Source organism: Brienomyrus brachyistius, chromosome 1 (genome assembly GCF_023856365.1).
Source record: "Brienomyrus brachyistius isolate T26 chromosome 1, BBRACH_0.4, whole genome shotgun sequence".
Classification (NCBI taxonomy): domain Eukaryota; kingdom Metazoa; phylum Chordata; class Actinopteri; order Osteoglossiformes; family Mormyridae; genus Brienomyrus; species Brienomyrus brachyistius.
In genome coordinates, this window is record NC_064533.1 from 5,046,677 (window position 1) to 5,158,040 (window position 111,364).

Consider the following 111,364-nt stretch of genomic DNA (forward strand, 5'->3'; position numbering starts at 1 on the left):
CATAAAGCTTACCGGTAGTTTGCGTAAGATGTTTTATACTGTGAAATCCCGTTATAGTGTGAAATCCCGCTTATAACGTAATATCGTAACGTAATAATAACGTATATGTGAAATCCCGCTTATAACGTAATATCGTCTATAACGGACGAGGTCTGCTGGTCCCGGTCGCGCGCCTTTAAGAACATGCAGAAAACCATCGGATATAGCGAACTCGCATATAACGAAACTTCGCTTTTAACGGACAAACAATTTGGTCCCCAGGGCCGCTTTTAGCTGTAGTTTTGTTCGGCTATAACAGACATACAGGCTCCCTCTACAAGGCACGTGGTGTGCCGGTGATATCCAGCGCAGATACCTAGTCGGGATTATTAATAGTCACGCATCTGGTCAGGTAAAGTTGGATTACTACATGTACAATATAATAATCTATACCACAAGTGTGTCTGCTGAGGTGTGGCATGAGTAAATGGTGTCCTGTAGTTGTGTTCTGGGCATACAGCAACCCTGGATAGAAAAGGACTTTGGATATAACGGACTGTTTTCCCAGGTCCCTTGAAGTCCGGTATAATTGGATTTTACTGTACTGGTATAAATTTTACAATGAGTCACAGTACTGTATAAGATTTTTAGACTTTCGCCCATCACCTATTGAAGTGACTTTTTAAATTAAGGGTTGGCAACATACTGTACGCATCATAATGAAGATATTTTGTATAAATTAATATAATATGTTAAACAATCACAAAATTTATAGAAGCAATCGTCAAAGGTCAAACTACAGGCAATTTAAAGGAAACACATTTTCCTCTTTGCATGACTGCATATTACTGGGACAAATGATTATAACAATGTATCACTTCAGAAAAGTCATGCCAGTTTGAAAGATCACAATCTAGGAGGGCGGCTGGCATGGGATGCCGGACCATTGCACACTGTCATGCGCTACCTGCGCTTAGCTTATATGCATGTCTTTGGACTGCGGGAGGACAGCAATGCAGCGTACTTTGACCATGCAAACTATACACACACAAACCACTCCAACTCTCCAAGAATCTGGATGAAAATAAGAAATGAAAACAGCATGTTAGAGCTGAAGAACACTAGATATTTTATACATCTGAAAGGAAACTGATGTCAGGCTTTATAAACCGACAATGCATGTAACCCATGGAATTTTTACCTGATCTCACAATATCTGTGCCAAAAAACTAAAGGTCATATTAATTAAAAAATATCTTCCCTTCTTTGTAGAATACAAGGATATAGACCCATAGTCTTTATTATACCACTACTTTTATCTTTACATTATGTACAAGGGGGAAACAGTACAGTGGATCAGACAACACGAGCAGCCGCCGGAAATGGATCAAAGGCTGCCCCTGGGGATTCCGTTTAATTTACAATTTTATTAAATCTGTCAACGAAAAACACAGAAGAAACCAATTCTGTCAGAACAGTCAGCATGGCTGAGAGGGGAATCGAGAGCATCTGGTGCAAAATTCATTTCATCATGATTACCATTATTGCAAAAATGTTTGAGTATTATCATAAACTCCAAAAGAGCAGCACTGTTCATGAGAGAAGAGGGAGAGGTGATGCCCAAGTAAAAAAAGAAACTAATAATAATAATAATAATTATTAAAGAAATAAAGACATCTCTAACAGACAAGCACAATCACCTCAGTACGGACATAATTCGGTCACTGTCACATTATCAGACAAATTCTCTTCTTTTTAAATTATTTTAACGTTTCTTTTAAAAATATTTTACTATCTACTTATATTGATTTATTGCGAAAATAGGCAACTGCACTAATCATGATGCGTGACAGATGGAATGGAGTGGAAGAGTTCTTGGCACCGAAGGCTGCAGTCTGAGAAACCGCAGTTCCCTCGCTGGCCACAGGGAGGCACGCTTGGTGGTTCCACCCACTCTCTATGCCACTGCAGCCCCAGTCCACCCCAGAAAAGCAGAGGGGGAGGGGTTGATCTGGGTGTCCGTGGCAATCTTTTGATGACTAAACTGGGCCTCCTCCAAAACGATGCGAGCATCACGTCTTCTTTCTGATCAGCATACCAGTATCTCAGTATTATGTACAAAGTTAATCCCTGAACAAGACAAGTGCAACCTCCTTTTGGAAAATACATGTGGAAAAGTCAATCAGGAATCCAAGACTTGGAGAAGAGTCAGCCGGGATGGATGGGAGGAAGGTCTGTAGGGGCAGCCAATCTGGATCAGAAAATAGGTCACTGAAAAGTTCAAAGGTTATCATGCCGGTCCATCAGGAAAAAAGTACAATAATGTCACAGGATCTGGAATGCAAAATGTACATGGAAGGGCGAGGGACCTTGGGATGGCGGGGTGACATGGTGGTCGGGGGTGGAGCTTGTGAGGTCTGGAGGCAGGCTAGATGTCCTTACTCTTTGATTCCACAGACACTGTGGCTACTTCCTGTTAAAAATATATATATGTGTATATATATATATATATATATATATATATATATATATATATATATAAACAAACAGACCAAAACAACAGGTGCAACACCCTGAATTGTTCACTCGAGCATCCTTTCTCAACTTTCATATCAGTCTTTTTCACAGAAAAGCCGCAAACATGACTAAATTGAGCTTTTCGCACATCTTCGCCTAAGCAGTGTCCTTTTAGGGGCCCCCCTAGTGGGCGGGGGTGGCAGCCTGAAATGGGATACACAGTTCTCAAGAAATGTAAGGACTCCGGAGTGTAAACAGTTAGACAGCACTGCGGCCATCCTGATGGAAGGACCACAGCCTTCTGGCGAGGGGGGGCGGGGCCGTAGGCGGGGCCGTAGGCGGGGCTGGAGACATCCTGACAGAGCGCTTGTGTTCCACAGGAAATGAGGAAGGGGGGCTGTGCTGACCCTCAGGGGCACGCACACAATTGGAAATCTCATTTTCCAGCCATGGCAGTGCAGCTTATGGTTAAGACAGGAAAGAGTAAACAGTCTAGTCGTTTTCCTGCTAGGATGTTACCATTTCTGAAAGAGGAATGGGCCATCTTCTATGCTTATATCTGGCAGCAACGGTCTGAAATGGAGAGGCAGCCATTCTGCAGGACAGGAACGTCATATTTCGCTGGCCAGTGTCCATGCCATCACCACACACCCCCTCATGCCTGCTTCTACTCCACCCTCCACATGCGTGAAGACATCCCATGAGCACCCAAGGCAGCCTTAGTCGCTCCCCCTGCATCGTTGTTTCCCGTCTAATTCTGGGACTCATATGCACTAGCTGTCGGTGGCAGAAACGACCAGCTAACCGAGAGAGAGAGAAGAGAAGGAAGGCTGAGGGGTAGGTGCCATACTAATAATCTGCCTTGTGGTAGGAAGAGTATGGCAAATGCTGAGCTGTGTCATGCTACTATGACAGACAGACAGACAGACTTACAGGTAAAAAGGCTGCCTGTTACTCATAGATAGACAGGTCAAGAGGCCGTCTGTTACTCATTGGTATGATAAACAGGTCAATAAGCTGTTTGTTATTCATAGATATGATAAACAGACAGGTTGAGAAGCTGTTATTCATGGATATGACAGACAGATCGTGGAGCTGTCTATAACACAGATATGATAGACAGACACCTTGAGTCTGCTACGACAGACAGACCTGCAGGTAGAAAGACTGTCTGTTACTCATAGATAGACAGACAGGTCAAGAGACCATTTGATAGGTTGTGAAGCCGTCTCTTACTCAGATATGACAGACAAGTCAAAAGGCTGTCTGTAACACCGATATACAAACAGACTGACAGAGAAGTCAAGAGGCTGTCTGTTACTCATAGATATGACAGGTCAAGGGGTTGTTTGTAACACAGATATGACAGACAGGCAGGTTGAGAGGCTTCTGTTACTCCTAGATATGACAGGTTGAGGGGCTGTCTGTAACACAGATATGACAGACAGACAGACCGTTCAAGAAGCTTCTGTTACTCATAGATATGACAGGTCGAGGGGTTGTTTGTAACACAGATATGACAGACAGGCAGGTTGAGAGGCTTCTGTTACTCCTAGATATGACAGGTTGAGGGGCTGTCTGTAACACAAATATGACAGACAGACAGACCGGTCAAGAAGCTTCTGTTACTCATAGATATGACAGGTCGAGGGGTTGTCTGTAACACAGATAGACAGACAGGCAGGTTGAGAGGCTGTCTGTTACACAGATAGACAGACAGGCAGGTTGAGAGGCTGTCTGTTACACCTAGGTATGACAGGTCTAGGGGCTGTCTGCGCCACTCTGGTGTTATAAGAGATAAGGGAGACACTGATAACTTATTTGCTGGAGTTTGCAAAAACACCAGGCAAAGCTGCAGTTGTCTGTTGTGCGTGTCTGTCAGCATGTGCGTCACTTTATTCTAATGGTGGCAGATCAGGAACTGATCAGATCCAGAAACAAACCACCCCCTACTAGCTCTTCCAACCCCTTCCTTCTTTCTAGTCTATGTGAAGTGTAGCAGTTCCAGAAGCTGCCACAGTGGGGCGCTGCTATGAAGTCAGCCAGGGGTGCCTGAGGCATTCCCCGGCAGAGGCCCTCTTCTCTGGCACCATCTCCAGCATGGGCAACAGGAAATGAGTGAAGTGACTCGCATCTTCTGGGGTCCAGCCGTACTTCTCCACTAGCACGTCAAACAGTGACCAGGGCTTTAGCTTGGTGATGTGCCGTAGCTCTCCTGTAGGGGGCAGCAGAGTATAAGAAACAAATGTAATGCCGGAGACTGACAGAGCAGTGCAGAGAGACACAGTACATACAGGCACAGAGAATATAAACATTTTTAAAATAACAATAGAAAACCTGACATTGAGATGGCAGCCAGCTGGAAATGAATATACAGAGAAGCTAACAGAAATCCAATACGGTAAGCACTTGTGTTAGAAAACTGCCTCAAAGGGGTGGGGGGTGGGGGGCAGGTAGTATGACCCTGTGAAAAACAGCCAAAAGGAACATATCCTAGCAGTACAACTCAAGCAGTGGTCACTTTAGGGATCTTTAGATTTCTAAAAGGACATTAGAGGTGAATGCCTGTTAATGTGTGCAAACAGGTCCTAAAGTCACGCAGATCAGAAATGCTGGACAAAACCCAGAACTGAACTTAAGAAGAAGTCAAGGAGAAAAAAAAACACCTGCATTTTATTATTACCCTCTAATAATGATACAGCTGAAACAGATTTTTGATAGTTATAATAAATGGCACAGTTTAAGTGTAAGAGGACAGGCTTGGGTGGTGCCTGTCTTTTCATACTGTTTTACTTCCTGGACATTTCACCCCGGTATACGGTACGTGTAAATGGCACAGGCTACTATAAACTCTGCAATCAGAGACAGGCTAAACAGGCTCGCTGAAGTTGAGTAGTAGGAAGACGAGGAGAAAACTCCTTATTTAAGAGATGAAAAACTCACCCTTCATTATTGACAGCACAGTCATAGCGGCCACATGCGCAATAGGTTTCACTTATACTGCACAAACTGTAACAGTTTACGGCGCATTCAGGGCATATTTTGGTCTTGTGGCATTAACCTACGCATGCGACTTATTCATCTTTTTTTTTTTTAAACTAAAGTGAGGTTAAGAGAGGTTAAAATTAATACCTTTGGGATTTATAAATACCGGGGTATGCTGTCATCCCTCCCAGGCCAATAATAAAACATGACTAAGTTATTTATCACATGGTACATTTGACCAAACGCAAGGTAAAGCAGAATAAAGTTATTCCAAGTGAGTTGTTACGCCTCCTCTCCTGCAGGGGCAGTGCTCTTTACCTTTCTTGGTGAAGAACTCACGACTGTACTTCCCAGCGGTGGCCACTTTGCGCGGCACCTTCCCCAGCAGCTCCATGATCAGAGCAATGTGGTCTGGACACCACATGGTCCAGCAGGAACACGACACAGCACAAGACGATGGACAGAACAGGTATGCTGACGTCAGTTAGGACATGCATGCCAGCTGCGGGACTGACGGACATGCTGCTGCTGAGAAGGGCTGCTCACTCAGAGAGACACACACAGAAAGTGCACGATAGTGTGCTGCAGAGGAGTATTTCACATAATGGTTGAAGGTCCCTTTTTTTTTTTTTTTTTTTTAAAGCCCCCAACCTACGATCTGGCTCAAACAGTCCAGTGAATGTTGAAATAAAAGTTTTATCGCACTGCAACAAAATTATCGTCATTCCAAAAAAAGTATAAAGATCTCTGTGATCCAGGTATCTGTGTGAGCGCCCCCTGCAGGCCACGTGCCCCTCAGTCCTGCCAGCTTTCCCACATCTACCTCTGCGGTTGAAGAATTCCCGGGAGTACTTTCCGGAGAGTGCAAAGTGTCGTGGGATACAACCCAGCAGTTCAATGATGTGGGCTATGTGGTCTGGGGGGTGGGGGTGGGGGTGGGGGTGGGGGGGGGGGGGTGGGGAGAAAAGGAGGCAAGAGAACGGGGGACAGGAAGGAGAGAGGAAGGGAAGACGGAGGAGTGTTAATGACCACAGGCCAGCAGAGAGCCAAAGCAGACAGACGGCAAGAGAGAAAGGCCTCCAGTGAGGCTGCTACACAGCCCTACTCTGTGCGTACAGCTGCGGAGTCAGGGTTAAGCTGCCGGTCCATCCAACCATTAACTGCGTGACTATTAAGGGTCGCTTAAAGTCCAAAACAGAGGGTGGCGCGTTCTGTGCCTCAGAATATTACAGCTACAGAGTTTTCTCCGAGCCACTGGGCTCGTGCAGGCGGGGGAAGACACGCAAAGCAGACCTTATTAGAGATCGGTAGACAAAGAAGGCAGAGGAGGGGGATACTGTAGGGGGCGCCGAGTGAGGCAGGCCCACTGATGCAACAGAACACAGGGGCGGGGGGTTGGGGAACAAGTGGGGAAATGGGCTATTTATACAGCCCTACAGGCTGCAGTGACTAGCTTTATAGATAGATGGTAAAAATGATTATCATGTTCACAGAAGCTGATTCTGTTAAGGGTGACAGGAAGATATGCACTGTCCACATGCAAGGCGCTGCACATTACTGCAGAGCTCTGTGACATACATACATATAACCTACACGCTACCACATTCATATCCTTCCTCGGTCAGTCTTTCCTTTCCCTGAATGCATAACTACAGCTCATATGTGTGTATATAAATTGTACTTTTATAACAGCATTAACAGCAGTGAGAGCCATTCGATCTATAGCCCTAATTGGGCTCACAATTTAGTGCAAGCATGTGTGTGCATGTGTACTTACACAAAAGATAAAATGACTCACCTTCATCTCTGGAATAATCCTCTCCAGAATGAGGCTCAAACAAATAGTCTCCAGTTGCTAATTCAAATGCCTGGATGAAAAAACAAAAGATATTAAAAAAGGAGCCAACCAATAAGGTTAAATGATGTGACATCACGGGAGCGTGGGGGCGGGGCCACAGGCTCACCATGCAGGCTGTACTCCAGATGTCAGCGGGGCTGCTGTAGCCTGCCCCGATCAGGACCTCGACGGAGCGATACTGCCGCGTCTGGATGTCTTCAGTGAAGTGCTTATGCTGAGGGAAAAAAAAGCCTGCAGTTAAGCAAAACCAATCCGCCCATCTATCCATCCATCCAGCCAAGGAAGTGCGATATCAGACAGCTCTCTAGAATCACTCACATACATCCCTCTGCCATTATGGCAGAACCATCAAATCACCTAAACAGCGGGGCTAGATCATAGAGGGAGACTGTGAGAAAGACGCAGAGGGAAGAGGCAGTGTCTGCGTAGACGGGCTGAGCCATGAGCCCCCCTCTCCTCCTTGGGAAAGCCCTCCCACCCCCTTCCCAGGTTCTCACCACCCAGCAGGCGTTTCCTAGGTCCGCTATCTTGACCCTTAGGCTGTCTGCGTTGCGGGGATCCAGGGGGTTTATTAGCAGGTCTGCGGCCCGAGCCTTCACTAGTAAATAACACGAAACAAAGACAGTGGTCATTTTTATAATGATTATAGGCAGCTTCCTTCCCTTCGTCAGAGACACACGGCCCTGCTGACCTTTAGGTGTGTCCCCCGTACTGGAAAAGGACACAGTGCGACTGCGATCGGCCGGAGGGCTGTGCAGGGCTGGTCTAGCTGTGCAGGGCTCAGGGTCCAAGGGCAGCTCGGGGTAACAGGGTGCTGTGGCTCTGTGGCGGCCCCCGTTGGCCATTCCCGGGGCTTCGCCGTTGAAGAGCTCGCAGGAAGAGCTGACAGAGGCGTCTCGGTCTGTGATGCTAAGCTCAGAGTCCACCAGGGGGCAGAGCAGAGTCCTGCCACTGAGGTTCACCTGCTCCTCCACCAGCAGCATGTGACCATTGGTTTTGGGAGCATCCTTCTGTGTCTCACCGGCATCATCATCCTCTTCCTCCTCATCATCATCCTCTTCCTCATCATCATCATCCTCTTCCCTGGCTCCGCCCCCTTCCTTTTCTTCTGCCAGTACTTTCTTTGGGTCAGTTTCTTCCACCTTTGGATTGATGGCTGCAGTCTTCTCTTCCTCACCCTTCTCCTTCTCCACCTCCTCCTCCTCGTCCTCTTCTTCCTCCTCCTCCTCCTCCTCTTCCTCCACTTTGTGTCTGCTGCCATCCTCTTTCCCTGTGGCTGTAGGGCTGTCTTTATCTGTCTCTCCTTCGTCAGGCCTCTGCACGTCGGCTGGACCATCCGGTTCCTGCACTTCTGATGAGCCTGGACACACGGACAAGTGGTATATCTCACTTTCCAGTTTCACACTCATTCATTTCATGGTAATTTATTGATGTAACCGATCCCTTCAAATTTGGCTGTTAAATTTTGATAATGGGTGAAAGATATACCTGGTCAATCTTCCCTTTAAAAGAATCAGCATTATTCAGAAATGTACAAATATTTTGTGAGTTTGTATCCCCAAACATCTGAAGTAGGAGTTAAAGACCTGGAACTGCATGCTGGGACTCGTGTCTGGCCAATACGGGACGACTCACAGTTGTGATTGGTGAGTCTTGCCGCCCTTCCTCTTTCCCTGTTTCCCTCTCCTTCCTCCTGCTCTACATCGTCTTCCTCCTCCTCGTCCTCGTCACTCTCTGCAGCGGCGACCCCTGGCTTTGGGGGCAAGTGGGGGGCCTCTGGGTTGTCCTCCCCAGGGCTTTCGCTGGCCCGTTGCCTCTCGGCCTCCCGCTCCAGAGCCTCGATCTCCAGCAGGCGGCGCTCCAGCAGCTCGGCCTGCCGCTTCTGCTTCTTCTTCAGCTTCTTCTTCTTGTTTTTGGAGATCTTGCCCACCTGTAAGAGAGCAGCGTATCTCTCACACAACATGGCCAGCGCGGGCCTTGTGATGGTGCCTAATTAAGTGAGACGCGTAGCCTGTCCAGTGTCTGACTCCTTATCTGGCAACCCTTGGCTGGTCTTCTCACGACTGCATGAGACTGACATGTTCCGAATATGTAAGATGCTAAGACAGTCCTAACAAACGATGTCTGTGTGCATGCAGGTGTTTGTTTGTAATTATTACATTGTGGGAACCAGACTTCCCCACATTGTGACAGCTTGTGGGGACATTTTTCAGATTCCCACAGTATAATCTTCAATTCTATAAAAATCAGCTACCGCAATCAAAAAACTAAAAATGCCAAAAGTATTGTATTTTAGTTTAGTTACTTATGGTTAAGGTTAGGGCTGGGTAGGGGGATCATTGTTGGGATTAGGGTTTTGCCCATAGAAATGAAAGGACAGTCCCCACAAAAATATCAATACAAACATGTGTGTGTCTGCATAGACCCTGCAGTGCATACTCACCGGCTTGACCTGGGGGGCCGTGCTTACTGTAGGAGGGGGGAGGGGCCGTTGGAGAAACAGTAAATACAGTCAGCATTTCGGATCGTAACCCTGCTGTTATGACATTTAAAAATGAATACAACCACTTTCAATTCAGTCATTTCCTGTCCTTTACCCAACCGTACTCCATGGAGATTATGCAATGATGCATAATCATATAACTCATTGCTACATAAATGTACATATTGCTTATAAACTGCATTCCGTATCCATGAAAAAGACCCCGATGGGTGAATGGCACATTGCATGCTATTTAAGAAATGCTGAGATTCACATACAAGCCGTTATCACACTGGTTTATACTTAAAAGTATAAAACCCATTTCACCCATTTTGAAAAATCCTACTTTTAGGAACAAAATTACAGCACAGGATGACAGTTAAAGATCAAGATCAGGGTGAAATTCCCAAAGGACTTTGACATTCCTGTGGCTGTAAATGATCTTACATTAAATAAAATACTTCCATCAGAGCTACATAGTGGTACTTGTGAGGATATATTGCGTGAACAAACACACTCATGCTTAACTCTGGAGCCTCAGGGAGCCGCAGGGGTACAGGTGGAGGGTGGGTGGGTAAGGGGAGGAGAACGCATACCTGCAGAGCCAGATGGGGGAGGGGCCCCCGACCTTTGCCACTCCGTGGCCTCCACGGCCATCCTGCGCACGAACGCGTCGTCCACGCACATGAGGATGTTTTCAGGCTTGATGTCCGTGTGGATGATCTTGCACTTGCTGTGCAGGTAGTCTAGCCCCTGCAGCACCTGCGGGGATGGGGCCCACACCGTCCCACGGGAACAAACAGGGAGCCCTCAGTTCAGAAGACCCTTGCACACGGCCTCCTCATTAGGCAAGGACTTTTGTAGATGGGAGCTCAGGCTGACTCAATTTAGTTCATTAGGTGAGTAGTGTCTGAAAGGTGTTCAAAATGGTGCCTACAGCAGGTGCAAGACGTCACTTCTGAAAGCGAGCGAGCGTCAGCAGAAGGATCTGTAAAGCCTTAGAATGTTCTGGAGGATGTTTATGATGCCCACGGGGCACTGCGGCATAACTGGCCTGGCGAAGTACAGTCAGCTTCCATCTGCACTGGATTTCTTGCAACCCCCCCCTCCCCCCACATTTTCAATGCAGATATCTTACTTTTCCCCCCGTCCAGCCTGCCGCGGTGCCACAGGGTGTCAGGGCATACCTGTCGGATGATGCTCTTCACACAAGGCAAGGGGAGACCCTGGTAGTTGGACTTGATGATCCACTTTAACAAGTGGTGTCCCAGGACTTCAAAAACCATGCACACATCTGGAGGCGTCAAGGGTCAAGGGTCAGCGACAGTGTTACTCTCCACTGCTGTCATGTTATAACCTATAACCACCTGCAAAGTCGGGCTGCCCCAAATCCCTACATTCCATCTTCCATTCTCTCTCCTAAGAAGGATACGAATCCCGTTGACTCCAGAGATCTTGAAGTCATCAATCAGTTGGACCACCATATCCTTGTTAGGGTCGCTGGGGTCACTCTCCCGTACCTGGTGATATAATGACAGAGTAAAGGCCTCCTCAGATGGTGAGGAAGACGGAGCCAGAGCAGTGAGGGAGATGTAGGGAAACACTCACACATCGCAGCAACTTGATCTCGTCCAGCGCTGTCTCGGTGTAGTGCTGAGCGCTCTTCACCACCTTCATGGCCACGAAGCGTTTCCCTCTGAGGGAGTGAGAACAGGCAACATGAAACACACTGCATGCACTGTACCGCACGCACTATACTGCGCACACACTGTACCGCACACACACTGTACCGCACACACACTGTACCACACACACTGTACCACACACACTGTACCGCACACACACTGTACCGCACGCACACTGTACCGCACACACACACACACACGCATGCATGCATGCATGCACCAAGGTTAATAATTATATCTTTGTGAGGACTCCCCATTTATTTCTACGGGGAAAGCATGATGACCCTAACCCCTACCCGGCCCTAACCATAACCATAAGTAACCAAACAAAACACTTTTGGCATTTTTGGGTTTTTTGATTGCATTCACTGATCTTTGTAGGGACCTGAAAAAATGGTCTGTGTCACACACAAAAAAATACACTTGAGTGTCTATACTCAGCTACTTCTTAGGTATGACTGTTGAACTGCTCATTGAAGCAAATATATAATCAGCCAATCAGATGTCAGCAGCACAATGAATAAAATCATGCAGATACAGGTCAGGAGCTTCAGTTAATGTTCACATTAAACACCAGAATGGGGAAGAGAGGTGATTTAAGTGACTTTGAATATGGCATAAGAAACTGCTGATCTACTGGAATTTCATGCACAACCATCTCTAGGGTTTACAGTGAATGGGCCGAAAAGGAAAAACATCCAATGAGCAGCGGATCTCTGGGTGAAAATGGCTTGTTGATGGCCGAGGTCAGAGAAGAATGGCCAGACTGGTTCAAGCTGACAGAAAGACAACAGTAACGCAAATAACCCCTCGTTACAACCAAGGTATGCAGAAGAGCATCTCTGAATGCACAACATGTTAAACCTTGAAGCAGATGGGCTACAGCAGCAGAAGACCACACCGGGTGCCAATCCACAGTGCACCCAGCTTCTAATGGCTACTTTCAGCAGGATACCGTGCCATGTCAGAAAGTTAATATCATCTCACACTGGTTCCTTGAATGTGACAAAGGGTTCACTGTACTCAAATGGGCTCCACAGGCACCAGATCTCAATCCAACAGAGCACCTATGGGATGTGGTGGAATGAGAGATTTGCATCATGAACGTGGAGCCATCAAATCTGCAGTGACTTTGTGATGCAATCATGTCAACATGAACCAAAGTCTCTGGAGAATGTTTTAAACAAAACACCTTGTTCAATCTATGCCATGAAGAACTAAGGCAATTCTGAAGGCAAAGTGGGGTTCAACCCGGTATTAGCAAGGTGTGCCTAATGAAGTAGCCAGTGAGTGTATATCACACACACACACACACACACACACACACACACTATGACAGATGGGCAATTTAAGGGCTGCAGCTGAAGATGCATGCAGAGGAATGTAGACAGACAGTGTCTGGGGTGGTGTGGGGGTGTGTCTGTTCCCGTGTGACGTCGTGTCTGTCAGCCTCTGCCACAGAGGAGTGTGATTGCTATCTGAGTGCGTTTAAAGCACATTTACATGGCGGACGCCTCATTTGCTTCTCAGATATGCCGCGCGGGTCACGTTGGCGCCGCTCTGGGTGCTCCTCGCCCCGTACGGGGATGCGGCTGCTCTGATAAGCCATCGTACTCACTGGATGTCCCAGCACAGCCACACCGTGGAGAAGTGGCCCCAGCCCAGCTTGCGGATCACATGGTAGCGTCCATTGAACAGGTCCCCGATCTTTACTGGGTGGTACCCTCCTGCCGAGGGGACAAGGGGGACAGACGAGAGGCTGATGGGTAATGAGGTTAGCAGCTACAGGCACCATGCATGTCTCTGGGGCCCCATTCAAAAAGTCACTCCCTAGATGTTTAAGAAGCTACAGTAACTAAATAGATAGTGAGTCAGAAGCTTGCAGCTAGCTGGTTAGCAGAACATGCTGCTTTAGCATTTTCTAAATAAGAGACATGTTTATTTAATAATTAGCGTAATGACCGTTTGTGGCCAGTGGGGGAAGCCACGTAAATGTGTAGTGTGAGAGGTGGTAAACATTGCTACTGCCTGCAATACATACCCAGCCACCTGCAACTAGATAATATATAAATATGTAATAATTATACAGCACCAATGTAATAAAACGATCTAGGTTTCACTTAGCAAAGGCTCACACTAACGGAATGAAAAGCCCCCCGACCCACCGAAGGAAGCAGCTTCTTCACCCGTCTGTCCTGACATCAGCTGGACCTTCTGCATTTAACACAATTTTACTTTATAAACTGGGAATTCGCCATTTTGGATTTCCTTTGCTAACCACAGCAGGACGGGCTCCCCCTTTGAGTCCGGTTCCTCCCGAGGTTTCTTCCTTCTAGGGAGTTTTTCCTTGCCACTGTCGCCTCTGGCTTACTCTCTGGAGGCTTTGGGCGAGGACAGTGTAAAGCGCTTTGCTACAATGTAATATTGTGAAAATGCGCTATAGAAATATACTTGAATTGAACTGAATAAACTGAGCTGGTTCCTCTGCACCGCCCCCCCCACATGCATGGCGTGCTGTGGCAGCTGGGGTTTCCCCCCCCTCACCTTTACAGTAGTCTGCAGGGTCCTCCTGCTCCTCATCATCGGAGCCCAGGATCTCTTCCTCTGGCTCTGGTGGGGCAGCAGGCTCTGGGGGCGGGGGTGGTGGCGGAGGCGGAGGGGGAAGAGGCGCCGAGGGGGCTTTCTGCTGGTTCTCAGGCCTGTGGGGGGGGGGGGGGGGGGGGCGCACATAAGCTTACTGCGGCATTACCTCAGGCCCGGCCTGGGAGCGTGGAGAAACCGTGGAACATGGGGACTGCCACCACCTACAGGGCGGAGTGTTTGAGATTTCCCTCAGGACACTGGGACGCCACCAGATCACCCATATAGAGCAAAGCGAGTTTGCCATTCCAGCAGAAAAAACTATACATATGTACACTGTTTGTAAATAAAGCTCCATCGATCAGATTACAGTTGTAAATTGCACAAATGTTCGGCATGCAGAGAGTCGTGGCGTCGCTGTCACAGCTCGTTCTCCGCTTTGAGCACACAAAGCCTGGGAAACCGTTTCTATGGCAACAGGCACACAGTATTCAGTGCGTGCCTACCTTCATGAGTGAGTGCGCTGTACTGCGTGTGTTAAACGTGTGTGCGTGTGCAGTGCACAGGAGAATATGCGTGTTGTGTACACTAGCACATGTGTGTGGCAGCTCTCCCCTGCATCCTCCAACGTTATCCGCTCAAAAGCTGGTGGAAACAGAAGAGAATTACTGGTATATTCCTCATTCCCATCATTCCTTACTGCACTGGATCTCTGCAGAGCTGCACTCAGGGCTGCGTGCTCACAGACAGCCAGCAGCAAATGTACCGTCATGTCAGGCCTTGTTAAAGCTGCACCCAGCATTCTGTGATGCAAATGCTCAGTGTAGCTGTCATGGCCAGAAACACAGAGGCACTCACATGCATTCAGCTGCTCAATGCCATCCCCTGTCAGGCCAGTGTGCACATGTGCATTCCCATGTGTATGTACATGTTATATTGTGGGGACATTTGGTCACACCAAATGTGTGTGTGTGTGTGTGTGTGTGTGTGTGTGTGTTGGAGCTCTGGCTATGAATAAGCAGAGCTCCATGTCCCCACAGTAGGTGTGTGCTGAGACTATGTGCTGTTCTCTGAGCTTAGTACAGGTGTGTGCAAACATGTGCACATGTGTATATGCTGTACACTGTCCCTATTAACCCACCTGTCTGTGGAACGCAGGGCATGTCCAGGCCTCTAGGGTTCACACAGTACAGAGTTTTTATGGGTGGATAGGTACACTTACAGTCTAATGGCAGACTCCTGTCTGGACTTGCTGTTGTATACACAAACACCCGAGCACAACAAACAGCTTGTTCAGCATTCCGAGAGCACAGCATAATTTATAACTGGTAAAACTGTAAATGGTCCTCGGTCAGCTGAAAATCAGGATGACTAACCTGTTAAACACTGCATCAATCAGCCTTATCTCTGCAATACTAATCAGCTGCAAACCACCGTCAATTACCACCCAATTAAAATGTAAGGATTGGGACACCATGACGAATATCAAGCAGGAAAGATTAAATGATGCTCCAGACAGGAGGATGGACACAGTGCTGGCTTCACCTCTGCTCATGGCAGGCTGGGCTATTTAATTTTTTTTTTAAATAATATATATAGTGTTTTAAATTGTTCAAATTACCCAGAATGCCCCCCTAGGAAGTCCTACTAAGATAAGAACCTCGCAGCCTACGCAGCAGCCAAGCGTACCAGAGCCGTTCAGAGCGGGAGATCAGCACTCCACACAGAGGGCGGGCTAATATCAGGCCTTAATCTTTTATTTGCCTCTTTCTGCTCTAATCACCTGTACTGACCATATAGTGATCACTATTCAGTGGACGTCCTTTCATTTCAATGGTCCTTCATCTTTATTGCAACCGTGTCCCCCCTCTGCTCGGCTCATCATTTACCGTCATGGTGAACGCGACCTGGCTTTCAGTGTGAGTTCAGAGGCGCTACGCCGGTGCCGATAAACAACTGCCCTGTGTGCTGGAAGACAGCGAAGGGGCGTGGCATTCGACACCGGGGCTCCACATTTTCTCCCACCTCCCGCTCGCCCTCCGCACAGCTCTGCGGTATGTCCTAAGCAGCACCGTCTTGTGATTTGTCGACGGGCAGGCCACCCGGCATGCCTGCACTAACCTGCATGGGCAAATTCACAGGAACCGGTATCCACACAGACTCGTTCCTTGGGTGTGACCTTCGCTAACTGTCGACCGGCTGAAACAAGCTCACCACAGGCTGACCCAACACGCTACATGGTAACTTTCAGTTAACTCTAACTGGCTAACTGGTACGACTGTTCATTAGCATAACAAAGCAGAGAATTTAATGATTGTTTTCCATTTGTTCTGAAATGTTACCACAGTCATCTGCATGTCTCTGTGTGTCAACTGGTTATTTATTTTTATATAAAGAATAATAAATGGATGACAGTGTAGAGTGTGTGCGCTGCTGTGTGGAAGGTGGTATACACAGCCCCCCACCCCAGCCTCACATCTGACCTGGTGTCTTGGCCAAGCCCATTTAGAGGCACTGAAGAGACGGCCGGTGACACGAGGGCGCGACGTGATGGGGACATCACGCAGGAGAAGCACGGCCTGTGAGTCTTGCAGAGACAATGGCATATTAGTAAGCCTGTTTCTTTCACCACGAATGCCACCATACTGACTCGGCTGCCGCATCAGCTTTTCCGAGCACCGGTCCAATATTATTCTGCTAGTGTCTAGAAATGCGACATATTTTACGGATGATTTTCATGCCTGGTGGCCTAGCACTCCATGGTCCAGAACAGGCAGTCTTGTAAAGACATGTCCAGTAACCTCATGCACCAGACTAGCTAAAAAAGACATCCGGACATCCCGATTCAATGTCAAGCTGCGTCCGTGGGAGAGAACTGCGACTTTAGATAAAAGCATCAGATGTGAGCTATGAAGCTGGATTATGCAGCAGTAACAAGTCAGCGTGCTCCGAGAGCCTCCCTGCCTCCCAGCTCTGCTCCCTCTCCCCTGCCTGGTAGGTTGCTAGCTCACACAATCCACCCCCCCCCCCCGCCAGAGTCTGCATGGAGAAGTGAGATCTCACTGCTATTCCAGTCCTGCTGACGTCACTGTGCAGAGCCTACACGCTGGCCGCCCTGCCTCATGTTACCACGCATGCACGCTGATTATGACACACGGATTATCATCGCGGTCACATCCCATTGATTCTGAAGTGAACGAATCCACCTAATTCAGCCCCAACGAAACACATACACAGCTTCCAGACCTGTCTTTTTCTCTGAAATTGGTGAGTTTCCAAATACTAGAGGTTGCCATACCAGTGGGTGGGGGGGGGGGGTGCTCTTCCACCCTCATCAGTTGTGATACATGTAAACATTTTCCTTTTTTGCTTAAGCTTATTGACAATCATAATAAGAAACTATAGCTATACCTCTCTTCGAGTCCTGAATAAAAACAGTTTAAGTTCGTCATATATTAGGTATCCTCTATCACCTGCATTCGTCTAACCCCTCATACCCACATACCCTGTAAGCTGTTTACCCAGAAAGCCCCCTACCTGCGGCACTGCTCTCTCAGTGCCCTGTGCCTCCAAAGTCGGAGTGCTCTCAGCGCGAGCCCCAGTGCCACCTCAGAGCGAGACACACTGCGATCCATGTGGACAGGAGCAGACGGCCGATGCCGCTAGAATATAACCTCACAGTAATAGGGTGGGGCGGGTTTCGGGAATTGCCATGATGGTCACATGGCTCCCTCACACCCTGGTGTGAAACCCAGCTGATGACACACAGCCAAATGCAGTCATGCGGACGAGACTGCAGATGGCACATACAGTACGCATGCAGACACATGTGGGAAAAGAAAACATGGACACGATCATTACAAACGAGCGGAGTGACAGCACAAAAAAGCACAGAGAGATAAACAAACTGAGATGAAGTCTCGGGTGATTTTCAGACACGTCGCTGCACTTGTTTGATCCTAAACTGGGACGACGTGAAGGCTGGTGTGTTTTCCTTCGGCTCAGAGGCTGCTGGAGGGATTGCACCAGCCTCTGCAGATGAGTTTGCTGATCCCACCAAAAGGAAAAAAAAAAACCAAAATAAATAGATCAAAAATAGAAAAAATAGATCAAGGGACTGTTAGGCCAGGAATCTTCACTTGAGATTGGCAATTTGAGTTGATGCTAGAGCAACAAACATCATTGTCATTCCTGGGCCAAAAAAAAAAAAAACAAAATGCGATTTTAGAACAGATTACAGCTCTAACGAGCAGCTGGGACCCAATGCTTACCGTCTTCCCAAAATTAGAATGAAGAATTGAGCTGGCCCTCAATCTTTCCACTTCTCCGTGAAATTCCATTGGGATAAGTTCCTCCCAAGACTACCATCAACCCATAACCCACCCGCCCTCTTAATTCCATGACTTCCGACTTACTGACTATTCTGGGCTATTCTAGACTTCATCATTCCCGCGAACTGCCCTGAGAAGCAGGCTCAAGAAGCAGGAGTGGCAGTAACGGGCGATGAGCCGTAAGCTGGATGGTGTGCCACCAGTACATGTGTAAGATGGAGGCCTGACCCAGATGGGGGGCACCAGAGACAAGTATGTCATATCTACATCAGCCATGCCCTCGATTCTTCTGGCTCACAAATCACTGTAGACCACCAGACGTACATGTTGTAAAAACAGCTTCCTGGTGAATGGAGCTCCAGTAGTGTTGGGTGGACAGATGGGAATGACTCCTTGGACCTCTTAATGCTGGTCTTGTTCCCTGAGCAGGAAGATTTCCTCAATCACAGAAAGTTGCGCCAACAGAAACAGGTAATTAAACTCGGAGCAGGATGAAATGCAAACAGGGCATGGAGAGAAAGTTCCTGGTTGTTGTGTGGGAAAAAGGAAGTCCCAGAGGAGAGCGTGTTTAAACATAGTCGACCACATGCAGTAAACGGCCTCTTCTACTTTACTCTACTACTTCTGTGGGAGCCATTGCAATGTAAGGGCAACAGCAATTCTTTGGAATAAAGGCTGACTGCTGATTGGCTGCCTCTTATGAGAGACTACTTCAGTAACAGGCTGCTGCTGTTACTGAAAGTCATGCACCCTGTAAGCCTCACCATCTCATTTCCTACATGCAGTATCAGGTAGAGGAACAGGGTCACATGACTACCGGTGATACCAGTGCGTGGATTCCATTACAGGCCATAGGGTCAGCTTCCCAGAGTCTGATCGTCTTCAGCAACGTACCAGATCACCAAAGTTTCCATCTTACGGCAGCGTTACAACCTGCAGATTATAAAGCCACGTGGTGAAACGTGACATGAGATGTCACTGGACACAAGGATTCACGCTCTCTCATTCACCCTCTCATTTGTACTGCCGGGTACCGAAAGTTGTGTAACTGTGAATGGCGAATGGAGCGATAGAGACTCCAACCAACATACATTTAAGTCACAGTCTGCCCATTGATAGAATGGAGTAGGTCAAAGCTTGAATGGCTGTTGCAGTCTGGCACATGGGGGATGTTACCAGGCACTCTGCCGCTGAGCCCAGGACATGCTCTTGGTTAGCAGACAGAGACAGTCTAAAACCAGCCACTTCACCTGCAAACCTGACCTAGACTCCCAGGCATGAGTGTTTTTGATGAGCTTCACTTCAGGTCTCATTAACTGGCAATTCATCATGTCTTATCATGTCTTATCCCAGAGACAGTGTGAATAACCAAGGCAACCGTCTGGAAGATGGAAGGTGACATCCCTCCGATCACAATTAGACACATCTGGCTCTGTTGGAAGCCCTGTTCTGATTGCTCATCGTTTAGGGGTAGGAACTGAACTGGACAATGGGGGCTGGGCGGCTGGGGGGTGGTTTGGAAAGACAGTTTTGTACATCAGCTGATGAATCCCCCTTCCAAAATTACAACCTCCCCCCTCTCAGATGCCCGTTCGAGTGGCAGCTCTGGAAATCGCAGTAAAAAACACAGTGAGTCATTCTGGCTCACCTGCAGGCATTGGCATTTCACCAGCCAGATCGACACACATGCATACATGTGTATATATCCCTTTCCGCGCGTGCACGCACACGCACGCACACACACACGCACACACACGCGCGTACACACACAGATTAGGTGTCTATGTCCTTGCAGGGACTCTCCATTCTGTTCTATGGGCATAACACTAATCCCAAATATGGGGATTAACCCCTAACCCAACCCTAACATTAACCATAAGGAACTAAACAAAATACAAGACTTTTGACAATTTTAGTTTTTTGATTTAAATCAGAGTTTTACAAGACCAAAAAATGTCCCCACAATGAGGTAAACACAAAACATGCATGGGCACGCACACAGACCTGTACTCAAATCTTTGTGGGGACCATCCATACATGTCCAGGGACAAAACCCTAATCCCAGCAATGACAACCTTAACTCCTAACCCAACCCAAATCTTAACCATAAATAACCAAACAAATACAAGACTTTTGACATTTTCAGTTTTTTGATTGCAGTGAAAGATTTTTTATAAACTGAATTTCCTTTTGTGGGGATCAAAAAAAAATTGTCCCCACAATGTGAAAATAGCAGGTGTTATCAAACTGTGGGGACATTTGGTCCTCACAATGCAATGCAATACATACATAACAGGTTTGTAATTATATCTTTGTGGGGACTCTCCATTCATTTCTATGGAGAAAACTCTAATCCCAACATGGCATCCTTAACCCCTACACAGCCCTTATCCATAAGTAACCAAACATAAATACGAGACTTTTGGCATTTTTTTACTTTTTTGATTGCATTCACATATCTTTGTGGGGACCTGAAAAATGGTCCCCACAATTTCCAAAAAAAGAAACAGGTTTTTACTACATTGTGGGACACACACACACACACACACACACACACACACACACACACACACAGAGAAAATCAGAAACATGCATGCCTGAATGTAGATATGTAGATATAAAAAGACAGAAAAAGCCGCTCATATAGCAGAAACAGTCTAAACTGCAGACTATGGTGTTTATGTCAGCTTCTGCTTGTCACTGGTGGTCACCCTACTCTGAACCTCCTGTGCAGGTGTCCTGGGAGACAGGCAGACAGACAGACAGACAGACACACACACACACACACAACACACACACACACACACACACACACACACACACACAAGGAGCTCTTCGTTTAAATAACCTTCATGTAAATAACCCTCTGTCCCTGTGCCCTGCCTGCCCATCCCTATATATTCCTCAGTGCCAGGTTGAATCCTCTGGCTCTGCAGACTCATACTTGGCAAATAGTCAGGTGCTGGGCATGTGTAGCCTCTCCCAGCACTGCATGTGCCAGTGACATGCATCACTATGATTACCTCGATCGAACGGGCAGTGTCACTTCAGTATATCGGGGGGAGTGGGCGGGCATAGCCCGGGATTTGCAGCGTCCAGTTCAGACTGAGGCTGCATGTAAGTCACTGGCTCACTGCCCATTAACCTGTCTGTAATACTGGGAGCAGCAGGGCAGCACATTTCTATGTTATACTGCCGCTCATTGGTTTAGCGTATTTATTATGGAAGCTGATTGGTTCACAGCTCGCCTCTACAGGATAACTGAGAGCCTGGATGCTGGTTGCCCTGTGAAGTGGCACACGGCATGTAGGCCATGTTTTGGCATCATGCGAAACTACAGTATGTCAGACACACCTCGTCTCCCTTCCCTGCCACATACTGAACATGGTAATGCTCGAAATGAACAGAAGATTAGATCATGCGAAGGGTAGAAATAAGAAAGATAAGCAAAGAGTGGTGTTTTTTTTTTTTTTTTGGGGGGGGGGGGGGGCGGCGGCACACAAGAATGACAAACGCAGGCAAGCAGATGGATGCAAAGGAGACAGGCACAGTTACCTTTCGAGGATGAGGATTTCTCAGAGTTCAGGGACATCAGAAGTCAGGGGACCTCTCGCCCGCCGCCGAACGACAGAGCGACAACCAATGGACGGAAAAATGAGGACCCCCCCCCCCACTTTCTTTCTGGCGTCACCCCTCTTCGACGAGTCCACACCGTGTGTGTGTCAGAGGGGGCCGCTGCCCACACCCCCGGCTTCAGCCCTTGGCTTGCTGAAGAGGATGGACGACAGCGTTCCGAGAATAAAAAAGCAACAACAATGAACAACAGAGCTGCGTGCGAGTCAAGCGACGCAGCAGCAGCCTCCGATCGCCTTCTTCCTTCCTCACTTCCTTTTCACCCTCTCTGAATTTTCACTCTGCAGTTCTCTTCCTTTCTCTCTCTCTCTCTCTCTCTCTCTCTGCTGCTGCTGGTTTCTCAGTGGCGGCAGAATGCACAGACAATTGCTGGCGCTCCGTCCTGAATATTCTCCCTCCCTCTCTCACTCACTCGCTCGCTCTCTCTGTCTCTCACTGTTGCTCACTCTCTCCCTCTCCCTTTCTCCCTCCCTGTCTCAGCACGGTAGCTGCAGCTCTGCACAACAACAGAGCAGCGAGCACGTAGGACAGAACCACTGCCTGTTCGCAGTGCGGGGAAAAACAGGGGCTGGCTGCAGCGAAGAGGAGGAGAAGGAGGAGGAGCCGAGCACTGAGAAACCGAAAGCACCTCCGTCTGAAGGGCCAGCACCCTGCATGCTCCTCCCTCTCGCCTTACCACATCCTGTCGCTCAGGGTAACACCAAATGGCCCCCATTTCCTTGTCTGCCCACCCCACCACAAGCTCCTACTTCCTCGGCCCCTGCCTCCACCTGTCTCTTTCCCATCTGAGGATATGTTTTGTTGGATTTTTTGTCCATCTTCCAGCAGATAGGCAGTTTTACAGACTAGGTGTTAGATAGGTGTGGTTATACTGTAAGGTAGTGGCTCAGTGAAATCCCTCCTGCAGCCATAATACTGGGGAAGTACTCTCACCTTTACTGCAGCTATGTTGCTGGGGGGGGGGGGGGGGGGCTACTGCAACTATATTAGAGGGGGGTCTCCGATACTGGAGGAGGGCTGTCTCCCATTATTATGGCCATGATACGCGCGGGGGAGGGATCTTTCCGCTTAGTATGGCCATGATACTGGGGGGCACTCTCCCTCTACTGCTGCCCTAACACTGGGATGGGGCTCTCTCTCCTTCCTGGCACCATGAAATGTAGGGCGGTGGGGGGGGGGGGGGGGGGGGGGAGCTGGCTCTCTCCCCCTACTGCTATATAATACTGGGGGGTGGGGGTTCACTCCTCTTACTGTGCTTATTGATACTTGGGGGCACTCTCCCCTTGCTGCTGCTATGATACTGGGGGGTGAGAGCTCTCTCCCTTAGTGTGGCCATGATACTTGGGGGCACTCTCCGCTTACTGCTGCTATAATGGGGGGCTCCCTCCCTTTACTGTGGTCATGATACTGGGGGGGCTCTCTCCCTTTACTGTGGTCATGATACTGGGGGGGGCTCTCCCCCCTTTACGGTGGCCATGATATTGGGGGGGGCTCTCCCCCTTTACGGTGGCCATGATATTGGGGGGGGCTCTCTCCCCATACTGGCGGCCATGATACTGGGGGGGCTCTCTCCTTTACTGTGGTCATGATACTGGGGGGGGCTCTCCCCCTTTACGGTGGCCATGATATTGGGGGGGGCTCTCTCCCCATACTGGCAGCCATGATACTGGGGGGGGCTCTCTCCCTTTATGGTGGCCATGATACTGGGGGGGCTCTCTCCCTTTACGGTGGCCATGATACTGGGGGGGCTCTCTCCCCATACTGGCAGCCATGATACTGGGGGGGCTCTCTCCCTTTACGGTGGCTATGATACTGGGGGGGCTCTCTCCCTTTATGGTGGCCATGATACTGGGGGGGGCTCTCTCCCCATACTGCAGCCATGATACTGGGGGGGGCTCTCTCCCTTTACGGTGGCCATGATACAGGGGGGGCTCTCACCCTTTACGGTGGCCATGATATTGGGGGGGGCTCTCTCCCCATACTGGCAGCCATGATACTGGGGGGGGCTCTCTCCCTTTACGGTGGCCATGATACTGGGGGGGGCTCTCCCCCTTTACGGTGGCCATGATATTGGGGGGGGCTCTCTCCCATACTGGCAGCCATGATACTGGGGGGGGCTCTCTCCCTTTACGGTGGCCAAGATACTGGGGGGGGCTCTCCCCCCTTTACGGTGGCCATGATATTGGGGGGGGCTCTCTCCCCATACTGGCAGCCATGATACTGGGGGGGCTCTCTCCCTTTACGGTGGCCATGATACTGGGGGGGCTCTCTCCCTTTACGGTGGCTATGATACTGGGGGGGCTCTCTCCCATACTGGCAGCCATGATACTGGGGGGGGCTCTCTCCCTTTATGGTGGCCATGATACTGGGGGGGCTCTCTCCCTTTATGGTGGCCATGATACTGGGGGGGCTCTCTCCCCATATTGGCAGCCATGATACTGGGGGGGGCTCTCTCCCTTTACAGTAGCCATGATACTGGGGGGGGGCTCTCTCCCTTTATGGTGGCCATGATAATGGGGGGGGAGCTCTCTCCCTTTATGGTGGCCATGAAACTGGAGGGGGGGGGGCTCTCTTCCCATACTGTTGGCCATGATATTGGGGGGCTCTCTCCCTTTACAGTAGCCATGATACTGGGGGGGGCCTCTCTCCCTTTACAGTAGCCATGATACTGGGGGGGGCTCTCCCCCTTTACGGTGACCATGATACTGGGGGGGCTCTCTCCCCATACTGGCGGCCATGATACTGGGGGGGGCTCTCTCCCTTTACTGCTGCCATGATACTGGGGGGGCTCTCTCCCCATATTGGCAGCCATGATACTGGGGGGGGCTCTCTCCCTTTACTGCTGCCATGATACTGGGGGGCTCTCTCCCCATATTGGTAGCCATGATACTGGGGGGGGCTCTCTCCCCATACTGGCGGCCATGATACTGGGGGGGCTCTCTCCCCATATTGGCAGCCATGATACTGGGGGGGCTCTCTCCCTTTAACTGCTGCCATGATACTGGGGGGGGTCTCTCCCCATATTGGCAGCCATGATACTGGGGGGGCTCTCTCCCTTTACTGCTGCCATGATACTGGGGGTTCTCTCCCCATACTGGCGGCCATGATACTGGGGGGGCTCTCTCCCTTTACGGTGGCCATGATACTGGGGGGGGCTCTCTCCCTTTACTGCTGCCATGATACTGGGGGGGGGCTCTCTCCCTTTACGGTAGCCATGATACTGGGGGGGCTCTCTCCCTTACGGTAGCCATGATACTGGGGGGGCTCTCTCCCCATATTGGCAGCCATGATACTGGGGGGGCTCTCTCCCATATTGGCAGCCATGATACTGGGGGGGCTCTCTCCCTTTACTGCTGCCATGATACTGGGGGGGCTCTCTCCCCATACTGGCGGCCATGATACTGGGGGGGGGCTCTCTCCCCATATTGGCAGCCATGATACTGGGGGGGCTCTCTCCTTTTATAGTGGCCATGATACTGGGGAGGCTCTCTCCCTTTATGGTGGCCATGATATTGGGGGGCTCTCTCCCTTTACAGTAGCCATGATACTGGGGGGGGGGGCTCTCTCCCTTTACAGTAGCCATGATAATGGAGGGGGGCCTCTCTCCCTTTACGGTGGCCATGATACTGGGGGGGGCTCTCCCCCTTTACGGCGGCCATGATACTGGGGGGCTCTCTCCCCATACTGGCGGCATGATACTGGGGGGGCTCTCTCCCTTTACGGTGGCCATGATACTGGGGGGGGGGCTCTCCCCCTTTACGGTGACCATGATATTGGGGGGGGGCTCTCCCCCTTTACGGTGACCATGATACTGGGGGGGCTCTCTCCCCATACTGGCGGCCATGATACTGGGGGGGCTCTCTCCCTTTACGGTGGCCATGATACTGGGGGGGGCTCTCCCCCTTTACGGTGACCATGATACTGGGGGGGGCTCTCTCCCTTTACTGCTGCCATGATACTGGGGGGGGCTCTCTCCCCATACTGGCGGCCATGATACTGGGGGGGCTCTCTCCCTTTACTGCTGCCATGATACTGGGGGGGCTCTCTCCCCATATTGGCAGCCATGATACTGGGGGGGGCTCTCTCCCTTTACGGTAGCCATGATACTGGGGGGGCTCTCTCCCCATATTGGCAGCCATGATACTGGGGGGGCTCTCTCCCTTTACTGCTGCCATGACACTGGGGGGGCTCTCTCCCCATACTGGCGGCCATGATACTGGGGGGGCTCTCTCCCTTTATGGTGGCCATGATACTGAGGGGGGGCTCTCTACCCATACTGCTGCCATGATACTGGGTGCTTAGACATATGTGCTTGTATGTCTAACTGGAAGACCTAACAGGAAGCTCCCGCACAGTTTACAGTGGATAACTGGATTCCATTTTCCCACATGGAAGTGGGCTGCCTGTCTCAGAGCTGCAGAGCTGCTCTTTACACAGTGTGTGTTCTCGATGGCTCATGGTGGGAACAGGTAGGCAGTGTACTGGTGAAAACACAGCCCGGAAAGGGCCCTGCGGGCCGCTTCGACTCTACATCCAACATCCGTCACCAGAGAAGAGTCCCTCTAATTAAAAGTGTCAACACAGCAACTGAATGCTGACACAGCGTTTGCTACTGATTGTGAGTATGAATGCATGTGTGTGTCCAGGGCAGCGCAAGGCCTGTGTATGGGATTTTGGATGCAATAAGCACCCACAGACCAGGCTGACAAGGCTCTAGGAAACCAGGACATACTGGGGGAACAAAAGTCAGGAATTTCACAGTCACACAGTTCTGCATCAGCTCGCTTTATAGTACATGACACATCACAATACTTCCTCTACCCCACCAAAACGTCATGGTTACACAACAGCAGAACAGCAAAATTTAATACAAAAATTAATAACAAGAAGACTTCAAGTCCAGGAACCCTCCTTTACAACAGAGCAGGTGGTACAGTCCAAATGACACAGGCACATGACAAATTGTGGTCTCTCCAGCCAGCATCCCTGCCTCTGAGTCTACAAAGCTCCCCAGACTCACCTCACCTGCCACTCAGTACTGCCCCATGTGTCCGCTCTCTCTGCACACCCAGCTCTAACACTCTGTATAACTCTCTGTGATGGGTACTTGGTACCAGCAACTACCAGCTACACAATGCATGAAAGGTTTTGCTATAAAACATGCTGTATACAGACCACTGGGGGGCAGCATTACAGAGCATAGACACATGAGTGGGGCCTCATTAGTGGATACAGAGAGCGTAGTTACACCAGCTCCATATCCCACCTTCAATCTTTCATCTCAATCAGAACATCACTATCCCCTAAATCGTCTCTTTTTCATTCATTACTCTACCCCATTGCTCTGTCCATCTCCTAGAGCTCAGTGGTCACCCCATGTAGCAGCCTGTGCTCCAGACTTCCACTGCCCACATGCAGAGACAAATGCAGCACACAGCATCCACAGCTGCTTCCCCAGGAGCACCTGTCCTCAGGCTGATGGCGGTGGGGCGACGCCCAGGTACATGATACCCCATTAAGGCTCAGCGAAGCATCTGTGGTGATGAATAAGCAATGATGCTCTGTGTGAGTGTGGCTAACTTCTTCGGAGGAGGGAAAGAGAAAAAAACAAGCAGAGCCGCACTTTGGCCATAGGAAGGGAACAAAGCGAAGAGGACCAACAAACAGCGGATCACAGTGCTCACCTACAGATGGCCTGGATACGCATGCTGTCAGTGAGACTCCACAAGAGAGGGATACAGAGAGCATTTCATGGACCACAAGAGATTAACAGGAAGAAAGGCAATGTAACATTAATCAAACATCATCTCCACTTGAGACGTGACAGGTTCCCAGGTGAGAAGGCTGCACTTAGTAAATAATGAATGAGACTCACCCTGGAGCTAAACGCATTCTTCTGTTTCCTCCATTAGCTTGGGACTGTGTACATCACTGGATTTGGGGAGGAAATGTATGATCCTGCACTGAACGCAGAAAGCTAAAATCATCTCAGCCTCCCTGTATGTCTCTTATAGCTCTTACTCTACAGTGTTACACTTTACCTTCTTGCTTCAGCATAATTTCAGGGCTCCTTTCCTGTCCAGCACTCAGACCCTATCACTCTGCATAATGACCACAGATGTGCAGGTTTCGGTCCCACATGAAAGCTGGCAGAAGCCAAAGCAGAGGAGCACGGCCTGCCCTTTCCAGGACCAGCTAACTTCTTTCAGCATCTATGTTTGAGTCCTAGTCTATGTGTCTATAACATGCAGAAGTAAACAAGCTCCTAATCGGTACCCTGCATCTGTGGATAAAGGCTCCCCAACCCCTTTATCAGTTATTCCGAATGGCTACTGACTCTGCACATATGTAGTCAGCAGAATCACCAGATAGGGTAAGTTAGGATTTCATGGGCTTCACTCGAGTTCACAGATTTTGAGCTAGGGATGTCCGATCATCGCATTGTGAGGGAGCGGGGTCTGCAGTGTCTCACTCTATGACTCAGTGGATTTATTACAGTAATCACTGGAAAAACAAAAGCCACATCTGGTTTATGCAGGTGGGAGTGATTTACTGATCGGGCTACTTTGCTGAAAAGCTCAGGTGATGTTCTTCTGAAGCAGTGAGTCCATGAAAGACACTGGCTTTAATTCTCTTATTCTGAATGTGTAGGATTTAAAATAAATTACGCAGTTCATTTTACATGCATTACTACTACTGATGAAAACAACAACAACAACAATAATTTATGCATCACATTCCCTCTCGGGATATGAACTGGCGGGGCGGCATGGTAGTGCAGTGGTTAGCACTGTATGGGGCGGCATGGTAGTGCAGTGGTTAGCACTGTATGGGGCGGCATGGTGGTGCAGTGGTTAGCACTGTTGCCTCACACCTCTGGGACCCGGGTTCGAGACTCCGCCTGGGTCACATGTGTGTGGAATTTGCATGTTCTCCCCATGTCGTCGTGGGGTTTCCTCCGGGTACTCCGGTTTCCCCCCACAGTCCAAAAACATGCTGAGGGTAATGGGAGTTGCTAAATTGCCCATAGGTGTGCATGCGTGACCTGAATGGTGTGTGAGTGTGCCCTGCGATGGGCTGGCCCCCCATCGTGGGTTGTTCCCTGCCTCGTGCCCATTGCTTCCGGGATAGGCTCCGGACCCCACGCGACCCAGCAGGATAAGTGGTTTGGAAAATGGATGGATGGATATGAACTGGCAACCTTCACGTTACAAATTATTGTTCTTAATCTTAAAATCTTCATTCCAATTTTTCCTTAAATGACTTGAAATCAATCATAACTGCCCAAGCCTCATTACAGGAGCTACATGGCAGCAGAAAAGACAAGTATTCATACAAATTATACACGTAATGACCACTTTTTATGTACCCCTAGCTTGTAACTGGTAGGGTCCACTTTTGCCTCCAGAATCATTTCAGGGGTGGACAAGTTATGCTTTCAGAGAAGCCTTTCTGCACACCACTGTTGTACTGAGCTGATAAACTTAGCAGGAAGTGCAACGCTAACGAGTCCAGTCATACTTCTCTGCCCCACCCTCATTAAAAAGATGGTTTAGACAAAGAACTGTCCCTGAGTGGATATTTTTCATGTCCTGAGGGACATTTATGTCATCATTCCCCGTAAACTTTAGACAATGCAGTGTCTGAATATCCCAGGAAATTTCTGAGATGCTGAAAGAACCATGTCTGGCACCACAATCACACCACATTAGAATTGCTTAGATCAGGCATTTTAGCCATTCTGATGGTTAAGCCGCACACTGACTGTTGATCCTGTCTGTATACTGTAGGTATTGAGTTACAGCTAAATGATCTGCTGTTGGGAGAAACAGACCGTATGTGTTAACAGGCAGGTGTGTCTAATAAATTGACAGATGAGGGCAAATTAGAGATGCAGCATGTGAGACACCATTTGAAGGTGTTTTAGGGACAGGACACACTGCAAAAACCGTGTATTTTACAGAAAATGTTGTGCTCGTTGAACAGTGAAATAGTATAGGCACAGATTAGGCAGGGACCTATCAGTCATATATCTGAATCTGGCTCCCCAGTACAAAGGCCTTTGGATTGGATTAGGTGTTTCCAACCTTTTGATGTCCATGAGTCTCTACATTAGACAACAATATGTTTTATTTTATTGCTAGGGTTATCCAATTAAGAAGATTCCTGAAAGGAGCTTGATCCTGCCCTTTGACTGCCGTGTCACCTGCTGACAATTCTGGTCTGGTTCTCAACCTTTTTGCACCTTGACCCAGTTCTTACCATCATGGTAAGGTAACTCACTCATGACCCTATATCAAGTATAGGCTTATATTAACGCTATGATCAAGCACACAGTGAACTCTGCAATTTACACCAATCGATATCTATTGCACGAATCTGATTGGTTGTGCCGGTGAATTTTTAATTAAGTATCTGAGGTTTGGCTTCTTGGATTGGCTGAGTGTTCAGTAGTTTTGCGGCAAACAGTTGCAGACCCATGACCCGTTTATATAGGTTAATTCTAGGATTGCGTCTGGGAAATCTGATCATGGATCAGCATAGGAGCCTGCTGGTTTTAAAATGCTTACGTTTCCAACTGTACCTCACGACCCTATCAGAACTTGCTGTGACCCAAACCGATAACCGCTGACCTAGAGCAAATGTTATGCACACTGTGTATTTCACGCTGTATTCTTTGTCCACCATTCCCCACACAATCCTGTCAGTTCTCCATTGAAGGCCATAACCATAGGGTGCACACCGGAAAACCTACCCCCGTATTGGTCAATTACCCTGAGTCAACAGCTTGACCATTCCACCATCTGCGATGCTTATACTTTTTCTGTAACTACTGGATCACACTAAAGTGGATTTCTGTGCTTGGATTTCTAATGTTACGCATCCCTCGATGATGCGGATATTTCAGACGACAAAACCCTTCTCTCCTTTGACGCCCACAAGAACCTTCACACAAAAACCTAAGGCTCACGGCATGTTATACAAGCAGTTGCAAGGCCTCAAAAACTGATCAGCAACTAGAGAATTTCCCAGCCCATCGCTGCAGCTGCCTCAACAGCTCAAGTTGTCTTGAGGAACACAAGCTCCACTTAGATGAAAGACAAAGAGCACTCCCCATTAAGAGACCAGCTGTTTTTTTTTGGTTCTCTATAATCCAAAAGAAAAACAGATATGGTGTCTCAGTTCTTCCCTGCCTTGTGCCCGTAGCTTCCAGCCCCCCGCCTCACAATTTGGAAAGTTATAGTTATGATGTGAACGAACCTTGCTGATTAATTCCTTGAGGCGTTACTCCACTATGCAGTCCTATAAAATGTCCCTAGACAGAATCAGTCTCTCACTTATGGAGCACAACCTGGACATTTTCCTGCTGGAGACCAGAGAGACAGACGAGCGTTGGCTCACCCAGCCCACGTATCTTGGGAAAAGTATCGCATCCAGAGTTGGGAAGCTGCCTGTGGTGATGAATGGACCAGTGCAGAAAAAAGGCACATGTGAAGTGACACCCATGTACCCCAGCTAGACGCTGGGTAGTGAGTGATGGAAGCACAGTGGACTGATGAACGGTGTAGGATGCCAAAGGACCACCAGCTTGTCAAACAACCATTGGCTAAGATGAAATGATCAGTCACATCATTGCAAAACCAACCTGTAATGAGAGAATAGCCTAAAGCCCCCCTCCCCCTGATATTCTCCAGTAAGCGACTTTGTACCTGGTTGTATGCTGAGACAGATGTAGAAACACAGAAGCTCTATGACACATCCAGCTGAATGCCATAGGTGTCCGTGTGTATGCATGTCTGACTGTGAGTGTGTGTGCGTGTTAGGTGACGGGGGGGTCAGTCCAGCACCTGGACTCCCCACTGGACTTTCATTGGCAGCAAAAAAAAAAGAAAAATGTAGTTCCACAGATGAGCTCAGCGCCGAAAAAACAAACAAAGACTGACCGAGGCAGAGCGAGTGATGCCGGGTGAGAGAGAGAGGCATAGTGGAGTACTTCAGCAAAGCAACGACACCCTGTAACAGCAGGGAATGAGAACGAGAGAGGGAGGGCGAGAACATGGCAGTGCTGATGATGCAGCAGGGAGTCAGAACAGCAGGCAGAGGTGGGGCTGGAGGCGGATGAAAAGGGAGCGCCTGCAGGAAAGCTAAGAACCAGCAGAGTAAGAAAACGAATAAGAAAAATTAAAGATTAAAGAAAAGGCCATCTATGTCTCTTTCTCACAATTAAGGGAATGGAGTTACCACGTCACATATTACGTTACCACAGTGAATGGATCGTGTTGCCAAAAGGGAAAGAGCGTATTCCAAAACACACTGGCGAGTGTGCTTGCACGCATGCACACAGACACACACAAAAGATGGCCCATTACTTTGCCTCATCACTTCCACAGCACACTTAGTACACTTCGGTAACACTGCACCCTCTTTTGTCTGCCTAGGGAACTGCACACAAAATGCAGCGTTTACGAAACACCTTTTCAAAACAAGGAGCACCCTTTGGTTAGCAAACCAAATCCATTTTTAAACAACAGGGGCTCAGAAACTAACAGCCATATTCCCTACAAATGTGTGCAACTTCAACATTAAGGAACTAGCTTATACTAGTATCACCTGGAAGAGTGTGACTCATGCCAGCTGACTCATGCTCAGGACGGAGTGTCTAAACCAGGTTCCCAGTGGTGTGGCCCATCAGTCCTGCTAAAAGCACACCTCTCTCTGGTGCCGCCCTGCTGAAACCTGAACCCCCCCCCCCCCCCCCCCTATAATGGTCGATAGTTCACATTATGCCACTATAACACCATGTAAGAATGTAACATTCGCATACCTCTGTCTATGTCTGCTGCCACCAGATGGCAAGAATAAATCTGTAAAAACAGTTTCTCCCAAGTCAGCCTGCTACTGTGAGATACTGGGCCTCACCTGGTCCAACTCTAAATACCCATATACAATTAGCGAGAATGACATACGTACCAGAAAGTCATAAACCTCCACACTGAAATTATTTTACACAGGAAGTAAAATGGTGTGTACAGCACAACACCAGTGCTGCGTGTGAGGGTCAGAGCAGCGCACCTACAGTGTGCTACAGCGTAGGTACAGTGTTCATCTAGAGAGCAGCAGCATGTTGGCAGCAGGATTAGGATCAGTACACATGAATCATCCCTCCACTTCACAGACGGCCAGCAGGATTAACTCACTTTATAGAGGAACAGGACAACCATCATGCACAAGAACACGAACAGGGACGGAGACCCTGCAGATCATTCCAGCCTCATTCATTCCACAGCATTTTCCCTCTGGAAAGTGAAGCTGCAGATATGAATCAACTCAGTGTTAGCCTGTTGCAGGAAGTGATGTAATGGAAAAACAAACTCCTTAACTGTCACTCAAAGAGGCAGGTGTGCTGCCTGCTCAGTACTATGGGAACATTCCAGTGTGTTTAAGGCTTTCCATCATAAATCACAAAGCTCTGACTGAATAATATGTGTGCACTCAGACGAACATAAACACAAAGATGCAGATATACCTATACACATGTAAACACAGACATACCCACACACAACAACAAAGTTAATACATAAATCCACTACCCCTGCGTTCAATCCTTCCAGCGTGTCCACATCCACACCACACAGAATTATGAGATTGATAGGACAGGAAACTAACCAAAAATCTGATCCCATTAGCACATTTGTTCTCCAATAACACACACCAAACAGTATTAGCAGAGGGGTTTTGTTCTGTCTGTGTGTGTGTGTGTGTCACAGTTGTTCGGCTGCTTGCCATAAGCCACAGGGGGTACACAAATACGCACAAAGACATGTAGGCGGAGGTCAGTGTGAAGGCGTCACGGCACACTAACCCAACCCTGACTGGGTCAAACCAGGCCACATGCATCTAATCAGCACTGAAAAGGCATGAGTGTTCAACTGACACTCTACACAAAGCTTCTTGTTCCACTAAGTAGAAACCCAGCTGGTGTTTACTAGCCCTCACTATTTTGAGTTTTTTTTTATTGTTACTTTTTTTTTTTATTAAAAAAAGCATGAACATAGAAAGACTACAGATGGGGTTTTGTATGACGATACGGTTAGACAAATGAAAGAGCTATAGGTAGCTGAAAGCGCGGCAGACTGATCTACTTCTCTTATATTTTTTGTATACAGTATTTATTCTGCCACAACATATAATGCAGGTTGACTAGCAAATGGGAGGAGAAGCAAGAGATGGCACTAATTTTTACTTTCTGTTTTTTACTTTTTTACTTTCAGATGACCACCAACAAATGTAAGAGATAATACACTTGGAGAAATGTTGGGTAAATTTATGAGGCAACAGTAGTATAAAATAATGAGTAATCTTTCCTTAAAATGCTGGTTTTGCTGGTCAAATGCAGGGCTTTACAAGAAAAGCAGAGATGAAAACCTGTTCAGACATGCAAACTCACAGAACCGAAAGCCGATGTGTAAAAGTCATCTCCATTAAACAACACTTCGATAAACTGCAGGAACATTGCCCCTTCCTTAATTTCAAACACAATAAAGCTATTTGAATCTCGGTCTTACATCTAGATGCATTTCATTTAGACTAACTGAGTTTCCCCTTGACATTTGCACCTTGTTCTACTTGATAGGAACACTGGAAAAAATATCCAGTGCCTGATATTGGCTGCATGTTGAGGTACTTTGTTTTGAACATCACACCAATGTACATCCAGTTAAAGTCCATGCCAGGGAGACAAGGGGCTAAGTAGTGGTCTCTTTCTACTTCTACATAAAGCTCAGTACTTTCTCAGTCTGGCCATCATGTCATACTCGGCAGCTTGGGGATTCTGGGAGGGTAAATATTAACGAAGAGCAGATTATTTACAGCTATGGGACACTGACCAGAAGACAGAGCTGGGAGGATACGGAAACACAAACATATGCGTTAGACAAAAGTCAGAAAGACAAAGAAAACAAGAAATAACAAAAGAGACCTTGATAAAGGTATGGCCGGAACAAAGACTTCAAATAAGTTATTGTTTAATTATTGTCATGACATTTTTTAGCGATATAAAGAAAACACTATAACTGTAACAGTGCCCTGTTTTGGCATCACAGAGACTTAGGGAAGTACTTCTCACTTTCAGAATAGAGAGCTCAGTTCTGCTTTGTTGATTTAGCTGCAGTCTCAACCTCCTTAAAAGAATGACTGACGTAATTAAGAGGGTTTCATTTCGGGTTGTTTTTTTTTTTTTTTAACCGCTTCAAGGCAGCAGAGATCTCACACAAAAAGCACCCTTTACGACTGCAAATAAGGACTTTTATATAAATGAAACGGTGGATAAAACTGCATAGCTTGTCAGGATAGAGCTATCTGGAGCTTGTTAATTTAGCAGACGCTTTTCACCAAAGTGACGTACATCTGAGAAAGCAGGGTTAGCCGGTCCCTGGAGCAATTAGGGTTAATGGCCCTGCTCAAGGGCCCAACTGTGACATCACAAAGGCGACCACTGGAGATGAACTGGCGACCTTCCTGTCACGGGCACAGTGTCCTAACCTACCGAGACACACACTGTATTTACTGCATTTATAAATGTACGGGCATATCACACATTTGTATTGGAAGGTGTCTTTCTGCTTTGCTCTGATACAGATTCACAATGCTCATTTTAGCAGTACAAAACTTAACTAACTCCTACGGAATCTGTAACACATAACAGATGACAAAGTGTCCAGAAAATTACTGCTGAAGGAAAGCTAAACTCAACACTCAATGAATTATGTGAACTAGGTTTATCTACCATCTACTGTGAATTACTTATCTATATTACCATCTACATATGTTACCATAAAATAAGTCTCAGAACCTAAACCACCTCCCTTTATACCAAAAGCAGAATACAGACACTACAGAACACAAGATATAATTTATGTTTTGCTATGTTTTTAATCACAATTAAACCCTATGAAATGGGTGTATAATATAGAATAACATGAAAACACTTTAAGAAACAGCTAATTTAAAATTAAATCTTTAATAATAAATAATGGCCTTAGACATTAAAGCAATATATACACAATAAGTATTTAATGCATTGCAAAATAATATTTTTTTTTATTAACTGTGACAACAAATCATGCTGTTGTTAACAGGAGACACTAACTACTGATGTATTTCAACAACATTTAGTGGTACCACTTTACAATAAGGCTACCCTTTGCCACTTAGAAATGGTAGTAACTCACTAATAAGAAGAAAACTGTGGTATAACTGGTTTATAATTGTATAGTAATGATTTACAAAGTGTAACAACCCAATTAATAGACAGCTTATAAACTATTCATAAGTCTTTATAAGGGTAGCCTTATTGTAAAGTGGCACCCATTTAGTCTCTGCAATTGCTTTTATAGGTAAGGAAACACAAAGCATAATGCTTAAACATGATCTATGTAAAACTTTATAACCGCTCCACCCTTTGGAAGATAGCATATGACATCAACATGGGCTAACCCTTTGGCTGAGGTTTACCACACGCCATCAGAAGTCAGCCTCCATCACTGTCAGTCTGTGTAAACAAACCCATGTCACTGTCCATACTGAAAGAAAAATGGAGCGATTTGTCCACTTATCATCCGTGGCCCATCTAAATGCAAGGCCTGCAGTCACCCTATTGGGACTGTCCCCATCCTGCCATCTTTTTGTCTCTCCCCAAGGACCAGCGTTAACAGACGGAAGCAGCATTTCCGAAAATATATTATCATGTGAAAAACTGAAGGAATGTTTACACAAACGCTGGCTTAAAATGTATGCTACCACAACAAGACAACACCCTAGAATGAGCTCTAACTCTAATGTCAGAACTGAGCTAAACACCCTCCCTCTAAATTAAATAATAAAAAAATCAATACAGGCCAAGAGAAGAGGGCTTCAAATTACAGAGGAGCTAAAGGTTCTCCCAGAGACAGAGTGCAGTGATACACAGATAGAACATGCCAATGAGAGGCGGCTGAAGAGAAATCCCAGGGAGGTTAGTAAATGCTCCTCCCCTCCAGCCCCACCCTACTATCTGAGCTGAGTACTGGCAGCATGCAGGGTGAGGATGTGCACAGGAGAACCATCAGAACCAAACATACACAAACATGCATGCCTCCCCACACAGAAGCAAACGGGAAAGTCTACCTGTCCGTTGGGTTCATCTGATGAATCGCAAGTGAAAGGGTGCAGAGGTCAAAATAAACACAGATGAATGAAAAGTACAGGCTTTGTACTGAGTCACAAGGCAGTTAAGGTGCAACTTAAGTACACAAAGAGACAGCCAAGCGGGACTGTGCCAAACATATTGATGTTTCTTCATAAGGTAGGTGAGGATCCTTAAATAAGTAAGATGGTTAAAATCATCACACACCCCGCAAAGCTGGAGCTCAAGAAGAGGACACAGTGTACAGGATACCCCTTGTCAGGGCAGTTTCGTCATCAAACATACCAGACCAAATACACTTTTAAAATATTACTGGAGGGCATAAATAGAGCTCTACCGTCTAATGTGTCACCCTTTGGCCACCCCAAACAATGGTTGATTCTAATCAGCAGTTTCTATGGCACAAAGGCCAAAAAACAGTGAGCAGCCTCAATTTAGTTAAGCCAACAGCATCACTGTCATCAATATCAAACGCAGCAAAGGACATGGGTATCACACAAACATAAAGTATAAACACAAGCATCAAAAATGTGGAATTAAACTCAAGCAGTCATGACAGTTCCGCTCCAAGAACGCCAGTTTCACATGCTTTAGATTTCAGCGTGATCTAATGTACCAGAAAAAGTAATGTCCAATCACTAGTTAAGGTAAACCAAGAAAATAAGTAGACCAAAAGTGATCGAAATTGCCAGTTCTTGGCCTAAAATACCAGCTAATACGAACCAGCTAATAGTGACTTTCAAGCTTCTACTATTTGCTTACTGACTTATGTCATCCAATGATGTTTCTTCTAATGCAGCTCCAAATGGACACATATAACCAACACATACAAACAAGGGTCTACAGAGGACAACACTCCTTTGGTCTGTGTAATACCCCAACACAACCCAGGCCAGTCTCTGCAAATGCAGCCCCCCCTCATCCCCACCCACTGATGGGGAATGCTGAAAGAGCTCCATTGTTCCCCACCTCATTTGATCTCTTGTCTTTTGAAGTGTGCTGTCCTATACAATGTGACTCCCTTCGATTCCAGGACACATCACTGACATATGAGTTCACAAACCTTGGCCATAAGATCGTCCCAGATGGGCTTTTTTCGGTTCATGTTATGCCAGAATTTAGTTCATTCCTCTTTATAAGTATGCAATATGCCCCACCTTTATTCTGTGTACTGGGAAAATAAACTAAGATTTCCTATAGTTCACATGGCTTTATTTCACTAAGTGGACAATAAAAACGCCAAGCTGTTTAGCCATAAATGCTTTCACAACTGGGCTTCAAAATATGTTTTCAAAGTATTTGCAAAACGTGGTCCTGTCACACAAATACGGCTCTACCACTGGCATTACCCTGCTTCAGGGCTGTCTCCTAGCCACATGCATATAGCCCATCACTACTATGCTGCTGCATTTCATTCAGGTCCCAAGGAAAGTCTCCTGAGGGATTCATCCAGCCTGTGTGTCTCTATTTAAATTAGGAGCCTGAGTCTGGGTCAATCCAATACCAAGGCGATCCATCATTCAGAGAGCAAGTGAGCGAGGGAAGACTTTATGACATATGACATTTAATTAAATTAAAGGACATGGATTGACACTGTTCTATGAGCAGAAGAGGTGAGCACAGAAGCCAACAGGTCTACGCAATTTAATTAGGGCATCAACAGCAACCTTCCATTGCATATATGTGCACAAAAAAAAAGTCAGACCTATGAATGGACCCTGGTTAAAACAAGCCATTTTCTGCTGAAAAAATAACCATGAGTTATTTATGAGTGATAGGTAAAGCATCAACATCCATTCTCACACTACTGTCTGTCTAAACAATTTGTTTTCTGGGACATATGCCAGAACAACAATTTTTTCCAGTACATGACATTGGGCAACACTTATTCCAGCGAAATACAAGCGTTGAACAGAATACCATGAGAGCCAATTCTTAGGCAACAAAGATCATTTCACTATATTCCATGGCCAACGTGCTACTATAAGCCTCACTGAAGGAAGTGCCTTTGCGTCATTAAAATTACTCTTACTGGCTTTTATATGACATCAGGCCAAAATTATCCTGCAATGGAATACGATCTCTACTCCACAGAACATCAATTGTGTGAACATCAGCTACAGGAAGACGGCGTGACGTGTAGCCAAAGCACTCAATTGTTACACCCCTTAACTGAAATACTGAGCACTGCAACCCAGTAGAGCTGTTCATGCCTCAAACACGCATGCATCTGCTGCAGTTCACCAATTCAGATTTAATAGGCAACTTTTCAAAGCCCACCCACCTATCTCTTGGTCTAGCATTACAGTAAGCATGCTAGCAGACTTGTCACATAAGCCTGCTATGATAGGGAACACCCCTCCCCTAACAGACACTGTATAGGACCAGCCCCAGAGAGCAGTACTCTTCTTTAGACTTTAAGAGAGACAGACACTGCCTCAGACGGTCAGCCCATAAACCCAGCCCTAACCTTAACCATAAGTAATCAAACAAAATACACATCTTTTGGCATTTTTAGTTATTTGACTTAATTCTTAGATCTTTGTGTAGACCTGAAATAATAGTCCCCACAATGTCAAAATGACAGGTATTTATCACATTGTGGAGGTCATTTGGTCCTCACAATATAATATAAACATAATCCCCCCCCCCCCCAAACACACACACACAATTGTATTCATGTCTTTGTCAGGACCATCCATTTATTTCTATGGGAAAACCCTAATCCCAACAATGATAACCTTAACCCCACCCAGCCCTAACTTTAACCATAAGTAATCAAGCTGAATAGTCTTTTGACATTTTTAGTTTTTTTATTGCAATCACAGATTTTTATAAAATTGAATTCCAGCTTGTGGAGAGCGAAAAAGTGGTCTCCATAACGTTAAAATGACAAGTTTTTTATCATATTGTGGGGACATTTGGTTCTCACAATGTAATGTACACACACACACACACACACACACACACACACAAATACCGGCAGGCACAAACATTAATACACACAGAAACATACGAACTGATCATAGAGAAGGAGACATCCACAGACGTACACATGCAAGCACAATCAGATAAATAGACACACACGCGTTACATCAGCACTACAGGCAGCACGTCCGGGTTGCGGGACGTTGCCAATAGCAACTTCCAACTCGGCACATTTCGGCCATCCTGAAGACCTGGGTGTGATGGTCAAACAGAACCTTAGAGCAGCCAACCAGAGCTCACTTTTATTCATACATGTCCACTTAAATTTACATTTATGTCCAGAGCGGCTCTGACAGCATGACAGTGACTGTGTTCTCAGCGAAATAATTTTTTCAGGAATAAGCACGGAAACAAAACACCGTGACAGCCGCAGTCCGTCCGGACCGCCGCCCCGCTTACCTTCGCTGTTGGGCTGCCTTGTCTTTTTTCCCCTTCGGCCTCCTCTTTCGTGCCTGAATGGCCATCACTGATAAGATTATCATACACGGAGCAAGTCCGACAGCAGAACGAGGGCCAGATAGAGAGAGAATGCATCAGTTAGCCTGTTAGCCTCCTATCGGAGCACTGCTTCCCCGAAGATAAAATACAACACGAGCTTCACATGCCCATGGCAGCCCCCTAAAGTAAAGAGTTTCTAGGCAGGCGGCAACACGCGTGACAAAAGGAGTTTGTTACCTTTGCGGGAGCTCATATCGTCGTCCTCCTTCCCCAAGCGGCGACCGGTCTTCTCTCTCCAGCTTCACTCGGGAGCGCGTACGTGCGCGAGCAGCCGCACACTTGCATGGACTCCTGGGCACGCGCAACTGTCAGTGAGGCGCGGAGCTCGAGCAGTCAGCTCTTGTTAATTGGCGGGAATATCCGGCTCGGACCCGCGCGCACTGAAAGCAGTGGAATTTCGTTTCATTTTAGTGCCACAGAAACAGTGCTTGCTTAAGAAGTTACGTTCGCTACATCGCCAGCTACCTTTTTAATAACGAATAATTTGGAATATTACTAGTTTTAGCTAAGTTGAGCGAAGAATTGGATATAACCAACAAATGTCAAATGATGACTAAACCATGTAATAGAAATTGAAAAAACGACAGTTCTGTTGTTACATTATCTGCAGGTTTGTCAACTTAAGTCAGCTGGCTGGCGCGAGATTTTCAGTTCGAGACGTGTCTGCACACACATGCACGCGCATTTACATGTATGTAACCGTTTTTATCACCTTGTTAATTACCCCAACGCTTTTGATGTAGCTAATTTTGGGTTAATAATGCCGTAAGATTTCCTGCGTGAGAGTCAGAAAGCATGAGTGTGGCAGCGTGAGAGCTGGCAGCCCTGTATCTACTTACATAAACAGACAACATTTTCTAACAACTGTAACCAGTAGTTTGATGGAGTGTAATAATAAAACAGACACGTAAGATAATTATTTGCATTAAACTGTAATCATACTTATTTCTCCAGAGCAATTCACAGGTTCATGCGATTGTAAAGCAGGATTTTTGCAGCACAATTCCAAAAACGTGCTTTTACCTCAACGGAACTACATCAGACTGTCCTAGAGCGAAATCATGGATCCTCCAGGACACTTAAACCACCATGCATCCGGATCTCTTAAACAAGACAGTCACATATAAGTAGTAAATCTATTAAACACAACGAATTTAACCACAGGTTTCTCCGTCAATAGCTGTGCTATTATTATTCTCTTGAGAATGACTGCTGTGTTAGTAACTTCGTACTCTTTCTCAAAGCACACCACTCCTTGATACGTCTTAATGTGCCATTTCAGTGATAATTCAGGTCGTTTGTTCGCGCCATCTGCAGTGTGTTCACTGAAGTCACCACTTGGTGGCGCCATTTCTTTGTTGTTTATTCACGCTCTGATTGAAAATGATTAACGACAGTATTGCTTTTTCCATGATGGAAATACTATGAAACACAATAATCAGATGGCTTAGATGAAGCAAGAGATTCACATGAAAATATGAACAAGCTTATAAAGTTTGGCGATGAACTCCCTGTGATACGTTAGTAAAGCCTGTGATAAAACTTGGAATATGTCCTGAGTGAAATATATGTGAAAAGAATAATATTGACAGATAAAGATCACTGATCCAAATATCTGTGGTTTTTCAAACACGGATGCAGAAGACCATAGATATGCAAGTCAAGTTGTTTTTGTTCAAAATCAATAATTCATCTGACTCATTTATAAATGCAATCCTAGATGTCTTAATATGAGCAAAAATTGATCTCTGTTGTTGTGCAGGGCAGAAATCCAATACATAGTGTTGTCAGTACAGATCTAAATTACAAAAATCCACTCCAGTGTAATGTTTGTAATGTAATCCTGGTGCCCAGACAATGTGGAGTTCTTGATAACCAGTTTATCTCCCTTTTCAAGCCCTAAGTTTCTGCCTGTGAGTTGTTTTCTTGCTCTAGACAGGTTCAACTGATCTTAATATATGTAATGTATGGTATTAGGTCATATTCAGGAATTCCAACTGTTTTCCTTCATTACCACCATTAATTCCCATGACATGTTTGATGTGGTGCTGCTTAGCCAGGCCTGTCTGCAACAAGAACAGAGTAATGTGCTACTTTCTTTCGACTGCTGAAGGCATCCTCCTCTCTTAATGTGACTGGATCCATCAAAATTTACAGTGTGTTAAAATGACAGGGAGCTGAAAACGCAACATTTGTAGACCGTTTCTTTTCTTCAGAACCTGAATCAAGTGTCTGAAAAAGTAGCTGTTCATTTTCAAATGTGTCGCTACTTCTTTACATTTTAGCAAAATCAGGTTTTTAAAATCTATATGTCTGTGGGATTAGCAATAGTTTGCTGTAATCTTAAACTTTGTTTATTGTTAGTGTATTTGTGAATACAGGCAAACTTTGTAACTTTTTTTAAGACACTGGGGATTGGTAGATAATGTTTAATGCTTTGATCAGATGCACCAGTTCCAATGCTCTGATCGATGCATAGCAGCAATGTGTGAGATTATCAATGACTGCGAGGTCACATCAGTTTATGGTTATGTGCTTATATAGCCAAAGTAAGTCTGAAAGGAAAGGAAGGAAAGGTAGGAAGGACAGAACCCTCATCAATGGCTTTGCTAATCAAACTGGTTTTTATTAGAGATGGAATTTCAGCATCCCCCCAGACACACCATCTGTGGTTCAGTCTTGTCTAAGTAACAGATCAGGAAGGACGGCTGCTGGAGCCAGCTTGCTAAGGAATTCCCAGGAACCACAAGCCGGGATGTGGCGTTATGCCTACAGTCTGAAAGCGTGGGGCTTGTTCTGCTGGTCACTCTGCATTTTTCTGGCCACTTACAGGATGGCACATTATCACTAACCAATAACCTGCCTCTTATTCAGAGGTGGAAAATACAGGTCCAGAAAGTAAAAATCTAGGCCAATGTTGTGTTTTAACCATTCAGTTGTGTACTCTGTGCATGTGACTCTTTATAATCAACTGGCTGGCTGAAACAGCCGAAACGACTATTGCAACTCGCTTCTAGCGGGTTTACCACTGCGCGCCATCTGTCCCCTCCAACTGATTCAGAATGCAGCTGCTCGTCTTGTTCTCAACCTTCCTAAGTTCTCCCACACCACTCCTTTGCTGCGCTCTCTCCACTGGCTTCCGGTAGCTGCCCGCATCAGATTCAAAACACTGATGCTCGCATACAAAGCCAAAAATGGTCTGGCACCATCCTACCTAAAAGATCTCATCACACCCCGCACTACACCACGATCTCGCTGATCCTCCAGCACTGCTCGACTGGTCCCACCACTCCTCAAGGCACAAGGAAGACACACATCTCGGCTCTTCTCTGTCCTGGCACCTAGTTGGTGGAATGAACTCCCCCTTGATGTCCGAACAGCTGAATCCTTGACTGTCTTCAAGCGACAACTGAAAACATTCCTTTTTCAGAAATACCTGAAGTAGTACAGTACTTCTGCATTCTTACTCTAAGCTCTTTTCCTTGTGTGTGTGTATAAAAAAAAAAAAAAAAGTTTCGCACTTTCCCAACAGAGTATTCAGATAGATGGTATTCATAGCCTGGGTCCTTATTGAGCTAGTATCAGAAAAATTCATCGCAGAGTCTCAAAGCACTTATGTAAGTCGCTCTGGCTAAGGGCGTCTGCCAAATACTGTAAATGTAAACAAAATCTTGGTCTGCATTTTTATTTTCTGTGCCGGAAATTTCCATCTCTGCTCTTACTGTCATGTCAGCATTAATAATTCAAGCAATGGGCTACAGCTCTTACTTGCATCCCTACAGTACTAAACAAGACATTACATTAAACTATTAAGAGACTGCTTCTCACGGGGGGGTGGTGGGGGGGAGGGGGGTTATACTGCTTCAGATTGAAAGTGGAAACCCTAAGGAGAGCCTTTAAGAGTGAAATCCCAGAATTGCCCCCGACAAAATCAATGCAATCATAGTGTGAACAGAACTGGGAACTGGAACTATTAGTTAAGTTCTCCCCAAATGAGCTTCATGGGCCGAATGGCCTCCTCTCGTTTGTAAATTTCTTATGTTCTTAAAAACGTTTATGAAGGTGCTGCCCTGATGTCTGGGCCAGGGACCAGGCTGTTACTTCCGATGCATGGATGTCAACCTTTGGGCCCTAGTTTTCGACCGAGGTGCAACTCTCATCAAAGGAACTGGGATTCTCGTAGGATCACACAGCTCAGAGCAGAAGGGAGGCCAGCCATGATGCCACCTTTGATGAGACCACAGCGCCCTCACTGGGGCTGAAGCAGCGTTCCAGGTCTGCAAGATTCTGCCGACTGGGCTCGAATGGGACCTGGGACAAGGCGGTGGGATGATCAGAGGTAAATCCGGGGAACAGAAACAACACGTTCAAGCAGACGAACACCCAGCCCCCTTTCTCCTGGATTTGATGTACAAGAGGGAGCATTCATTAAAAAAATATTTAAATTTATGCTTTGAGTACTAATGCCTGTCAGACCAGTCACAGTCTAAAAGTTTAAAGTGCTTTTAAATATATGCAGATTATTTAAAAATGAGCATATCAATGTGCTATTCCCAGTGCATTTGCTGCTTCGGGATGAGCAGTGGATTGTGGGAAACGCATGGCACCCACCTCTGCGATGACAGCCGGGTCTGAGCTGGGCTTCAGCAGGGATTGGATCTGAAGAAGGCAGCCTGTGATCTCCTCTTGCAGCTCCTATTCACAAAGATCATGCCCTGCCTGACATCCTGCACTTCATAACTGAGATGCATGGGTACTGACACTGTAAAGCCGTGGTATCGGAGCCTCACTGCAGGTCTTATTGATATAAGATTGACATATTCATATATTAATATGAGCACCAGAACAACTTTCTGAGTTACTTATATATTTTATGCAGTGGCTGCAGCAGGGAATCCTATATTATGACTGCTTACCAACATGTGGGAATCTGGGGGTGCCCCCATGTCCTGGGTGCTGGCCTTATGCTCCCTCTCTAGCTTTGGGGTGGGGGTTACCAGGCTGCTGAGGGGTACGGAGGGGGACATGTTCACCGTGGCACAGAGGGAGCGAAGCCGGGTGTGTACGGCCTCCAGCCTGGTAAAGGGGAAGCGTTGGGGAGGACTTTAGGGTGAGAGGCAGGGGACAGTCAGAAGGACACGAGGGACACATCCAAAACAAGTGAAAGATGGAGTAAGGAGCACAGGGTTAGCCTGAAGAGGGCAGCAGAGAGCACACAACAGCAGGCAAGCACTGTGGCACAAGAGGCGGGCACGAACAGAGAGACATGGACAGAGAGACAGACACAGATGGAGAGGCACGGATGGAGAGAGACACAGAGAGAGAGAGAGGAACACAGACAAAGAGACAGACATGGACAGAGAGACATGGAAAGAGAGACAGACAGACAGAGAGAGGAACACACACAAAGAGACAGACATGTTTGGAGAGACATGGAAGGAGAGAGAGACATGGACAGAGAGACAGACAGACAGAGAGAGGAACACACACAAAGAGACAGACATGTTTGGAGAGACATGGATAGAGAGACAGACAGAGACAGAGAGAGGGGAACACAGACAAAGAGACAGGCATGGACGACGAGACACAGATGGAGAGGCATGGCATTCTGGGTGACTTGTGGCCCTCACCCATCCTGGCAAACGCTTAATTGGCCACATCGCAGCCCTGACACAACGCTGGCTGCAGGAGCCGGGGCAGAGAGTGGGGCCATGCTGAAGGCAAAGATGAGCAGAGTCTGGAGAAAGAGCGCAGGACTTAGGGGTACAAATGTTTGTGAGAGCCCAGTACAATGTTTACACAAAATAACAGGGTTTCCTCATTCCCTGCATGTAAATTACCAAGTTCTGGTTCTGCAGAGTCCGATCTAGTGCCGGTTGGAGCCACTGCATACACAGCTGCTTGTCCTCAGCACCAGCCCAGCAGGGGAGCTGCACGGGTCCCAGGACAACGTCCTCTAGGGTAGCCAACTGTGGCTTAACCTGGGACAAAGACGGGGACAGGACCAGGGCCGGAAGCAGGAAACAAACGGGGACAGGGGGATGGGGACATGGCCAGGGACATGGCCAGATATAGGGATATGGACAGGGTGGGGAACAGGGTCAGGGTCAAGGACAGGGAGCACAGGGACAGGAAGATGAGGATGACGGGGTTCAGGAGTGGTGGATTAAATTACTCAGCAGTCAAAGGACACGACACAGAGATCCTGCTGGGGGCCCCTGGGAGAACATACTCACATGGGCAGCACTAGACATTAGAAGGGCTGTGGGGGCTTCGGGGGCACAACACTGCCCCCTGTAGGACAGTAAGAATATACTGAAGAAACTGTGCAGCTGGGCCAGTTTCAGGACCAGACTGGTGTCCATGGCTATTGAACATAGGTCCTCCAAATACTCCGACGTCACTGTAACACACAAGTATGCACAAGTATGTCTGTAACCGATACTCCCTCATATTCACTATGCGCAGCTCCCAAGGAGGCCAATGTGTGAGAGCACATCTGTACCTGGGTGGGCAGCGGTGTGGTGCAGGTTGGCGAGGCGGGCGTGGTAGTGAGCCAAGTGCCCCCAGGTCAGCGGCAAGGGGCCAGGACTGGTTCCAGCCGGTTCACCAAACCCCCCTTAACATTTAAAACAACACACCAGGTCTAAGTCTGGTTCCAGAAAAAAAAGGGTGGCACACACAGCCCCGCCACAAGGGGGCATGAGAAGTTACCACAGGGGCAGAGCAGGTCGTCAGACACAAAGGCAGGTAGCAGCTTCAGTGCCGTGGCCTGCAGGTGGCCACTGGTGACCCCGTGGAGCTGGACTGGGCTGGCGAGGGATTTGCTCACCTGGGAGAGACGGCGAGAAGCCCGTGAGGCGGCATGGCGGCGGGCATTAGGCCGTGGTCTTTGACATGCATGACGGCTGACCTGGCAGGCTGCTCTCACGCAGGTCCAGCAGCAAAGGCACTGAAGATCCTCGGGTGTCAGGACTGTGGGCAGCGGAGGCGGACCAGTGCTTTGGGGAACCTGGGAGGAGAAGAAAAGATACACACACACACACAGGTGTGTACATACAGGGACACACACGGGCACATACACACACACAGCGGCACACACACAGGGACACACACGGGCACACACACACACACACAGCGGCACACACACAGGGACACACACGGGCACACACACACACAGCGGCACACACACACACAGGGGGACACAGCGGCACACACACACACAGGGGGACACAGCGGCACACACACACACAGGGGGACACACACGGGCACACACACACACAGGGACACACAGCGGCACACACACACAGAGGGACACATGCGATCATGGACACACATAGGGACAGACAGAGACACGCACACATGCACGGTGGGTGTGAACACTCTCCAACTAGACAGGAAGCCTGTCAGGAAAAACACGGGCAGGCTTCAACTTGTAAACTCATGACATCATCAGGCGATGATTGATCAACTCACATTTGAAGAGCATTTTCTGGACGTATTAGAGATGAGGCCTCCAATGACCTAAAGTCAGGCTTCCTCATCATATGTTATGGCATTGGGAGCTATAACTTACTCAGTCCTCATGAACTTTCATTAAATTTCCGCATCAAAGTCTACGGAGATGTTCTTGAAAAGGTATCCAGTAGACTGAGTGACTGAGTGACCAAGGCAGTAAGCATCTAACTGCAGCATTGTCCTCCTGACAAACTTCAGGCAGCGACTCCACGTCCTTATACTCTTACTCCCTGCCTCCTGCCTGCCTTATTGCTAGATGAAGCTCCCCTATAGGGCCGCCGCATAGCTTGCGCATGCATGCATTTACGCATGTTACCACTGCACAGGTGGCGCTGATGCTCATACATGCTCGCGTAGATTATGAAGGTAGGCAAAAGCTTGATCTCAGCTCAGTTGTGATGTGAGAATTTCATGTTAATGTTCATGTTAATATCACATATCACCCAGCCCTACTTAATATTCTTCAGTCTTGTTACCTGTCTGTAGTCCACGGAGAGGGCATTCAGGTAATTTAAATATTTCTTTGTACACTGTATTTTGTACATATAATTATGTTTTCGTGGCTCAGGCTGAATTTGGAAGAAGAAACAACGTGCCATTACATTTCGAAGACGCGGCACACAGAAGCGCACAATTTTCAGAATATTTTTTAACGTTATGAGTGTCGAGTATCAACAGGCCCTCAGGGAGCATTCAGAGCAGGAGGAACAGCACACACGGACCGGACCCGCAGAAATACCTCCTGCTGCTTCTCTCTGGCTGTAGGCGGAGTATCTGAGTCCGGTTCCTCCTGCAGAGGCGTGACCCGCCGCTGCCACAGGTACAGCAAGGCCATCTCCAGGTAACACCGGCGGGTTAACCTGGGACACACAGGGCATAACTGTGACCCTAACAATAACGACCTTAACTCCTATCCAGCCCTGACCTAAACTGTAACTAACCAAACAAAATACAAGACTTTCTGCGTTTTTAGTTTTTTTTTTGTCACCACAACATCAAAATAACAGTTATGTGGAAGTAACACATACATGATGCCCCGCCCCCAGTCCACACACACACACACAAATACAGAACCTGTTTGGTAGGAGTGTGAGGGGTCCCCAGTGATAAAACTTGCTAAGCATTTGGGGTGGGAAGGGGTGAAACAAAAGTTAATGGAAAAGAGGAGGGCATGGGGATCGGGGGAGCAATTACACGATCTACATTAGATTGTGTTTTAATCCAGATGTGGACCGGCGTCCGTCCTCCAGTTGAGTAGCCCTGGTGTAGTCAGTAGATTTACGTTACGCCAGTGGCAATCACACAGAATGCTTTAGTGGGATGGCGGCACGGGTAGGTTTATTTTTGTCAATTTTTTCCCGCAGGAGGGCCGGGATCCACATGCGTCCCATGACGAGTCGAGTCCTGCTCCCCAGCACTTCACAGAGACACACGCGCTCACCGCAGGCTGTGGCTGTCAGCCTGTGTAATGGCGATGGCCTCTAGGAGGGTGTCCACTGCGCCCTGGGGCTGACGTTGGCCGAGCAAAGCCAGCCGGGACTCTGCCAGCCCTGTAAACACACACACCCTCAGTGCTGCGTAGACGACATAAGCCCGTCCTGTAAATCAGTCATCACCATGACTCACCCCTGCTGTAAAGGCTGTCGGCCTCCAGCCCTCTGTCCCTGCTCGCAGACGCTCGGGACAGAACCACTGCAGAGTCCAGAATGTTCTGGGCCGACTCCCAATGGCTATGGTCGGCGCTGGCGGAGTTTGCTGCTTCCAGCAGCAGACTTTGTCCTGGGAACCAGAGGTGACAGTTAAAGAGGCATCTCACTGACCCCCCCTGCCTGCTGATACAGAGGGTGTTGTAAGTAGTGGTCTTACCCAGGCGCATGGTAGCCTTAGCCAGAAGGGGGAGCTGTGGAAGATAGATGTTTCTCATTCCCAGCTTGCTGGGCAGGAGAACTTGACCCCCCTCTCTAAGAGAAATGGACTCTCCCAGGGCAGAGAGCTGAAGAAAGTGAGGGAAGCAGAACAGATGTTGCTCTGATATACATTAACTGCTGGGGGTGTCTTAATAGGAGGGGGAAATGGGGCAGGAGGCAGGGGCGATAAAACAGAAGGAAGGTAAGACAGGAGGGGCAAGGACCTGCTGCTGGAGCAGCTTCTGGACAAGCAGGTAGAGGGTACGGCTCCCCGTGCCCCTAAGGTCACCGAGCTGCAGGGAGGCGCCGGCCAGGGTGAGCGAGGAGCGGAGGGACAGGCTGCTGCGTCCCGACAGGAGGCGGACTGCTTCCTGGGAGACACACACACATGCATGCTTGTTGTTATGTGTGTGCGCATGTGCCGCAGATCGTCATTAAATCTGTATTATACTGAAACATATACTCCTTCATAAAAAGAATTTAATATGGGGGCAAATATTAGTTAAAGTTAGTTTTCCTGTGCAAATATGATCAGCAGTGGGCGCTGTTCTTACAGAGCTGACTTTGGCTGGGTATAATTGAGTTTCAGCAAGAGTTCTGCTTACCTGCAGCAGCGACAGGCTGTCCTCCTTGGCTCTCCCTCTGTGTGTGTCCAACAGTGCCCCCTGGAGGAGAAGGACAGCTCTGCTGTCAGGGTCTCCCCAGGCCTTGGCTTCCTGAATCCCCTCTTCCAGGAGACGAGCTGCTTCCACACTGCTGTCCACACCTGTACACGGGGAACATCACTGAGCACAGCTCTCGCGAACCTTCCTCTGAACTGGTTGTACCGTTCCCCTCATCAGGTGTGGACCAGCACCTGGGTGAATAGCAGATCCGGGGATATGTGCGGTCAGGGCCCGGACTGCGGCCAGCCGACAGCTCAGCCACAGCACCCCCAATCTCTCACGGGCTTCCACAGCCTCAGGAACATCGTCAGGATCTGGCTGCCTGCGACTGTCCTGTGGACAAACACACAGCAGCCATCTCGCAATTGCATGCAGGATATAGAGGAAGACATTTCTCTGCGTTAGATGTGTATCCCCGTTTTCACACCTTATGGACATATACACACAAATGCAGTGAACTCAGACCTCTGGAGTTACTCTGGGATGTGGAAAGTACCTGCTGGAGAGAAGAGCGTGGTCTTTGAGTGGTTAGGGGGCTCTCTTCCTCCAGCAGGGGGGAGTTCTGGAGTAGACGAAGTGCTGACACAGCCCAGTCTGCACTGCAGGGGGCACAGAGCTGAGTAAGCTGACAGGCTTGCTTCACAGCGCCGCCTTGTGGCCGCTGAGAAGAGCGGTCTGATTCCGTACCTGAGCGAAGCTCTGCCTTGTTGAAGGAATAGGGCAGACAGCAGCAGCCTTGTGCCTACGGCCATCTCCAGCTCCTCCACATCTACCACTAGCATATCCTCATTGGCTGGTAGGGAGGTCAGGATGCCTTTAGCCTCTCTCAGAAGCAAGGCCTGTAAAGTCACAGGAAAAAGACATTGATCTGGACATTCTTGTGATGCTCACTTCTGACATCCCTCTCATTGCAGGAGCCAGGCCCCATGTGATACGATCAGGATCAGGGATTTGTTACCTTGACGGTTCCAGGGGTCAGTTTCTCCCCCTCTTGGTCCAGCTGGAGGCCATGAGGCTCCTTGTCCTCCTGGCCACTGTGGTCCTCGTCACTGACCGGTGAAGTCCTGAGCCCACAGGTGCTGACCTCTCCTTCATAACAATAACAAACCCATTCATATACATAACCAGCCATCTACAACCTCAATACAACTATGACCCACCCCCTCGTAACCTCCGCAGAAGTAACACAAACTATCCCTGATATTCTTCAGTAACTAACCCTGATCTTCCACTAATTTTTTATCATTCTTCTCATGACTGGTTTATGGAAATTTGGAGACGACAATCAATTAAGAGGATTTTAGAATGTGATTTGGCTTTAAGTAGCAAAAAGGCTCATATTGTCATATTCTCAAATTTCAAGGATGTACTTTGAGGGAGAATGTAAAGCAAGTAACAGAGGCTCTCCAAAAACAAATGTTTGCCTGCTCCGTTAGCATGTTAGCATGCCTTCTCCCAGGACCGGGTGAAGGAAGGCCAGCTCCTGCTGTGTTAGCATGTTAGCATACCTTCTCCCAGGACCGGGTGAAGGAAGGCCAGCTCCTGCTGCGTTAGCATGTTAGCATACCTTCTCCCAGGACCGGGTGAAGGAAGGCCAGCTCCTGCTGCGTTAGCATGTTAGCATACCTTCTCCCAGGACCGGGTGAAGGAAGGCCAGCTCCTGCTGCGTTAGCATGTTAGCATACCTTCTCCCAGGACCGGGTGAAGGAAGGCCAGCTCCTGCTCTGTTAGCATGTTAGCATACCTTCTCCCAGGACCTCTGGCAGGCTGTGAATGGAGCTGCAAAGGGCGAGGATAAGCTGGGCCTTGGCCAGGCAGAGTCTCCTGGTCAGCTTGGGGCCAAACAGCAGGGACATGTCTGAGCTCATGCCTCTGTTCACCAGCTCCTCCACAGCCTGGAGAGGATAACACCACGCGTAAACAAGCACAGATACGCACGCAGTGAGGATACCTTGGAAATCTCACACACCCACCTGCAGGTTACATGGCTCCAGCAGGGGCTTGCTCTCATCAAAATTCATAACCTTAAAAAAAAAGAAAAAGTGTGTGTACCACTGTCTGCCAGTAGGGGACACTAGTGCATGCTGATGGTAGATGGTGGGCCCCATGTGTTACCTCCTGTTTCTCCACTGCTATGAAACTGCCGTGAGGCTGTGGGATGTCCTCTCCCTGAACCAGGCTGACCAGCTCCTTCACGGCAGCACTGAACATGCTCAGCTCAGTCAGCACCTGGACCTGAGAGCCAAAACTCTGCTGCTACAGGCTTTCTTCCACAAGCGACATCCAAGCAAAGCAAACACTGCACCCCGCGCTTCCATGATGCTCAGCAGCTACAGCTAGCGAGGGACAACGGATAATAAACGACAGGCGACAGGCCCGGGTCCTGGTGGTCTGATAGCGATTCCAATCAATCAGCTCACGGTTACCTGACTAATTCACAATGAATGTATTTATAGGTGTTGATGCATTTCTCACAGTAGTGAAACACGTTTTTTTTGTAAATATATGGAAAAATAGCTTGAAGATTTAAAAAACAATAAATATCCATCATCTAAGTGATAAACGTACTTGAGTTCAGAGTAAAAACCTGTATGAACACTGCTTTTTATACAGTTATCTGATGCTTTTATCCAAAGCGACAGTACAAGGAAGAGTGTGCTGTACATGGGCTGCCTGGGATCTGAACCCACGACCTTTGCATTCCTAGCACAATACTCGATCTGTTGAGCTACAGGAGCTCAGCTTGCTTAGAACCGTGTTTGCCTCCAGTGATGAGAAACCAAGCCCTGCCTCCCTGCTTGCCAGTAGGACTCACCTTCAGTATTCGACCGCTAACTGTGAGGTGCGAGTCCCGACACACCGATCCAACCAAGTGCAGGTAGAGACACAGCATAGGCAGAGCCTGCGACGGCAAAGCAGGCCATGACAAGGCCCGTATCAATACCCTTCAGCAGCGCTGTGAATCATGCTGTCCCACCTCATAAAAGCCAAAGCGCTGAGTGACACCGATGACTGGTGTAAGGGGGTAACTACCGCAAGGAAGTGTCCACAGCCGTATAACCAGTGGCTGAGGAAGGCCAAGCTGGCCACAGCCATACTCAGGTGGGCCCGGCCTGGCCCAGAGAACAACTCCAGGCCTGGTATCAGCTCTGGACCCAGTACGTAGGTAGAGTATTGCCAGTCATGCTGCGGGTGAGGCAGTGAGGCTCCTAGCAGCCTCTAGGGGGAGACACACAAACATACACACAGATCACCATAGACGCAGCTCACAAACCCTGTCAAATAATATTATCCCTGATTTCCACCATCCTACACTGGCTATATCAGGCTAGCTATATAGGGCTAACTTTAAAGGTTAGGTTAGGGTTAATACATCGCTTACTCATGTAACCTGTAACTCTGCTCCATAAGGCCAGCGCATGAGCTAAATATCTAGGTGTTTCAGTGGCTCTGAGGCAAAAAAACTTTTAGATATATTTAATCAACTATTTATACATTTTTAAAATATATTTCTATACACTTGTAATATTTCCTATTTATTGCGATAGTGTATTTGTAAATTATTATGGTACTGTCGAGGGCAGTGGTTCTCAAACTGGGTCCTCGGGACCCACTGCCCTGCTTGTTCTCCAGCTATCCCTGCCCTACACACTGCTGATTGACTGAACACACCTGATCCAGGTAATCAGAAGCTGAAAGACAGCTGGGACTTGTGTGTGGGGCAGGGATAGCAGGAAAACAAGCAGGGCAGTGGGGCCCAAGTACCGACTTTGAGAACCACTGGTCTAGGGGAACAGCATTTAATTTTTTTATGTATGTGAATACACTGAAAAAATGGGAATATAATCTGATCTGAACTGTGTACCTTGAAGAGCAGGACAGACAGCAGACAGCAGTTTGTCCGCTGATTGAGGTCAGGCGTCATGAGGTACCTGTGCAAGAATATGCGTTAATGAAAGCTTAGAAAAACAGAATGAGTGTGTGTATGGGTGCATGGGATTAGGTGGACTCACTGGGCGATCTTAGCGGACAATATTGCTCCCTGCAGGCAGCCCCAAACCCCAGCCTGACACAGGACATCCTGGGGGGTGACGCCGCCCCAGGAGACCCCGTCCCAAGAGCCCAGGACCCCTGAGGACTGCAGGGCCCTGTCCAAAGCCTTGCTCCAGCAAGCTAGTGCGGCCCTGAGGGATAAATAATCACTCTTACTGTAAAATAAACAGAGGCCTAAAGCAGAGCATGTTCAGTATTCGTTTAATGTGCTACCGTTTGTTTCCTCTGAAGAACTGCAGATTGCCCAGGTCATGCAGAGCCAGGACGCTGACAGAGTTCAGCCGATTGGCCTGCAGGTATTCTGTAGCCAAAAACAGGGGAACCTTAACAGCAGCAGGTACTCTGACTTCCTCCATCAGGCATAGTAGGAAAAATGCAGTTAAGACTGGTCTAAGCCTTCTGCGGATCAAGGATCTGGATAGATAAATGCAGGGAGGTGCATTCTGGAACAGTGGAGGAATTTGCTTCTCACTGATGGAGTTGTTGTAGGAAGAGATGATGGTGTGGAGCTCAGCTGGGCCAAGGGGGCAGCTGCAAACAGAAGCCAGGGTACTGAAGTCCTCACTGGAGACGTCAGGAGGGCCCGCAGTTGGGGTGGCGCTGGCAGCCGTTCTGAACTCCACCCTGCCTCGTAACTGACCTTTCCCGCAGAATGGGGAGTCCATGTCTGGGTTGGAAGACGGCATGTGTCAAACCAGGACCGCAGATGTGTGACGTAAAAGCCGGTCGGGACTCACCGGGCTGCGTGCCGGCCAGCGCAAGCAGCAGCAGCTCTCGACTGTGCCGGAAGCTTCTCAGCGCGTAGCTGGTGCACCCCACCATCTCCCGGAAACAGCGCAGGGTGTCTTCCACGTCCAGGGGCACGGAGACCAGCATGAGGGCCCGATGCAGCTCTACGGCACAGGCCGGGGTGACCGTTAGCGTGTAAGGTGGGAGTCTGCAGACGGACTCGCGATGTTTCACAGCCAGGGTTCAGTCAGAGCGGCATCACGAGTGTCACCCATACCTGAGGTGCTGGGGGTCACATTTGCACAGACAGTCCCTCCTGATAGTAGCTGCTTCCATGTATAATTCCTGCAGGTGACCTGGAACATGGGTCCCACATGGAACTTTATTGCCAGTATGTACAAACATACCAGAATTATTTGTGGTCCAATGCCAAAGATGATGTACAGAACACACAGGAGAAACACATCACAGAACAATATGTGTAAACAACAGAAGACAAATTTACAAAAGACACGCTGCAAGACGTCTTAAGGTAATAAATTAACATCAGAGGGCCATCTGCAAAAATGGCTGCAGTTTAGTGGAAGGGAAACCATTATTCGAGCATCAATTTGCACGTTTCACTGATGCAGAGCAGAATGATAACTGCACTAGGGCAACAACTGACAAACAGTCATACACTGTTGTAGTGTAGATTAAACCGATATTGCAAGTAAACCATTGAGGGAAAATGTCAGACTAGGAAAAGCAGAGAATTGGCCTATAGGAGTGTTGTCCTCAGCACTGTCCCCTCGTTCTGCAGCAGAACTTCTCACATGGTTCCTATGCATTGCTAGTCTCTGTCACACCATGAGGTCCTGTTCCTTCCTTGTAGACTGACCTTCTCGCCTGTGATCTGTTCTGTTCTTGTGAAGTGTGGCTGGGGAGCTGATGGCCCCCCAAACTGCCCCACCCTCTCCAACAGCTGCCACTGGGCGTGGACCAACAGGGGCGTAACTATGTGGGTGTAACGTTCCCTAAGGAACACACATGATAATCCATAGACAATGAGAGTCATGCTAAGCAATCAGCCGTGAGACACACACACACACACACACTTCTGGTCCATACCCACCGTGTCACATTGTTGAAGAGGAGAGCTAGGTGGGCCAGTGTCTCCCACTTCCTCTGAAAGAAAAGGAGCTGCAGGGTGTGCAGAGTGAGAGTCTTCATCCATCGGAAGTCCACCAGTGTGCCATCATGCAATGGGGTGGAAAAATGCAGGCTGGTCTCCATCTCATCATCCTCCTCACCCTCAAAAACCTTCCACAGCTGAAGATGGAAATGGGTACTGAGTGTCGTGATGGACGCCACAGAGCAGAAATCATGTACAAGGCCGCAGGATGGTGGAGAATAAGGACAGACTTGCTGGTTTAAGTCCTGGGATGGAACTCTGCGGTTATACCCTTGTGCACGGCACTCAGTTTACAGTGGATTCAGGTGTACCTGCAGCTTGACCATCATGTCCAGGAGCAAGTCGGTGGCCAGAACAAGTAAAGGGCTGAGAACACTGTGCAGCTGGTCCAAGGACAGGGGGGCTGGCTGGTCCGCAGAAGGTCCCCGTTCCACCAGCTGGGTGATGACGACAGCCTGGTCCCACAGCACCTGACAGGCCCACTGCAATGATGTCCAGAGCCCCCCGCGGTGGGCCAGCACCTGCAAATGCGCACGGAGACGGAGATGGGAGTTAACCAAAGGGAAAGTCCTTTTGTATTTGGATAGCAGAGACAGTGCGTGTACAGAGTGATAATGCGCCCAAAAAATTTGCAACACCTTAAAAAGAATGGAGTGGCACATCCATTAATGGCAGAAAATCATGTCATTCAGGTGCTCATGTTAAAGGGGCCCTATTAGGCTTTCCCGGTGTCCCCCTTTCCGGTAGTGTATGGTACAGCTTTAGGTGCATGTAAACGGTCTGCAGCGTCTTAAGGCCCAAAGTACGTGTCAAAGGGAGTAACTCTGACCAAAGACACCTCTCTCTGTTAATCTGCCTCATTGGAATTCCATCCGTCCATTTCCATGACATGGTGAGATCATCTTGTAACGCAATCTTTATTGGCCTCCTATCTGCAAGGGTCTGTCTGCACGCTACAAGATGAGAACAGTATGTGTGGCTGACTAGCTGACCAATCAGAGCACACTGGGGTGTGACTTAAAGCTCTAATAGAGCATTTTAGACAGAGTGAATAGAGATGTGCAGTATGAGAAAAATATCACTGGAGCATATAAATCTATTCTTGTAAACCCTAAAAATAAAATTACGTACAGTGAAAATGAGCATAATAAGGCCCCTTTAAATTTTATTTTCCCTCCAAAACATGTACTGGCATCAGAATTTTTTCAGTCTGTTTTCCATCTATTTTTGTTAAGAAATATTAGTTGGATTGATGTAGAGATTCTGGAACCTGACTCTACACTCAATGCCATTCACAAAGGTTAGGGTTAGGGTTAAGGTGTGTGCGTGATTTTGACAGCTACCACGGCCCTCCTGAAGTGCATGGCGGCTTTCATCAGTGACTCTGGGGGCTCGGGGAGCCCGGACGACTCGCCACCATCGTAGGTCATCTGGGAAGGCAGCGGGGGAGGGGCCACATCGCAGTAAGCCTGACTCTCTGCGTGGTTTGGTTCTTCCTCTGATCCTCCCCTGGCACCTGAGTTGGCAGGCAGATTAACAAGGTAATTACCTAATGTGTACAGTGTCATTTTATCTGGAAGCAGTAAATCAACAGGAAAATATTCCACCCTCTCTAGTCAAAGCAAAGTTCCGGATTCCTTCCCAGACATACCTAACAGTTCACAGAAATTTGGGTTTTGTGACACAAACGAGGCCATCGCACGCATGGTGTGGATGACAAAGATGACAGAGGGGCGTACCGCCATTCCGCTCGGGCCTTCTGCAGGTAGCTTTCCCGTGAGCTTGTGGGACGGCCCTGAGGGGCAGCGGTGGCAATCTGAGAGTTTGGTGGCTTGGAGGTCTGTTCCTCCACTTCAGCAGGGTACCCACATGTGCCAGAGAGAAGCTGATGGAGTCCAAGTGGCTGTATCTGCATATGAAATTACAGGTCCCAGTCAGGGTCCCAGACATCCCACCCTGGGCACACTGATTTTGGGGGGGCGGGGGTGCTGGCTAGGTATTATCTTTGTTTGAGAATATACTCACTCTACCCCCAAATACTATATTAATGCAGCTTTTTTAAAATGCTGTCAAAATCCCATATAATGTGGTATAATGTCCTGCCAACTCGGGGGAGGGGGTGTGCTTGAGGCAGGATTTGTTGACGGGGGGGTGATACTGCCAGTAAAACTTGCTGGGGCTAGAAGGTGGTGGTAAAATTTGCTGACTGGGTGGGGCAGGGTCGTGAGGGTGGTGTCTGAGGCTCCAGCCCTAAATTCTCTCTCAAAAGCACCGAATTATTTAGGTTTCAAAAAATAACTTTGAATCACTTTCTGTGACCAGTAAATCAATGGTGCAAAAGTTCCCTCATATTACTGGGGAAATATCGCCCTCTATAGGACCACCCTAGCAATTTCATAGGGTGTGTGTATCACCTCAGTTAGCACGTTTGCTAGCTAACTATCTTATGGGAAATAAGAAACATAAAAAAGTCTTTCAAGAGCAGTCAACCTCAGCCGCCATGCACAGAGAGGGGATCCGGCAGGGCAGATGCTGCCTCGTGACCTGGCAGCAGGAACGCTTAGGCTGGTAGCTGGACGGATCGCTGGGCGGGTTCGGGCTCCCGCTGGCTGGCTGCGCAGGCCGTGCCTGAATACCTGTGTCGTGGACGAGTCCCGCGCCCCCCCTCCACGCTTCGCCGCAGCAGGGTGATGTGTGCCAGCGCCAGGCTCAGGTTGAGCTGGCAGCGCCAGGGCCCCCGCTCCCAGCACAGCTGACGCAGGAGCCTCCGGCGGCGGTTTTGCTGCAGGAGGACAGTCGCGTGCCTCAGCAGGGCCTTCACTTCCTGGGACTCCCTGAGGCAGAGTCATGGCAGGGAGTCACAGCCTCCGCAACGCAGAGTATGAAGCGAATGGGTCGGCATGGTGAAGGGGGCACACAGGGCTGGACCTCACCTGCCCGTGATCTGGGTCCAAGGCATGGACACCTGCTTCTTCTCCGTCTTCTTACGGTTGGTCCTCGAAACGCCAGTCTTTGGTTTCTTGACATAACAATCAACAAACTCTTAACTCGATGGAAATAAAGCATAAAATCCTACAATAAAACAAAAGTCATATATCCCTTTATAAGGGACTGATAATATACTTCCAATTAATAATAATAGATACTATATTGTCCCCTGTGGGGAAATTCTCTTTACACCCCCCCCCCCCCCACTTGCTCTCTGTAGGTGAGAACAAGCTGGAAAAAAAAGGACTGTTGGCTGTTGGGGCACCCTGGGAGCTGGGAGTGAAGGGTCTTGGTCAAGACATGCCATGGCTGGGCTTGAACTAATAACCTTCTGATCACAGGCACAGAGGCTTAGCCCACTGAGCCACACACCGCACCCAGGACGATTAAGTGAAAAACAAACAGAATATCCGGGACAACAACAATAAAATTTGAACACTAAGTTTTTATGAGGTTTTGAATCTGATCTGAAATTAATTTCATGTAACATTTTTAATTTTAAAAGTAAACGTAATCAGCCACAGTGCGCACAACCATTTCTGGCCATCACCTTGCTGTACTGGATCAGAGAGGATGTGTATTTATTCATCTCTGCTTTGCTGATCTTCTTTTTCCCGGTGAGAACCTCATCCTGCCTGCGGACACACGAGAAAGAGCAGACCACATCCTGGGAGAATGAGACAATATTGGCTTGGCGGAGACGGACTTCCTGGCACCTGTGTATGTCCACACACAGGCACACACACTCACACAAACCTGTAATCATATCGTTGTCAGGACCTTGCCTTCATTCCATTCAAAACCCTAATCCCAGCAATGACAACATTAACTCCTACCCAGCGCTAACCTTAACCAAAAATAACCAAACAAATACTTTTTTGATTGCAGTCACCGATTTTTATAAAACTGAATTTCCCCTTGTGTGGAACAAAGAATCGGTCCCCACAATGTAACATATACCTGGAGCACAGCGACACACACGCACACACACACCTGCTAAGCCACAGCAAAAGCTCCTTCCCCCACTGCAGCACAAGCTCCAGTTGATCCTCCAGCACCCCCCTCTGCAGCAGGTGCACAGCGAGCTCCAGGAAGTCAGGCCTCTGCTGAAACTTCATCACTGTGCGTGGCACACAATGCACGTTACTAAAGACAGACACGTGCATGTACGCGTGCATGGGGAGGCCTTTATACCATATACCTACGATATACAGGTATAGAGTCATACGTATGGTATATAATGATGTATATGGTATATAACAATGTGCGTGGTGTACCGAGTCACTAACGGCTCACTGGACCACAGGCAGCATTGTGAGTGTTTGGCTGAGTGCCATATACCCTCTCTGTAGGCAGATTCTAGGGAGCTGTGGTTGATCACTGAATACACCTGTGCTGGTTCCTCCAATCCAGTCAGGTTTTGGTTCTCTGGAGGTACATATCACAAACAGGTCAGCGGGTCACATCTACAGCACACAGCTGCTGACTTATTACCCAGCTGAAGTCAGACTTCGGCCATTCACAGTCAGCGTGGTGCACACGTGAGAAGAAAGCGCTCACCGCTTCTGGAGGAAGTGAGGTCACATGGCCCGGAGTTGCCCAGCCCCCCACTCGTCGCTGTGCAGGATTCCAGAGCCCGGAGCTGCTTGCTGGGCTCTTCGTCAGTCGGGCCGCTGGCTGCATCCCTCTGTGGGACCTCCGAGGGACCCGACAGAACAAACAGCAAACTTAGGAAGCTCCGCGTCACCAACCCACATCATGACCTTGACATAGCAAATTAACCAGATTATTCTAACAGCCAATATAGAGCTGGTTCATTGTTACTGCACTGGACAGTGACTTCATGCTGACTTCATGCTTAATGCAGTGCGTTTTATATGGTTTTTTAATTCCATTTTTAGAAGACTGGAATTCCACAGTCTACCCTCCATAATTTATTAACTCAAAAACACAGTTTAAAATGTATTCAGCTTTTTGTAGCAAAACGGTGACCGACATACTAGCTCAGGTCCACTAGAAACCCCTGCATGTGCAGCTTGCTGCAGCAGTGTCCTGCCCAGCTCGACCACAGCCGACGCCGTGCGGTACTGCTGCGAGAGACGCAGCACCTGTGCACACAGACATGCACATGGTCACATGGTCATGAACAATTAACGCAAGTGTGCAGATTCACTCAAGCGTAAACCTGGGATTAAACCAGAGCGCGTGGCCACCTTGGTCACGTAGAAGGTCATGCAGGCCACCATGTGCAAGAGGGAATCCACGGTGGCTGCAGAGTGCCTTTGCTGAAGTTCCCCTGGGATCTCCTGCAGCACCACTAAGCACTTTATCAGCACCTGTCAAAGGCACGGTGGTGAATCCCCAGACCAGCAGAAGCACGCTACAGCATTCCACAGACACTCCTCTGTTATTTCACGCCAGTGTAAGTTACCTGTACAGCAGCCTGAGACTGGATTCTGTGGTATATGAACGGGGTTAGTAGCCCGTAGCATCCCACCACGGCCTGAACGGCGGCTCCACTGTCTTCCAGCCAAAGGGCCAGGTCTATTGCCACCAGAAAACGGTCACACTCAGCTAGCCTCGCCTCCTGATTGGTTAAAAACGGTTCCCATCAGGCTCTGCTGTGGCTTGTTTTAATGATAACATTCCTTTCTGCGACAACTATTTTATCACAAGAGCGTAGAGAACCTCTTATTGCGGTGATAAGCAAACCACAAAGCTGCTTGACTGGTTTCCTACCTGTCCCCAAATCAAGGGCCCCCCATCGCTCAGCATGTCACAGTACAGCGCCCTCTCCTGGACATGGATATCTGTCTGCATGAAGATGGAGGTGAGGAAGAGGTGGAGGAGAACGGGGGAGGCATGCTCCAGTGCACTCAAACACAGCCTGAGAAGGAGAGAGACAGGAAAAACAGGTCTGTAGGCGTGAATATAAAAGGAAAAGGCAGCATGTTTCGAGGGAACAAGACTGTTGTCTTTCTTACCTTGTCTGGGCAAGCTGGTCTGTGGAGCTGCCAGACTCCGGTTTGGGTGGAGGCAGAGGAGTGTGCGTAAAGTGCTCCCACAACTCTCTAGATGCCCTCTTAACCAGGGCATTGATCCCAGTCTGATATGCTACCTGGTAATACCATATGAGCGCTTATCACCCAGAAACATAATTGCAATTGTTCTCCAAAGTGATGTACAATTGAAATCAGGGTCAGCCAGTCCCTGGAGCTATTGGGAACTTAGGGGCCTTGCTCAAGGGCACAATAGTGACATCATTCTGCTGACTCTGGGATTTGAACAGGCGACCTTCTGATCACAGTCACGCAGCCACCCCGCAGACAAACACAAAACAAGATGTGTCATGAGCTCAGAGAGGGATAGCAAGCACCATGTATACCTGTGCCAGGTGTGCCCATGTGCTCAGTATGGGCAGGGGCAGAGAGGCCAGGAGTGGGTGGGTGGTCTCACCGATGGCGCCCCCTAGCAGTTGGCCCTGGGCATCACATGCAGCCACAGCAAAGACATACCTGCGATTGGGCTGCAGCCCCTCCACTTTCAGCAGGCATTCTCTCAGAGCGGGCACCTGCCAGGAGCACGAGAGTGGGCACAGTCCAGAGGCTGGGGGGCTAATGACAGGTGCAGAGTGGCAGAAGAGTACTGACCTCTTCTCCGGTGCCTGGAAGCTGGGAGTCACCGAGACGCACTTTCAGATTGATGCCCGTGGCCTCCCGTCCATAGAGGCGGTACCAGCACACCTTGGGCAGAGATCGGATAAAGGAAAATTCCGGAATGATGTATGGCAAAATATCTTGGACACAAATTTGCCTGAGTGTTTGTTGCTATGTGAGAGTGACTGTGTGATTGGCTGTCAGTACTTATGTGCTATAGGTGAGTACCTGCTTGTCTAGAGCATAGGGAGCAGGAGCGAATATCATGGAGTGCTGCGTTCGAAAGAGCAGGATCGGGGGAGGTGGGACCTTAACCTTCCCGTCCGCTGCCTTGCTTGGTTCTGGTACCGCCTGCATCCTGATCAGCCTCTTTTCCTCCACCTCCGCTTTCTCAATGAGGGTCATGGCTTCCTGTAGCACATGAAATAAGGTAAATAGGACCGTGACACTGGGAGGAAAATAGAAGCTTGGTCACTGCAGGAGAGGCAGCTTGGGAATTATGGGATTGGATGCCATGCTGACCTGCAGCAGCTCCTTGGCTTTGGATCTGCCCATGTCGTTCCCGTGAGATAGCAGGGCCTTCTGCATGAGGAAGACGGCCTTGGAGATCCTGTTCCTTCCAATCCTCTCCAAGAGCTCACCCTCTAAAGCAATGTACATGCATGATAAATACAGAACAGAGCCTTTGAAGTACTGGGTACTGAGACCCTTACATGGTCACACTACCTGATTTCCCAGGACCGGCCAAGTTCTCAGAGGATGACGTCTTGCCGTTTGTAGGCTGCATGTCATCTACGTTGGGCGAAGAGATAAAGTAGTAAGGTGATGCCCAGCTCTGTCCTGTACACTGGGACTCTGGAAGATTCACTGACCTGGATAAGTGTTGAGGAGCTTGAGAGCTAATCTGTGCTGGACAGCCAGCAGCTCCAAGTGGAGGTCCATGTGGATGGAGGTAATGTTGGAGTTGTCAGAGGAGCTCCTCTTACCACTGCTCCCCGACTCCTCCCCTCCAGCTGACAGGAGGGTACAGCATGCACACTGCTGACATCACACAAGGAATGTCAAATGGATCTACAGCCCTGATAAGAAGCATTAGTGCTGCCTGGTGGTTTCTCCACTTTGGAGAAACCCTTGAATGTGCCGAGGGACAGAACCTGCAGCTGGGCCACGTCAGACACGGCTGTCCCGTCACGTGGAAGAAATCGGGCCCGACCCCAGGACATACTCTGCACGGCACGCTCGACAACGTCCAATGCTGTGCTCAGCTGCTCTGCCGCGTCATTCTGCAGGGACACGATGCACATGCCGTCAGTCGATCGCACACACAAACCGAAACCTCATGTTCCCTGACAGCTATACACATCGACATGCTAACAGAAGCATAGCATGTGACGAACGCCGCATGGGTCATGCATGGGCCATTCATGAACCCCCCCCCCCCCATTAACTGACACAGCACGGGTGTAACCCTTCTCTAAAATACCTTGGGGACAGGCGCCATATCTGTTTGCAAGTCCACAGACCTCGTCTCCCGGCTGCTGACCCTTGGTATGGCTGAAGGGCAGGGACATAACATGGAGGTTGTTGATGCATCACTGCGATGAGACGCCATGGTCACAGTGGAGAGGATCGGACACGACATAAGACAAGGCTGCCCATACTCTAGGCTGCGTTTCATCATAATGCCCCTAGGGGGCTCTGCACCATACCCAGCTTCCTTCCCGGCTGAGGTACAGAGCTTAACGTGGACTCCAGCGCTGCTGTGAACCTCAGTGCCATCTCACCCACGGCCACCGGGTCCGAGCGGGCCAGCTGGCAGGAGTGGGACACCTCGCAGAGAATGTACAGAACCCGAACCCACTTGGAAACACACAGAAGCATTTAGTACCATTACCATGAGAATGTACACTGTATCACACACGCTAATAACAGAGGCATGTCCAGACTCTATAACGCGTCCCTGCGTAAGCAAGGGAAGGCCTTGAGTTACACTTCGTTAATTAACCAATCACATTCTTCATTGTACGACATCACCACATTGCTCCTGTTTTTCTCATTTTCAAATTCAAGGCTTCCAGCCATTGAGGGCCAGTGTGTGGCTCATTGGGAGGAAAAAATGGACAAATGTGGTTATGTCATGCAACAAAGAATGTGATTGGTTAATGAACAAAGTGTAACACAAGCCCCTCCCTTGCGGTGCTATAAATTAGTAAAGACATCAGTCGATAGAAAGTCCCACTTGGCCACTCATAGGCACGTGATCGTGTCCTACTCACCCTGCTCTGGTTCTGCAGCCGGCTGACACAGTGTCCACTCTGGCCTCCGCGCAACACGGCCTTGCATTTGGCCCACAGGAGCTGCAGGATGTCCGCCGCTAGGTCTCTGTCGGGCTGGATGTCCTGAATATAAACACAGTCCAAGGAACACATGTGCATACCCTGTGCTGGAGCTGAGAGGAACCCTCTGACGGCTGATGAGGAGGCAGAGAGTCTCCGGGTGGGATGCTGACCTGGACCGAAGCACAGACACAGCTATGGAGGGTTTCCACTGCAGCCAAGAGGTCTTCAGACACTGCTGCTCCCGGGGACCTGTCCTTGTCTGCAGAGAGGCGAGTGTCGTACTCAAAGCGCTTCACAGCACATGCGCTGGATTAAGCGATTCACTGGCTGACTGATGAGCTCTGACCGGGGAACTGACCAGGCCCCCCCATCCACATGGCCACCTCTGCCCAGGTTCCTGCTCTTCTGTGTGCTAATGAGAGGATCCACGGCCACCAGCAGCACCAGCTCCAGCTCCGCCCTCCTGAAGCAAGGCTTCTGCAAACCCTGCCACCGAGAACAGAGTCCACAAGATGAAGCATCAGAAATGAGGGGTACAGAGGGAATGGCAGAGCCCCCCCCCCCCCCCCCCCCCCCCACTGCTTCTGCTAATTAACGCATTTCTATCCTGATACAGATTAAACCATTAAGATAAATCAAAGGGCCAGTTGACTGAGTATCAGTATACTGAAGACCGGGGCCGGGGGGCTCACACTCCTATCATCTGCGCAATGGTACGATTGGTGTCTGGAGTTCAGTAGAAGAAAATAGTTCCTACATGAAACTGCTCACTACAAAGTCTGTGGATTAGTTTGAGTAACCAGGTCAGGATTTCTGGTTAAAAACATCGCTGTTGAATTTGTCAGTAGTCTTTTCCTGCCACTTTCATCGCCACACAAAGAATGCCATTCAGTCCCATTATATTCAAGACCGACATTTCTACGGCTGATATTTCCAGAACTAGGCAACTCCCAGCAGAACAGCCTAGATGAATAGATACCACTAAAGCCCATCTAAAACATATCTTTTGTTCAGTTTTAGGCTGAACAGTTATTTTTTTAGCGAAGTTATGTTTAATTCTGAAACAGCACCCTAAACAGTGTTATTCATATTTTAAAAGATTAAATACTTATTGACCCTATTTTTAAATCTTTCGTACATCGCATCCTTTCATGATGTGACTGTCGCCCGTATACCCACTGCGATGCGCGATACCTCCCTGGGCCAATTAGCCCCCCCCAGTGTCAAACTCCATCTAATGCCACTGTCCACAAGCAACGTCGGAATGCAGGACATTAGCCATTATCTAAGATGGAGCCACCATTGACAGCTTCTCAACAAGAGGTTCAACACAACACTGCAGTGCTAGGAAGTTCAATGTGATTTTTGAAGCCGCGTAAAAGCGCCTGACCGACCTGCAGCACTGGGATGAGGAGGCCTGCCAGAGAGCGGAAGGCTTCCCACTGCTCGTACCGAAACAGCAGCTTCACGAACTCGACCGCAGCGTCCACTGAAACCCAGTTCTTGCCTGAACAACAGAAACACCGTCACTGACCTGGGTAACGCAGACAGCTGCTTCACAACCACCTGGTCCCTGACGACTCCCTGATTACTTGCCTCAGATGCAATAAACCCAAGAACTGGTCCGCAAGTGGACCTTTTGGGTTTGGACACTCACCCGCCTTTGCCATCTCAAAGAGACTGGAGGAGAGGTGGATGCCACACAGACCAGCAGGTATACTGGTGCTGTCGTTAGAGACTCGCTCATTTGAGCCCCCGATGCCTGCAAACACACATAAAGGGTGACCTCATAACTGTCAGGTGCCAACTCTATATAACATGACAGAGCACGAAGAAGCAGAGGCAAGCTTGAGCGCGATCGGCCGAAAAGGCTCGAGCATGTGTTTGCATGTGACCCCAAGCTGGATATGTCAGGCCGTCGGTCCACGGGCACTCAGTACCGCCGAGGATGCTGGCCCCCGCAGACAGCAGTTCCAGAACCACCTCCTGATCGTCGGGATTCTGGGGGGGGCCCGTCTGCAGAGGCCGACGGGAGGTGTCCCGTAGGGCCTCCATCACAGCCAGGAGCTGAGCAGCGTGGCAGTCAAACAGGTCCATCAGCAAGCGCTCGGTGGATGTGTGGGGCCAGGGTGTCTTTGGGGGGTGGGGTGGGTGGAGATCAGCAAGAGACAACAGATACATTCAAGTTATTTGACTATACAATTATAATGTTTGCTATTAATGTTTGCTACAGCTGTGGTATCCTGTTCATTGAAAGCATTATGAAAGCAATGCTTTAAGTCAGTGTCTCCCGATCCAGTTTCCTGGGACCCACAGACAGTCCACGTTTTTGCTCCCTCTCAGCTCCCTGCCAGACAGTCCACGTTTTTGCTCCCTCTCAGCTCCCTGCCAGACTGTTGGACTGTCTGTGGGTCCCCGCGTTGGGAAACGCTGCTTCATGACGTGGCTGACCGATGCTTACATTCTGGATGTCCTTCAGCACGTTCCTCTGCTTGGGCCTGAAGACACCCTTAGGGTTATTCTGGGGCTTGAACACCATCCTTTTAAACAGCATGACTGCCAGCTACACACCAATAACAAACAAGAAGCATTGGGGACCGTTAGTAAGAGGAGAGCTTCAGCGTTTCATTTCCCTCCTCTCCACAAACCCCGTTCCCACCTTGATCGTCGCTTCTTGGATGACATGACGGTTTTCACCGGAGGCTGATGCATGAAGCATCTCCTCCATCTTAGCCACTTCGCTGACCTTGTCCAGAGCTCGGCGTGCAAAGTCCTGCCATGCAAAGGGGCACCAAGGAGCAGAGTGGACATACTGGTCTCAGTGTCATTAAAGAATAACCTCACAAAACCAACGGTAGTGGGACCAATACAAAAGTTCCTCACTTTATGATGGTTAAGTTTGAGATATTTTGACTTACGATGGTGTGATAACTTCTCATATAATGCTTATCAATATATCGTACTGCGTTTTTTTTCTCATATTCATATTCGACTTACAATATTTTCAACTTACAACAGATTCACCGTATCGTGACTTCATTGTCAGTCGAGGAACATCTGCATTGCAATTTTTTTTTAATCAAGGGTTGCTATACTGACACTTTTATCCAAAGTCAAAGACCTTCATGGATACTTTCCAGGAGAAATTAAAGTATAAAACCTGACCTAAGTGCTATGATATCACAGCACCCCCGAGACTTGAGCTAGCAACCTTCAGATTCCGGTGTCCGTGGTCTTCCCCGCAACATTTACAATTTATTTATTTATCAGATAGTTTTATACAAAGGAACATACAACTGACAACATATTGGGGAAAACGGGACTTGAATTAGCGTCCATCTGATCACTGGGACAGGGTCCTAACCCATTAAGCCACACTCCGCCCACATGCAACCTGCAGACCTGTGCCTGCAGGCAGCCCCCAGTGCCCCACCCCCAGCCTGACCTCTGCCAGTGAGCCGGCCTGGAGGTCACAGTAGCACTGGCACACTGCACAGTACAGTGTTGCCCTCCAAGGCAGGAAGCGGGCTTTCAAGAGGGGAATGGAGTTCTCTAGGCAGATGCAGGCCCACAGAAGGAACTCCAGAGCCTGAAGAGGGGAGGAGAGGGCATGTTAGTCACATGGGAGTCCCTCATGCAACAAAACAAAGTCCCTAAATTTAGGCGAGAACTATGAGCCATCTCTGTGACAGCTGGGAACCATCTCTCAGGAAGAGAAGCCAGGTCCCTGTCATCATTACTATTATTTTTTTGCACCTGTTCCTCGTGCCTGGGGTCCCTATATATCACAGTTTGTGGATGCTGCTGTTATGACAGTAACTGCGGATCAGAGGCCACTTTCACGCTAAAGCAACTCCAAGGCGAGGTGCAGTGTGCAGTGTGCAGTGTTAGTCGGCTTTTGTCCCTTTTTATTATTTTAGTGACAGGTTTTTACCTGTTCTGTGTGATTCATGGACATCAGTCTCCTGCAGATGTTGTAAATATGCAATGATCCTACAAACAGGGAATATGCAAACACAACACGCACATAACACGCAGTCCAGACAGTTATATACAGCCTGCTCCACATTTTTAATTCATTATTCAGTGTGATCCGCGGATCAATCGTTTTCCACAGAAAACAAAAATGACGTAACGTCTTCCCACTACTTAATGCTGGCGCCGCAAATTAAATTTGAAAACAATAAGAAATATTTCTATACGTATTCTTCTCAAATTTTCTGCTATATTTACAAATGATCCGTGCGCTGCTCCCAAATACTCAAATTACTGCGTCAGGGACCCGGCACACCTTCTTGTGACATTATGCTCTGGGCTAGATAAGCTGTGCTGTAAGAGGTCTCGGTGCATGGGTGTACCGTTGTAGAGCAGCCAGCAAAGGCTGTCATGAGGCAGCACAGCCTGCATGAATGTCTGCAGGAAAGCCAGGAGGCGCAGCAGCTTCAGAGGCCTGCCTGGGCCACACCATCCCTCCTGCTCCCTCTCCAGTTGGAAGGCACACAAGCAATGACCCTGCAGGGCACAGAACTGGCAGAGCCAAGCAGACACATGCAAATATGACTGATGCACGCCCCAGCCCCAGCTGAAAGCTGATTCGTTCTCCAGAGAGCCCCCCACCCCCTGTCACTCACTGATTCAAAACATACCATTGGTTAATGATAAAATTGCCCCCCCCCCCCCCGTATTAATTATGCCTTCCACCTTAAAAAAAAAATCATAGAATTACCCATGACTGGCATAGCAGTGAGGTACATGCAGACATAATATTTATACGTTTTCTATCTTTGGTTGGACATAGTTAAGCAGTTACTATTATGTAATTATGTTTATTGTCACACAGACAAGAAAAGGCAAAAACAACTGAAAAAACTGACACACATGCTTTCAGACACACCTCAATTGCCATAGAACTGACAAACATGCACACACATCATAGCAAGTGGTTACGATGGAGGGTTGAATGCATTAGACAAGTATGACGTAGGCATCAGTGTACAGCAAGGTGCTGTTCTTTACCATGAGCCCTGCCTTCTCTGTCTCAAAGCCTTCTGGGAAGAAAGTGCTCACGAACTGGTCCACATCTCTGATGTCCTCTATGCTTAAAGCGCAGTACTGGTGTAGGAAACGGCCGTAGCCCTGCCAAAGCGCCAGTCTGTACAGCTGAGGAAAAGGGTTAGACAAACACCTGCCAGGAGATGCGGCTGCAAGGGGGTGCTGTGGGGCACGCTGGTCTCTGGGGGACTGATGGGCCGGATCGTGTGGAACAGAAGAGAAACCCTCTGAATTTTATTTATCAACAAAAAAAACCAACAGTCAATACCCACCTTAATTTCAGAGAGAAAATCGGCAATTTGCAACAAATGCTTTTCGTAGTAATACGCAGGCAGACGGACTTTATACTTGTTCCATATTTCAAAAAGCTTTTTTGACCTACAAATGCATAAAAAGTCAAAATGAACACGACCATTCATGTAAATTAATCTACCTTCTTATAAATGAGCATATGTGGTGGTCGCTGATGTTTACCTACCCTTTTGCATAAGAGCGGTAGTCGACTCTGGGTGAATTAGTGATCCGCCTCATGTATAACATAAACTCCTTTATCTCAACATTAAAAGACGAGATGACAGGGTTTTTTTTGTAAAGTTTGCCAAAAAATGTTGCAGGCAAGGGATCCATTCCCCCCACAAAATTTTAAATGGTTTCGTTTAATAAATTAGTTCCTTTCTCAACCAACAAAGTCAGCATACAAATACACAAATATCACTCTCGCCGAAAGCAAAGCGGGCAGGTTGTCATGGCAACACTAAAGCAAACACCCACCGCCACGGTGTTTGGAAGATAGTGATCACAACTTATTGGTTTAAAGAGATCCGGGAGTAACGTTTAGCCAATGAGATACAGAGGCTATATCACATGACCAACCAAAATGTCCGCGCCGCATGAAAGAATTTGCCATTTCCTTGCTCGTTGATATGCGAGTGACCTGAGTCGCGTGAGACGCGAAGTCTGAGTATCTCGTGGATAATTCTCATCCTGATTAAACGTCAAATTATTGTCTGATTAGCTCTAGTGACTTGGGACTGCATTTTTATAATTGCTAAGGGGATTCATTTCATAATTTCTAAGCGAATATTACTTCCTAGAGAGTAAGTAACTTTTATATTATTCAGTAAAGAAACAAATGAAGTGAATAACAATTCTGGAATTATTTTATCCCTACTGGTTCGTAGTTTTTTTAAAAATTTTTTTAGCCAGGTTGCTGAAATTGTAGGAGATGCCTTCTGGAACAGCACTTATTTATGATGAAGAAATGACTCGCTACAAACTTCTCTGGGTGGAGTGAGTCACTGTTTATTACGTTTTGCGCTGTGAGTGGAATTTTTATGGAGGGCTTCATCACGTCTAACCTGGTCTTCCCCCTGTCTATTCCTCAGTCCGATGTGTGAGATTGAGGTTCCCGAGCGATTGGTGGTGAGCTACGCAGCACTGCAGAAAGCGGGTTTAACTCAGCGCTGCGTCCCGCTGCCCGTCCGCGAAGCCACGGATGAAGAAATCCTTCTGGCACACAGGTAAAGCACCTACCGATGACTGCACGATCACAAACGTACGTGCTTGCTGTGCTGCTTATGGCTTACCGTTAACATCACAGCACTGAATACCTGGAGGCTGTGAAGAAGACCCCTTATATGACCTTGGAGGAGCTGATGACTTTCACTATGCAGTATGGAGATGTTTACTTCCATCCAGTAAGTACTGTACAAAACAAGTTCTAACTTTAAGTACATTCTGAGGAGCAATATATGATCTTTGCAAGGCCATATTGTATAACATATCCCCTCCAGTATTCAGATGGTGATTATTTGATTGCAGAACATCTACCACTGTGCTAAGCTGGCTATTGGTGCCACTCTAAATCTGGTGGATGCTGTAATGACTGGGAAGGTGAGGAATGGCATAGCTTTAGTCAGGTGAGTCTGTTTTTTATCTTCAGATGAGAAGCTTCAGTAAAACTGCCACGTGAGTGGATGTGCTAATGTGTTAATTGGCTATCCTTTATTCCTCTCCACTCCCCCAAAGACCTCCAGGGCATCACAGTCAGCGCAGTGCTGCAAATGGCTTCTGCATATTCAACAACGTGGCCATCGGCACCCTCTACGCCAAGCAGAAATACAACATCCGCAGGTCGTGGCCGCTAACGACCGAATTAAGGTGTAAACCAGTGTGGGTGAACCTGATCCATGGAGATCTGGTGTGGGGGTTTTGGGATGACCCCTCAGTCAGCCAGTAACTGGAGTTGAGAACCACTGGTTTATTAACGGCCGATTGAGAGGTCAACCCCAAAACCTGCACCCACAGGGGTTCTCCATGGATCAGGTTCACCTTCCCTGGTATAAATTGGTGTGGTAACGGTGTTCATTTCATGTTTGGTTGACTCTGATACGAAAAGCTGTGTCTGTGTCTCCCCCAGAGTGCTCATAGTGGACTGGGATATACATCACGGACAAGGTCTACAGTACAACTTTGAGGAAGACCCCGAGTGAGTCTTTGTTTTTCGACTTTGTAAGGAGTCCTAGTATGGTCTGTGACCTACACGTCCCTTTGGTGGTCTTTCGTCAACTTGCAGTGTACTCTACTTCTCCTGGCACCGCTACGAGCATCAGAGGTTCTGGCCGAACTTACGAGAGTCTGACTATGACAGTGTGGGCAAGGGCAGAGGGGCCGGCTTCAACATTAACCTGCCGTGGAATAAGGTCTGGCCGACCAAAGTTAATGGATGTCAGTGTCTGCTGGTCACATGACCACCTGCTGATCGCTCGCTGTCCCCCCTCGTCCCAGGTCGGAATGGACAGCAATGATTACCTCTCTGTGTTCTTTCATGTTCTTCTGCCTGTGGCCTATGAGGTGGGTATGGCCGATCAGTCTGCTTCTCCAGTACTTATTACTATTTTTCCAGCACTATACCGACTAACCAATTAACTAACAACTGAGACAAGTCAGTACTAGTAGGATAAGGACTTGAGCATGTTTTTATTTGTCACATGCAAGGTATACAGTCAGACTATAACCAGTGCAATGAAAAGTGGTAAATTGCACCATAATAAAGAAATAATAAAATCAATAAAGAACAAAACAGGAGAAAAATACCAACATAAAACGTGTAACGTGACTCAAATAAAGTAGCGTATAAGTAAGGATCAAGTATAAAATTATTACTGTGGTATTTATTAATTTGATGGCCTAAAAGTTGAAGCTCCGTCTGAGTCTCCCAGCTCGAATACGCTTTCCAGACCACAGTCTGGTGAAAAGGTAGTTGTTGGGGTGGGTTGGTGGGATTGTACACGAAGTCGTGACAAATTACGGGATTTGTATATATAATATGGTGCTGATATTCTCTTCTTTTTCAGTTTAACCCAGAATTGGTCATGGTGTCTGCGGGGTTTGATTCTGCCATTGGGGACCCAGAGGTGATTCTGGATGCGTGTAAGGCAGTGTTTCTCAATCTGGTCCTCGGGTTCTGCTGTTGGTCCAGGGTGTGCTCCCTCCCAGCTCCTGGTACTGGCCGTCAGCGTTGCCTCAGTGCTGTTTATGTAATAACGACTGGCACGGAGCTGGGAGGGAGCGAAAACGTGGACCGGCTGTGGGTCCCCTGAGGACCGGGTTGGGAAACATTGTCGTAAGGGTCATAGTGAATAAGTCACAAATAAGAGAATGTGTACCAGTCAAGTGCAGTGATATTAAACCCTTGGTAATGCATGTCCTCCTAAGGGTCAAATGTGTGCAACGCCTGAGATCTTTGGACACCTGACTCACCTGCTGATGTCTCTGGCCGGAGGACAGCTCTGTGCCGTCTTGGAGGTGAGTCCCTCCGCATTCCAGCAGTAACACACCCCATGTATTCTTACCCTACTTATGGTTTTGGCTGTTGTCTTAGGGCGGCTACAACCTGACGTGTCTTCCGCAGTCAGTGTGTCAGACTGTACAAAGTCTACTGGGAGACCCTGCCTCTCGCATTTCGGGGCTGAGCAGCCCCTGTAAGAGGTATGTTGGTCTGTCTACCACTGGGGCATCTCGCTCGTTTGAGGCACGTTCTGGGGCACATTTTCTCACTGAGGAAAGTTTTTAAATATCCAATCAAATGCTGGAAACCAGAAAGGCTAAAAAACAAAGCTATGTTGTTCATAATTATAGGTGAAAACCAGCTATGGCAAGTAATTATTCAAGAATGCATTACTCTGCTAAAATAATACTTAAAACCTACTCCCACAGTGCTCTGGAATCTATTCAGTCTGTCCAAAGTGTACATCAGCAGTACTGGGCCTGTTTCAAACATGTGGGTAAGTCCTTCCAGAACCATATTCCCAGCTACGGCACGGTAAAGTCTTTATTGTTTTTCAAAGATTTTTGCATTGATTGACTCGAACTGTCTGGGAAGGTGCACATTTCCGTAGGTTGTTGATTTTCCCAACATCAGTTCTATTGCCCGCCTTCTTAGTACAAGTAACCAGTTTAATCTGCTGACATTTGCTGTTGCTTCTCCTAGACTGTTTAATAATCTGCCTGCTCATGTTAGGTTATCCGCCTTCATTATGACTTAAAGCTGTTTTTAAAACGAGACTTAATTTGTTGGCTTTTGATCCTGGGGCGGCATGGTGAGGGGGGGTCTCAGATGGCGGAGGAAGTACGTTCTCCACCTGGGTTACTTGACTCTGGAGTTTCGTCGGGGGGTTTCCTCCGGGTACTCCGGTTTCCCCCCACAGTCCAAAGACATGCTGAGGCTAATTGGAGTTGCTAAATTGCCCGTAGGAGTGCATGTGTGAGTGACTGGTGTGTGAGTGTGCCCTGCCATCTGGCCCCCCATCCTGGGTTGTTCCCTGCCTCGTGCCCATATCTTCCAGAATAGGCTCCGGACCCCCCCTGACCCAGAAGGATAAGCAGTTTGGGAAATGGACAGATGGCTTTTGGTCCTTTTATTGGCTCTGCTTAATTTGTGATTTTCTATTTATTTAATTTATTCTTTATAATCTGTGTGACATCTGTATACCAGCAGATAACTGAATTCATACGTTCAAGCAGAGTTGGGTCATTTGGGTCCTGAGAATAAAAGTCCAGACCGGGATTTTCTTTAAACCAACCAGCTGAGTCCTCTGTGATTGTGGCTCTTTATGCTCAACTGGTTGGTTGAAACAAAATCCCGGTCTGAACTTTTACTCTCTGGACCTGAATTACCCAACTCTGCCTCCAAGCTTCCACGTTCTTCTGCTTATCAGTGTTGTTCTCCATAGCTGCTGAGATAGGTTACGAGCCTAGCACCAAGCACTGTAAGCTAGAAGCTGGACAGGATGGCCTGCAGCCCGGGGAGGAGGTCAAGGAGATTTCATGGCCAGAGCCTCTGCCCCGGCTTTCCCCCCCGACTCGGACTGCAGTTGCGCTACCTGCTGGGCTGGAAGACTCTGTTCCTGAGAGCTGCATGCGTGTGACTGAGACCCTGCTGACACCCGAAGAGGCTGCAGAAAAACTCAGGTCTGATTTATCTACAGGAATTTCTCTCTCTCTCTCACTCTCACTCTCACTCTCACTCTCTCTCTCGACACATTAATTACCCATGATAAGTCACTCAGCATTCAGTACATACCAGGGCAGCCACCTTGAACTTCCCTTTCTAACCAGGAATTCGGACATCCAAGAGCTGAAGAACGAGAATCTTCTACAGTCACTGGGAAACGTGCAGTTTCTTGTGGATAAAATTGAGAAAAAACAGGTGAAGCAAGACTGTCAATATGAAATAGTTCATACAGTATATGGCCAAAAGTATGTGGACACCAGCTTGTCCAACATTCCTTTCTGAAGTCAAGGGTATTAATTCAATTAAATTTTATTTGTATAGTGCATTTTCACAATATTACACTGTCTCAAAGGGCTTTACATTATCCCTGCCCAAAGCACCCCAGAGAGTAAGCCAGAGGCGACAGTGGTAAGGAAAAACTCCCTAGAAGTCAGAAACCTTGGGAGGGACCGGACTCAAAGGGGGAGCCCATCCTCCAGGGGGCAGCAGAGGAAGCCCTAACCCTAACCAGACTCAAAGGGGGAGCCCATCCTCCAGGGGGCGGCAGAGGAAACCATAACCCTAACCAGACTCAAAGGGGGAGCCCATCCTCCAGGGGGCGGCAGAGGAAGCCCTAACCCTAACCAGACCCAAAGGGGGAGCCCATCCTCCAGGGGGCAGCAGAGGAAGCCCTAACCCTAACCAGACCCAAAGGGGGAGCCCATCCTCCAGGGGGCAGCAGAGGAAGCCCTAACCCTAACCAGACCCAAAGGGGGAGCCCATCCTCCAGGGGGCAGCAGAGGAAGCCCTAACCCTAACCAGACCCAAAGGGGGAGCCCATCCTCCAGGGGGCAGCAGAGGAAGCCCAAACCCTAACCAGACCCAAAGGGGGAGCCCATCCTCCAGGGGGCAGCAGAGGAAGCCCTAACCCTAACCAGACCCAAAGGGGGGGGCCCATCCTCCAGGGCGCAGCAGAGGAAGTCAGTGAGCAAGATGGCCCAAATCACACTGTCAGAATTTTAAGATTTAAGTATCAAGGCAGAGGGCGGGCAGGTGCTGGTGCTGCTTCTGACAGCAGGATGAACAGTGATACAGCAGCAGGGCATTCAGGAGAGACGTCACAGGCGGAAGGGCGAGCAGGCCGGAAGGACGTCACAGGCGGAAGGACCAGCAGGCCGGAAGGGCGAGCAGGCCGGAAAGGAGTCACAGGCGGAAGGGCCAGCAGGCCGGAAGGACCTCACAGGCGGAAGGGCCAGCAGGCCGGAAAGACGTCACAGGCGGAAGGGCCAGCAGGCCGGAAGGACGTCACAGGCGGAAGGGCCAGCAGGCCGGAAGGACGTCACAGGCGGAAGGGCCAGCAGGCCGGAAGGACGTCACAGGCGGAAGGGCAAGCAGGCCGGAAGGACGTCACAGGCGGAAGGGCCAGCAGGCCGGAAGGACCTCACAGGCGGAAGGGCCAGCAGGCCGGAAAGGAGTCACAGGCGGAAGTGCCAGCAGGCCGGAAAGGAGTCACAGGCGGAAGGGCCAGCAGGCCAGAAGGACGTCACAGGCGGAAGGGCCAGCAGGCCGGAAGGACCTCACAGGCGGAAGGGCCAGCAGGCCGGAAAGACGTCACAGGCGGAAGGGCCAGCAGGCCGGAAGGACGTCACAGGCGGAAGGGCGAGCAGGCCGGAAAGACGTCACAGGCGGAAGGGCCAGCAGGCCGGAAGGACGTCACAGGCGGAAGGGCGAGCAGGCCGGAAGGACGTCACAGGCGGAAGGGCGAGCAGGCCGGAAGGACGTCACAGGCGGAAGGGCGAGCAGGCCGGAAGGACGTCACAGGCGGAAGGGCGAGCAGGCCGGAAGGACGTCACAGGCGGAAGGGCCAGCAGGCCGGAAGGACGTCACAGGCGGAAGGGCGAGCAGGCCGGAAAGACGTCACAGGCGGAAGGGCGAGCAGGCCAGAAGGACGTCACAGGCGGAAGGGCGAGCAGGCCAGAAGGACGTCACAGGCGGAAGGGCCAGCAGGCCGGAAGGACGTCACAGGCGGAAGGGCCAGCAGGCCGGAAGGACGTCACAGGCGGAAGGGCCAGCAGGCCGGAAGGACGTCACAGGCGGAAGGGCGAGCAGGCCGGAAGGACGTCACAGGCGGAAGGGCCAGCAGGCCGGAAGGACGTCACAGGCGGAAGGGCCAGCAGGCCGGAAGGACGTCACAGGCGGAAGGGCGAGCAGGCCGGAAAGACGTCACAGGCGGAAGGGTGAGCAGGCCGGAAGGACGTCACAGGTAGTGGAGACGTTGCAGGCAGCAGGGTAGGCAGGGTATCTTGTTATTTATTTATTTATTTATTTATTTATTTGTTTCTTGGGTCTCCAGGAGGCTTCAGGAAGCTCTGGCAGATATGGCTATGGAACCGTAGGTAGGAGGAAAAGGCAGGTGGGAACGCAGGCATGGGGAGTCCCTGAATATCAGCACTCCAATCCCACGAGGGAATGTGAAGCTAGAGTGACAATACTGACAATTCAGATCATCCAAAGCCAATGGCACCGATCCCCACCCAGCTCTACACCTCACACTGCAGGTCTGACTGGGCGACAGTGGCAAGGAAAAACTCAGAGGACTGGTTTGGGAAACTAGTGAGCTAGAAATAATGAAAGGGTTTTAGTTAAGACTAAAGATTTTTAAAAAGATTTAAGGTTTAGTTAAGAATATTGAGAGTAATCCTGAGTTTCACACATGCGCTGGAAGACTATTCCACAGCTGGGTATTAATATGAAGTTGGTGGTCCTATTGCTGTTATAATAGCCTGTTCTGTTCTGCTAAGGCTTTTCATTACCTCTAGGTAACCATTCAGGTTGGGTATTGATGCCGCCTCAGGGATCAGGCCCCTTTCTGTGAGGTGTGATTGACCATTTCACAAATAAACTTTGCTCCCAGAAGATTCCACTTCGTCCCTTCGTGACGTCAGCATTTGTGCAGGAGATCGCATGACGATTCGTAATCATACCCAGCGATGGACGTGACTTCGGTGTCCACATTCTTTTGGCCAGTGTATGTCTGCACGAATGGTTGTAGAAGATCGACACAGCATTTTTATCTCTGGTCTTGCATGATAATGTGCTATTCCAGTCTGTTGTCCTCCTGTGTCTGGCTAATGTCTTGGCCAGTAACAGACTTCTTGTCGTGTGTCCGTCTAACCTGTTGAATTGGCTGGCTTTTCCACATGCTCGCAGGTGCGTAATGGCCTGCTTTTGGTGCCAGACCTCCGCAAGACCCTGGCCTTTGCCGTCCAGCATGCCCTCGTCTCTCTCACAGACAGGTACCTCGAAGCAGCTGCAGCTTTTAAGATTTACGGGATTCGGACCAGAAAAGCAATGCAGCTTCGAAGGGAACCTCAAGGCTGCAGGGTGTTGCTGTAGTTTAGCAGCCTTTTTCATGATTGTCAGAAGGCAAAGGGCCCTTTGTAGTGGATAAGATAATGGGAGATTGTAGGAATGCTTTAGATTCTGTTGACCTGAGATGGCGCACAAGTCACACGGTACCCTCTTGTTGTTGCTGTTGCAGAGTGCTGTTGGTTTTCCTGGGGAACGAGGCACCAGTGGAGGTCCAGGTGGATGGGTGAGGCTGCCCTGTATGCTCACATGCGGCTGCCCAAAGGCTGGATATACCCCTCCACTTAGCTTCAGCTTATGGCTCTCATCCTCCGACAGGAAGAGTCCAGCATAAACAACAATTATCTATTAAGGGGCTAGAAATGAATGCTGCATGTTTTTCATGATGATGGAAGTCAGCAGACTGATATTCATTAAGCGTTTCCTCTTTACACACCAGTAAACTCATGCTGGTACAGTTCTGCAGTACAGAGTCTCCCGAGCCCAAGTCCAATCATCATATTCCTGTGATGATGAAGGTAGGCCGGTCAGGATGTATGCTGTTGGAGAAAGATGAGAGCAGGTGAGCAGATTCTCACAGGACGTTCCTGTGTCCTTCTGCAGGACTTCGGTGACGTTTCAGGATTTCTTCATGCAGTGCTGACCCTCCTGCTACCTCTGGCTTATGAGTATGACCCCGGTCTGATACTGGTGGCCATGGGCAAGGGCAGTGGAGTGGGGTTGGCGGCCTGGACCCAGCTGACCAGCCTGCTGCAGGGACTTGCTGAAGGACAAATGCTGGTCCTCATGCAGGTGGGCGGGGGGGGGAGTCTCAGATGACGGAGGAAGTACGTTCTCCAGCTCAGTTACCGTGGGGAGGTTGTTGAGCGATGCCGTTTTTATTCAACAGGGGGCCGAGGAGGAGACCATAAGGGCTACAGCTGCCTCCTTGCTCGGGGAGCCGGCCCAGTCCCTGGGGACCTTGGGGGGCCCTCTCCCAGAAAGCCTGGATGCAGTTGAGAAACTGAGACTGAAGCTGGAGACACAGTGGGGCCTGTTACAGACAAGAGGTCAAAACCTCCCGGGGGAACCTGAATGCCTTGAAGTAATGACATAATGACTGGGGTCTGTCTTATTAATCAAGATGACCTAATGACCTCGGGGGTCTCTCAAACATAATGACATAAGAGAGGTTTCTCTCTTTAAACAGCGGAAGGAGGAAGCAGGCTCCTGAAGAACTGAAAGCGGTCATCTTCAGCTACAGTATGGAGCACAGCCCTGTGTTCACCCAGGAAAAAGAGGATGCAAGTCAATGGATGATTATTTACTGAGTAAATCCCGATCTTAATGTCCCATAAGCAGCTTACTAAAATTTATTGGGGTGTCCGAAGCAGACGTAGTGGACGTTAGCGGACATATTTTATCACGTGTGCAGCATGCAGCAAGAATCAAAACAAACCAATTGCGTTGGGACTTCACAGGGTTAATTATAAGTGTGTGATATTGTATCTTATGTTATATGGTGTCTTTGGCCTCCCCCATAATAATAGGTGGACATTGACTTATGGGACAAAACCCGGACGCAAGGGTTTACAACTTTGGTCAGCTGGCTGAAGTGAGATTTTCAATTCAAGACAAGTCTGCACACAAATATTTACATACTTTATTCCTTTGTAAATAGTCTACAGGGTTTGCAAACTGCCCCAAGGCTCTTGACGTAGCTAGTTTTAGTTCAGTTTAGTTATGTCTAAGAGTTGGCAACCCTGTGATGGCACCTTTACTAACTCTAACCAAAGGAATATGTACGTTATTAATGCCGATTCATGCTCACTGGTTGCTACGATTCCTCTTAACTTTGTGCCGAAGGTTATTTGATATTAAAATCACTATTGCTCTGTTTCTATCTCTGGCTTATTGCTTCATGTGTTACCACTACTGGAATATTTACTGCTTCAAAACGTGGTTTTGAGGGGAGCTTTGACGGTTAAGGATTTGACCTTAACGTATCACTGGGGAAATCCAGTGAAAACTGAGAAGTGCAATAAAATCCTTCTTAACGCAAATCAATAAGATCAATAAAGTCGACTACTAGGAAAAATGCAGATGTAATTTGGTAAAATGCCGCCCTGTGAATACATACCAGCGATTAAAATGCTTTCATGTGATGAGATGAAAAGACGTAATGCTCAACATGTGATTGTCCTCGGGTTTCAAGTCATGACAATGATTTGATTTCGTTTGGTTTAGTTTTGGTGTGATCAGGGCTGACCTTTATGCTGACCCACGTGGTTCACCGTTGGTTTTACATCCGACGGAGAAGTAGGCGTATTCAGGCTCTCTTTAGGGTGTGGTGATTTACCCCCGACAGACATCCAGCCATTGACGGGCGCGGTGGGGGGAGAGAGGAAGCACTCTCCGCCTATTCAGCCGGTGGCCGATGCTGGATAACCGAAGCTATTTCACACCCTGCGCGTATCGTGTGCGGCGGTTTGCGTCCTGAACTCTTTCCCCCTCCCGCCACATCCTACTCCTTCTACCGGCTGCCAAAAGGGTCTCCCTTTTGCTGCATGGGGAGAGACAGGATTGGGGATCTCGGTGGACTCAAACAGCTGTGAAGACAAGCAGCATCCCAGCGAAGATGGCTACACCCCCGATCAGATCATCAACGCTGCAGCACGGCAAGATGAAGAAGGACGAGTCCTTTCTCGGCAAACTGGGTGGCACGCTGGTCCGCAAGAAAAAAGTCAAAGAAGGTAACTGATCGTCTTCTGGCCACAATAAAAAACAGAACATGACTACGAACTGTTACTGTCCATGGTGCTGCAGTACCGATTTATATATAAATTTCTTTTCCATTGTAATTTCCCATTGTATTTAATGTGGGATGACACTGCGCATGTGTACAGTGCGACCGCAATTAATGTCTATAATTAAACTCTTCTGGGATCCTAAAATGTATATTAGCGCACTTTGGTCCCGCTTCGCTGGGTTAATTCTTTCGGTTCTCATTACATCACCGCATGCAGGATCCCGGTTTGCAGCTTCTCCCCTGCGTCTATTGTTCAAGGGAAGGTTTTGAATTGCACTAATTATATCGCAGTAATAGCTCAAAATTGAAGGAAATAACGTGAATGGGAAGCCCGGGCAGCAGGATAGATCAGATCAAGTGAAATTGACGGAGGGGAACATAATTTAAGGTCCGAGTAGCTTTACGTTTGGTGCCTTAAACGATGAGAGAGGTCACTCTTGTTAGGAATGCAAAGTTATCTAGATATATTTTAAGAGAATCACGTTACCCAGTGACACTTTTTTTCCTAAATGGTTTAAGGGCATCCTTCAATTGTTTTTTTTTTTTTTTTTAAATATAACTACAATACATTTTCAGATATTCAAATGACTTTTTGTGTCTATTTAAAAGACACCCGTAGCTCCCCGGCCTCTGTATGAACAGCTGCGGGATTTGGCACCTGTGTGTGTTTGTGTGCCGATGTCTAAATGAGGAGCAGAGAGAAATAGCTGCGGAAATTCCACTGTGGACGAAGCTGCAGCTGCCCTTTGTGTTTGCGTTGATTATCACGTACACTTGCGTGACATAATTACACACAATCTGTAAGGTTATACTCAACGTGTATTTAGTATAATTGTCCCGCTGCAAACGTGTCGCAAAATGCGACGCTCTTAAACTTATGTAGTTCTCATACAGTTTTTTCATTCCAGTAGCACTTTCCATCTGTTACATTTGAACCATTTGCACAGCTGAATGTACGTTGTTAGTCCTATCAAGATGTAAACAGCAACTCTAGGTCATTAAATGCGGGTGATTCATATGTGATCATACGAGTCAGCTTTGCATGTATGTTCGTCATCGCTTGTGACTCATATGCTATTTGGAGAAAATTTCGTTGAGATGTTGTATGACACATCGCAGTTGCTCAACCCGGCCGAGGACATCTGGAGGTGTAGAATCTGTGGTTATTCCTTATTGTACTTCAAGATTAATATTCAGTGTCACCTCTAGTCCAGATAAGATAAAGGAACAGGCATTGCATCCTCCACCCTATATTAGGGAAGTGACACTTTAAAGTATGAGAAAGGCTGTTGCACTAATATGCAAGTCATTTTACTGAAACGCCTTAAGACAAAGATGCGTCTGTTTAAGTGAAGGTTTGAAAGAAGCTCTATCACAGATCATATTCACTTCATTGGGGGCTTTCTGGCAAGTAAGTTCAGGGTGTTTTCTAACTATGACAGGCTTGAATGTAGGTATCGGCTACAACATTTGGAAAAAACATCGTTAACTTTGACTGGCAGCTTTGAACTTTTATCAGACCGATGCACAGATGAGTGGAGCTTGTCTATTGTATATGTTAACAGATCAGTTTGTATGATGCTTTTCTGATATTCTGGAGCTCTCATCGGCTGTCTGGCACTGAGAAGCGTCTACCTGCATGCCTGGAATGGTGTCCTGCACTTTGTTTTTGCGAGCTATGATCCTGAAGAATCACTCTTTCATAATGAAATGTTTTTTTTTCCCTAATTAGGTATATTCTGCATACCATTTTCTTTATTTAGATTTCAATGAAACTAAGTAGCTGTAACATATTTGAAAGTGTTAGGAGGGTCTGGTTTGACGTCTAAATCAATTCAATTTTATTAAGCTGAGAAACTTCTCTTTTGAGCAGTGTCGTCCGCTTCCGATCACTAATAGAGTCCCTTTCTTCCCTACTTGGTATAAGGGACATGGTTTTTTTAAGCAGTGGTCCGACCTTTAATATGTGCTGTCTTTCTGTATGCTACACTTCTCTCTACAGAAATAAGAATGCGTGTGACATACACAGCCAGGAAACTGCTGGATTACAATATCCAAACATTTGAAAATGCTAAGTTTTCCGCATAGATGTTACAGTATCGATAATCCCTTTGATTTCTTATCAAATGTGTCTTTTCACTGAGGCGACTGTGTTTTCATTGTGGTTAATGCTTATATGAGCTGACAAATGTGTGAGGCATTATAATTACAAAGAGAACCATATTTTCAATTATAAGGAGTCCAGTTCATCTACTCTGTCTGTCCACTGGTCTTTAACGTATGTAAGGGTACATTACGAGGGTAGGAGAGCGAGTGAATGCACATGTTTATCGTCATTGCACAAGGTACAATGAAACTGGGAGACTATCCTTCTCAGCGCATGAAACATAAAAAGGAAGGTTACAAAATACGGAAAGAAATAAGATGAAGGAATATAAAATAAACAGAATACACACCGGAATGGGCTCTGAGCCCCCCCAACCCTGAACTGGACAGGCGGCTACAGAAAATGGATGGATGGATGGATGGATATAAAAGAGGTGTAAAGAATAAAAACGTAAAAATTAGAAAACAAAGAGTATTTAATAAAGTGTCATGTTAGAGGTATGCCTCTCCTTGTTGTTCAGTTTCACAATAAATATGAAACTATTGCGCATTTCTGCAGTGTAAGTAAGGAAATATTGCACATACTAATAGGTAGGTAAGGTCTTTATTATTAACTGAAAGGGCCCAAGATAACTGTCGATGTCCCAAAGTGGACTGGGGTCGTGTCAGTGTGAGGCCTGTGATTGTGTGACACGTGCATATCAGCAGCCCGCAGCCCGCCTGTGCAGTCGTCACTGACAGCAGATGCATTTTCGGAGTTGTGCTGCCACGATGGGGAGGAGGCATTCGTGTCTGCATGATGCACTGCGGGCTGTTTGGCCAGCTATCTGTGCGTGTGTGTGTGTGGATTATGTTCATATTACATTGTGGGGACTATTTTTCAGGTCCCCACAAAGATCTGTCATTGCAATCAAACACCTATCAAACGTCCAATCAAACACCAATCAAACGTCCAAATGCCAAAAGTCTCGTATTTTGTTTGGTTGCTTATGGTTAAGATTAGGGCTGGGTGGGGGTTAAAGGTGTTGTGATTGGGATTAGGGGTTTTCTTTCATAGAAATGAATGGAGAGTCCTCACAAAGATATAATTACAAACCTGTGGGTGTGTGTGTGTGTGTGTGTGTGTGTGTGTGGGTGTCTGTGTTGTGTGCGTGTGTTGTGGGTGGGTGTGTGTGATGTGTGTGTGTGTGTGTGTGTGTGTGTGTGTGTGTGTGGGGGGGGGGGCTCCTGCCAGCCTTTATTTTCCATTTGTGCGCCTAAGCGGCAGTGAGCCCAGCACACGGCATCATGTCGCCCCTCCTAACCCACCACTGGCGCATAAAAAAAAAAACCATCTTGGCAGGAAACCGATCTTGCGGATCTGGGAAGATTTGCAGTTCAATTAATATAATTAGGAAGCAAGAGGAAGTAGCTGTGAATGCAAGAAAAACGGATCTCAGCCGGGCGGCTGGCGGAACCCGGAATGGGGCGGGCAAACCCTGTGGCAGAACCGCGTCTGTGCGGCTGATCTCTCTCCTGAGGAGTAACACTCTTAACAGAAAATGCCCCAAACCAGCAAATCATATGTTCAGGTTTAAACAGGCAGCTCGTGCTGCAGATTAGACTGCATGCATGTGATGTGTGGGGACACCAAGCCCACTGCATGGTTAAATGTCTGTAAGGTACGTCTGGCTGGTGTCCACAGTCCCAGCCTCCTATTGGTCACTTCTCAGCTCATTAGCATCTCCGTTGGAGTGCGGCTGGATCAAAGCGGTGTCCCGCCCTCCCCGCCCCCTTTATAACTGAATTGGGGGGGGCAGGAATATGTGACGTCCAGCCAACAGTTGCCCGGCATCCCGTGCCGCTGACTCCCCTCCCCCACGATCTAGATAGATGCTGGGCTGTGAGGCTCCCAGCCGCAGTCTGTTCAGAGCTCGCTGTCACCTCGCCGAGTCCTGAGGACATGGCCGGCTTACTCTGCGGGACCAAGTGCAGGAGACAAGGTAGTTTTTTATGAGGGGAGGCGATGTGAGATGTACCTGGGTGTTAGATTGCCCTGGCTTTGGGTATTTTGGGTATATTATATAGATCCTTATTTATTTATTTTTTCCTTGTTCCTATTACACCTATGTTTGTTTGGTCCATTTTTGGCTTTGGGGTGGAGGGTGGGGGAGGAAGTAGCACTATTTGCAATGAGATGCTTCACAGGAAGAGCTGATCTTCAGGCTGATTAATAAATTACCCAACGGCTCTGCGTTCTCTTGCTCTTTTGATGTTGTATGTGTTTTTTTTTTTTTTTCCTTTCTCTATGTATCTGTCCTCTGCAGACATGAGTAGCTCCATTTGGGGTAAGATGTGTAACATCCCTATGGTATTTTGGGTCTACTGATGACTTCATGTCAGTGCTGCGTGGAATTCTATAGGGTGTAACTGTGACTTTAATCTGTAAGTTACCATCATGACCGACAGGAAGTTTGGAGGCTCCACCCAGTGCTAAGTGCTATGGTGGTCTTGCTGGATTCGCCTTTGGATATGGTGGTGTTTGATTGGCCGAATGGTCCGTGAATGTTCTGCGGGTTGGGGAAGATTCTGCCCATGCTGAAGTCTTGTTCCCAAGTGGATTGCAGTGCTACTTGCTTAAAGGGCTGTGTTCCAGGCTAGCTTGGTCCGAGCTAGTAGCCCGCTCCCTGTGCACATGTGCTGACTTCCCATCTCTCTCTGTGGTCCCCGTGCAGTGAACAGCCTCCACGAAGAAGGAAAACATGCCATCAACACCCCCATGCTCCCCGCCAGCACAGACCTCCACCCTGAGGACACGCTGCTGGGTAATTTTACTCATCCCTGCTCAGCCAGTAGGCGTCGCTGTGGAGCATCGCTGTGGTGGCCCATCCTGTTCAGCCCAGTGGTCCAGCATGCTTGGCCTTTAGCTGACACAGTTCTTGCATTTTATTGAAAAACCAATCGGTTTTAAGTGAGAGATGGAGCGTAATGGGAAGTGAGAGAGGGCAGCGTCCCTCTTAGTTTTTCCTGGTTAGCACTGAATCATCCTTTAAACTCAACCCTTACTAATAAAAGAATGGAGAACTGTGTAACAGCCATGTGATCATGTGGCCGCTTGACCCGTGTGTTGGAGTGTGTGTGCTCCTCCCGTCTCCTCCCTCATGCAAGGAGTCTCTTCACAGAGGAGAACGCCGAGAGAACCATGCTGGATCCCACGTCTAGGGAGGACCCAAAGTTCAAAGATCTACAGAGGGTATGTTTCACTCTCCTTCCCGCTCCCAGAATTCCCATGATGCTTGCGTAAGGGTCGAGGAATACTAGCTGACCCACGAGAGGAAGGATACAAGTCAGCGAGAGGAAATACAGGTGTACCGACTTGAAGTGTTACCTGTAAATGTCTAGGGATGGAGGACATTTGGGATAAAAGCTTCAGCCAAACGTAGATGTTCCTCTTTCCAGGTTCTGATCGACTGGATTAATAATGAGCTGGAGGAGGAAAGGATTATTGTGAAGGACCTTGAAGAAGACCTCTATGATGGACAGGTGCTCCAGAAGTTGTTTGGTAAGAGTGTCAAGTATCTGCTGTGGGATGTTCAAGAAAAATAGTAAAAAAAAAAAAAAATGGAAATGGAATGATTAAGACACTGTCAGCTATATTTTGCCAAAGTCCAAAGGTGCGTGAAGTTGCTTGGCTCACGGTTTCTGTTTAAATAAGGTTAATTGTTCCGAAGCATTCTGATAGTACTGTACAGTTACAAACTCCTGTGAACCGATAACTGCCACTGCGCAGAAATTCTTTTGAGAAACAAAATCCTCAAAGATTTAAATTCACTTTCATTGTGCGCTTGGTTCCTACTAACATCCAACGGTAAATTTCTAGTGTTGCTTCCAAGACTGATTTGGTCCTTAAGTCTGAAAGCGCTTTTGCCTCTCTAGGGTCTGTTCGCTTTAAGCTACATGCTAAATCTCCCCCCTCCCCCTCCCTAGAGAAGCTTTCTGGGCAGAAGCTGAACGTGGCTGAGGTGACGCAGTCAGAGATTGGGCAGAAACAGAAGCTTCAGACCGTCCTGGAGGCCATGAATGAGCTTCTTCAGCTTCATGGCAGCCCGTGCGAGTGGCGTGTGGACTGTGAGTCCCTGACGGTTTGGGCACATCTGTGATTTCACTGTCAGACCCTGTTCTTTTGATAGTTAGTGATTCACAATCTCCCTCCACCGACAGAGGTTACTGCTCCATACTCTCCTTCCCCATCTGTACTTTGCACAAACTCAGTCACACTCTGACCTGCTTGCCATTCTGACATCTGATACTCTCTATAAATATATATTTTTTAATGTTTAAATGTTTTTTTTTTTTGAATGTCCAGTTTGATCTGGAGTTGAGATTTTCCTGCTGTGATTGGCTGAAGGAGAGCTGTGTTTATTCTGAAAAAGACTTTAGAACAGGATCAATAATTACCCGTTTAGCGCTGCTAATTTTAGCTTGACGTGACCTTTACCAGAAAGCCTCCATGTCAATAATTCTTCAAGATGCATTTTTTTTTTGCCTGAGGCTAATTTTATCTGGAACTTCTTCTTCTAGGGGTGGCATGGTGGTGCAGTGGTTAGCACTGTAAGGGGCGGCATGGTGGTGCAGTGGTTAGCACTGTAAGGGGCGGCATGGTGGTGCAGTGGTTAGCACTGTAAGGGGCGGCATGGTGGTGCAGTGGTTAGCACTGTAAGGGGCGGCATGGTGGTGCAGTGGTTAGCACTGTTGCCTCACACCTCTGGGACCCGGGTTCGAGTCTCCGCCTGGGTCACATGTGTGTGGAGCTTGCATGTTCTCCCCATGTCGTCGTGGGGTTTCCTCTGGGTACTCCAGTTTCCCCCCACAATCCAAAAACATGCTGAGGCTAATTGGACTAGCTAAATTGCCTGTAGGTGTGCATGTGTGAGTGAATGGTGTGTGAGTATGTCCTGCGATGGGCTGGCCCCCCATCCTGGGTTGTTCCCTGCCTCGTGCCCATTGCTTCTGGGATAGGCTCCGGACCCCCCCGCGACCCAGTAGGATAAGCGGTTTGGGAAATGGATGGATGGATGGATGGAGTTCATCCTTCTAAGCTAGTGTTCCCCAGTCCGCTCCTCAAGGGCCCGTAGACAGTCCATGTTTTTGCTCCCGGTAATGTAGACTCTCTGGCAGGCTGCTGTGATGGATCAGAATCGTGGGCCATCAGTGGGTCCCGGAGGACCGGGTTGGGGAAACGCTGCCCTTAGCATCTGGTTTATCATCCCCTGCTTCTTTCCTTCACCTACAGCCATTCACTCGAAGAATCTGGTCGCCATCACCTCCCTGCTGGTGAGCCTGGCTGTTCACTTCCGGGCTGCGATCAGGCTGCCTGAACACGTGTCGGTGCAGGTGGTGGTTGTTAAGGTGAGGGGAGGAGCTCGTGGAGATCGGTCCAGGCGAGACCTAAGTGGCACCACAAATGGTAGAGTGCTGAGCAGCAACACTGTTCGGAACAATCATGGGGGAGTTGAGGATACTATCTTAAGAAAGGCTTCAAATCAGGGGTCTCAAACTCAAATAATCTGGGGGCCAGTAGCCAGGAGGTAGTCAGCTCAAGCAGGCCTCTTCGGTGTCTTATAAAAATTATATTAAGATAATCCTCTAGCTTTGTCGGCAAATTTTATCACCACGATCGGCAGGCTGGATTTAATAATGATTAAAAAAACACGTTGCTGGCCAGATAGACGGGCACTTTGAGAGCCCTGCTTTCAATGAATGGTGTCCTTATGTCTAGCTTTTCATAATCCAGCTCTTGCGTTGATGTTTTTGTCCACTGTTTCACTGAAATACAGGACAGTGCAAAAGTCTAAGGCAGTCCAAAGAAATGTTTAAAGCTATTTATCTGTGTAGCAAGTGTACTTTGGCTTAGAACAAGAAACACAATTTAACATTAGAACATGTGCAAATTAAGAGTAACACAATAAAAACTAGTAATAATTTCTTCTCAGAGTTACTGATATCTAGTTGGATGGCTAGATGAACACCGCTTCAGTTCCCAAACTTCTCCTCAGGGGCACCTCAGCCGTTCCATGGTTTTGTTAAATTTCACCGACAGCTCAATTAAATAATTAAATATACTGGTTTAAAAAGTCAGTGACAGATTGGCTAGCTGTATGAGGTGTGCTAGTGGCCAAGTCAAACAATACATGGATGCACTGGACGGTCGCTGCAAATACTAGGATGATTTTAGCAGAGGTTCTGAAATGGCTAAGCTGACACACTTTGACGGGCATAATATCATAGTTTTACACCAACACGAGGATAATCTAAACATCATTTTCTTTGCCTGCCTAAGACTTTTGCCTAAGAGAAGTGTTACTCTTGTGTTGTGCTATATTCTGTAACACTCGTGTTTGCTTTCATATGGGTAAATGGACAATTTGTTTCTGAAGTGAATATTTTTTGTTTTCAAAAGAAGAGAGAAGGCATCCTGCAGACCAGCCACGTGAGAAAGGAGCTGACGACGACCACGGAGTAAGTGGCGATTTTCCGCTGATTGCTGTGATTTTGAGTATAATTACTGCTTCATTTATAGAGATGTGAGTTTTCAGCGCCATCTAGTGTGAAGTTTGTAGAAGACTCTCCGCCACTCAACGTGCACAAATGCCCTACTGTTTACAGAAGTCTACTAGAATTAAATCGCAATATAATTTAAGTAAAACTTATAAATTTACAAGTAATTGTATTTTTTTGTAGGTTGATGATGGGAAGATTTGGTGAGTAAAAGTTTCTGAAATACTTATAAATTATGAGTACTAGATGTTCAACAGCACATACTGGATGTACTTGGTTTGCTGTAAGTGATTATTTTCAGGCTTAAATCATGCATTAGTAATATTCATTATAGTATTAATTGTCATTTAAAATTTCCAGAGAGAGACGCTTTTGACACACTTCTAGATCACGCGCCAGATAAACTCAACATTGTAAAGAAGGTAAAAAGAGCCATTTAACTCCATATCAGGCTTTTGTATTTTTACCCTGTTGCATGTGCTGAGTAAACATTTGAATGTTTTCTTTGCCCCTATTAAGTCGCTCATCACTTTTGTGAACAAGCACCTAAACAAACTCAACCTGGAGGTAACAGAGCTGGAGTCACAGGTGAGACCCTTCGAAACAGACTTCTGACATTACAAAGCGCAAAGGCAATGTGGAGTGCTTTAGGCTGCACACGGTGCACACGGAATGACCCCCCCCAATTAGGCTGCACACGGCGCAGACGGAATGTCTCCCCCCCCAATTAGGCAGCACACGGCGCAGACGGAATGACCCCCCCCAATTAGGCAGCACACGGCGCAGACGGAATGACCCCCCCCCCAATTAGACAGCACACGGCGCAGACGGAATGACCCCCCCCCCAATTAGACAGCACACGGCGCAGACGGAATGTCTCCCCCCCCAATTAGGCTGCAGACGGCGCAGACGGAATGACCCCCCCCCCAATTAGGCAGCACACGGCGCAGACGGAATGACCCCCCCCCCAATTAGGCAGCACACGGCGCAGACGGAATGACCCCCCCCCCCAATTAGGCAGCACACGGCGCAGACGGAATGACCCCCCCCCCAATTAGGCAGCACACGGCGCAGACGGAATGACCCCCCCCCCAATTAGGCAGCACACGGCGCAGACGGAATGACCCCCCCCCCAAATTAGGCTGCACACGACGCAGACGGAATGTCTCCCCCCCCCCAATTAGGCTGCACACGACGCAGACGGAATGTCTCCCCCCCCCAATTAGGCAGCACACGGCGCAGACGGAATGACCCCCCCCCCCAATTAGGCTGCACACGACGCAGACGGAATGTCTCCCCCCCCAATTAGGCTGCACACGACGCAGACGGAATGTCTCCCCCCCCCCAATTAGGCTGCAGACGGAATGTCTCCCCCCCCAATTAGGCTGCACACTGCGCAGACGGAATGTCTCCCCCCCCCAATTAGGCTGCACACTGCGCAGACGGAATGTCTCCCCCCCCAATTAGGCTGCACACTGCGCAGACGGAATGTCTCCCCCCCCCCAATTAGGCTGCACACTGCGCAGACGGAATGTCTCCCCCCCCAATTAGGCTGCACACGGCGCAGACGGAATGTCTCCCCCCCCAATTAGGCTGCACACTGCGCAGACGGAATGTCTCCCCCCCCCAATTAGGCTGCACACTGCGCAGACGGAATGTCTCCCCCCCCAATTAGGCAGCACACGGCGCAGACGGAATGTCTCCCCCCCCAATTAGGCAGCACACGGCGCAGACGGAATGACCCCCCCCAATTAGGCAGCACACTGCGCAGACGGAATGTCTCCCCCCCCCAATTAGGCTGCACACGGCGCAGACGGAATGTCTCCCCCCCCAATTAGGCTGCACACGGCGCAGACGGAATGTCTCCCCCCCCAATTAGGCAGCACACGGCGCAGACGGAATGACCCCCCCCAATTAGGCAGCACACGGCGCAGACGGAATGACCCCCCTCCCAATTAGACAGCACACGGCGCAGACGGAATGACCCCCCCCCCCAATTAGACAGCACACGGCGCAGACGGAATGTCTCCCCCCCCAATTAGGCTGCACACTGCGCAGACGGAATGTCTCCCCCCCCAATTAGGCTGCACACTGCGCAGACGGAATGTCTCCCCCCCCAATTAGGCTGCACACTGCGCAGACGGAATGTCTCCCCCCCCCAATTAGGCTGCAGACGGCGCAGACGGAATGACCCCCCCCCCAATTAGGCAGCACACGGCGCAGACGGAATGACCCCCCCCCCCAATTAGGCAGCACACGGCGCAGACGGAATGACCCCCCCCCCCAATTAGGCAGCACACGGCGCAGACGGAATGACCCCCCCCCCAATTAGGCAGCACACGGCGCAGACGGAATGACCCCCCCCCAAATTAGGCTGCACACGACGCAGACGGAATGTCTCCCCCCCCCCCAATTAGGCTGCACACGACGCAGACGGAATGTCTCCCCCCCCCAATTAGGCAGCACACGGCGCAGACGGAATGACCCCCCCCCCAATTAGGCAGCACACGGCGCAGACGGAATGACCCCCCCCCCAATTAGGCAGCACACGGCGCAGACGGAATGACCCCCCCCCCAATTAGGCAGCACACGGCGCAGACGGAATGACCCCCCCCCAAATTAGGCTGCACACGACGCAGACGGAATGTCTCCCCCCCCAATTAGGCTGCACACGACGCAGACGGAATGTCTCCCCCCCCCAATTAGGCTGCAGACGGAATGTCTCCCCCCCCAATTAGGCTGCACACTGCGCAGACGGAATGTCTCCCCCCCCCAATTAGGCTGCACACTGCGCAGACGGAATGTCTCCCCCCCCAATTAGGCTGCACACTGCGCAGACGGAATGTCTCCCCCCCCCCAATTAGGCTGCACACTGCGCAGACGGAATGTCTCCCCCCCAATTAAGCTGCACACGACGCAGACGGAATGACCCCCCCCCCCCAATTAGGCAGCACACGGCGCAGACGGAATGTCTCCCCCCCCCCAATTAGGCTGCACACGGCGCAGACGGAATGTCTCCCCCCCAATTAAGCTGCACACGGCGCAGACGGAATGTCTCCCCCCCCCAATTAGGCTGCACACGGCGCAGACGGAATGACCCCCCCCCCCAATTAGGCTGCACACTGCGCAGACGGAATGTCTCCCCCCCCCCAATTAGGCTGCACACGGCGCAGACGGAATGTCTCCCCCCCCCAATTAGGCTGCACACGGCGCAGACGGAATGTCTCCCCCCCCCCCAATTAGGCTGCACACGGCGCAGACGGAATGTCTCCCCCCCCCCCAATTAGGCTGCACACGGCGCAGACGGAATGTCTCCCCCCCCCCAATTAGGCTGCACACGGCGCAGACGGAATGTCTCCCCCCCCCAATTAAGCTGCACACTGCGCAGACGGAATGTCTCCCCCCCCCCAATTAAGCTGCACACGGCGCAGACGGAATGTCTCCCCCCCCCCAATTAGGCTGCACACGGCGCAGACGGAATGTCTCCCCCCCCCCAATTAAGCTGCACACGGCGCAGACGGAATGTCTCCCCCCCCCAATTAGGCTGCACACGGCGCAGACGGAATGTCTCCCCCCCCCAATTAGGCTGCACACGGCGCAGACGGAATGTCTCCCCCCCCCCCAATTAGGCAGCACACGGCGCAGACGGAATGTCTCCCCCCCCCAATTAGGCTGCACACGGCGCAGACGGAATGACCCCCCCCCCCAATTAGGCAGCACACGGCGCAGACGGAATGTCTCCCCCCCCAATTAGGCTGCACACTGCGCAGACGGAATGTCTCCCCCCCCCCCAATTAGGCTGCACACTGCGCAGACGGAATGTCTCCCCCCCCCAATTAGGCTGCACACTGCGCAGACGGAATGTCTCCCCCCCAATTAAGCTGCACACGACGCAGACGGAATGTCTCCCCCCCCCAATTAGGCTGCACACGGCGCAGACGGAATGTCTCCCCCCCAATTAAGCTGCACACGACGCAGACGGAATGTCTCCCCCCCCCCCCAATTAGGCTGCACACGACGCAGACGGAATGTCTCCCCCCCCCAATTAGGCTGCACACGACGCAGATGGAATGTCTTTCCCCCCAATTAGGCTGCACACGACACAGATGGAATGTCTCCCCCCCCCAATTAGGCTGCACACGACGCAGACGGAATGTCTCCCCCCCCCCCCCCAATTAGGCTGCACACGACGCAGACGGAATGTCTCCCCCCCCCCCCCCCAATTAGGCTGCACACGGCGCAGACAGAATTTCCTCCTGTCCAATCTGATGGGATTTCCCTCTGTCCAATCAGATTGTACTCAGCACACCCAGAATGTACGTTGCACCCTGAAGACGTAGCACAGTTTTCTGCATAAATAATATCGCCAAGATGTAGCATAGAGAGACGAGTGCATGACTGCAGTATATTTGTTAGTAAATTATTCAGGAAACTGTCAGCAGGCCCAACATACCTGCATCCCTCTTGCTTTGTCTCCCCAGTTTGCAGACGGCGTCTATCTGGTGCTGTTAATGGGGCTACTGGAAGGCTACTTTGTTCCCCTGTACAACTTCTACCTCACGCCCGAGAACTTTGAGCAGAAGGTAGATCCTTGGGATCCTTGTTAATTTCATGTTTGGGCGGCTCTTGCCGGGGCTCCGATCTCACACTGGCTCGCACTGCTGTCCCCGCCAGGTCCACAACGTGTCGTTTGCCTTTGAGCTCATGCAAGACGGAGGACTGAAAAAACCCAAGGCTCGGCCGGAAGGTACCAGAACATACTAGAAAATGTGAAAGAGCATCTTCCATATGCCAGTTCCAAAGTTAATGTGTTTATATTAGTGATCCTTAACCATACCTTGGTTAAAAATGCAACTAATAAATGTAATCCGGCTGTAATTTGACTTGTACAAGTATAAGTGTTTATGAGTGTGATTTGAGGCTTAGGAGGTTTATCCTCTTAAGTAAAAAAAGGGCAAAGGAAACACACAAGCTAATTGTAGTATCTCTGAATTCGAGTCATTTCTCTCTGTGTAGCCAGATATTTCTGTGCTAAACCTCCATAGGTTGTTTTTCTTCTTATACTGGAATTTGTATGCACACTAAAGCCACCAGCCCTGATCGTTGGCTGTGTAATCACAGCCTCCCACACAACAGCACAGCGAATGTAAACGGGGGAATTTAAACAGACGTGAGATGAGTCCGTCGTACCAGGTTCGAACCTGGGGGGGCTCTGAGAAACACTGTGAAGTATTGTTACTGGGGACAATGTATAATTTGTACAGATTGTTAGATATTATTGCCTTTTATCTTGATTAACAAGTGAAATTTAAGTATGCGGTGTTTGTGAGGCAAATATAATTTGTAAACACACTAAGTGTGTTTTTTGTCTGTGTGCGCGTAGATGTAGTCAACCTGAACCTAAAATCCACCCTGAGGGTCCTCTACAACCTGTTCACCAGCTACAAGAACATGGATTAGAGGCTGGGAGGGGGCCTGTGTCACTCTCAGCCCTGGATCACGGAGGCTGGCTTTGCTGGCCACGCTCCAGCCGTCTCCTCTGCCGCAGGTCACATGCTTCCCCATCTTTCACGGCACTCATCTGTTGCCGGCGACGACGCAGCTGCGTCACTGAGAGCATAGATCTGTCACTGACGCCCTGGCGTTGAATGGTACAGCCAGGCAATACCATCCTGGTACATAAACTGTAATATCCTTAATCTCTCAGTGTGCCAGCCACTCGACGAGGATTTTCTGTCTTATCACTGAAATGAACAGGCTGTTATCCATGTATGCAGGATTCGACGAATTCGCATTTCTATGCAAAAATTTAACCCTTTATTTGTGACTGGATTTTTTTAAAGTGTAATTTAGCCTGATCCTCCTTTGATGGTTTGTATAAATAATCACACTTGCCTTAAATAAAGTATGTTTGTTTTTAACCTGGAGCTTCTAGAAAAGAGTTTTTTTTTTCTTGAATGGGACACTGCGAAGGTCGCACTGCAGTAACTGGGTTGTTTCGAAAACGGAGTTTATGCAAAGAGCTGTACGCGCAAGGAAATGGTTACGCATGTTTGTGGCAGATTAAGCTGAAAGTGATGCGCATATATGGTTATATCGCGATCGGGTCGGCCTTCATCAGCCGTAGCGTCTGCAATGAAATAAAACCTTTAAACGACAGTCTGGATCTGTGTTACCTGAAAGCCTTCCATTTCATACTGTACAGTGTTTCTGATGCGTTTTTATATTCTTTTTTTAATTCTTTCTTTCGTTCTTCATAGACATTTTATTGGACTTTGCTGCTAACATCACACAAAGAGTAGGCGTCCCTTTGATTCGATCAAAAACCACATACATCTTCGCCATGACTGTAGATCATGTCCCATCTCTTTCCAATTGCAGTTTTCTCGGCTATGAACTATGCTTAGCAGTAGGTTCAAATAAATAGACTTTAGCTATCTGCCATGATCACATATTCTGTGTAACGATGGCTGTTTCATTTTTATTGTGGCAGATCAATCTTGTGAGCGAAAGCATGATCTGATCTTCTGTAGCGGGTTACTTAGTGAAAATTCACAGCTCTGAACCACAGGGTGTCTTCTGACTGTGCCTTGCATATAGCGAATGCGCAGCTTGCAAAGAGGAAGTGGTTCTCCCTCTGCTTCTGCTTCCTGTGTTTCCTAAATTACCCTGTTTGACATTTATTGGCTCATGCTTGCGAGCCACACCTTTGCATCGCGCCCATCTGCAGCCTGCATTTTCCTACCGTTTGGAATTTTTCCGTGTGCCTGATTACTTTTTTGAGGGAGTCGGCCAGTCAGTTCAGTTTCCTGCGTCCCACCTGTTTCACTAAAGGTAAGCCTGGTTTGTTCTCGTCAGATGTTGCGATTACGGAATACACATGAACACACGCAATGACAGGAAGTTGCTCCAGTGCGTTCTTCATGCCCCAGATAACGATCAATGTTTTAAATCTGAGTTACTGAGTTTTTAAGGTCTTTCTGAAAGACCCCCAGCTCCATTACAGGGGCAAATTGTTCCGAAAGGCACTGAAGGCAGTTGGAGGAAATGGTCGTTTATGAAATGTCCACATGAGGGCAGTGTTCGTGCTACAGAGGCTGTGACCGTGCTGCGTTTCCTCCTGTAATCTTTATCCGACTGGTGCTTTAAGCTGCTCAATATTTCAAACATAAAATCATGGGAAATGTGTTCAGGACAAGCTCAGCTGGAAAGTTCTCATTAGATTCCCTTGTTAAACAAGTTATTAAAGAAATATTGGGCACGTATATTAAACCCTAAGATTATGGCCTCAGCTGAAATGAAACCTTCCTGGCCCCCAGCTAGAAACCATCCCATCACCACCACCATCGTTCCTTCCTCCCCAGTTACAGGCGGCAGTTCCCAGTATGCCTTAGTTCACCTGAGTGTCTCCGGCTGCAGATATAAGGGAAACTTTAAAGCCCTTGACTTGAAATTGAACTTGATATATATGCTTAAACTATTAAATGGAATGGGATGTATTTTTGCCGCATCAGAGTTCCAGGGATTTGGAACGTTAGGGAGAGCAAGCGGCCGTGGGATTAAAAAGCAAAAAATGTTAAGATGTTCAAAGATTGTTCAAGAAAAGTTCACTTCTCGCCTGCCAGAGGTGGCATGGAGGAGTTAAGGAAGAAGCAGCTAGAAGAAGAAGACCTTGGGGTGGCACCAGGTGAGAATCCTGAATGGCTGAAACCTTTTTGAAAAGCTGCCTTCACTGTCAGTTCCTTTGTGCGCTAAACAAGCCCAATAAAACGCTCCGTGAGCCTCTTTTGTGTCCATTTGTGAAAGGATTAATTAATTAAAAGCAGGCCATACTTCCTGCAGTCCAACGCAGCCTCTAAACTCTCAGCCTGTGGCTGAAGACTGGCTCGCGGCCCCGAGCTGTTAAAACTTCACCCTAAGGATATATTGGTAAAACAGGACATTTGTTTGCTCATTCTTGTTTGTATGTGTGAATTTCTAGGTGAAAAAATAATCAAACTTCAGCCATCGTCTCTACAGAACCCTGAACTTCAGAGGCTGAAGCAGGTACGTGACCACAGTGTCTGCCTCGACCGGCTAACGTCGCATAGGTCACCGTTATCAGGAATGCCAGGGTCAGCTTATTCAGGGTAGTCAGAGCTGAATGTATTTTCCACTGTAGCAGCCCCCGGGGCGAGTAACGACGCCAGACAAAGGCAGACGTGTGAAAGAACGAGCCGGCCGCTTTCTGAATATTTAATGATGGCTGTTTCTGGTGTGAAGGAAAGGTTATCGATCTTTGCGGGGGAAGAGTGTTAAAATTTCATGAGGGGTTTTATTGGAAGGTATTGATCAAAAGGACGTGCCCCTCAGCCCAAAGGTTTACTTTGAAGGGACGGGCAATTTTGGCGATTTCGAGCGTTTTTGATGGGTCTCAGTGACAACAGCTGAGCTCTGCTGTTTGAAAGTAGCTCAGGCGTGACCCCCGTATTGCGGGATGCAGTACAGCTCCCTGAGGCCCTGGCCTCTCACTGTGGTCCTTCTGGGCAGGTGCTGGTCATCTGGATTAACACCACTCTGAAGAGGGAGCACATCATCGTTCAGAGCCTGGAGGAGGACCTGTTTGATGGGCTGGTGCTCCACCATCTCCTGGGTGAGGGACCTCAGCCACCGTCTAGCTGTGGAGGACATTTGGACTGCAATGAAATGTTCATTGTATTTATATTATTAATGATTATTTAAAGCTGATTACTCACCAGATCCAAAAGGCTGAGTGATGTTGTGAATAACCATCTCACATTATATATGCCGTTTATTAATTATGTTCAGGAGAAACATTTTTTGCAAATGAATAATTACGCAGTAGACAGGGACGGTTTGTTCTGTCTGGAGCCCCGCTCTAAATAAATAGCTAGTCAGAAGCTTGTAGCTAGCTATCCGGTGAGCATAACACGTGCCTTCAGCATCTCCTAAATAAGGAATGTGCTTAATATTGAGTGTAGTGATTGATTGTGGCCAACAGGGGGCCCCCCACTAGCACTGTCTGGATGTGTTTGTCTGTCCCTGCCCTAGAAAGATTATCAGATGCGAAGTTGACCGTGGAAGAAATCGCAGTGACGAGGACTGCCCAGATCTTGAAACTGACGGTCGTCCTGGAAGCCGTGAACCAGAAGCTGGGGATCCAGGACGAGGCGTCCTGCAAGTGGAGCGTCAAACGTGAGCGTGAACGGTCGCGGCAGCCCCCCGTAAGGGTCTGTTGGGGTGTCAGATTCTACCGAAGCCCTTCTTTTATCTGTACAGAAAGCTCAGGCTTAGGGGAGATTAGTAGAAGCTTGCGTTAGTCACGGCAAAATTATTTGCAGTATTTTATAGCCTGATGATCCCTGCTGTCCCTTTAAGAGGCTTTGACCAGCAGATCAGGCAGTGCTGTTGTCGTGGAAGTAGAGGGTTTGGGTTCCTAACATGCTGGTACCCTATTGAGGAGCAGTTGGGGCCCCATCTGGATTTCTTATGGACTGCACTAACGCCCTCTGCTGGTGAGGAAAGATGGCTCATAGTAGGGTGTAGTTCTCTAATTCCATGGCTTTCAACAAAGATTTGCTACAGACAATTTTATATTGACCTCATTGGGGCTGCTTCCTTCCTGGCGACACTGTGTGAGAGGGGATGAAGCCAACTTTCCATGTCCATGTCAGTCATCCAGGCCAAAAACCTGCTGGCAACACTGCACCTGCTCGTCGCCATGGTGAAGCGCTTCCAGCCCGAGCTGGAGCTGCCCTCGGACCTCGCAGTGGAGGTTGTCACGTTGGAGGTAGGCCCCAAATCTCACCACAAACGCAGCCCCTTAAAACGGCTTCTCCAATTAGACCCCCCCTCTCCAGTTATTCAAACCTCCCACCCAATCATGACAGCGTCCCACCTGGACTTATTACTAGTTTTCTGAATACTTTGCCTCTTTTACATTAATTTAAAGTGAAAATGTGATATATATATATATATATATATATATATATATATATATATTTCATTGTTTTGATCTTCTACATAGCTATTAGAGCATTATCGTTGCTATGCTTTTGTCGAGTAGGGCTAAATGCAGCAAGACCCACGTAATTTGTAATACACTTGGTGAGAAATCATGCTGATTTGCATTCTGCTTTTTAAACAGGTCACCAAAACAGGAATCATAACTGAGAAAGGGGTGGAGTACATCACAGAGCCAAGGTGGATTAAAAAAATAGCTCAAATGTTAATTGAGAGTCCATGTTTATGCTATGCGTGTGTTTCTGCAGGCCCCTGTAAACCGAACGTCGAGACTACATTACCAAACAGCAACAATTAGCTATAATAATGAGCGTAATGTAGACAATCACATGATAAATGGAGTGTACTGGCACTAGTTGTTTATTCCGCAGTGGGTTACGTCTTAATTAAAAATGAATTAGCAGGCAGCTGTTATGGTTTGTGGGTAGAGACTGAATCTTGTGGGCAGAGTGCTGGTGTGACGTGACCGTGCAGGGTGACATGGTGAGGATGTTGGTTGCCTTTCTGCATGGCGGAAATGTACTGAAGTGAAGGTAGATATGTCCCACTGATGATGTGGGCGGTCCTCACTACCATCCACGGTGTTCTGAGGGTCTGAGCAGAGCATCCGTTACGTTACACTGTATTACAACCAGTGAGGATAGAATACTGCATCTAGAGAAGCTGGTAACTGCTGGTGACATCTGTACGTTCCTCTGGTGTCTGAGGAAGTCCTCGACGCGCTGCTGGGATCGATGCAGATGTGTGTTACGTCCACATAAGGCTGTCTTTGAGGGTAACACCCAGAACGACAAAGCCGATGACCCTCTCCACAGCCTCCCCACTGAGCTCGGTCTGTCTCCACCTTCCTGAGGTCGACATCCAGCTACTTGGTCTCTTTGATGTTAATCGTGAGGTCTGTTGGCAGCCAGACCTCCTCTTCTCTGGGGGATCTTCAGCAAAGTCAATGAAGGATTTGGAGCTGCGTCCTGCCTCACAGTCGTGTGTGCACAGGGGGACAGCGCACTGCCCTGCACGGTGCCGGGGTTATGCTCAGGGTGGGGAGGTTGTGCTTCTCGCTCTCCAGCAGAATATCCAGCAGCCTTGAGGAGATCACAGCGTTAAATGCCGGAAAAATTGTCTATAGTAATTGCTGCATTCCTTTCAGTGCTTCCGAAGCGGACACCGAAAATAATTTAAAAGGTAAGTTAGAAGCGCTGGTTCATGGAGAAGTGCCTGGTTTTAACAGCACGTCATGACAAAGGAGCCACCCCCCCATTATGTCACGCAGAGGAAGACCCCATTGATGAACTTCTGAAGATGGAACCACAGAAAGTGGAGACAGTGAAAAAGGTACTGGAGATGTGGACCTATAATCTCCCAGCCATTGGGTTGCACAGGCCAAACGGATCACTTGGAAGGTGCCGGTCAACCCATTAGGTGACATAGGCAGCCGCCTAGGGCGCTATCTTCTGAAGGGGGGCTGACTTAGCTTGCCTAGGGCATCACAGCGGCTTTAACTGGTACTGTTCATAATGACCCCCCCCTTCACAAAATGCAGGCGATTCTCCACTTTGTCAACAAGAACATGGAACCACTAGGTCTTCAGGTGACAGAGATAGACCAGCAGGTATGTGACCACGTTGATACACACACACACACACACACACACACACACACACACGCGCATGTCAGGTAAACATATCCTTATGGGGACCGCTCATTCATTTCTATGGGAAAAATGCTAACGCTAACTATGACAACTATGACAACCTGCCTAACCATAAGTAACCAAGCAAAATACAAGAGATTTTGCATTTTTAGTTTTTTTCATTGCGGTCACAGATTTTGTATTAAACTGACGTTTCCAGGAAACTGGTCCCCATAAGGGAAAAAATGGGTATTCTTCACGTTGTTGGGACATTGTGTCCCCATAAGGTAAAGTATACCCACACGCACACACACACACATGCGCACACACACGCACACACACACACATGCGCACACACACGCACACACACACAGAAATGGCAGACAAGATCAGCAGCACACAGTCATCTCAAGAAGAAAGTCATATTTAGACTCATATAATGGTCTAGTGTGATTATTCCAAATAGCAGATGATTTCAGTTGTCAAAAGCATTGAGCTCTGCGTGGTTTTGAGTGGCACTGGTATTTTTGTTGTACTGGTCATGTACTGGTGCTGTAATGGAAGTGCACAGATCACAGATTGGGTTCTTTGCTCTTCTGAATGACACCAAGAGTGCATTCAGTAAAATATGAAGCATCTCCCCCCCCCACCAGTTTGCAGATGGGGTGATCCTTCTCCTGCTGATTGGACAGGTGGAGGGCTATTTCATACCACTCTACAGCTTCAGCCTCAGTCCCACCTCCAGTTCTGAAATGGTATGACCCAAACTTTTCCCATTGGCCGAAAGCACCAAGGCCCACCTATTAGTTCAGATTACTGATTATAGAAGTCACAGATTATAACTGTGCACATATGCTCTGCCGTATTCAGGCAAGGTAGCATTAGCATGAAGATGTAATTCTGCCCTGTCTAAAAGTACTATATGCTTGACTGATCTGTTGTATTGCATTAATGCAGATTGCAAGCAATCATTTATTCATGCAAACACAAATTCATATGAGCCCTGGACAGTAATGAAGGAGGAAATTATTAATGCAAACAGGCAAATAATGATGACTGATTGTCTGCTGCCTTTGAGTTGTAATTCATCCCCCGCCCTAGCTGCAGAACGTGACCCTCGCTCTGGACCTGCTGAACAGCCAGGGGGTGCAGGTGCGAAACGTGGACCCCAGAGGTGAGTCCGAAGCCAGTGTGCAGTGGCGGTCTGACCACACAGGTGATGATGCAGGCGGCAGACAGCTGCAGTGCGGAAACTGCGACGTTAAACTCAGGAAAAAAATGTCCGCAGATCCAAAAGGTCCACAGAGAAGCCTGAGCTACAAACAACAAACAAACAAATTTATTTTTGTATAGCGCAGTTTCACGACATTACACCGTCTCAAAGCGCTTTACAGCATCCACACCCAAAGCCCCCAGTGAATAAGCCACAGGCGACAGTGGCAAGGAAAAAGTCCTGGAAGTGGGGATTTTATTGGTACATCTACGTGAAATATAGCATATTTAACACGGAAATACTACCCATCTACTATGGAATACAGTACCAGCCAAAAGCCTGGACACGCCAAGCCGCCTACAAGGGAGAGTGATATGGAGTCGTATCACGTGACCTGGCCACCTGACCTAAACTCGGTAGGGATGGCTTGGGAGGAGTTTGACCTGAGAGTGACGGTAAAGCGGCCAATGAGAGCTCAGCACAGATGTGGGGCCTCCTTCAGGACGGCTTTATGAAGCTTCCCAGGAGGCACCTCATGAAGCTGGACTAGAGGAGACAGTGGGCTTAGCCAGTCCCAGAAGCCTTTGGGGTTATGGGCCTCATTCAATGGTGGGATCACTCTACCGAGCGAGGACCCGACCCACAGAGCTGTCTCCCCCTCCCAAGAAATAAACTGAATACCGTATATATTATTTTATAGATATTATTATAGATATCCTAAAATGTAGAGAATAAACCTTTCTCTGGGTAGGTGTGTCCGGACTTTTGACTGATATTGTACATTTTACAGAAAATATCATTATCATTGATTTTACACAAGTTTGAAAATAGGCTTTTATCCTAATATTACCAATGACCATTCGTGTCTAATTTGACATTTTGGAGACCATTTTTCCGGTCCCCACAAGGGGAAACCCAATTTAATAAAAATCTGTGTGTGTGAGGCTGGATTTGGATCCAAATTGCTTTTGGAATATATATAACAGAGAGCTGTCAAGAAACAGGATTGGCTCAGATGAATCACCTTCCTAGGGGTCAGAATCGCTGCACTCGTCTCCTCTGAAACATTTTATGAATTTACTTCCTTCTGTTGCCAAAGGGCAAAATGGGAATTCAGAATGCGGCTGAGTTCCATTTGTGTTTAGGTTGCACTTCTGCCACAAGGGCCTGGGGTTCACGGCCCCAAAAGTGAATTTGGGAGTTAAATCACGGGGAGGGAATGTGTGGCTGTTTTACTGTATGTGCCTGCAATTAATCATGTCTCTATGGTAACAATATTTTTTTAATGGTCTGACAGTAAATGGTGCTTAGTTGCGTTTACAGTTGTTTAATTATTCAGCAAAAAGCCTGATGATTTGCTTGCAAATGCTTAAGCTAATAACTGCTAATGTTTTGACCAGAACATATTTTTTCTTACATAACCTTGGAGCAACATACAAATTTAATTAGTTCAGAGCCTTGTTTTAATTACTAAATAATCACCCTGAAAGAATTAGGATTCCCACAGCTTAAAATCTAGGGATGAAACGTCCCCATTAATCACAGTAACAAATGATAGGGCAAATGTGAATTAGAGGATTTGTTTGATTAACATAACTGGAGAGGTTATCTAATGTTAAGTGTTTTTCTTATCGTTCTTAGTTGTTACGGAACAAATGTGAAAGGTCGATGTCGGGTAACTCGGGTTCTCACTGTGTCTGAAAAGTCAAGCATGACCAACACTGTGTTCAGCTTGTCTTAGGATCTCAGGTTCCTCACTGCTGCTGAAAAGTCAGTGGCTGTGACCTCGTGTGACAGGACGCCTTTCTGTTCCCTCGCAGACATCACGTCCCAGGACGTCGCCGCCACCCTGAAGATCCTTTATGCCCTCTTTAAGAAGCACAAGAGGAAATGAATTCTGTTGGAACATTCAGAAGTGATAGAGAAGTGGGTCATGTTTTGGTCTTCTGGGGTTTGTCTAACGATCGCATAACGCAGTTCCCGAGGACTCAGACAGCTTACAGAGAAATCCCTCACCCAACTCAGAACCTGACCTTCTCTGCTTGCAGATTTTCGCCATGTTTATTTACTTTTAGCTTCTGTTTGTAAACAGGGACTCCAGCACTGCGCTTTACCTGGGCTCTGCTCCAGGGTTGCTCTAAAACCGCGTTACTCACCATAGGTATTGGACTGGAATTTTCCTGGGTTCGCGTTCGTGTGGCAGCCCATTACAGACCAAACTGTGTTTCCCTGCCTCCGTTCTGCAACCCAGGGAGCGTTCTCACAGCCAGTGGCTGTAAACCCGTCATAAAGTGCATCCATTAGGCAGATTTGCGTTTGGTCACACCTACAGCCTGCAAGCACTACCGTCACAACACTTGAAAACAGATTAAGAATCAGATGGCCTAGATGATAAAACAAATTAAAACTACCCACGAGAGATGCCGACCATTTATTTCATGAAAGATATCAGTAATATTTTCCCCCCGTAACTCTGCCAATGCCCCCTTAGCTTACTCAATGGGGTACCTTTCAGCTTTGCCTGCTGGAGGTGCAATGACAGTCTTCAGGCACAGGTGGGAGCTCTTGAGACTCAGCTCTCACTAAACTTCGCTATTAGCTGCTTCAAATGGATATATATTAGACAACATCGCTCGACAGACCGGAGACGAGGGAGCGAGCATGACAACAACAAGAGGCTGCTACAGTATGACTGTAGGTCTGTGGTCTGTCGCAGTGTAAGATTTCATTATAAAATGTCTCCCTCCTACAGGGCGTAGCTGAAATACAAACATTTGTTCTCTGTTTTTTATGTAAGAGAACACTCAATTAATAAAAAATAAAACCTCAAAGTTTGAATAAGGTTTTCTTCTCTCTTTTTTGTTTAACGAACCTCTTGGTCCTTTGCATGGAATGAATGGCTTGCAGAACTGCAATTCCCATCTCGGCACCTCAGACCCCTGGAGCTGAACATCTTGGCACGTTTAATGGCTGGCAGCGGGCGGCTTAAGTTGGTAGCACTCTGCCATGCCACCTGTACACGTTGGCAAAGGGACACACGCGGCGACATACGGTGCGGTCGGAACTTTGGAGACGCCCATTATGTAGGGAGGAAGGAAGAGAGATTCTGTGGCATTATTTCCCACGAGTCTCTGCTCCGGGGGACCTGTGGAAACATGGCTGTCGGGTGTCTTTCAAACCAATCTGGTGGCTCTTCAAACGTTCCACGCAGTCATCCGATTTAAAATACACATATATCTCTCTTTTAACGACGCGCAAAGCTATTGTGTTCGTAATATTCCCAAGCACTATTATTGCCTCTCGTTACTCCATAATGAAAAAGCAAAAATCGTCGTCTTTTCGAAAGGCAACATTATAGTCTGGTTTCTCATAAAAAAAAATATTTTAAATGTATTTCAATTGTCATTGACTTGAATAACCTGACCTCAGACAAACCTCGTGCAGTTTAACCTCAGACAGAGGCACAGTGGGATGCAGCGGACACACTCTGCCCCCCCCGGAGGATTTAAAGGGTTCGATCGTCCTCAGATCATGGTCCCTCCCGCGGATTTAAAGGGTTTGATCGTCCTCAGATCAGCACCCCCTCAAGTGCGAGCCCTCAAGGATATTTCAATAACCAGGCCGCTGCCTCTCGCCTATCCGCTCGGGAGAGAACCTTCACATTTAAAGGTGAAAGGTCTGCGACCGCAGTGGTGAAAATGAGATATTAACTGACCTTTAAATAAGTGTCACCGCTCCTAATTTTAAACGTACCTTCTTCTACCTGGAGGTGAATCTGAAGCGGTACCTCGCAGGCGAGGAAAGGGCGCGCTGAGAGAACCTTTCATCCGCAGTCTAATCAGACATCTTAATTATTCCAGGCGACTTTCTACTTTTAGTAATAAAGTGTCTGCCTGTCAAAATGTAGAGCTTTACTAATGTAAGCGTCTCACGTTTATGGTAATGGCAACACAAAGAAATACACCCATTGGCTGATATTTCCCTGCTTACAAGGTGAAATGGATGGCTACTCTGAAAAATATCTTTTTGTGTCATGTTTTTATACTTTTTAGATTTTAAAGTGTACCCCCTGTTATAAAAGATGCCATGTGCTGCGACAGTTGAGTCCATGCCCCCCCCCCAGCGCCATCAACTTGCAGTTTTATCCCCTAATGCTACCAGACACACAGTTTTAAGGTAAGAACAGGCTGGAAATAGTGGCTTTAAAATGTAAGCAAATCACAGGATTTTGAAGGCCTAATTTTTAACATAAAATTTAAAAAAAGATTTATGTTATTGTAGATTATTAATAATAAAGTGCCTCTTCGTGTAAGTATACTGTTTATTAATAAAGAAAATAGAAAGTGCAGTAGTGATATTTATTTCAAGGACTTTGAAGCACCATTGGCAAAAAGGAAGTTTAAAAGCAGAGCACTGCAAGGGGAATAGGTCAGACAGAACTTAAAATGGACAAAAATGGAACTTTATTAATAAATAAGGAACTTGTGGTGCTGACAAATGGACACGCCACGTGTGGCTTATGCACACAGCACCGGGTCCTTGGCAGGTTGGTCTCTGAGTACTTAATACTGACAGGACAGAAGGACACAGGTGAGACGGTGGGGCTGAACTTAAATGCCACCTAAAAGGAGGAATCAGCACAGGACGTGACTGTAAACTGAGGCAGGGTTAGGCGAGCAGCATGTAGAATCCAGTACAGCAAACTGAACAAGAAACCGGAGGACTGAAGACAGGCACAACAAATCCAAATCTGTAAACGAAACACCAGGAGCGGATCAAAAACATGAGTACCCAAGACTGAGTGCCAGAGACTGAGTACCCGAGACTGAGTGCCAGAGACTGAGTACCCGAAACTGAGTACCAGGGACTGAGTACCCAAGACTGATTGACAGAGACTGAGTACCCAAGACTGATTGACAGAGACTGAGTACCCAAGACTGATTGCCAGAGACTGAGTACCCAAGACTGAGTGCCAGAGACTGAGTACCCAAGACTGAATGCCAGGGACTGAGTACCCAAAACTGAGTGCCCGAGACCGAGTACCCGAGACTGAATGCCAGGGACTGAGTACCCAAAACTGAGTGCCGGAGACTGAGTACCCGAGACTGAGTGCCCGAGACTGAACAAGAAGTTAGTGAGTGAACTTAAGCAGGTTCGTGAATCTGTAGGTTAACTGCAGGTGTGAAAGATTACCGAGTGAAATCATCTGGAGGCAGAGCCACGCATGCTAGCGGATGGTCACCAATCCTCATGTTTGATAATCCGTGAAGCGGGATTTGGAATGGATGCGACAGATGCAGCCAAAGGTTTCGAAAATCGATATGAAAGAGGTGGCCTGAGATTCTGAAGGGAACGCAGTGCTGTTAACATTGTTCCTTTGTTCCCATAAAATATCCATTCATATGCACATCAATTTGTCAGTGGAGACCTTTAGCTATACCCTTGAATAATGACCCGGTAATGAACAGTGATGTTTCCAGTGGGAGCGTTTCATGCACTCTTCCCCACGACACGGCTCAACTCGCTGGTGAAATAGTAATGCACTGAGTTGTCTATTTTGGGTCACTCTACCCTAGAGCCCCAGCAAACATATCTGGCTCTGAATTATGAGCTGCTCTGATGTCTAGAACTGGCAAAGGCGTTGAACTGCCAGTGGGGCTGTGGAATTTTAAATTAACTAAATGCTACTGTACCGGAGAGGGGCCTAAGCCTGTAATGCCGGTAATGAGCACAGTAATGGGACAGAATGAAGGGTTTCTTGGTTACAGTTTCCGTGGTTTCCGGGATACATCAAGTCCTGAACCACAGATTCCCTGATGCCAGATGACAACGATCCGATTACCTGCCAGGGTTATATTGCCCTCCATCTCCCTCCTGCTAATTCTTTGTTATTCTAGTCTCAGGGCACTGCAGGAGATAGACATTTTTTTGTACAAAGTGATCGGGGGCCAGAACTCAAACTAAAAAGGACATATGTGACTGGATGATCTTGTACCTATTTGTGGCGAATCACATGATCCACACAGGAATGGGCCTTGGCCCTCTGGCACAAGCCCCCGACAATGATACACTGCAGCAGCCATCCAAATCACAAACGATTCGTCTGACTGGGCTGAACCGGAAATTTCTGGAATATTTCACACCTTGCTATGACTTGGTACCCATGACCCATCTGTTACGGCGGGACATGGAGCAGGAGGTGAAAAGATGACGATCCATGGAGCGGCTCCAAGACAAAAAAGGGTTTTATTAAAGAAAATCAGGATATAAAGTGGGAAACCATAAATGAAGGGACCTTGAGGGGTCAATAGTGACTGGAGGGTTCAGCCTCTAAGCCGTACGCTCAACCTGTTGAGGTACGATGGCGCCCAGGAAGCAGAGAAACACACTAGGGCTGAAAGCTAAAAGAGGGAGGGGAGAAGCAGGATGACCAGCGACACCTGCTGGTCAAAAACAGAACACATAGGACAGGGTCGGACTAACACCATCCAGATAGAGGCTTATGACCAAGAGCCGCCTTCGGTGTGTGTCCATGAGAAAAAACCTCATTATACACGTGGTGACCATGCGTGATCTTCAAACCACACACAACTGACTCTCTTTCTTACTGAGAAGGACTTGAGCATTCTGGTTCAGTCACATTCATTAAATGACTTACCATAACCTAGTCACTCCATATTGTTTTGTCATCTTGTGCAGGAACAGTGGGTTCCACGTTTTTAATGAATGATAATGGATTTTTTGAAGTTTCATAACAGGCCTTTCATGGTTAATAAGAGACAGAGAAATGAGTGTTAGCTGCACATGAATGCAGTTACATGAATATGAATATGAGAGATTATACATTTTCCTCGTATAAAATATGTAAAATACTAGGGCAGCCTTAACGCTTGGTGCATCCTGACATGTTATTAAATGGAGAAGCTTAAAAAAGCTGCAACGAAATGACACGACAGAATCGAATATCTGCTAAATCTTATGGGAAATTTGAAGGACCCATTTCAGCTGAACACTACAATGCTTATTGTGTGCAATTAACGGTTTGGTAATTCCCCTTTGTTTCCTGAATGGCTGTCAGAGCTTTGCTGGAATTTTACCGGAATGGTGCCAGTGAACAATGTGATTCCGGTGTGGTCTTTTATCTGTTTTAGATTTTTTTACTTTATTTGTAATTTAATAATTTCGTCTTATGTTTATTCATTTAGCGGGCGGTTTTGTTCAAAGGGACCTACGAGTTATTATCAAAAGTAGAAAACACTAAGAAAGTGACGTAATAAACATTGGAAAAGAGGCAATGAGCACATTTGGCTGCAGTGCATTAAGGGTTAACCAGCCTAACGATTCGGTAACTATGATGTTCTATCATCCCAACTTACCTTGTTTCCTTGTTTTGTATCTGTAGT

At 48.1% G+C, this 111,364-nt stretch overlaps 5 protein-coding genes across 13 annotated transcripts; 3 read left to right on the top strand and 2 right to left on the bottom strand.

Annotated features, from left to right (window-relative positions):
• Nucleotides 1-1,263: 1,263 nt before the first annotated feature.
• LOC125728122 (SRSF protein kinase 2-like) lies at nt 1,264-41,035 on the bottom strand. 5 transcript variants are annotated; one of them, XM_049005413.1, is made up of 16 exons: nt 40,898-41,035; nt 40,622-40,688; nt 14,051-14,205; nt 13,125-13,233; nt 11,430-11,517; nt 11,254-11,341; nt 11,009-11,115; nt 10,418-10,583; nt 9,783-9,808; nt 8,975-9,269; nt 8,031-8,699; nt 7,837-7,937; nt 7,446-7,553; nt 7,280-7,349; nt 6,305-6,397; nt 1,264-4,711 (listed from the first exon to the last, which is right to left on the bottom strand). In XM_049005413.1, exons 1-16 carry the CDS (start codon nt 40,911-40,913, stop codon nt 4,527-4,529), a joined length of 2,343 nt encoding a protein of 780 aa, XP_048861370.1. In that variant the 5' UTR covers nt 40,914-41,035; the 3' UTR covers nt 1,264-4,526. The 5 variants fall into 5 exon arrangements, with proteins under 5 accessions (XP_048861370.1, XP_048861293.1, XP_048861250.1 ...); XM_049005336.1 differs by lacking the exon at nt 6,305-6,397 and adding an exon at nt 5,800-5,892 and having other exon boundaries at nt 40,898-41,034; XM_049005293.1 differs by lacking the exons at nt 6,305-6,397; nt 40,622-40,688; nt 40,898-41,035 and adding exons at nt 5,800-5,892; nt 17,624-18,133; nt 18,742-19,749.
• Nucleotides 41,036-43,321: 2,286 nt separating this feature from the next.
• Nucleotides 43,322-67,252, bottom strand: cfap54 (cilia and flagella associated protein 54). 3 transcript variants are annotated; one of them, XM_049005051.1, is made up of 59 exons: nt 67,144-67,252; nt 66,096-66,235; nt 65,920-66,008; nt 65,687-65,809; nt 65,120-65,270; nt 64,894-64,964; nt 64,565-64,693; nt 64,283-64,448; nt 64,137-64,202; nt 63,933-64,054; nt 63,639-63,821; nt 63,405-63,497; nt 63,140-63,325; nt 62,739-62,872; nt 62,494-62,641; nt 62,186-62,341; nt 61,968-62,090; nt 61,755-61,862; nt 61,315-61,450; nt 61,096-61,182; nt 60,748-60,874; nt 60,305-60,389; nt 59,700-59,785; nt 59,403-59,600; nt 58,506-58,675; nt 58,110-58,282; nt 57,078-57,287; nt 56,707-56,903; nt 56,473-56,608; nt 55,870-55,948; nt 55,601-55,756; nt 55,336-55,530; nt 55,077-55,164; nt 54,824-54,994; nt 54,676-54,742; nt 53,844-54,029; nt 53,626-53,712; nt 52,926-53,045; nt 52,784-52,834; nt 52,555-52,705; nt 51,769-51,899; nt 51,498-51,649; nt 51,307-51,409; nt 51,002-51,143; nt 50,751-50,911; nt 50,370-50,516; nt 50,105-50,231; nt 49,865-50,017; nt 49,680-49,788; nt 48,978-49,098; nt 47,634-47,732; nt 47,435-47,552; nt 47,226-47,339; nt 46,957-47,123; nt 46,561-46,701; nt 46,351-46,457; nt 45,637-45,796; nt 45,332-45,415; nt 43,322-45,031 (listed from the first exon to the last, which is right to left on the bottom strand). In XM_049005051.1, exons 2-59 carry the CDS (start codon nt 66,124-66,126, stop codon nt 44,915-44,917), a joined length of 7,488 nt encoding a protein of 2,495 aa, XP_048861008.1. In that variant the 5' UTR covers nt 66,127-66,235; nt 67,144-67,252; the 3' UTR covers nt 43,322-44,914. The 3 variants fall into 3 exon arrangements, with proteins under 3 accessions (XP_048861008.1, XP_048860932.1, XP_048861092.1); XM_049004975.1 differs by having other exon boundaries at nt 64,283-64,451; XM_049005135.1 differs by lacking the exons at nt 65,120-65,270; nt 66,096-66,235; nt 67,144-67,252 and having other exon boundaries at nt 64,283-64,451; nt 65,920-66,007.
• Nucleotides 67,253-71,672: 4,420 nt separating this feature from the next.
• hdac10 (histone deacetylase 10) lies at nt 71,673-81,546 on the top strand. 2 transcript variants are annotated; one of them, XM_049007345.1, is made up of 21 exons: nt 71,673-71,898; nt 72,004-72,091; nt 72,187-72,321; nt 72,402-72,498; nt 72,623-72,720; nt 72,830-72,934; nt 73,221-73,289; nt 73,377-73,503; nt 73,589-73,654; nt 74,158-74,217; nt 74,519-74,608; nt 74,685-74,791; nt 75,020-75,087; nt 76,036-76,273; nt 76,421-76,511; nt 79,506-79,591; nt 79,837-79,890; nt 80,104-80,182; nt 80,268-80,456; nt 80,554-80,748; nt 80,854-81,546. In XM_049007345.1, exons 2-21 carry the CDS (start codon nt 72,027-72,029, stop codon nt 80,875-80,877), a joined length of 2,043 nt encoding a protein of 680 aa, XP_048863302.1. In that variant the 5' UTR covers nt 71,673-71,898; nt 72,004-72,026; the 3' UTR covers nt 80,878-81,546. The 2 variants fall into 2 exon arrangements, with proteins under 2 accessions (XP_048863302.1, XP_048863310.1); XM_049007353.1 differs by having other exon boundaries at nt 80,554-80,713.
• A 125-nt stretch (nt 81,547-81,671) lies between these two features.
• On the top strand, nt 81,672-97,022 carry parvb (parvin, beta). Of its 2 annotated transcripts, none has more exons than XM_049007367.1 (13): nt 81,672-82,396; nt 87,273-87,362; nt 87,720-87,790; nt 87,997-88,099; nt 88,525-88,665; nt 89,831-89,946; nt 90,998-91,056; nt 91,279-91,298; nt 91,456-91,517; nt 91,615-91,683; nt 95,577-95,678; nt 95,770-95,842; nt 96,479-97,022. In XM_049007367.1, exons 1-13 carry the CDS (start codon nt 82,282-82,284, stop codon nt 96,553-96,555), a joined length of 1,098 nt encoding a protein of 365 aa, XP_048863324.1. In that variant the 5' UTR covers nt 81,672-82,281; the 3' UTR covers nt 96,556-97,022. The 2 variants fall into 2 exon arrangements, with proteins under 2 accessions (XP_048863324.1, XP_048863334.1); XM_049007377.1 differs by lacking the exon at nt 81,672-82,396 and adding an exon at nt 83,723-83,863.
• Nucleotides 97,023-97,727: 705 nt separating this feature from the next.
• parvg (parvin, gamma) lies at nt 97,728-106,802 on the top strand. The gene is made up of 13 exons (XM_049007390.1): nt 97,728-97,929; nt 98,721-98,782; nt 99,077-99,141; nt 99,625-99,727; nt 100,147-100,290; nt 100,770-100,885; nt 101,243-101,298; nt 102,266-102,300; nt 102,389-102,450; nt 102,659-102,727; nt 103,402-103,503; nt 103,850-103,922; nt 105,782-106,802. Exons 2-13 carry the CDS (start codon nt 98,728-98,730, stop codon nt 105,853-105,855), a joined length of 954 nt encoding a protein of 317 aa, XP_048863347.1. The 5' UTR covers nt 97,728-97,929; nt 98,721-98,727; the 3' UTR covers nt 105,856-106,802.
• The last annotated feature ends 4,562 nt before the right edge of the window (nt 106,803-111,364 follow it).

Bases quoted from the DNA above. Each gene is read 5' to 3' on its own strand.
- parvb (XM_049007367.1), top strand. From the start codon at position 82,282: ATGGCTACACCCCCGATCAGATCATCAACGCTGCAGCACGGCAAGATG. The intron at 82,397-87,272 runs GTAACTGATCGT...GTCCCCGTGCAG, and splicing joins CAAGAAAAAAGTCAAAGAAG to TGAACAGCCTCCACGAAGAA. The intron at 91,684-95,576 runs GTGAGACCCTTC...TTGTCTCCCCAG, and splicing joins TAACAGAGCTGGAGTCACAG to TTTGCAGACGGCGTCTATCT.
- parvg (XM_049007390.1), top strand. From the start codon at position 98,728: ATGGAGGAGTTAAGGAAGAAGCAGCTAGAAGAAGAAGACCTTGGGGTG. The intron at 98,783-99,076 runs GTGAGAATCCTG...GTGAATTTCTAG, and splicing joins AGACCTTGGGGTGGCACCAG to GTGAAAAAATAATCAAACTT. The intron at 102,728-103,401 runs GTATGTGACCAC...CCCCCCCACCAG, and splicing joins TGACAGAGATAGACCAGCAG to TTTGCAGATGGGGTGATCCT.
- LOC125728122 (XM_049005257.1), bottom strand. From the start codon at position 16,730: ATGGTGGCATTCGTGGTGAAAGAAACAGGCTTACTAATATGCCATTGT. The intron at 9,809-10,417 runs GTATGCGTTCTC...CCCCTCCTACAG, and splicing joins TCCCCCATCTGGCTCTGCAG to TAAGCACGGCCCCCCAGGTC. The intron at 8,700-8,974 runs GTGAGTCGTCCC...CCGTGTGTCCAG, and splicing joins AAGACTCACCAATCACAACT to GCTCATCAGAAGTGCAGGAA.
- hdac10 (XM_049007345.1), top strand. From the start codon at position 72,027: ATGCCTTCTGGAACAGCACTTATTTATGATGAAGAAATGACTCGCTAC. The intron at 72,499-72,622 runs GTAAGTACTGTA...ATTTGATTGCAG, and splicing joins GAGATGTTTACTTCCATCCA to AACATCTACCACTGTGCTAA. The intron at 80,457-80,553 runs GTGGGCGGGGGG...TTTATTCAACAG, and splicing joins AAATGCTGGTCCTCATGCAG to GGGGCCGAGGAGGAGACCAT.
- cfap54 (XM_049004975.1), bottom strand. From the start codon at position 66,126: ATGTGGATGGGGGGGCCTGGTCAGTTCCCCG. The intron at 62,091-62,185 runs GTAACTTACACT...TGCCTTTGACAG, and splicing joins AGTCTCAGGCTGCTGTACAG to GTGCTGATAAAGTGCTTAGT. The intron at 54,030-54,675 runs GTACACAGTTCA...GTCTCCCCCTAG, and splicing joins TGTCTGTCCTGCTCTTCAAG to AGGCTGCTAGGAGCCTCACT.